The 144,179-nt window shown below is 47.7% G+C and overlaps 1 protein-coding gene across 1 annotated transcript; it reads left to right on the forward strand.

Moving 5' to 3' along the window:
• Window positions 1-13,522: 13,522 nt before the first annotated feature.
• LOC122923428 lies at window positions 13,523-77,636 on the forward strand. The gene is made up of 10 exons (XM_044274239.1): window positions 13,523-13,555; window positions 17,600-19,553; window positions 23,313-23,412; window positions 58,203-58,286; window positions 58,370-58,438; window positions 60,288-60,423; window positions 60,911-61,022; window positions 61,112-61,230; window positions 75,793-75,867; window positions 76,606-77,636. Exons 2-10 carry the CDS (start codon window positions 17,623-17,625, stop codon window positions 76,689-76,691), a joined length of 2,712 nt encoding a protein of 903 aa, XP_044130174.1. The 5' UTR covers window positions 13,523-13,555; window positions 17,600-17,622; the 3' UTR covers window positions 76,692-77,636.
• Window positions 77,637-144,179: the final 66,543 nt, after the last annotated feature.

A 144,179-nucleotide genomic window follows, 5' to 3' on the forward strand; every position in this document is an offset into this window, starting at 1 on the left:
CTAAGCCCTATGCGTGAGGAACACGACCTGTATACCAGCAGCCCCGTTATGGAAGCCGAGTTGGAAGGCCAGAAGGTATGCTGACTAGTTGATACAGGGTCGGAATGCACCCTTATGCCTCTGGAGTTCTTCGAAAGACACTTTGGACATATGATGGAGCCGGAAGACGGGAGCGTCATCAGGCTGACGGCTGCCAATGACAGAGAGATAGACGTACGAGGTATAGTCTAGATGCAGGTCTGACTGTTTGGGAAAGACGTCGGCAAGAAGGGGGTCGTGCTGGTGGACCATTCATCCCGGAGAGGGAGGGACGTGACACTAGGTATGAACGTGCTGAGCGACCTAGACCATCAACTCTATGACAAAGAAGGGCTGAAGTATTGGCAACAGGCCACCACACACCCGCCGACCCGAAGGTTCTACAGCAGATGGCAAAAGAGCAACATGTCTGGTCGGCCCATTGGACACGTGAAGGTGCCGCGAAGGACCCTGGTAAAGATCCCACCTCGACACGAACAAATATTGATGCTGCTGGTGGGGGCTGGATGACAACTGAATGGACTGGAGGTCCTGATCGAGCCCACTTACCAAGAGGAAATGCAGACTCGCCCACTGGTACCCCGGGCCCTCACTATTGTGAAGGATGGATGTGTACCTGTACGCTGTCTCAGTGTTGAAGACTGTGAGTTAAGCGTTCCTGGGAATACCTTGCTGGCCAAAGTTTATGTGTCCGAAGGGGATATCCTTCGACGAAGGAGCTTCACGCTACAGCCAGACAGGAGATTAGCCTGCACCTATTCTTAAGAATCATGGCTTGGATGGGGTTGGACTGCAAGACCCTGACTCCAGGACAACAGAATTTGCTGTAAGACACCCTTTGGGAATTTCAGGAGGCATTCTCAAGACATGACTTCGGGTGTGCTTCCGCAATCGAACACGAAATTCCCACCGGCGATGCTGCACCGATCAGGGAATGTTACCGGCAATACCCACCTAAAATGTACCAGAAGGTGAAGGATATGGTGGCCAGCATGTTGGAAAACTGGGTGATCCAGGAGAGTCAAACTCCTTGGGCTGCTTCAGTAGTGAGGGTGCGGAAGAAAGATGGGAGTCTCCGGTTCTGTATGGATTGTCAGAAGCTGAATGCCCAGACTGTCCGGGATGCCTACCCACTTCCGCAGATTGAGGAGTCGTTGTCCGCCCTGAGTCATGCAAAGTTCTTCTCGACTCTGGTACTCTACGAGTTCAACCAGATGCTGTTTGGCCTGTCCAATGACCTGGGAACATTTCAGCGGTTGATGGAGCACTGTCTGGGGGATTTCAACTTTGAGTCGGTATTGATATACCTGGATGACATAGTAGTGTTTGGGACCTCCTTTGAGGATCACCTCCAGAAGCTGCAACAGGTCCTAGGATAGCTGCGAGACCATGGGCTCAAGATTAAGCCCAAGAAGTGCCAACTGTTTAGACAGCAGATAGAATATTTGGGACATTTTGTCACCCAGGAGGGGGTAAACCTGGCACCCAGCAAGGTGCAGGCCTTCCAGAAGTGGCCCAGCCAAGTACACTATGAGAGGTGTGGGCATTCGTGTGACTGGCTGGCTACTACAGGAGTTTTTTACCCAAATTTGCTCATTTGGTGGGCCCGTTAATTGAGTTTTCAAGAGGCACTACAGGGGGCCCAGAGAATCGTCCCATCGAGTGGGGACCCCGGCAACAAGAGGCCTTTTAAGCAGTGAAGGAGGCGTTGACCAGTGCCCCGATTCTGGATTATGCGTGGTTTGACACCCCATTCCTCTGTACACTGACAGCGCTTTTAGACAACAAAAAGAGAAGGCACTCATAGGGTAAGTATGTAAAGTGCTGTTTTCCCTTGCTTAGGGGAGGTAATATGCTCACCTGTCAGAGTTTCACCTAATTGGGTGCAACTACATTGAAGGATGAATAATAGTGGGGATTGGTTGGCGTCGCCGGTCTTGTCCAAACACCCTTCGGTCGGGGCCAAACCGCCGGTCGGGTGAGTGCGAGAGCTGTAGGTTTGCTGGACCAAGGAAGTCCAAGAGGAACGGACAAAGTAAAGGGCGCAGAACCACAACCAATGGTCAGAAAGATTTTGATTTAATCAGAGATAACGCGTTTCGGGGTGCATGACCCCTTTATCAAGTCTGGTGGCTCACAGAGGAAGCCCCATGTACCAGAAGCCCCACGTGCTGGGGAGCGAGCGGCTTCCTCTGTGATCCACCAGACTCAGAGTGCCGATGAGGAGCTGGAGGACACTGAAACTCCTGACCTTGGTTGATCACCCATGTTCCAGGAAGTGGCACATTCAAGTGGGGTGTTGTCCGGGATGCCCATGGTGCTAAGAAAGACGTTTGTTCTCTCATTTTAACAGAAATAGAATCATGAGTTTGCTCTGTATTACAGGGGAATGATTTCTGTCAAATGACCATTGTTTTTGAAAAGTTTGTTGGAAATATATATTTCATATTTCTGTATTTTTCTTACTGATAAAAATTGCCTCCTATGTACAGGAATATACCTACTATAATACTGCCTCCTATGTACAAGAATATAACTACTATAATACTGCTCCTATGTACAAGAATATAACTACTATAATACTGCTCCTGTATACAAGAATATAACTACTATAATACTGCTCCTATGTGCAAGAATATAACTACTATAATACTGCTCCTATGTACAAGAATATACCTACTATAATACTGCCTCCTATGTACAAGAATATAACTACTATAATACTGCTCATATGTACAAGAATATAACTACTATAATACTGCCTCCTATGTACAAGAATATAACTACTATAATACTGCTCCTCTGTACAAGAATATAACTACTATAATACTGCCTCCTATGTACAAGAATATAACTACTATAATACTGCCTCCTATGTACAAGAATATAACTACTATAATACTGCTCCTATGTACAAGAATATAACTACTATAATACTGCTCCTCTGTACAAGAATATAACTACTATAATACTGCTCCTATGTACAAGAATATAACTACTATAATACAGCTCCTATGTACAAGAATATAACTACTATAATACTGCCTCCTATGTACAGGAATATAACTACTATAATACTGCTCCTATGTACAATAATATAACTACTATAATACTGCTTCTATGTAGAAGAATATAACTACTATAATACTGCTCATATGTACAAGAATATAACTACTATAATACTGCCTCCTATGTACAAGAATATCACTACTATAATACTGCTCCTATGTACAAGAATATAACTACTATAATACTTCTCATATGTACAAGAATATAACTACTATAATACTGCTCCTATGTACAAGAATATACCTACTATAATACTGCTCCTATGTACAAGAATATAACTACTATAATACTGCCTCCTATGTACAAGAATATAACTACTATAATACTGCCTCCTCTGTACAAGAATATAACTACTATAATACTGCTCCTATGTACAAGAATATAACTACTATAATACTGCTCCTCTGTACAAGAATATAACTACTATAATACTGCTCCTATGTACAAGAATATAACTACTATAATACTGATCCTATGTACAAGAATATAACTACTATAATACTGCTCCTATGTACAGGAATATAACTACTATAATACTGCTCCTATGTACAAGAATATAACTACTATAATACTGCTCCTATGTACAAGAATATAACTACTATAATACTGCTCCTATGTACAAGAATATAACTACTATAATACTGCTCCTATGTACAAGCATATAACTACTATAATACTACTCCTATGTACAAGAATATAACTACTATAATACTGATCCTATGTACAAGAATATAACTACTATAATACTGCTCCTATGTACAAGAATATAACTACTATAATACTGCTCCTATGTACAAGAATATAACTACTATAATACTGCTCCTATGTACAAGAATATAACTACTATAATACTGTTCCTATGTACAAGAATATAACTACTATAATACTGCTCCTATGTACAAGAATATAACTACTATAATACTGCTCCTATGTACAAGAATATAACTGCTATAATACTGCTCCTATGTACAAGAATATAACTACTATAATACTGATCCTATGTACAAGAATATAACTACTATAATACTGCTCCTATGTACAGGAATATAACTACTATAATACTGCTCCTATGTACAAGAATATAACTACTATAATACTGCTCCTATGTACAAGAATATAACTACTATAATACTGCTCCTATGTACAAGAATATAACTACTATAATACTGATCCTATGTACAAGAATATAACTACTATAATACTGCTCCTATGTACAAGAATATAACTACTATAATACTGTTCCTATGTACAAGAATATAACTACTATAATACTGCTCCTATGTACAAGAATATAACTACTATAATACTGCTCCTATGTACAAGAATATAACTGCTATAATACTGCTCCTATGTACAAGAATATAACTACTATAATATTGCCTCCTATGTACAAGAATATAACTACTATAATACTTCTCCTATGTACAAGCATATAACTACTATAATACTGCTCCTATGTACAAGAATATAACTACTATAATACTGATCCTATGTACAAGAATATAACTACTATAATACTGCCTCCTATGTACAAGAATATAACTACTATAATACTGCTCCTATGTACAAGAATATAACTACTATAATACTACCTCCTATGTACAAGAATATAACTACTATAATACTGCTCCTGTGTACAAGAATATAACTACTATAATACTGATCCTATGTACAAGAATATAACTACTATAATACCGCCTCCTATGTACAAGAATATAACTACTATAATACTGCTCCTCTGTACAAGAATATAACTACTATAATACTGCTCCTATGTACAAGAATATACCTACTATAATACTGCTCCTATGTACAAGAATATACCTACTATAATACTGCTCCTATGTACAAGAATATAACTACTATAATACTTTTCCTATGTACAAGAATATAACTACTATAACACTGCTCCTCTGTACAAGATTATAACTACTATAATACTGCTCCTATGTACAAGAATATAACTACTATAATACTGCCTCCTATGTACAAGAATATAACTACTATAATACTGTATGTTTCTTACTGATAAAAATTGCCTCCTATGTACAGGAATATAACTACTATAATACTTCTCCTATGTACAAGAATATAACTACTATAATACTGCTCCTATGTACAAGAATATAACTACTATAATACTGCCTCCTATGTACAGGAATATAACTACTATAATACTGCTCCTATGTACAAGAATATAACTACTATAATACTGCTCCTATGTACAAGAATATAACTACTATAATACTGCTCCTATGTACAAGAATATAACTACTATAATACTGCTCCTATGTACAAGAATATAACTACTATAATACTGCCTCCTATGTACAGGAATATAACTACTATAATACTGCTCCTATGTACAAGAATATAACTACTATAATACTCCTCCTATGTACAAGAATATAACTACTATAATACTGCTCCTATGTACAAGAATATAACTGCTATAATATTGCTCCTATGTACAGGAATATAACTACTATAATACTGCCTCTTATGTACAGGAATATAACTACTATAATACTGCCTATGTACAAGAATATAACTACTATAATACTGCTCCTATGTACAAGAATATAACTACTATAATACTGCTCCTATGTACAGGAATATAACTACTATAATACTGCCTCCTATGTACAAGAATATAACTACTATAATACTGCTCCTATGTACAAGTATATAACTACTATAATACTGCTCCTATGTACAAGAATATAACTGCTATAATATTGCTCCTATGTACAGGAATATAACTGCTATAATACTGCCCCTATGTACAGGAATATAACTACTATAATACTGCTCCTATGTACAAGTATATAACTACTATAATACTGCTCCTATGTACAAGAATATAACTACTATAATACTGCTCCTATGTACAAGAATATAACTACTATAATACTGCTCCTATGTACAAGAATATAACTGCTATAATATTGCTCCTATGTACAGGAATATAACTACTATAATACTGCCTCCTGTGTACAAGGATATAACTACTATAATACCGCTCCTGTGTACAAGAATATAACTGCTATAATACTGCCTCCTATGTACAGTAATATAACTACTATAATACTGCTCCTATGTACAGTAATATAACTACTATAATACTGCTCCTATGTACAGTAATATAACTACTATAATACTGCTCCTATGTACAAGAATATAACTACTATAATACTGCTCCTATATACAAGAATATATCTACTATAATACTGCCTCCTATGTACAAGAATATAACTACTATAATACTGCTCCTATGTACAAGAATATAACTACTATAATACTGCTCCTATGTACAAGAATATAACTACTATAATACTGCTCCTATGTACAAGAATATAACTACTATAATACTGCCTCCTATGTACAAGAATATAACTGCTATAATATACTGCTCCTATGTACAAGAATATAACTACTATAATACTGTTCCTATGTACAAGGATATAACTACTATAATACCGCTCCTGTGTACAAGAATATAACTGCTATAATACTGCCTCCTATGTACAGTAATATAACTACTATAATACTGCTCCTATGTACAGTAATATAACTACTATAATACTGCTCCTATGTACAGTAATATAACTACTATAATACTGCTCCTATGTACAAGAATATAACTACTATAATACTGCTCCTATGTACAAGAATATAACTTCTATAATACTGCTCCTATGTACAAGAATATAACTACTATAATACTGCCTCCTATGTACAAGAATATAACTGCTATAATACTGCTCCTATGTACAAGAATATAACTACTATAATACTGCTCCTATGTACAAGAATATAACTACTATAATACTGCTCCTATGTACAAGAATATAACTACTATAATACTGCTCCTATGTACAAGAATATAACTACTATAATACTGCTACTATGTACAAGAATATAACTACTATAATACTGCTCCTGTGTACAGGAATAGAACTGCTATAATATACTGTAGCTGCTCCACAATCTGTATTTGGACGCAGTAGAGGTTGAATAATTCTCCTTCGGTCCCCTGTATAGCAGCAGACATATGACTTGTGACGTGTGACCTGTGGCATCGCCTCCTGGTGACTTTTTGAGTGCTGCGCTGGTGGGGTGGCCTGTGGTGAAGTCTGGACTTCCAGTTAGTAGGCTCCACTGGCGGTATTACAGATGACTCCTGGGTGGCGATCTCTTCAGGCTCCCAATCTGCTAAGCTTTCCTAATCACCTGCCATGTGCGGCTCAGATACCTCATCATCCCATGTAAGCCGCTTAGGATGACAACTGGGGATTCACGAGCTGGACGACGCCCAACCGCTCCTATTAATGCTACCTAAGTCTCCCTACAATACCGCTGAGGATGACTATGCATCAGTCACATTCATAGCTGCGGTAACATTTCTGCTCTGCAGTCACCTCCTATGCATCAGTCACATCCAGAGCTGCGGTGTCAATTCTACTGTGCCGTCACCTCCTATGCATCAGTCACATCCAGAGCTGCGGTAGCACTTCTGCTCTGCCATCACCTCCTATGCATCAGTCACATCCAGAGCTGCGGTGTCAATTCTACTGTGCTGTCACCTCCTATGCATCAGTCACATCCAGAGCTGCGGTAACACTTCTGCTCTGCCGTCACCTCCTATGCATCAGTCACATCCAGAGCTGCGGTGTCAATTCTACTGTGCCGTCACCTCCTATGCATCAGTCACATCCAGAGCTGCGGTGTCAATTCTACTGTGCCTTCACCTCCTATGCATCAGTCACATCCAGAGCTGCGGTAACACTTCTGCTCTGCCGTAACCTCCTATGCATCAGTCACATCCAGAGCTGCGGTGTCAATTCTACTGTGCCGTCACCTCCATGCATCAGTCACATCCAGGGCTGCGGTGACATTTTTGCTTTGCCATTAGTAGAACTACAGGTAACAGCACACTGCTAGTCATATGTTGAGCCCATCTACCAGACGACAAGGTGGCTTCTAATCAGATGGGTCCTACTCTAACATGCCTCACCTGGGCTGTCAGCCTGCAGTATGGGAAAAGTAGCACCCAGCTGTATCCTACACATGCCTCTCCTGAGCTTACAGCCTGCAATCTGGGCAAAGTAGCACCCAGCTGTATCCTACACATGCCTCTCCTGAGCTTACAGCCTGCAGTATGGGAAAAGTAGCACCCAGCTGTATCCTACACATGCCTCTCCTGAGCTTACAGCCTGCAATCTGGGCAAAGTAGCACCCAGCTGTATCCTACACATGCCTCTCCCCGGCTGTCAGTCTGCAGTATGGGCCAAGTAGCACCCAGCTGTATCCTACACATGCCTCTCCCCGGCTGTCAGCCTGCAGTATGGGCTAAGTAGCACCCAGCTGTATCCTACACATGCCTCACCTCGGCTGTCAGCCTGCAGTATGGGCAAAGTAGCACCCAGCTGTATCCTACACATGCCTCTCCTGAGCTTACAGCCTGCAATCTGGGCAAAGTAGCACCCAGCTGTATCCTACACATGCCTCTCCCCGGCTGTCAGTCTGCAGTATGGGCCAAGTAGCACCCAGCTGTATCCTACACATGCCTCTCCCCGGCTGTCAGCCTGCAGTATGGGCTAAGTAGCACCCAGCTGTATCCTACACATGCCTCTCCCCGGCTGTCAGCCTGCAGTATGGGCAAAGTAGCACCCAGCTGTATCCTACACATGCCTCTCCTGAGCTTACAGCCTGCAATCTGGGCAAAGTAGCACCCAGCTGTATCCTACACATGCCTCTCCCCGGCTGTCAGCCTGCAATCTGGGCAAAGTAGCACCCAGCTATATCCTACCCATGCCTCTCCCCGGCTGTCAGCCTGCAATATGGGCAAAGTAGCACCCAGCTGTATACTACACATGCCTCTCCCCGGCTGTCAGCCTGCAGTATGGGCAAAGTAGCACCCAGCTATATCCTACACATGCCTCTCCTGAGCTTACAGCCTGCAATCTGGGCAAAGTAGCACCCAGCTGTATCCTACACATGCCTCTCCCCGGCTGTCAGCCTGCAATCTGGGCAAAGTAGCACCCAGCTATATCCTACCCATGCCTCTCCCCGGCTGTCAGCCTGCAATATGGGCAAAGTAGCACCCAGCTGTATACTACACATGCCTCTCCCCGGCTGTCAGCCTTCAATATGGGCAAAGTAGCACTCAGCTATATCCTACACATGCCTCTCCCCGGCTGTCAGCCTGCAATATGGGCAAAGTAGCACCCAGCTGTATCCTACACATGCCTCTCCCCGGCTGTTAGCCTGCAATATGGGCAAAGTAGCACCCAGCTGTATACTACACATGCCTCTCCCCGGCTGTCAGCCTGCAATATGGGCAAAGTAGCACCCAGCTGTATACTACACATGCCTCTCCCCGGCTGTCAGCCTGCAGTATGGGCAAAGTAGCACCTAGCTATACCCTACACATGCCTCTCCCCGGCTGTCAGCCTGCAATATGGGCAAAGTAGCACCCAGCTGTATCCTACACATGCCTCTCCCCGGCTGTCAGCCTGCAATATGGGCAAAGTAGCACCCAGCTGTATACTACACATGCCTCTCCCTGGCTGTCAGCCTACAATCTGGGCAAAGTAGCACCCAGCTGTATCCTACACATGCCTCTCCCCGGCTGTTAGCCTGCAATATGGGCAAAGTAGCACCCAGCTGTATACTACCCATGCCTCTCCCCGGCTGTCAGCCTGCAATCTGGGCAAAGTAGCACCCAGCTGTATGCTACACATGCCTCTCCTGGGCTTACAGCCTGCAATCTGGGCAAAGTAGCACCCAGCTGTATCCTACACATGCCTCTCCTGGGCTTACAGCCTACAATCTGGGCAAAGTAGCACCCAGCTGTATCCTACACATGCCTCTCCCCGGCTGTTAGCCTGCAATATGGGCAAAGTAGCACCCAGCTGTATACTACCCATGCCTCTCCCCGGCTGTCAGCCTGCAATCTGGGCAAAGTAGCACCCAGCTGTATGCTACACATGCCTCTCCTGGGCTTACAGCCTGCAATCTGGGCAAAGTAGCACCCAGCTGTATCCTACACATGCCTCTCCTGGGCTTACAGCCTGCAATCTGGGCAATGTAGCACACAGCTGTATCCTACACATGCCTTTCCCCGGCTGTCAGCCTGCAATCTGGGCAAAGTAGCACCCAGCTGTATCCTACACATGCCTTTCCCCGGCTGTCAGCCTGCAGTATGGGCAAAGTAGAATACAGCTGTACAATCTATCTAATTAAAGAGCTGCGGTGACATTTCTACTGTGCCGTCACCTCCTATGCATCAGTCACATCCAGAGCTGCGGTGACATTTCTGCTTTGCCGTCACCTCCTATGCATCAGTCACATCCAGAGCTGCGGTGACATTTCTGTTGTGTCGTCACCTCCTATGCTTCAGTCGCATCCAGAGCTGCGGTGACATTTCTGTTGTGTCGTCACCTCCTATGCATCAGTCACATCCAGAGCTGCGGTGACATTTCTGTTGTGTCGTCACCTCCTATGCATCAGTCACATCCAGAGCTGCTGTGACAATTCTACTGTGCCGTCACCTCCTATGCATCAGTCACATCTAGAGCTGCAGATAAATTTCTCCTGAGCGTCACCGTCTATTCCTTAGTCACATCCGGAGCTGCAGTGACACTTCTCCTGTGCCATTATGTTTTATAGGAGACCAGCCATACTAACTGTGACTGCAGCTCTGAATGTGACTAGAGCATAACAGGATGTATAACACTGGGGTCTCTCTCTGGGGTCCACATGAGCCCCCCGATAGCCTCCAGCATTGGTGCCCACCTGATGCCACAATACTCCGAGGAGGTTAATGAAAGCTGAGAACCACCCAGGTGATTGTGGGAGATGCCGGCTCCATTGTGGGGGGATTACGTCCTGAATGGCGGTGACATCTGCAGGTGACACTGAAGATTCCGCTCCATTAACCCTTCCCTGTTCAGGTCTTAGATAGCTAGCTCCTGGTCACGAGACTAATTGCCCCCTTAGGCAGAGAGGTCAGGGTGGATAAAGGGCAGGATCGTCCACTGACAGTGCTCCCTATGGCCCTGGGAACTCCTGGGGGGGGCACTTACTTACTGACCAGCAGCACATGAAGAGTTAATGCTGCTCCTGAGGATTCGGCTCAGCAAGTGGACGTGATCACTTTAAGGAAGTGCGAGGCAGATACCTCCTCTCCGCAGAACTTCTCACATCTTCATCTGGACATCAGGATGATGGGTGTGCTGCTCCTCCTGACCGCTGCTCTGCTCCTTCGAGGTGAGCGCCAGGACCCCGATGTGGGGGCAGGGGAAGGTGAGGGTCTGATAAATGTATAGGCTGGAGGGTGACCCCCGAGGTGAGCGCCAGGACCCCCGATGTGGGGGGCAAGGGACGGTGACGGCCTGATAAATGTATAGGCTGGAGGGTGACCCCTGAGGTGAGAGCCAGGACCCCGATGTGGGGGCAGGGGATGGTGACGGCCTGATAAATGTATAGGCTGGAGGGTGACCCCCGAGGTGAGCGCCAGGACCCCCGATGTGGGGGGCAAGGGACGGTGACGGCCTGATAAATGTATAGGCTGGAGGGTGACCCCTGAGGTGAGCGCCAGGACCCCGATGTGGGGGCAGGGGATGGTGACGGCCTGATAAATGTATAGGCTGGAGGGTGACCCCTGAGGTGAGCGCCAGGACCCCGATGTGGGGGCAGGGGATGGTGAGGGTCTGATAAATGTATAGGCTGGAGGGTGACCCCCGAGGTGAGCGCCAGGACCCCCGATGTGGGGGCAAGGGACGGTGAGGGCCTGATAAATGTATGAGCTGGAGTGTGACCCCCGAGGTGAGAGCCAGGACCCCCGATGTGGGAGCAGGGGACGGTGAGGGCCTGATAAATGTATGAGCTGGAGGGTGGCCCCCGAGGTGAGGGCCAGGACCCCGATGTGGGGGCAGGGGACGGTCAGGGCCTGATAAATGTATAGGCTGGAGGGTGACCCCCGATATGGGAGCAGGGGACGGTGAGGGCCTGATAAATGTATGAGCTGGAGGGTGACCCCCGAGGTGAGCGCCAGGACCCCGATGTGGGGGCAGGGGACGGTCAGGGCCTGATAAATGTATAGGCTGGAGGGTGACCCCCGATATGGGGGCAGGGGACGGTGAGGGCCTGATAAATGTATGAGCTAGAGGGTGACCTCTGAGGTGAGCACCAGGACCCCCGATGTGGGAGCAGGGGACGGTGAGGGCCTGATAAATGTATGAGCTAGAGGGTGACCTCTGAAGGTGAGCGCCAGGACCATTGATGTGGGGGCAAGGGACGGTGAGGGCCTGATAAATGTATGAGCTGGAGTGTGACCCTCCGAGGTGAGCGCCAGGACCCCGATGTGGGGGGCAGGGGACGATGAGGGCCTGATAAATGTATGAGCTGGAGGGTGACCCCCGAGGTGAGTGCCAGGACCACTGATGTGGGGGGCAGGGGATGGTGAGGGCCTGATAAATGTATGAGCTGGAGGGTGACCTCCGAGGTGAGCACCAGGACCCCCGATGTGGGAGCAAGGGACCGTGAGGGCCTGATAAATGTATAGGCTGGAGGGTGACCCCCGAGGTGAGAGCCAGGACCCCCGATGTGGGAGCAGGGGACGGTGAGGGCCTGATAAATGTATAGGCTGGAGGGTGACCCCCGAGGTGAGAGCCAGGACCCCCGATATGGGGGCAGGGGACGGTGAGGGCCTGATAAATGTATGAGCTAGAGGGCGACCTCCGAGGTGAGCGCCAGGACCCCGATGTGGGGGGCGGGCAGGGGATGGTGAGGGCCTGATAAATGTATGAGCTGGAGGGTGTCCTCCGAGGTGAGTGCCAGGACCCCCGATGTGGGAGCAGGGGACGGTGAGGGCCTGATAAATGTATAGGCTGGAGGGTGACCCCCGAGGTGAGAGCTAGGACCCCCGATATGGGGGCAGGGGACGGTGAGGGCCTGATAAATGTATGAGCTAGAGGGTGACCTCCGAGGTGAGCGCCAGGACCCCGATGTGGGGGCAGGGGATGGTGAGGGCCTGATAAATGTATGAGCTGGAGGGTGTCCTCCGAGGTGAGCGCCAGGACCACTGATGTGGGGGCAAGGGACGGTGAGGGCCTGATAAATGTATGAGCTGGAGGGTGACCCCCGAGGTGAGCGCCAGGCCCCCGATGTGGGAGCAGGGGACGGTGAGGGCCTGATAAATGTATAGGCTGGAGGGTGACCCCCGAGGTGAGCGCCAGGACCCCCGATGTGGGAGCAGGGGACGGTGAGGGCCTGATAAGTGTGAAGGCCGTTTTATTGGCCTGCATTTGTGGGGGGGGGTGTAGCTGCCTTTATATCCGGCATACGCCCCTCCCTCAATGAACGTCTCGTCTTGTTTCCACCTACCACACGTGCAGGCAGGTGACGGCAGCATTCCTGGCTCACGAGTCTGCGGTCAAAGGTGAGTATGCTGCCTCATCCAGCAGCCATGTCCATGTAGTCCGGCCGGCGGTGTTTCGGCTCCCCAAGGTGAGGGGGAGCACCACCGCACCGGAACGATCGGCAAGGGAGCTACGTGCGGCTCCCCACGTGGCCATTCATCGTAGGGTTACAGGGGACAGCGTGTTCCCAACTTCGGCGCAGCGGTAAAGTCTTGCACGGGCCGCCGTGCAGTTAGATAGGAAGGTAGAGAGCCTGAGCTGGAGCAGGCTCGGTGGTCTATTAGTCAGGTCTGCATGCTCCAGCTCAGTGCACAGGTCAGAGCCCTGCTTGCTGGTGAAGATTAACCTCTTAGTGACCAAGTGTTTTTTCATCAATGTACTTGTATGGGGTCTTATTTTTTGCAGGACAAGTTATAGTTTTTAATGCACCATTTTAGGTACATGTACTGATTGATTAAAGAAAGCTGTTTTAGCTAAATCTTCCTTTGTTTAAGTCAGTGAAAGGCGTATTAATGGTCACTAAGGGGTTAAAATATAATATTTAGTATATAAGGGGGGGTACATATGTGGTTTAGGCAGTTATGTTAAGCCCCCCTTTTGTAGTTTCTCAGCAGCTTCTCTGTAAGTTGCAGCCATTGTGGCTGAGGCTGTTTGTGTCGGTTAATCAGGATTACTCCCAGTTTGGTACTATATTATAGTACTGCTACACAGCAGGGTCCTACGCCGTATGATTCTCTGCACTAGGCTCAGTCGTACACGCAGCGCAGCGTTTGTCACTTTTGGTTTCTGCATTACTATTGTTTCGTTCCTGTTTACGCTCGTACACTGGCGTTTCATGATTTGACGTTCGTTTCTAGGTCCGTGCTTCCCTTTTCTCGAGTATCGCCAGAGTTTTTCTTTCAGATCAGGGTGCGCTATTTTCTTCCTATCGCAGCTGTCAGTCTTCAAGGCTAATCCAGTTCGGGTAAGCGTTTGGTGTCTGTGTGCGCTAATTTCAGGCAGCGCAGTAGACGCATTGATTAAAGCTGAGTTGGACAAAGGTTTCCTCATCGGTCCCCTTAAAACCCCCCCTTTTCAGCAGTGGCGAGTCAGCCCGGTTGGGGTCGTCACAGGCAAATTCAGCAAGAAAGGTAGACTCATCGTTGATTTGTCAGCCCTGCATGGGTCCCATGTAGCTAGTCTCAACTCCCTCGTCCTATCGGAGGAGGTTAGCATGAAGTATTCCATGATTGACCAAGCCATAGCTATCATCATGCACTTAGGTCCTGGAGCAGCGTTCTAAGGCGGATATATCCGACGCCTTTAAGCTTCTCCCGATCATGCCGGCCCTCTGGCAGTGGCATGGCATTAAGTGGAGAGACCAGTATTACTTCTCTTCGAAGCTCATGTTTGGCTCTAAGAGCAGCCCGTGGCTATTCGATCAGTTGGCACAGGCCCTCCACTGGGTGTTAGAGAACAAGGTACAGTGTGAGCATGTCATCCATTATTTAGACGACTTCTTGCTGGTAGAGAGGCCAGGAGTTGCCCCAGTAGGTCTCAAGAAGCTTCTGGATTGTTTCTCTCGGTTAGACGTCCCAGTGTCCCCTAAGAAGGTTGAGGGTCCGTCCACTGTCATCACTTTCCTGGGCATTGTTTTAGACTCGCAGAACATGCTAGCGAAGTTACCCACAGATAAACTGGTCAGGATCAGGGAAGTGATACACAGGTTCACGGTTACTACTGTGACCACTAAGGCCGAGTTCCAATCACTGTTGGGCATGCTGACCTTCGCCATGCGTATAATCCCACAAGGCCGGTCCTTCATTTCTCGTCTGTTGACTCTCCTCCCCTCAGCACCTTGTCAGGACAGCCCGGTGCACTTAGACAGTCTGGCTCTAGCGGATCTTCACATGTGGGATCACTTTCTCCACCAGTGGAATGGAATTTCCCTTTTCATTCCCGCAATATGTAGTAGTTCTCCTGTAATTTTTTCTGACGCAGCTGCAAGTTCAGGGTTTGCAGCCATTTTTGGCACCCATTGGTTGGCAGGCGAGTGGCCAGTTTGGCACCCATTGGTTGGCAGGCGAGTGGCCAGTTGAAGTCAGACGAATCCCGGGTTTCTTGCAGACCTCAGCACTATTTGAGTTGTATCCCATTGTCACGGCCGCCCGTGTTTGGGGTAGCAATTGGTCTAATTGCTCAGTTCTGTTTGTAACAGATAACGCAGCTGTTATTGATGTTTTAACCAGCGGTTTGTCTAAGTCCTTACATATTATGGGTCTCCTGAGGCGTCTAGTACAACTTTCATTAATGCATCGTTTCCGTTTCAGTTGTGCCCACTTGCCTGGTACAGCGGGTGCCTTGTCACGAGCTAATACCTCCCTTTTCTTTCAGATCATGCCAGAAGCGGACATCACAGGTGCCATGATTCCTCCGCACGAGTCACTAGTCCTGGTCTAACCGAACACCTAGCTACTGCGCACATGTTGCTTGCTAAATCTCTCTCACCTAATACGGCCAGAGCTTACCACACAGGGTGGAACACATATTGTAGGTTCCAGGAGCGGTTCCCTCAGGGGCAGTCCAGCTTTGTAGAATACGTTCTTGCTTTCATAGGGCTTTGTCACTCCGAGTTGAAGTTATCCCATAATACGGTTAGGTCCTACCTAGCAGGGGTTCAGCACTTTCTGGCTGTGAGCTACCCGGATCGGGGTTCCTTATTCTCTGTCCACGCTGCTAAGGCCGCTTTGAGGGGTCTGGGTAAATGTAGCGTGAAAGGACGGGTCCGTAGACAAGCTATTTCAGGTCATGTTTTCTGTGATCTCTCTGACGCCTTAGACAAGGGTCCTTATGGTTTCCTCCTTAGCCTAGTGCTCAAAGCTGCTATTTATTTAGCTTTTTATGGGTTTTTGAGACCTGGTGAGTTCACGAGCTCCTCCAACAGCAGTAAGTTTGTAGCGATTAGCCAACTGGTTCCGAGTGTTGAGGGTTTCTCTTTACTATTGCCAGTGTCGAAAACGTCACAGGTGGGTCCTCCGGCTCAGGTGTCATTCTTCCCCACAGAACACTGTTGGTGTCCCATCCGTGTACTCAATCAGTTACTGGCAGCATTAGATGGCCTTGGGCCGAGTAGTCCATTATTGCCTTTCAGCCAATCGCCTCTCACAACCCACCAGTTTGTGTCCCATATACGCCCTCTGTTGGCCAGCTTAGGTGTGGATCCAGCTTGGTGTCGGGTCATTCATTCCGCATCGGGGCTGCATCCGCAGCTTCAAAATCAGGTGCCGACGCACGTCATCCAAAAGTTAGGTCGCTGGCGGTCATCGTGTTTTAGCAGGTATATTCCTCATCCTAAGGTCGAAATGTCGCTTGCTTTTCAGAATCTGGTTCTGTAATTTTGTGTTGTAATAAAGGAAAACCTGCCTTTAAGTTTGCTGTTTTTGCCCTCTATTCAGGCGTCCCTACATCGCCGCGGTTACGGCATAATTCTAGCCGCTTTAGAGTTGAGGGGGCCGCAGATGGGGTCAGTTCCTTCTCGCCATCATTAACCCCGACCACAAATGTATGAGCTGGAGGGTGACCCCCGAGGTGAGCGCCAGGACCCCGATGTGGGGGGCAGAAGATGGTGAGGGCCTGATAAATGTATGAGCTGGAGGGTGACCCCCGAGGTGAGCGCCAGGACCCCCGATGTGGGGGCAAGGGACGGTGAGGGCCTGATAAATGTATGAGCTGGAGGGTGACCCCCGAGGTGAGCGTCGGGACCCCCGATGTGGGGGGCAGGGGATGGTGAGGGCCTGATAAATGTATGAGCTGGTGGGTGACCTCCGAGGTGAGCGTCGGGACCCCCGATGTGGGGGGCAGGGGACGGTGAGGGCCTGATAAATGTATGAGCTGGAGGGTGACCCCCGAGGTTAGCACCAGGACCACCGATGTGGGGGCAGGGGACAGGACCTAATGGCTGAATCATTACCATGTGGAGGTGACAGAAGGTCAGAGTCCAGTAAATGTATGAGCTGGAGGGTGAGACTTTCAGAGTGATGACATCCAGATTTCTAATCTTCTCCTCTGATCTTTTCTGAATTTAGAGTCCCGAGGAGATTTAATTGCCATGATCGAGATGGTGGGCACGACCGGCTCCATATCCATCAACGCCGGGATCCTCCGCACCAACCTGACCGGCACATGTGGCCCTGTCATTGTCTCCATACATGACTTCCCTGTGGTGTATGGAGCCTCGTGGGACCCATGTACTGAGGAGCTCATTGGTCAGACTCTTTACAATGTCACCATAAATGAAGTAGGACAAGCGGTGGTTGACAGTAAAATGAGATATGACGGGCGGTCGCTGGTTCTCCAGACCTGTGGCCATAGGACATGTGCAAATTTGCAAGACAGTTCTCAGCGGGTGTGGCAGGCCAAGTTCCAATCCTTCATCATCGGGCAGGCGTACTTTGTGCAGTCACTGCTTCAGAACCTGCTCCTCAGTGTTCTGGACCTGGCCATACTGGGAGAACTTCCGACATCCAGCGCCTCCCTGCTGCTCTCCAGCTCCTGTCGCCTCGATGATGCTCACCAGTTCGGCAGCATTGAACTTGGAAGCAGCCACAAGTTGGTCAAGAGTCGGGTTGAGTTGAGCAATGTCACTATAAGGGAATATCTTCTGGTAAAGTACAATGAGAGGTGGGTGTGTGCGGAGCTGAAGACCATAACTCCTAGAGAGGCAGCTGCAGCAATCAGCATGCGCAGAGTCAGTGGAAGGTTTACATTCAGACAAGAGTCTCCCTTTCACCCAACTCGAATGACTATTAACCTATGGCAGCTTCGAGGGCGTGCAGGCCACTATGGAATTCACTCTCTGCCCATTCTTCCACGACAGGAGTCCGGGCAGGACGTGTGCACTGCAGCAAACACAGGGAAGCAGTGGGATCCCATAGATGTCAGCAGTCATTCTACAACTATTTGGAGTGGTCACAGCTCTTGGCCGGCAGGTGACCTGAGTGGACGTCATGGCACACTTCATGGTTTGGAGAACTTTACAGCCATGCTGATTGACTGGAACTTACCAATGTTTGGCAATAATAGCATTGTTGGCCGCTCTGTAGTCATATATGAGAGCGGCGGATCGGCATGGGTCTGCAGCACTATATGCCTGGAAGGAGATGCCATCAGAGCTACTGCAGTCTTCCGGAAAGGGGTGGTTGGTAGAATCATGTTCTGGCAGGCACAAAACGATCCATACAGTGACCTGACCATATACGTGGAGCTGAGCCATGGTTCAGGTAGTGCTAGTAGGGGTCACAACTGGCACATTCATAGAGTTCCCCTCCAAGATTCAGAGAGCTGCACCAAAGCTGGAGGACACTACAACCCGTTTAATGTGCCTGTCAATGGCAATTATAGTGATGAGTGCAGGTCAACGCGTCCTCTGTGGTGTGAGGCTGGAGACTATGCCTCCAAACACCATCCTATCGCCTTCACACCTAGCCCTACCAGATATCTCATTACTGATACTTCCACATCACTCACTGGGCCATATTCTATCATCGGCCGCTCGTTGGTCATCCATGGAGAAGATGGCGCCTCCACACGGGTGGCCTGTACCAACATCCTCCTTCATCACAGCACAGAAGGAAGGACCACTTCTTGGTTTGGTTTTGGCAATGCTTATGGGATGTTGCTCGCCTCACAGGCAACTGACCTGGACCCAACATTGGTTCACTTCACTATCCATGGACTGGGGGGCCATGCAGGGGGGTTACACATCCATGTTCTTCCGGTGAGTGAAACATCAGACAATGCCTGCTCAAACATTCAGATTAAAGGTCACTTTAACCCTTTCAGCATTGAGGCCTCCACATCTCCAGCAGCAGGAAGCGGCACAGATGACAACTATGAGGTGGGGGACATCAGTGGTCGCCAGGGGTCTTTACTCAACCAAGACAATGTGACCAAGCAATACACGGACATGAACTTTCTATTGTCTGGGACACATGGAGTCCTCGGTCGATCACTGGTGATTCACTATGCCAACGGCTCAAGGTAAGTGATGACGTCATGGTGGAGGATAATGGTAGAAAATGTCTGCACAGACTCACCCTAAAGGAACCCCACTGCAAAGACAGCAGTTTACTGGGCTAAATGGCAGAGGGCAGTATGAGACAGTGGGGGAGGAGCGGAGCACAGGGCAAATAAACTCCTCGGTGTCCCCCTCACACATTGTAAGAATGTGTAGGCAGAGAAAAACCAAATGACTCTGGTATCAGACCGCCCCCTACCCAATACTACCCCATCCTAAACCGCCTATATCCTATACTGACCACATCCTGTACTGCCCCTGACTATGCTGACCACATCCTAAACCACCTAGATCCCATACTGACCACATCCTGTACTGCCCCTGACCATACTGACCACATCCTAAACCACCTAGATCCCATACTGACCACATCCTGTACTGCCCCTGACCATACTGACCACATCCTAAACCACCTAGATCCCATACTGACCACATCCTGTACTGCCCCTAACCATACTGACCACATTCTGTATTGTCCCTGACCATACTGACCACATCCTGTACTGCCCCTGACCATACTGACCACATCCTAAACCGCCTAGATCCCATACTGACCACATCCTGTACTGCCCCTGACCATACTGACCACATCCTAAACTTCCTAGATCCCATACTGACCACATCCTGTACTGCCCCTGACCATACTGACCACATCCTAAACTTCCTAGATCCCATACTGACCACATCCTGTACTGCCCCTGACCATACTGACCACGTCCTAAACCGCCTAGATCCCATACTGACCACATCCTGTACTGCTCCTGACCATACTGACCACATCCTGTATTGCCCCTGACCATACTGACCACATCCTGTATTGCCCCTGACCATACTGACCACATCCTAAACCACCTAGATCCCATACTGACCACATCCTGTACTGCCCCTGACCATACTGACCACATCCTAAACTGCCTAGATCCCATACTGACCACATCCTGTATTGCCCCTGACCATACTGACCACATCCTAAACTGCCTAGATCCCATACTGCCCACATCCTGTACTGCCCCTGACCATACTTCCTGCCTTCCCTTCGCTCTCAGCTCTCTGTACATGTGCAGCAAGGCCCCGCCCCTTCCTGCCTTCCCTTCTCTCTCAGCTCTCTGTACATGTGCAGCAAGGCCACGCCCCTTCCTGCCTTCCCTTCTCTCTCAGCTCTCTGTACATGTGCAGCAAGGCCCCGCCCCTTCCTGCCTTCCCTTCTCTCTCAGCTCTCTGTACATGTACAGTAAGGCCCACCCCTTCCTGCCTTCCCTTCTCTCTCAGCTTTCTGTACATGTGCAGCAAGGCCCCGCCCCTTCCTGCCTTCCCTTCTCTCTCAGCTTTCTGTACATGTGCAGCAAGGCCCCGCCCCTTCCTGCCTTCCCTTCTCTCTCAGCTCTCTGTACATGTGCAGCAAGGCCCTGCCCCTTCCTGCCTTCCCTTCTCTCTCAGCTCTCTGTACATGTGCAGCAAGGCCCCGCCCCTTCCTGCCTTCCCTTCTCTCTCAGCTCTCTGTACATGTGCAGCAAGGCCCCGCCCCTTCCTGCCTTCCCTTCTCTCTCAGCTCTCTGTACATGTGCAGCAAGGCCCCGCCCCTTCCTGCCATCCCTTCTCTCTCAGCTCTCTGTACATGTGCAGTAAGGCCCCGCCCCTTCATGCCTTCCCTTTTCTCTCAGCTCTCTGTACATGTGCAGCAAGGCCCCGCCCCTTCCTGCCTTCCTGTCTCTCTCAGCTCTCTGTACATGTGCAGCAAGGCCCCGACCCTTCCTGCCTTCCCTTCTCTCTCAGCTCTCTTTACATGTGCAGCAAGGCCCCGCCCCTTCCTGCCTTCCCTTCTCTCTCAGCTCTCTGTACATGTGCAGCAAGGCCCCGCCCCTTCCTGCCTTCCCTTCTCTATCAGCTCTCTGTACATGTGCAGCAAGGCCCCGCCCCTTCCTGCATTCCCTTCTCTCTCAGCTCTCTGTACATGTGCAGCAAGGCCCCACCCCTTCCTGCATTCCCTTCTCTCTCAGCTCTCTGTACATGTGCAGCAAGGCCCCGCCCCTTCCTGCATTCCCTTCTCTCTCAGCTCTCTGTACATGTGCAGCAAGGCCCCGCCCCTTCCTGCCTTCCCGTCTCTCTCAGCTCTCTGTACATGTGCAGCAAGGCCCCGCCCCTTCCTGCCTTCCCTTCTCTCTCAGCTCTCTTTACATGTGCAGCTAGGCCCCGCCCCTTCCTGCCTTCCCTTCTCTCTCAGCTCTCTGTACATGTGCAGCAAGGCCCCGCCCCTTCCTGCATTCCCTTCTCTCTCAGCTCTCTGTACATGTGCAGCAAGGCCCCACCCCTTCCTGACTTCCCTTCTCTCTCAGCTCTCTGTACATGTGCAGCAAGGCCCCGCCCCTTCCTGCATTCCCTTCTCTCTCAGCTCTCTGTACATGTGCAGCAAGGCCCCGCCCCTTACTGCATTCCCTTCTCTCTCAGCTCTCTGTACATGTGCAGTAGAACTTTATTAGCAACATAACACTGTGTCTGGAGACAGACATAATAATGTAGTTGTTGCAGTGCACAGGATAATGAGCATGATTCCAACACTACAATTCGCAGCATGCCTTAAAAGCCTCTACTTTGTGAGTTTGAATATAAATGTCATAATGTGGCTCCCAGTATTAAAAATGCCCCCATTAGTGCCTCCAGTAATATTATTGCCTCCACTAGCGCCCCCCAGTAATATTAATGCCTCCATTAGTGACTTAGTAATAATAATAGCCAAATTAGTGCCCCCAGAATTAATAATGCCCCCATTAGTGCCCCCAGTAATAGTAATGCCCCTATTTGTCCCCCAAGTAGTGCCCCCAGCAATAGTAATGCCCCAATTAGTGCCCCCCAGAATTACTATTGCCCCCTTTAGTGCCCCCAATATTAATAGTGCCTCCTTCTCTGTTTGTGCAAAAAAAAAGTCAAACTCCCCGCCTTCATTTGCTTGCATGGCTGTGACTGCTGCTGCTGAGGACAGGACCTGCGCTCAGGGTGATGATGCTTCTCGGGTCCTGTCCTCCAGTCAGTGCTGTGAACGCTGCTGCTGAGGACAGGACCTGCGCTCAGGGTGATGCCACTTCTCAGGTCCTGTCCTCCAGTCAGTGCTGTGAACGCTGCTGCTGAGAACAGGACCTGCGCTCAGGGTGATGACGCTTCTTGGGTCCTGTCCTCCAGTCAGTGCTGTGAACGCTGCTGCTGAGGACAGGACCTGCGCTCAGGGTGATGACGCTTCTCGGGTCCTGTCCTCCAGTCAGTGCTGTGAACGCCGCTGCTGAGGACAGGACCTGCGCTCAGGGTGATGACGCTTCTCAGGTCCTGTCCTCCAGTCAGTGCTGTGAACGCTGCTGCTGAGGACAGGACCTGCGCTCAGGGTGATGATGCTTCTCAGGTCCTGTCCTCCAGTCAGTGCTGTGAACGCTGCTGCTGAGGACAGGACCTGCGCTCAGGGTGATGACGCTTCTCGGGTCCTGTCCTCCAGTCAGTGCTGTGAACGCTGCTGCTGAGGACAGGACCTGCGCTCAGGGTGATGATGCTTCTCAGGTCCTGTCCTCCAGTCAGTGCTGTGAACCGTCATCACGCTGCAGATGGTGTAGGAATAGCAGACATCATTATTGCTGGTAGAAAACAATTTAAATTACCGGTGTGGCAACGCTATGCCAGAAGAGCTCACAATCTACATGTGAGTGCCGACTTCTCCTCTTGTTTCCCTCTTTCTTCCCCAGAATGCAGTGCGCCAGTTTCCTGCAGGATTTGCCCGCAGATGCAGAATGGGTTCGAGCTTCTGCAGAGTTCTCTGGAAACATCAGTGGGAGAATCTTGCTGGTAAGAGCTGTGATGTCTGGGTTCCCCCATAGGTGTGGGCGCGGGTTGTCAGAAGTGGCCGTATCTACCTGAGGATGACACTAGATGGCGCGCGCGCCCCAGTACAGTGACGTCACCATCCGCAGCTGCTGCACCCAGGTGACCCCATCAGGAATATCAGGTTTTTTTAACAATGAACCAATGTCTTCTCCATAAAATCCTAGAAAGACAGAACTCCTCCGCATCCAGGGCGACGTTCAGCTGTAACCAGGCGTTTCTTCCCCGAGGCAAAATCTCAGTCAGTACAGCCCCCCCCCCCCCCCCCAACTACAGGGTGACGACATCAATAGAACATCTAGAAGTGGAAACTGAGCAAAACATCTGCAGTAATGGCTCCCCGTCTACAGGAACTACTGCTACAGTGTGAACAGCACCCACATAGTGCCGCTATACCACACATACATACATACCTCCTACATAGTACCACTATACCACACATACATACCTCCTACATAGTGCCGCTATACCACACACACATACATACCTCCTACATAGTACCGCTATACCACACACACACATACCTCCTACATAGTGCCGCGACATCACACATACAGACCTCCTACATAGTACTACTATACCGCACATACATACCTCCTACATAGTGCCGCTATACCACACATACATACAGACCTCCTACATAGTGCCTCTATACCACACATACATACATACCTCCTACATAGTACCGCTATACCACACATACATACCTCCTACATAGTGCCGCTATACCACACACACATACATACCTCCTACATAGTACCGCTATACCACACACACATACCTCCTACATAGTGCCGCGATATCACACATACAGACCTCCTACATAGTACTACTATACCGCACATACATACATACCTCCTACATAGTGCCGCTATACCACACATACATACCTTCTACATATTACTACTATACCGGACATAAATACCTCCTACATAGTGCCGCTACATCATACATACATACCTCCGACATAGTACTACTATACCGCACATACATACCTCCTACATAGTGCTGCTATACTACACATACATACATACATACATACATACATACCTCCTACATAGTACTACTATACTACACATACATACATACATATCTCCTACATAGTACTACTATACCGGACATACATACATACCTCCAACATAGTGCCGCTATACCAGACATACATACCTCCTACATAGTGCTACTATACCACACATACATACCTCCTACATATTACTACTATACCACACATACATACCTCCTACATAGTGCCGCTATACCACACATACTGTACATACCTCCTACATAGTGCTACTATACCACACATACATACCTCCTACATATTACTACTATACCACACATACATACCTCCTACATAGTGCCGCTATACCACACATAGATACCTCCTACATATTACTACTATACCACACATACATACCTCCTACATAGTGCCGCTATACCACACATAGATACCTCCTACATATTACTACTATACCACACATACATACCTCCTACATAGTGCCGCTATACCACACATACATACTGTAACGGACCGTTTCAGCAGACAAGGGGTTAAAATCCGTTTAGGCGATATGCCCCTTTCTGAGAGACAGGCACAGCTACTGCAGAACACCAACCTCCCGAACTGGATACAAAATAGCACTCCAAACTGGAACCTCGCGAATAGCTGCCGGGAGACGAACAGGAAAAGCGTACAGTCAGCTTACACTCCTGGCAATCAGTCTCCAACAGCATGCAGGGAATCCCCCCTGTAACGGCACCGTTTCAGCAGACAAGGGGTTAAAATCCGTTTAGGCGATATGCCCCTTTCTGAGAGACAGGCACAGCTACTGCAGAACACCAACCTCCCGAACTGGATACAAAATAGCACTCCAAACTGGAACCTCGCAAATAGCTGCCAGCAGACGAACAGGAAAAGCGTACAGTCAGCTTGCACTCCTGGCAATCAGTCTCCAACAGCATACAGGGAATCCCCCCAATGACGAGACAAGGCTCCGTGTTGAGGGTCAAGCAGTGCTCTCACTGTACTTCAAGTACATCCTCTTTTATTCATAAGAAACAAACATAGTACTGCCCACAGGGTTTTGAAATCCAACCAATCAATACCTTACAACACACACAATGCAAGTACAGCAACCAATCGTTCCCGCCCCCAAGAGGACCAGAAGGGAGACTGCGACACAGAACAGATACAACACATCCCCACAATGCATCATGGTTTCCTCCTCTCTGTCCCAGAGACAACCGATGGCAATCCAATTATCTCTCAGGACAAAGGGAGATCGCCAATACACATGTGGAGACAACAGGACAGACATCACCATTTAAACACACAATGGCACACCCCCACAGCAAACACAGACATTTAACATATCCCCAGATAGCTCAAGTCTGAGTGCATATCATTAGGTGAATGGCACTCAGAATACACGAATACAATAATATTAGCTATCTGGGTGCCCTCACATAACATACAATTTAACCGAACGCATAATAACATAAAATACAATTCCACAGACAGATTTAAGCTGTGCGGCCGGTCTGTCTTCTCCTTTAAAGTTACTATGGGCCATAATCCTGAGGCAAGAGGCCTTCAAACATCCCCCTCCAAAACACCGTGGCAAGGTTGGTTTCGCCACACATCTCCCCCCCCAGGGAAGACTAACCAGATACCTGACCTCACGCCGGTCGGTACCTGAGTTAGTCTGGCAGCCCACCCACAACCCAATACTGGACCTGTTGAATTTAGTAGCCTGTCTCTGTCCAGTGAATCCACCAAGGTTATATTGGTAGCTGGTACTACCGTTCTCTGAGTTGCTCCCTGGCTTGGAGTGGAGGTTGCTTTGTGGGCAGGGATCAGCGGTACTCTGCCCTGGTACCAGCGCTACCATGGAAGAAGCCTGGTTGGACTCTGGTTGTTGGAGGGGGAAACCGACTGTCTCCCCTTTGGCTAAACAGCCCTGTTGCTGGGGGACAGGACCGACTGTCCCTACCCCCTGTGCTGTAAGTGCAGAGACCACGGTCCCATCTGCACTGTTGTGGGGCTTACTGTCTCCCCCTGGTGCGTTAAGCTGCCGCTGGGGAGAGGGGGTAACGAGCTCCTCTCCCATACATACTTCCAGCCGCTGGGGAGGGCGACCGACCGCCTCCGCTCCCAATACAGTGTCCTGCTGCTGGGGAAAGGAGACTGGGCTCTCTATTCCCTGTAGGACACTCTGCCGCTGGGGGACAGGACCGACTGTCTCTGCCCCCTGTAACTCCGCCTGCCGCTGGGGAATGGAGACTGGGCTCCCAATTCCCTGTACATCACACGGCCGCTGGGGAATGGAGACTAGGCTCCCAATTCCCAAAAAATCATGCTGCTGCTGGGGGGCAGGAACAACTACCTCTGCCCCCTGTAACTCAGCCTGCCGCTGGGGAATGAAGACTAGGCTCCCAATTCCCTGCAGGACCGGTGGAGTGACCTCGGTCCCATCTCCATCGGCCACCTGGGGTTCTTCCCAGTAAACATCCACAATATCCTCCCAGCTGAAGGGCTCTGGACCTGGGTCTGCCTTCTTGCTGTCCTGCTGAGCCTTCCCAATGGAGTGGAAGAGATCTCGGTAGTCCTGCTCCAGTTCCCACTCCAGGGTTGCTAGGTGAGCCAGGTCTTGCTCTACCTCATGGGGGTCATCCCACTCATGCATAGCCTCCCTCTCATAGAAAATGTCCTGAAGTCTGGACTGTGCAGGGCTCCCGAAGTCAGGCTCTGCAAAGGACTCCCATAACAAGCCAGGACCATCAAACTCCTCTCCCTCTGGCTTGTCATGCTCAGCTGTCCAGGGTATAAACTGTGCCACATACCACCAAAGTGCCTGGTAGACATCCTCCAGCCATAGCTCCTGCCATACCCGGTGCTCTAGTTCCTTCACCCATTCCTCCAGGGGCTGCTCTCCCAGGAAGGGCATCCGCAGGGCCACTTGCTTCTGCAACCGCTGCTCTTCACTGGGGAGACTCTCGCCTCGCTGGTATTGTACATTATCCAGGGCCTGGTACCAGATGCCTTTCCTTAATGCATCCCGGCCATCCAGGTCCTCCTCCTCGTATAACACTGCTGGTTCCATCCTGGTGCTTTTAGGGTCGCTGTACTGGGACATGCGTTTTCCTTAAATTGTAGAATCCACAGAAATGGTGTCTCCTGTAGCTGTCCTTCTGGCTGTAGGAACGATCCTGCTGCTGCCACCAATGTAACGGCACCGTTTCAGCAGACAAGGGGTTAAAATCAGTTTAGGCGATATGCCCCTTTCTGAGAGACAGGCACAGCTACTGCAGAACACCAACCTCCCGAACTGGATACAAAATAGCACTCCAAACTGGAACCTCACGGATAGCTGCCAGCAGACGAACAGGAAAAGCGTACAGTCAGCTTACATTCCTGGCAATCAGTCTCCAACAGCATACAGGGAATCCCCCCAATGACGAGACAAGGCTCCGTGTTGAGGGTCAAGCAGTGCTCTGATTGTACTTCAAGTACAGTCTCTTTTATTCATAAGAAACAAACATAGTACTGCCCACAGGGTTTTGAAATCCAACCAATTAATACCTTACAACACACACAATGCAAGTACAGCAACCAATCGTTTCCGCCCCCTAGAGGACCAGAAGGGAGACTGCGACACAGAACAGATACAACACATCCCCACAATGCATCATGGTTTCCTCCCGTCTGTCCCAGAGACAACCGAGGGCAATCCAATTATCTCTCAGGACAAAGGGAGATCGCCAATACACATGTGGAGACAACAGGACAGACATCACCACCCAAACACACAATGGCAGACCCCCACAGCAAACACAGACATTTAACATATCCCCAGATAGCTCAAGTCTGAGTGCATATCATTAGTTGAATGGCACTCAGAATACACGAATACAATACTATTAGCTATCTGGGTGCCCTCACATAACATACAATTTAACCGAACGCATAATAACATAAAATACAATTCTACAGACAGATTTAAGCTGTGCGGCCGGTCTGTCTTCTCCTTTAAAGTTACTATGGGCCATAATCCTGAGGCAAGAGGCTTTTAAACAGCCCCCTCCAAAACACCGTGGCGAGGTTGGTTTCGCCACACATACCTCCTACATAGTATTACTATACCTCACATACATACCTCCTACATAGTGCCACTATTCCATACATAGTACTGCTATATGATGCACAAATACTGTAAGTACTGTGGTAAGGTGAACAGAAAAGTGTATGGTAGAGTCCTGGAAGGGGTGTATATCCCACCCAGCTTCCTCCACTGGGTGAGGTGAATAAAATCCAGAAGGTAACAATGGTCTCCTCAATGTGTCGGTCGCTGAGACAGTTTTGTTTAGTTTATGGGCTGGACTTTATTGGACTGGGAGAAGGTAGGATTGGTAGAGGGACCTCCCCAGTCCACCCCGACAGGTTTTCCCCTAGCCTGAGGGATCCCCAGCTGAAGCCTGCTGGCTAGAGAAGCCGAGTTCTCTGTGTGACCTGTGCTCAATAGGTGAGCTAGGATCCTTACTGTATTAGCCAGAGCCCAGACGGGCAGGGGTTTATTTCAGTTTGGTTTATGCTTTGTGGTGCTGGACCTTCACCCTACCCAGTGACTTATAACTGCAGTGCCTGTATTGCTGGAGTGTGATAAATAAAGCAGCATTTGGACTTTAACCCTGCGGTTTGCAAGAGAATCTGTCACCGCCGCCCAGCCTGAGAGCGTAACCCCTTACAGTACTCATGACAAAGAGAGCATACACATTACACACATGTGAAAAGTACATGCACACTAAAGATGCGTGAATTTAATGAAACACAATGGTAGCAGTGGTAACTGATGTCCGAGAGACGTCCCCAGCTGTGGGGGAAACGCACGTATGACGGTGTTATAATACAGTGCGATCGTAAAGAGAGTCTGAGAGTAGGTTGCTGCGCATGAGGTTAGGGAGGTGCCAAAATGTAAGATAAGTGTCGGGGTTTGACAGTGTGAACAGCAAAGCCGCCCAAATGGGCTATCGGGGGCCACTTTTCACATAATATAAGTGTTTTACCTGGACATGGAATAACAGCACTGTGCACACAGGAATTTCCGAAACATGTGCGCAGTCTTCTAGCGGGCAGCGCTGTTAGTGATATCAGTGAAGATAATGTGGCTGACGCCCTTTTTAATCACATCACGTCGGCACATGTGTTCTGCTTTTTCAGGTTACAAAACATCCCGATATTATCCCTTATTAGCGGCAGATGATGATACAAACACACGTTTATTAAGGGACAAAACAGTGGCTTGTTAGGAGCAAGCTTCCAATAATTACACCTTAACAGGTCGGATCCCTGCTCCTGTTTACACACATTAATAGCAGAAGAAAGACTGGCTGGTTCTGAACAAGCCCGAAAAATTATCCCTTTTAACTGTGAGCAGCAGCAGTGCAGTGTGGACGTGGAAAGGGCAGGTGGGAGAAGTTGTAGTAGTAGTTATAGTAGTATTGGTGGTGGTAGTAGTCGTAGCAGTGGTATTGGTAGTAGTAATACTAGTAGTAGTGGTGGTAGTAGTAATAATAGTAGCAGCAGTGCAGTGTGGACGTGGAAAGGGCAGGTGGGAGAAGTTGTAGTAGTAGTTATAGTAGTATTGGTGGTGGTAGTAGTCGTAGCAGTGGTATTGGTAGTAGTAATACTAGTAGTAGTGGTGGTAGTAGTAATAATAGTAGCAGCAGTGCAGTGTGGACGTGGAAAGGGCAGGTGGGAGAAGTTGTAGTAGTAGTTATAGTAGTATTGGTGGTAGTAGTCGTAACAGTAGCAGTGGTAGTGGTAGTGGTAGTAGTAATACTAGTAGTAGTGGTGGTAGTAGTAATAATAGTAGCAGCAGTGCAATGTGGAAAGGGTGGGTGGGAGTAGTAGTATTAGAGATGCTAGTAGCAGCAGCAGTGCAGTGTGGATGTGGAAAGGGTGGATTGGAGTAGTAGTGATAATAGTAGTAGGACTGTTGGTATTCAGGACAGATTAGGGGAAGGGACATCCCTTCAGGCCCCTCATCATTAACTTATCCTAAACAAAGGACACGACTCCTTTAACTTTTATAACTCTCTTTTACTGGGTGATGATCGGCCACAGCTAAAATTATAAAGGCAACTTTAAACTCCTCCTCCAACCACTCCTTCGTTTTGTGTGCCAACCCCTGGACCCCAGAGGGCACATGCGCCACATCTGTTCCCATCATGCTCCTGTTCTCTACATTGTCGCCAGCTGTGACTTCCGAAACCGCACCAACTCAGGAACCTCGAAAAAGGAAAGACAAAATAACCATCCAAACATAATACAGACAATACCATAACAAAGGAGGGAGGGCGGGACCAGCTTCGCCTTCTCCGGACAGAGGAGCAGGGGGGGGGGGGGTATATATATCCTCTGCCATCGCCACCTCCCCATCCTGCTCCTCACCCCCCACCACCATCCGATTAACCCTTCATTCCCACGCTCCCATTCCTTTAACCCCACCTTGGCCAGACAAGCGGTGTAGCTGCTTCTGATCCTGTCTGTTCCATGTCTAGCCTGGCAGTGTAACTGGTTCTGATCCTGTCTGCTCCATGTATAGCCTGGCAGTGTAACTGCTTCTGATCCTGTCTGTCCCATGTATAGCCTGGCAGTGTAACTGCTTCTGATCCTGTCTGTCCCATGTATAGCCTGGCAGTGTAACTGCTTCTGATCCTGTCTGTCCCATGTCTAGCCTGGCAGTGTAACTGCTTCTGATCCTGTCTGTCCCATGTCTAGCCTGGCAGTGTAACTGCTTCTGATCCTGTCTGCTCCATGTATAGCCTGGCAGTGTAACTGCTTCTGATCCTGTCTGTCCCATGTATAGCCTGGCAGTGTAACTGCTTCTGATCCTGTCTGTCCCATGTATAGCCTGGCAGTGTAACTGCTTCTGATCCTGTCTGTCCCATGTATAGCCTGGCAGTGTAACTGCTTCTGATCCTGTCTGTCCCATGTATAGCCTGGCAGTGTAACTGCTTCTGATCCTGTCTGTCCCATGTATAGCCTGGCAGTGTAACTGCTTCTGATCCTGTCTGCTCCATGTATAGCCTGGCAGTGTAACTGCTTCTGATCCTGTCTGCTCCATGTCTAGCCTGGCAGTGTAACTGCTTCTGATCCTGTCTGTCCCATGTCTAGCCTGGCAGTGCTCCACTGCTTCTGATCCTGTCTGTTCCATGTATAGCCTGGCAGTGTAACTGCTTCTGATCCTGTCTGTTCCATGTCTAGCCTGGCAGTGTAACTGCTTCTGATCCTGTCTGCTCCATGTATAGCCTGGCAGTGTAACTGCTTCTGATCCTGTCTGTCCCATGTCTAGCCTGGCAGTGTAACTGCTTCTGATCCTGTCTGTTCCATGTATAGCCTGGCAGTGTAACTGCTTCTGATCCTGTCTGTCCCATGTACAGCCTGGCAGTGTAACTGCTTCTGATCCTGTCTGTCCCATGTATAGCCTGGCAGTGTAACTGCTTCTGATCCTGTCTGTTCCATGTACAGCCTGGCAGTGTAACTGCTTCTGATCCTGTCTGTCCCATGTATAGCCTGGCAGTGTAACTGCTTCTGATCCTGTCTGTCCCATGTCTAGCCTGGCAGTGTAGCTGCTTCTGATCCTGTCTGCTCAATGTCTAGCCTGGCAGTGTAACTGCTTCTGATCCTGTCTGTTCCATGTATAGCCTGGCAGTGCTCCACTGCTTCTGATCCTGTCTGTTCCATGTCTAGCCTGGCAGTGTAACTGCTTCTGATCCTGTCTGTTCCATGTATAGCCTGGCAGTGCTCCACTGCTTCTGATCCTGTCTGCTCCATGTATAGCCTGGCAGTGCTCCACTGGTTCTGATCCTGTCTGCTCCATGTATAGCCTGGCAGTGCTCCACTGTTTCTGATCCTGTCTGTTCCATGTATAGCCTGGCAGTGCTCCACTGCTTCTGATCCTGTCTGCTCCATGTATAGCCTGGCAGTGCTCCACTGCTTCTGATCCTGTCTGTTCCATGTCTAGCCTGGCAGTGTAACGGCTTCTGATCCTGTCTGCTCCATGTATAGCCTGGCAGTGTAATTGCTTCTGATCCTGTCTGTTCCATGTCTAGCCTGGCAGTGTAACTGCTTCTGATCCTGTCTGTTCCATGTCTAGCCTGGCAGTGCTCTACTGCTTCTGATCCGGTCTGTTCCATGTATAGCCTGGCAGTGTAACTGCTTCTGATCCTGTCTGTTCCATGTCTAGCCTGGCAGTGTAACTGCTTCTGATCCTGTCTGTTCCATGTATAGCCTGGCAGTGTAACTGCTTCTGATCCTGTCTGTCCCATGTATAGCCTGGCAGTGTAACTGCTTCTGATCCTGTCTGTTCCATGTCTAGCCTGGCAGTGTAACTGCTTCTGATCCTGTCTGTTCCATGTATAGCCTGGCAGTGTAACTGGTTCTGATCCTGTCTGCTCCATGTCTAGCCTGGCAGTGTAACTGCTTCTGTTCCTGTCTGCTCCATGTATAGCCTGGCAGTGTAACTGCTTCTGATCCTGTCTGTCCCATGTACAGCCTGGCAGTGTAACTGCTTCTGATCCTGTCTGCTCCATGTATAGCCTGGCAGTGTAACTGCTTCTGATCCTGTCTGTCCCATGTATAGACTGGCAGTGTAACTGCTTCTGATCCTGTCTGTTCCATGTCTAGCCTGGCAGTGTAACTGCTTCTGATCCTGTCTGTTCCATGTATAGCCTGGCAGTGTAACTGGTTCTGATCCTGTCTGCTCCATGTCTAGCCTGGCAGTGTAACTGCTTCTGTTCCTGTCTGCTCCATGTATAGCCTGGCAGTGTAACTGCTTCTGATCCTGTCTGTCCCATGTACAGCCTGGCAGTGTAACTGCTTCTGATCCTGTCTGCTCCATGTATAGCCTGGCAGTGTAACTGCTTCTGATCCTGTCTGTCCCATGTATAGCCTGGCAGTGTAACTGCTTCTGATACTGACTGTTCCATGTATAGCCTGGCAGAGCTCCACTGCTTCTGATCCTGTCTGCTCCATGTATAGCCTGGCAGTGTAACTGCTTCTGATCCTGTCTGCTCCATGTATAGCCTGGCAGTGTAACTGCTTCTGATCCTGTCTGCTCCATGTATAGCCTGGCAGTGTAACTGCTTCTGATCCTGTCTGTTCTATGTATAGCCTGGCAGTGTAACTGCTTCTGATCCTGTCTGTCCCATGTCTAGCCTGACAGTGCTCCACTGCCTCTGATCCTGTCTGCTCCATGTATAGCCTGGCAGTGCTCCACTGCTTCTGATCCTGTCTGCTCCATGTATAGCCTGGTAGTGTAACTGCTTCTGATCCTGTCTGTTCCATGTCTAGCCTGGCAGTGTAACTGCTTCTGATCCTGTCTGTCCCATGTATAGCCTGGCAGTGCTCCACTGCTTCTGCTCCTGTCTGTTCAATGTATAGCGTGGCAGTGCTCCACTGCTTCTGATCCTGTCTGTTCCATGTCTAGCCTGGCAGTGCTCCACTGCTTCTGATCCTGTCTGCTCCATGTATAGCCTGGCAGTGTAACTGCTTCTGATCCTGTCTGTCCCATGTCTAGCCTGGCAGTGCTCCACTGCTTCTGATCCTGTCTGTTCTATGTATAGCCTGGCAGTGCTCCACTGCTTCTGATCCTGTCTGCTCCATGTATAGCCTGGCAGTGCTCCACTGCTTCTGATCCTGTCTGCTCCATGTCTAGCCTGGCAGTGCTCCACTGCTACTGATCCTGTCTTTTCCATGTATAGCCTGGCAGTGTACCTGCTTCTGATCCTGTCTGTTCCATGTATAGCCTGGCAGTGCTCTACTGCTTCTGATCCTGTCTGCTCCATGTATAGCCTGGCAGTGTAACTGCTTCTGATCCTGTCTGCTCCATGTATAGTCTGGCAGTGTAACTGCTTCTGATCCTGTCTGTTCTATGTATAGCCTGGCAGTGTAACTGCTTCTGATCCTGTCTGCTCCATGTATAGCCTGGCAGTGTAACTGCTTCTGATCCTGTCTGTCCCATGTCTAGCCTGGCAGTGCTCCACTGCCTCTGATCCTGTCTGCTCCATGTATAGCCTGGCAGTGTAACTGCTTCTGATTCTGTCTGTCCCATGTATAGCCTGGCAGTGTAACTGCTTCTGATCCTGTCTGTCCCATGTATAGCCTGGCAGTGTAACTGCTTCTGATCCTGTCTGTTCCATGTATAGCCTGGCAGTGTAACTGCTTCTGATCCTGTCTGTCCCATGTATAGCCTGGCAGTGTAACTGCTTCTGATCCTGTCTGTTCCATGTCTAGCCTTGCAGTGTAACTGCTTCTGATCCTGTCTGTTCCATGTATAGCCTGGCAGTGTAACTGCTTCTGATCCTGTCTGTTCCATGTATAGCCTGGCAGTGTAACTGCTTCTGATCCTGTCTGTCCCATGTATAGCCTGGCAGTGTAACTGCTTCTGATCCTGTCTGTTCCATGTATAGCCTGGCAGTGTAACTGCTTCTGATCCTGTCTGCTCCATGTCTAGCCTGGCAGTGTAACTGCTTCTGATCCTGTCTGTCCCATGTATAGCCTGGCAGTGCTCCACTGCTTCTAATCCTGTCTGTCCCATGTATAGCCTGGCAGTGTAACTGCTTCTGATCCTGTCTGTCCCATGTCTAGCCTGGCAGTGTAACTGCTTCTGATCCTGTCTGTCCCATGTCTAGCCTGGCAGTGTAACTGCTTCTGATCCTGTCTGCTCCATGTATAGCCTGGCAGTGTAACTGCTTCTGATCCTGTCTGTCCCATGTATAGCCTGGCAGTGTAACTGCTTCTGATCCTGTCTGTCCCATGTCTAGCCTGGCAGTGTAACTGCTTCTGATCCTGTCTGTTCCATGTCTAGCCTGGCAGTGTAACTGCTTCTGATCCTGTCTGCTCCATGTCTAGCCTGGCAGTGTAACTGCTTCTGATCCTGTCTGTCCCATGTATAGCCTGGCAGTGTAACTGCTTCTGATCCTGTCTGTCCCATGTCTAGCCTGGCAGTGCTCCACTGCCTCTGATCCTGTCACGAGGGTGTCAAGAGCCACGCCTGACTCCGTTGTACCCGGGGTCAGGAGGTCGCAGCGGTTGGCTGCACGCTCTATGTCAGATAGGGAAGTTTCCTTATTGTAGCTTTCTGGGTTTGCTTTACTAACCCTTTTGGCTCACTCAGGGATCCGTAGCTCCTTCTCTCAGCTGTTCCTTGTCCAGCACTCCCAATCCTCCTTATATTCCCCTCTCACACTTCTCTGGTTGCTAGATATAGAGCTTCCTGCCTGGACATCTATTCTGACCCACTGGAGCTGTGTTGCTGCGTTCTCTGAGTGTTGCCTTAGAACGCTACCCTCCGGATCCCTGTTGGACCTTTGTGGACAATTGTTGCCGTCCACCTGGGTGTTTGTGTTTGTCTGTGTTTGTCTGTCCTCTCCCTGGTGTTTCCCTCTTAGTGCAGTGGTGAGGACTAGCGATCCCACCGGCCCGTTCATTATCTAGGGCTCATTTCAGGGAAAGCCAGGGTTTAGGCACGTGATCGCCGCACGGGTGAGGAACCCGTCTAGGGACGTCAGGGCAGGCAGGTGCCAGCTGCAAGGTGAGTTAGGGGTCACCACCTTTCCCTCTCCCTTGGGCAGGGCTTTCCCTGTTTTCCTCCCTGTGCGTGACGCCGGTCATTACATTATATCTGGCCCTTATTTTTGTGTAGGTAAAAAAAAAAAAAAAAAAAAATTTTACCTACTTAGAATCCAGTATGGATCCAATTGCTGCTCTGTCCGAACAATTTCATGGCCTGTCTTTGGAGGTGGCAGGATTGAAGGCGTCGGTCCTCCAGCAACAGCAGCAATTACAACAGACCGCAAGCCCAGCGGTTGCTACTGGTAACCAGGTTGTTGCGGAACCCAAGGTCCCTCTCCCTGACAGATTTTCTGGGGGAAGGGACAAGTTTTTGACGTTCCGTGAGGCCTGTAAACTATACTTTAAACTGCGTCCTTACTCCTCTGGTAATGAAGAACAGCGGGTGGGTGTTGTTATTTCCCTGCTGCAGGGGGACCCGCAGTCCTGGGCGTTCTCTTTACCTACTGATTCCCAGTCTCTTCGGTCAGTGGATGAGTTTTTCGGGGCCTTGGGTCTCATATATGACGACCCTGACCGAGTCGCACTGGCTGAATCAAAATTACGGAGACTCCTACAAGGAGAGCGGCCGGTAGAGGAGTATTGCTCTGACTTCCGTAGGTGGGCTACGGATACCCAATGGAACGACCCGGCTCTCAGGAGTCAGTTCTGCTCTGGGTTATCCGAAAGGGTTAAGGATGCGCTTGCATTGTATGAGACCCCCTTTTCCCTTGATGCAGTTATGTCCCTTTCTATCCGTATAGATAGACGCCTTAGGGACAGGTTGAAAAAACCGGAGCCATTGATAACCCCTCCCAAGCAGCAGTTAGTCTGTACGGACATAGACGAGCCTATGCAGCTAGGAGGAGCTACTCGTCAGGTCCGTCCTCCTGAGGCTCGCCGTAGGCGTGGGGGTTGTTTTTTCTGTGGGGAGAGGGGTCATTTCATTAATGTCTGTCCTTCTTTCCTCAGAAACAAAAAAACCGTCGGAAAACTACTAACCCCAGGCTGTGTGGAGGATGTCAGCCGGGGGGTATACGTTTCCTCCATACGTACATCGCAATTTTTGTTGCCAGCGGTTATTGTTTTTGGTGATAAGACAGAGACTGTTTCTTTCTTTCTAGACAGTGGAGCAGGGGTAAATTTGATAGATGCCCATTTTGCCCGCACTATGGGTTTGTCTCTCTGTACGTTACAGAGACCTATTCCCATATTTGCTATAGATTCTGCTCCTCTGTCTCAGAGAAACCTCACCCACATCGTTCATAATTTACACCTTCGGGTAGGGGACCACCATAACGAGATGCTTTCATGTTATGTTCTGGAGGGGCTTCCCACTCCGGTGGTGCTGGGCCTACCCTGGTTGGTAGCGCACAATCCAGTGGTGGATTGGCAGGCCAGGGAGATATTGGAGTGGAGTGAGCCGTGCAGAGAAAATTGCTTAAATAGCAATTGCTTAGTCGCCTCCATAACTACCCTACCTACATTTGTTTCGGACTTTGAGGACGTTTTTTCTGAAAAGGGTTGTCAGAAGTTACCACCTCATCGTCCTTATGATTGCCCGGTTAACCTCATTCCCGGCGCAAAATTACCCAAGACCAGGTTATATAATCTTTCAGGTCCAGAGAGACAAGCCATGAAGGATTATATCTCCGAGAGTTTGGCTAAGGGACACATCAGACCCTCTTCTTCACCCGTGGCTGCAGGGTTTTTCTTTGTTAAAAAGAAAGATGGGGGCCTGCGTCCTTGCCTAGATTTTCGTGAATTAAATCGGATAACCATCCGAGACCCATACCCTCTTCCTCTCATTCCTGACCTGTTTAACCAGATTGCGGGTGCTAGGTGGTTCTCCAAACTCGATCTTAGGGGGGCCTACAATCTGATTCGTATCAAGGAGGGGGATGAGTGGAAGACAGCTTTTAACACCCCTGAGGGGCATTATGAAAATCTAGTTATGCCTTTCGGCCTGACCAATGCTCCTGCCGTCTTTCAACATTTCGTTAATGACATTTTTAGTCATCTAATCGGCAGGTTTGTGGTAATATACCTAGATGATATCTTAATTTATTCGTCGGATCTGAAAACACATGAGGAGCATGTCAGACAAGTACTACAGGTCCTACGGACGAATGAATTATATGCTAAAATTGAAAAATGTGTTTTTGCCGTTCAGGAGATACAATTCCTAGGTTATTATTTATCTGCGTCAGGTTTCCGTATGGATCCTAGGAAGGTCCAGGCAATTTTGGATTGGGATCTTCCTGAGAACCTCAAAGCACTACAACGGTTCTTGGGCTTTGCGAATTTCTATAGGAAATTCATTAAAAATTATTCGGTGATCGTAAAACCCCTTACTGACATGACTAGGAAGGGGACTGATTTTTCTAAATGGTCTGACGCCGCTAAAGTTGCTTTTTCCTCTCTAAAAGAGAGGTTTACCTCAGCACCTGTACTAGTCCAACCTGATGTCTCTCAGCCTTTTATTGTTGAAGTCGATGCGTCAGAGGTGGGAGTGGGGGCTGTGCTGTCTCAGGGTCCGTCTCCTGGCAAATGGCATCCTTGTGCTTTCTTTTCTAAAAAACTATCTGCAGCAGAAAAGAACTACGATATTGGCAATAGGGAACTGTTAGCTATTAAACTTGCGTTTGAGAAGTGGCGTCACTTTTTAGAGGGGGCAGTCTACCCCGTCACTGTGTTTACGGACCACAAAAATCTGCTGTACCTCGAATCAGCTAAGCGTCTCACCCCTAGACAGGCTAGGTGGTCGCTATTTTTTACCAGGTTTAACTTTGTGATTACCTATCGTCCTGGGGTAAAGAATACCAAGGCTGATGCACTATCTCGTTGTTTCCCTGGAGGGGGTAATGTGAGTGATCCGGTACCCATTCTACAAAGAGGAGTAGTTGTCTCTGCGGTACACTCTGCCTTGGAGGGGAAGGTGTTAGAGGCCCAGGGGGACGCCCCGGTCTCTTGCCCTTCAGAGAAGTTGTTTGTACCGTTGAACCTACGTCTCGAATTATTAAAGGAACATCATAATTCGGCACTTGCTGGGCACCCGGGTAGTAAAGCAACCTTAGAGCTATTGTCTCGTCGTTTTTGGTGGCCAAGGTTGCGTCAGGATGTATTGGATTTTGTGTCTTCTTGTTCTACCTGTGCGCGCGCAAAAGTTTCACATACACGTCCTGCAGGGTCTCTATTACCACTCGTCATTCCCAATAGACCATGGACACATCTGTCTATGGATTTTATCACTGACTTACCTTTGTCTGCGGGTAAAACAGTGATTTTGGTAGTAGTGGACAGGTTTAGCAAAATGGCACACTTCATTGCGTTACCCGCACTACCTAATGCTAAGACTCTTGCTCAGGTATTCATCAGTGAAATCGTGAAGCTTCACGGGGTCCCCTCCGATGTTGTTTCGGATAGGGGAACCCAGTTTATTTCTAAATTTTGGAAAGCTTTTTGTTCCCGTTTAGGGGTTCACTTGTCCTTTTCCTCAGCTTTCCATCCTCAGTCGAATGGACAGACTGAGCGTACCAACCAAAACCTGGAGACATATCTAAGATGTTTTGTGTCTGAAAACCAAGAGTTGTGGTCGTCATATTTACCGTTAGCTGAGTTTGCCATAAATAATCGCCGTCAGGAATCCACTGGCAAGTCACCTTTTCTTGGTGCATATGGTTTTCATCCCCAATTCTGTACTTTCAAAGAGGGGGGGTCTTCTGGGGTTCCCGAAGAGGAACGGTTTTCGTCATCTCTTTCATCAGTATGGCAGAAGGTGCAAGCTAACTTGAAAAATATGGGAGGTAAATACAAATGCATGGCTGATAAGAAACGGTCGCCAGGTCCGGACCTAGGAGTGAATAACTATGTGTGGCTGTCTACAAGGAATATCAAGTTGAAGGTTCCCTCTTGGAAACTGGGTCCTAGGTTTATTGGTCCTTACAAGATTGTAGCCATCATCAACCCCGTGGCTTTTCGCCTGGAGTTACCTCAGACTTTTAAAATCCATAATGTCTTTCATAAGTCGTTACTCAAAAAATATGTTCCACCTCTAGAACCGTCACCGCTGCCACCCCCTCCTGTTGTCGTGGATGGTAGTTTGGAATTTCAGATATCCAAAATTGTTAATTCTCGTCGGGTCCGCCGCTCTCTCCAATATCTGGTGCACTGGAGAGGTTACGGTCCCGAGGAAAGAATGTGGGTTCCTGCGTCTGAGGTAAACGCCGACAGGCTAGTCCGGATTTTTCATGCCTCTCATCCTGAGAGACCTGGTCCTGAGTGTCCGGAGGCCCCTCGTAGAGAGGGGGGTACTGTCACGAGGGTGTCAAGAGCCACGCCTGACTCCGTTGTACCCGGGGTCAGGAGGTCGCAGCGGTTGGCTGCACGCTCTATGTCAGATAGGGAAGTTTCCTTATTGTAGCTTTCTGGGTTTGCTTTACAAACCCTTTTGGCTCACTCAGGGATCCGTAGCTCCTTCTCTCAGCTGTTCCTTGTCCAGCACTCCCAATCCTCCTTATATTCCCCTCTCACACTTCTCTGGTTGCCAGATATAGAGCTTCCTGCCTGGACATCTATTCTGACCCACTGGAGCTGTGTTGCTGCGTTCTCTGAGTGTTGCCTTAGAACGCTACCCTCCGGATCCCTGTTGGACCTTTGTGGACAATTGTTGCCGTCCACCTGGGTGTTTGTGTTTGTCTGTGTTTGTCTGTCCTCTCCCTGGTGTTTCCCTCTTAGTGCAGTGGTGAGGACTAGCGATCCCACCGGCCCGTTCATTATCTAGGGCTCATTTCAGGGAAAGCCAGGGTTTAGGCACGTGATCGCCGCACGGGTGAGGAACCCGTCTAGGGACGACAGGGCAGGCAGGTACCAGCTGCAAGGTGAGTTAGGGGTCACCACCTTTCCCTCTCCCTTGTGCAGGGCTTTCCCTGTTTTCCTCCCTGTGTGTGTTGCCGGTCATTACAGATCCTGTCTGCTCCATGTATAGCCTGGCAGTGTAACTGCTTCTGATTCTGTCTGTCCCATGTATAGCCTGGCAGTGTAACTGCTTCTGATCCTGTCTGTCCCATGTATAGCCTGGCAGTGTAACTGCTTCTGATCCTGTCTGTTCCATGTATAGCCTGGCAGTGTAACTGCTTCTGATCCTGTCTGCTCCATGTATAGCCTGGCAGTGTAACTGCTTCTGATCCTGTCTGTCCCATGTCTAGCCTGGCAGTGTAACTGCTTCTGATCCTGTCTGTTCCATGTATAGCCTGGCAGTGTAACTGCTTCTGATCCTGTCTGCTCCATGTCTAGCCTGGCAGTGTAACTGCTTCTGATCCTGTCTGTCCCATGTCTAGCCTGGCAGTGTAACTGCTTCTGATCCTGTCTGTTCCATGTATAGCCTGGCAGTGTAACTGCTTCTGATCCTGTCTGTTCCATGTATAGCCTGGCAGTGCTCCATTGCTTCTGATCCTGTCTGCTCCATGTATAGCCTGGCAGTGCTCCACTGCTTCTGATCCTGTCTGCTCCATGTATAGCCTGGCAGTGCTCCACTGCTTCTGATCCTGTCTGTTCCATGTCTAGCCTGGCAGTGTAACTGGTTCTGATCCTGTCTGCTCCATGTATAGCCTGGCAGTGTAATTGCTTCTGATCCTGTCTGTTCCATGTCTAGCCTGGCAGTGTAACTGCTTCTGATCCTGTCTGTTCCATGTCTAGCCTGGCAGTGCTCCACTGCTTCTGATCCTGTCTGTCCCATGTATAGCCTGGCAGTGTAACTGCTTCTGATCCTGTCTGTTCCATGTCTAGCCTGGCAGTGTAACTGCTTCTGATCCTGTCTGTTCTATGTATAGCCTGGCAGTGTAACTGCTTCTGATCCTGTCTGTCCCATGTCTAGCCTGGCAGTGCTCCACTGCCTCTGATCCTGTCTGCTCCATGTATAGCCTGGCAGTGTAACTGCTTCTGATCCTGTCTGTCCCATGTATAGCCTGGCAGTGCTCCACTGCTTCTGATCCTGTCTGCTCCATGTATAGCCTGGCAGTGTAACTGCTTCTGATCCTGTCTGCTCCATGTATAGCCTGGCAGTGCTCCACTGCTTCTGATCCTGTCTGCTCCATGTCTAGCCTGGCAGTGCTCTACTGCTTCTGATCCTGTCTGCTCCATGTATAGCCTGGCAGTGTAACTGCTTCTGATCCTGTCTGCTCCATGTATAGTCTGGCAGTGTAACTGCTTCTGATCCTGTCTGTTCTATGTATAGCCTGGCAGTGTAACTGCTTCTGATCCTGTCTGTCCCATGTCTAGCCTGGCAGTGCTCCACTGCCTCTGATCCTGTCTGCTCCATGTATAGCCTGGCAGTGTAACTGCTTCTGATCCTGTCTGCTCCATGTCTAGCCTGGCAGTGTAACTGCTTCTGATCCTGTCTGCTCCATGTATAGCCTGGCAGTGCTCCACTGCTTCTGATCCTGTCTGCTCCATGTCTAGCCTGGCAGTGCTCTACTGCTTCTGATCCTGTCTGCTCCATGTATAGCCTGGCAGTGTAACTGCTTCTGATCCTGTCTGCTCCATGTATAGTCTGGCAGTGTAACTGCTTCTGATCCTGTCTGTTCTATGTATAGCCTGGCAGTGTAACTGCTTCTGATCCTGTCTGTCCCATGTCTAGCCTGGCAGTGCTCCACTGCCTCTGATCCTGTCTGCTCCATGTATAGCCTGGCAGTGTAACTGCTTCTGATCCTGTCTGCTCCATGTCTAGCCTGGCAGTGTAACTGCTTCTGATCCTGTCTGTCCCATGTATAGCCTGGCAGTGTAACTGCTTCTGATCCTGTCTGTCCCATGTATAGCCTGGCAGTGTAACTGCTTCTGATCCTGTCTGCTCCATGTATAGCCTGGCAGTGTAACTGCTTCTGATCCTGTCTGCTCCATGTCTAGCCTGGCAGTGTAACTGCTTCTGATCCTGTCTGTCCCATGTATAGCCTGGCAGTGTAACTGCTTCTGATCCTGTCTGTTCTATGTATAGCCTGGCAGTGTAACTGCTTCTGATCCTGTCTGTCCCATGTCTAGCCTGGCAGTGTAACTGCTTCTGATCCTGTCTGTCCCATGTATAGCCTGGCAGTGTAACTGCTTCTGATCCTGTCTGTTCCATGTCTAGCCTTGCAGTGTAACTGCTTCTGATCCTGTCTGTTCCATGTATAGCCTGGCAGTGTAACTGCTTCTGATCCTGTCTGTCCCATGTATAGCCTGGCAGTGTAACTGCTTCTGATCCTGTCTGCTCTATGTATAGCCTGGCAGTGTAACTGCTTCTGATCCTGTCTGTTCCATGTATAGCCTGGCAGTGTAACTGCTTCTGATCCTGTCTGCTCCATGTCTAGCCTGGCAGTGTAACTGCTTCTGATCCTGTCTGTTCCATGTATAGCCTGGCAGTGTAACTGCTTCTGATCCTGTCTGTCCCATGTATAGCCTGGCAGTGTAACTGCTTCTGATCCTGTCTGCTCCATGTATAGCCTGGCAGTGTAACTGCTTCTGATCCTGTCTGTTCCATGTATAGCCTGGCAGTGTAACTGCTTCTGATCCTGTCTGTTCCATGTATAGCCTGGCAGTGTAACTGCTTCTGATCCTGTCTGTTCCATGTATAGCCTGGCAGTGTAACTGCTTCTGATCCTGTCTGCTCCATGTCTAGCCTGGCAGTGCTCCACTGCTTCTGATCCTGTCTGTTCCATGTATAGCCTGGCAGTGTAACTGCTTCTGATCCTGTCTGTTCCATGTATAGCCTGGCAGTGTAACTGCTTCTGATCCTGTCTGTTCCTGTATAGCCTGGCAGTGTAACTGCTTCTGATCCTGTCTGTCCCATGTATAGCCTGGCAGTGTAACTGCTTCTGATCCTGTCTGCTCCATGTATAGCCTGGCAGTGTAACTGCTTCTGATCCTGTCTGTTCCATGTATAGCCTGGCAGTGTAACTGCTTTTGATCCTGTCTGCTCCATGTCTAGCCTGGCAGTGTAACTGCTTCTGATCCTGTCTGTCCCATGTATAGCCTGGCAGTGTAACTGCTTCTGATCCTGTCTGTTCCATGTATTGCCTGGCAGTGTAACTGCTTCTGATCCTGTCTGTTCCATGTATAGCCTGGCAGTGTAACTGCTTCTGATCCTGTCTGTTCCATGTATAGCCTGGCAGTGTAACTGCTTCTGATCCTGTCTGTCCCATGTCTAGCCTGGCAGTGTAACTGCTTCTGATCCTGTCTGTCCCATGTATAGCCTGGCAGTGTAACTGCTTCTGATCCTGTCTGTCCCATGTATAGCCTGGCAGTGTAACTGCTTCTGATCCTGTCTGTTCCATGTATAGCCTGGCAGTGTAACTGCTTCTGATCCTGTCTGCTCCATGTCTAGCCTGGCAGTGTAACTGCTTCTGATCCTGTCTGTTCCATGTATAGCCTGGCAGTGTAACTGCTTCTGATCCTGTCTGCTTCCATGTATAGCCTGGCAGTGTAACTGCTTCTGATCCTGTCTGCTCCATGTATAGCCTGGCAGTGTAACTGCTTCTGATCCTGTCTGCTCCATGTATAGCCTGGCAGTGTAACTGCTTCTGATCCTGTCTGTTCCATGTATAGCCTGGCAGTGTAACTGCTTCTGATCCTGTCTGCTCCATGTATAGCCTGGCAGTGTAACTGCTTCTGATCCTGTCTGTTCCATGTATAGCCTGGCAGTGTAACTGCTTCTGATCCTGTCTGCTCCATGTATAGCCTGGCAGTGTAACTGCTTCTGATCCTGTCTGTCCATGTATAGCCTGGCAGTGTAACTGCTTCTGATCCTGTCTGCTCCATGTATAGCCTGGCAGTGTAACTGCTTCTGATCCTGTCTGCTCCATGTATAGCCTGGCAGTGTAACTGCTTCTGATCCTGTCTGTTCCATGTATAGCCTGGCAGTGTAACTGCTTCTGATCCTGTCTGCTCCATGTATAGCCTGGCAGTGTAACTGCTTCTGATCCTGTCTGTCCATGTATAGCCTGGCAGTGTAACTGCTTCTGATCCTGTCTGCTCCATGTATAGCCTGGCAGTGTAACTGCTTCTGATCCTGTCTGCTCCATGTATAGCCTGGCAGTGTAACTGCTTCTGATCCTGTCTGTTCCATGTATAGCCTGGCAGTGTAACTGCTTCTGATCCTGTCTGCTCCATGTATAGCCTGGCAGTGTAACTGCTTCTGATCCTGTCTGCTCCATGTATAGCCTGGCAGTGTAACTGCTTCTGATCCTGTCTGTCTCCATGTATAGCCTGGCAGTGTAACTGCTTCTGATCCTGTCTGCTCCATGTATAGCCTGGCAGTGTAACTGCTTCTGATCCTGTCTGTCCATGTATAGCCTGGCAGTGTAACTGCTTCTGATCCTGTCTGCTCCCATGTATAGCCTGGCAGTGTAACTGCTTCTGATCCTGTCTGCTCCATGTATAGCCTGGCAGTGTAACTGCTTCTGATCCTGTCTGTCCCATGTATAGCCTGGCAGTGTAACTGCTTCTGATCCTGTCTGCTCCATGTATAGCCTGGCATTGTAACTGCTTCTGATCCTGTCTGTCTCCATGTCTAGCCTGGCAGTGTAACTGCTTCTGATCCTGTCTGCTCCATGTATAGCCTGGCAGTGTAACTGCTTCTGATCCTGTCTGCTCCATGTATAGCCTGGCAGTGTCACTGCTTCTGATCCTGTCTGTCCCATGTATAGCCTGGCAGTGTAACTGCTTCTGATCCTGTCTGCTCCATGTATAGCCTGGCAGTGTAACTGCTTCTGATCCTGTCTGCTCCATGTATAGCCTGGCAGTGTAACTGCTTCTGATCCTGTCTGCTCCATGTCTAGCCTGGCAGTGTACTGCTTCTGATCCTGTCTGCTCCATGTATAGCCTGGCAGTGTAACTGCTTCTGATCCTGTCTGCTCCATGTATAGCCTGGCAGTGTAACTGCTTCTGATCCTGTCTGCTCCATGTATAGCCTGGCAGTGTAACTGCTTCTGATCCTGTCTGCTCCCATGTATAGCCTGGCAGTGTAACTGCCTCTGATCCTGTCTGCTCCATAGCCTGGCAGTGTAACTGCTTCTGATCCTGTCTGCTTCCATGTATAGCCTGGCAGTGTAACTGCTTCTGATCCTGTCTGCTCCATGTATAGCCTGGCAGTGTAACTGCTTCTGATCCTGTCTGTCCCATGTATAGCCTGGCAGTGTAACTGCTTCTGATCCTGTCTGCTCCATGTATAGCCTGGCAGTGTAACTGCTTCTGATCCTGTCTGCTTCCATGTATAGCCTGGCAGTGTAACTGCTTCTGATCCTGTCTGTTCCATGTATAGCCTGGCAGTGTAACTGCTTCTGATCCTGTCTGCTCCATGTATAGCCTGGCAGTGTAACTGCTTCTGATCCTGTCTGCTCCATGTATAGCCTGGCAGTGTAACTGCTTCTGATCCTGTCTGTTCCATGTATAGCCTGGCAGTGTAACTGCTTCTGATCCTGTCTGTCTCCATGTATAGCCTGGCAGTGTAACTGCTTCTGATCCTGTCTGCTCCATGTATAGCCTGGCAGTGTAACTGCTTCTGATCCTGTCTGCTCCATGTCTAGCCTGGCAGTGTAACTGCTTCTGATCCTGTCTGCTCCATGTATAGCCTGGCAGTGTAACTGCTTCTGATCCTGTCTGTCCCATGTATAGCCTGGCAGTGTAACTGCTTCTGATCCTGTCTGCTCCATGTATAGCCTGGCAGTGTAACTGCTTCTGATCCTGTCTGCTCCATGTATAGCCTGGCAGTGTAACTGCTTCTGATCCTGTCTGTCCATGTATAGCCTGGCAGTGTAACTGCTTCTGATCCTGTCTGCTCCATGTATAGCCTGGCAGTGTAACTGCTTCTGATCCTGTCTGTCCATGTATAGCCTGGCAGTGTAACTGCTTCTGATCCTGTCTGTCCCATGTACTAGCCTGGCAGTGTAACTGCTTCTGATCCTGTCTGCTCCATGTATAGCCTGGCAGTGTAACTGCTTCTGATCCTGTCTGTTCCATGTATAGCCTGGCAGTGTAACTGCTTCTGATCCTGTCTGCTCCATGTATAGCCTGGCAGTGTAACTGCTTCTGATCCTGTCTGCTCCATGTATAGCCTGGCAGTGTAACTGCTTCTGATCCTGTCTGTCCCATGTATAGCCTGGCAGTGTAACTGCTTCTGATCCTGTCTGTTCCATGTATAGCCTGGCAGTGTAACTGCTTCTGATCCTGTCTGTCCATGTCTAGCCTGGCAGTGTAACTGCTTCTGATCCTGTCTGCTCCATGTATAGCCTGGCAGTGTAAACTGCTTCTGATCCTGTCTGTTCCATGTATAGCCTGGCAGTGTAACTGCTTCTGATCCTGTCTGTCCCATGTATAGCCTGGCAGTGTAACTGCTTCTGATCCTGTCTGCTCCATGTATAGCCTGGCAGTGTAACTGCTTCTGATCCTGTCTGCTCCATGTATAGCCTGGCAGTGTAACTGCTTCTGATCCTGTCTGTCCCATGTATAGCCTGGCAGTGTAACTGCTTCTGATCCTGTCTGCTCCATGTATAGCCTGGCAGTGTAACTGCTTCTGATCCTGTCTGTCCCATGTATAGCCTGGCAGTGTAACTGCTTCTGATCCTGTCTGCTCCATGTATAGCCTGGCAGTGTAACTGCTTCTGATCCTGTCTGTTCCATGTATAGCCTGGCAGTGTAACTGCTTCTGATCCTGTCTGTCCATGTATAGCCTGGCAGTGTAACTGCTTCTGATCCTGTCTGCTCCATGTATAGCCTGGCAGTGTAACTGCTTCTGATCCTGTCTGTCCATGTATAGCCTGGCAGTGTACTGCTTCTGATCCTGTCTGTCCCATGTAAGCACTGGCAGTGTAACTGGCTTCTGATCCTGTCTGCCTCCATGTATAGCCTGGCAGTGTAACTGCTTCTGATCCTGTCTGTTCCATGTATAGCCTGGCAGTGTAACTGCTTCTGATCCTGTCTGCTCCATGTATAGCCTGGCAGTGTAACTGCTTCTGATCCTGTCCTGCTCCATGTATAGCCTGGCAGTGTAACTGCTTGTCTGATCCTGTCTGTCCCATGTATAGCCTGGCAGTGTAACTGCTTCTGATCCTGTCTGCTTTCCATGTATAGCCTGGCAGTGTAACTGCTTCTGATCCTGTCTGTCTCCATGTATAGCCTGGCAGTGTAACTGCTTCTGATCCTGTCTGCTCCATGTATAGCCTGGCAGTGTAACTGCTTCTGATCCTGTCTGTTCCATGTATAGCCTGGCAGTGTAACTGCTTCTGATCCTGTCTGTCCATGTATAGCCGTGGCAGTGTAACTGCTTCTGATCTGTCTGTCCCATGTAATAGCCTGGCAGTGTAACTGCTTCTGATCCTGTCGCTCCATGTATAGCCTGGCAGTGTAACTGCTTCTGATCCTGTCTGTCCCATGTATAGCCTGGCAGTGTAACTGCTTCTGATCCTGTCTGTTCCATGTATAGCCTGGCAGTGTAACTGCTTCTGATCCTGTCTGTCCATGTATAGCCTGGCAGTGTAACTGCTTCTGATCCTGTCTGCTCCATGTATAGCCTGGCAGTGTAACTGCTTCTGATCCTGTCTGTCCATGTATAGCCTGGCAGTGTAACTGCTTCTGATCCTGTCTGTCCATGTATAGCCTGGCAGTGTAACTGCTTCTGATCCTGTCTGTCCATGTATAGCCTGGCAGTGTAACTGCTTCTGATCCTGTCTGCTCCATGTATAGCCTGGCAGTGTAACTGCTTCTGATCCTGTCTGTTCCATGTATAGCCTGGCAGTGTAACTGCTTCTGATCCTGTCTGTCCCATGTATAGCCTGGCAGTGTAACTGCTTCTGATCCTGTCTGTTCCATGTATAGCCTGGCAGTGTAACTGCTTCTGATCCTGTCTGTCCCATGTATAGCCTGGCAGTGTAACTGCTTCTGATCCTGTCTGTCCATGTATAGCCTGGCAGTGTAACTGCTTCTGATCCTGTCTGTCCCATGTAGAGCCTGGCAGTGTAACTGCTTCTGATCCTGTCTGCTCCATGTATAGCCTGGCAGTGTAACTGCTTCTGATCTGTCTGCTCCATGTATAGCCTGGCAGTGTAACTGCTTCTGATCCTGTCCTGTCTGCCATGTATAGCCTGGCAGTGTAACTGCTTCTGATCCTGTCTGCTCCATGTATGCCTGGCAGTGTAACTGCTTCTGATCTGTCTGTTCCATGTATAGCCTGGCAGTGTAACTGCTTCTGATCCTGTCTGTCCCATGTATAGCCTGGCAGTGTAACTGCTTCTGATCCTTCTGTCGCCATGTATAGCCTGGCAGTGTAACTGCTTCTGATCCTGTCTGTCCCATGTATAGCCTGGCAGTGTAACTGCTTCTGATCCTGTCTGTCCATGTATAGCCTGGCAGTGTAACTGCTTCTGATCCTGTCTGCTCCATGTATAGCCTGGCAGTGTAACTGCTTCTGATCCTGTCTGCTCCATGTATAGCCTGGCAGTGCTAACTGCTTCTGATCCTGTCTGTTCCATGTATAGCCTGCAGTGTAACTGCTTCTGATCCTGTCTGCTCCATGTATAGCCTGGCAGTGTAACTGCTTCTGATCCTGTCTGCTCCCATGTATAGCCTGGCAGTGTAACTGCTTCTGATCCTGTCTGCTCCATGTATAGCCTGGCAGTGTAACTGCTTCTGATCCTGTCTGCTCCATGTATAGCCTGGCAGTGTAACTGCTTCTGATCCTGTCTGTCCATGTATAGCCTGGCAGTGTAACCTGCTTCTGATCCTGTCTGCTCCATGTATAGCCTGGCAGTGTAACTGCTTCTGATCCTGTCTGCTCCATGTATAGCCTGGCAGTGTAACTGCTTCTGATCCTGTCTGCTCCCATGTATAGCCTGGCAGTGTAACTGCTTCTGATCCTGTCTGCTCCATGTATAGCCTGGCAGTGTAACTGCTTCTGATCCTGTCTGCTCCATGTATAGCCTGGCAGTGTAACTGCTTCTGATCCTGTCTGCTCCATGTATAGCCTGGCAGTGTAACTGCTTCTGATCCTGTCTGTCTCCATGTATAGCCTGGCAGTGTAACTGCTTCTGATCCTGTCTGTCCCATGTATAGCCTGGCAGTGTAACTGCCTTCTGATCCTGTCTGCTCCATGTATAGCCTGGCAGTGTAACTGCTTCTGATCCTGTCTGTCCATGTATAGCCTGGCAGTGTAACTGCCTCTGATCCTGTCTGCTCCATGTATAGCCTGGCAGTGCTCACTGCTTCTGATCCTGTCTGCTCCATGTATAGCCTGGCAGTGTAACTGCTTCTGATCCTGTCTGCTCCATGTATAGCCTGGCAGTGTAACTGCTTCTGATCCTGTCTGCTCCATGTATAGCCTGGCAGTGTAACTGCTTCTGATCCTGTCTGCTCCATGTCTAGCCTGGCAGTGTAACTGCTTCTGATCCTGTCTGCTCCATGTCTAGCCTGGCAGTGCTCACTGCTTCTGATCCTGTCTGTTCCATGTATAGCCTGGCAGTGTAACTGCTTCTGATCCTGTCTGCTCCATGTCTAGCCTGGCAGTGTAACTGCTTCTGATCCTGTCTGCTCCATGTATAGCCTGGCAGTGTAACTGCTTCTGATCCTGTCTGCTCCATGTATAGCCTGGCAGTGTAACTGCTTCTGATCCTGTCTGCTCCATGTATAGCCTGGCAGTGTAACTGCTTCTGATCCTGTCTGCTCCATGTATAGCCTGGCAGTGTAACTGCTTCTGATCCTGTCTGCTCCCATGTATAGCCTGGCAGTGTAACTGCTTCTGATCCTGTCTGCTCCATGTATAGCCTGGCAGTGTAACTGCTTCTGATCCTGTCTGCTCCATGTATAGCCTGGCAGTGTAACTGCTTCTGATCCTGTCTGTCCATGTATAGCCTGGCAGTGTAACTGCTTCTGATCCTGTCTGCTCCATGTATAGCCTGGCAGTGTAACTGCTTCTGATCCTGTCTGCTCCATGTATAGCCTGGCAGTGTAACTGCTTCTGATCCTGTCTGCTCCATGTATAGCCTGGCAGTGTAACTGCTTCTGATCCTGTCTGTCCATGTATAGCCTGGCAGTGTAACTGCTTCTGATCCTGTCTGCTCCATGTATAGCCTGGCAGTGTAACTGCTTCTGATCCTGTCTGCTCCATGTATAGCCTGGCAGTGTAACTGCTTCTGATCCTGTCTGTCCCATGTATAGCCTGGCAGTGTAACTGCTTCTGATCCTGTCTGCTCCATGTCTAGCCTGGCTGTGCTCCACTGCTTCTGATCCTGTCTGTCCCATGTATAGCCTGGCAGTGTAACTGCTTCTGATCCTGTCTGTCCATGTATAGCCTGGCAGTGTAACTGCTTCTGATCCCTGTCTGTTCCATGTATAGCCTGGCAGTGTAACTGCTTCTGATCCTGTCTGCTCCATGTATAGCCTGGCAGTGTAACTGCTTCTGATCCTGTCTGCTCCATGTCTAGCCTGGCTGTGCTCCACTGCTTCTGATCCTGTCTGTCCCATGTATAGCCTGGCAGTGTAACTGCTTCTGATCCTGTCTGTTCCATGTATAGCCTGGCAGTGTAACTGCTTCTGATCCCGTCTGTTCCATGTATAGCCTGGCAGTGTAACTGCTTCTGATCCTGTCTGCTCCATGTATAGCCTGGCAGTGTAACTGCTTCTGATCCTGTCTGCTCCATGTATAGCCTGGCAGTGTAACTGCTTCTGATCCTGTCCTGTCCCATGTATAGCCTGGCAGTGTAACTGCTTCTGATCCTGTCTGCTCCATGTATAGCCTGGCAGTGTAACTGCTTCTGATCCTGTCTGCTCCATGTATAGCCTGGCAGTGTAACTGCTTCTGATCCTGTCTGCTCCATGTATAGCCTGGCAGTGTAACTGCTTCTGATCCTGTCTGCTCCATGTATAGCCTGGCAGTGTAACTGCTTCTGATCCTGTCTGTTCCATGTATAGCCTGGCAGTGTAACTGCTTCTGATCCTGTCTGTCCCATGTATAGCCTGGCAGTGTAACTGCTTCTGATCCTGTCTGCTCCATGTATAGCCTGGCAGTGTAACTGCTTCTGATCCTGTCTGTCCCATGTATAGCCTGGCAGTGTAACTGCTTCTGATCCTGTCTGCTCCATGTATAGCCTGGCAGTGTAACTGCTTCTGATCCTGTCTGCTCCATGTCTAGCCTGGCAGTGCTCCACTGCTTCTGATCCTGTCTGTCCCATGTATAGCCTGGCAGTGTAACTGCTTCTGATCCTGTCTGTTCCATGTATAGCCTGGCAGTGTAACTGCTTCTGATCCTGTCTGTCCCATGTATAGCCTGGCAGTGTAACTGCTTCTGATCCTGTCTGTTCCATGTATAGCCTGGCAGTGTAACTGCTTCTGATCCTGTCTGTCCCATGTATAGCCTGGCAGTGTAACTGCTTCTGATCCTGTCTGCTCCATGTATAGCCTGGCAGTGTAACTGCTTCTGATCCCGTCTGTTCCATGTATAGCCTGGCAGTGTAACTGCTTCTTATCCTGTCTGTTCCATGTATAGCCTGGCAGTGTAACTGCTTCTGATCCTGTCTGTTCCATGTATAGCCTGGCAGTGTAACTGCTTCTGATCCTGTCTGCTCCATGTATAGCCTGGCAGTGTAACTGCTTCTGATCCTGTCTGCTCCATGTATAGCCTGGCAGTGTAACTGCTTCTGATCCTGTCTGTCCCATGTATAGCCTGGCAGTGTAACTGCTTCTGATCCTGTCTGCTCCATGTATAGCCTGGCAGTGTAACTGCTTCTGATCCTGTCTGTCCCATGTATAGCCTGGCAGTGTAACTGCCTCTGATCCTGTCTGCTCCATGTATAGCCTGGCAGTGCTCCACTGCTTCTGATCCTGTCTGCTCCATGTATAGCCTGGCAGTGTAACTGCTTCTGATCCTGTCTGTCCCATGTATAGCCTGGCAGTGTAACTGCTTCTGATTCTGTCTGCTCCATGTATAGCCTGGCAGTGCTCCACTGCTTCTGATCCTGTCTGTTCCATGTATAGCCTGGCAGTGTAACTGCTTCTGATCCTGTCTGCTCCATGTATAGCCTGGCAGTGTAACTGCTTCTGATCCTGTCTGCTCCATGTCTAGCCTGGCAGTGTAACTGCTTCTGATCCTGTCTGCTCCATGTCTAGCCTGGCAGTGTAACTGCTTCTGATCCTGTCTGCTCCATGTATAGCCTGGCAGTGTAACTGCTTCTGATCCTGTCTGCTCCATGTATAGCCTGGCAGTGTAACTGCTTCTGATCCTGTCTGCTCCATGTATAGCCTGGCAGTGTAACTGCTTCTGATCCTGTCTGCTCCATGTCTAGCCTGGCAGTGTAACTGCTTCTGATCCTGTCTGCTCCATGTCTAGCCTGGCAGTGTAACTGCTTCTGATCCTGTCTGTCCCATGTATAGACTGGCAGTGTAACTGCTTCTGATCCTGTCTGTCCCATGTATAGCCTGGCAGTGTAACTGCTTCTGATCCTGTCTGCTCCATGTCTAGCCTGGCAGTGCTCTACTGCTTCTGATCCTGTCTGCTCCATGTCTAGCCTGGCAGTGCTCCACTGCTTCTGATCCTGTCCTGTGTCTATGTCCTGCCTTCGTGAGAGCGCTCCTGGGTTCTCCGGATGGAGGACATCTAGTCTGTGTGCAGCTCTGCCAGAGACCGCCATGTGTCTTTCTGCATGGGGTCCAGGCATCTGCTTGTGTGCTGATCCATGTCGTGAGTTTGGTTGGGTTCCAGTCCTATTGTCTGTGGTTGTCGTCCGGTAGCGGCCAAGTGTACCGGAAACTCTATGGAGGTTCGACCAGTGAGCCCTCGGCCCAGTTCATCCCCACCACCAGGGGCTCTGTGAAGAATGGGGCTCACTGGTTCTCCGCCCTCTGGGTTTTGCCTCTGGTCTGCCGTGAACTTACTTCTGTGGTAGAGCTACGAATATTACCTAACCTGCTCTTCAGTGAGGTCGTGTTCTTTTATTACATGTGTAATAAAGTATACAAAAGCAATAAATAAACACTCGCGCTGCCGTCTGGATACAATGGAGTAGGAGGTGAGCCCACACAAATGAACCGTGTGTGCGCCACGTCGCTGCAGGGTTCTACTGTGGGGTAAATTGCCAAAAATACCCACAGAATAGGAGAAGACCTAATGTTAAAAAAGCACAGGGGGAGAACCCGCGCTGACTAGATTCCTACCTATAAGGATACTGATACTGTCATATTATAAGTAGCATGTCATCACATTTAGTTACTAGTGGCTGTTCTAATACCTCTGTTTTCGTTGGTTCTTATGGCACTTATTAGGTAAATTCACGTATTCTATGGAGAGTACATGCAGCAATTGTAACCAGTGAGTAGTATTGGTGCGGTCTGTTGTGGGCGTGCTGGACACTTACTGTTATGTGCCCAGCTCGGCCCGTTTCTGGAAGTCCGCTGTTGGTGATGATCCTGCTGCTTTATCTATCTGGTCCTGTCTTCAGCTTGCCTTGTATTGCGTGCGCAGCGCCGGCCGGTAGCTTGCGCGCGCGCAGAGCAGCCGTGTTAGGTTCGTCGTCCTGGAAACCTGTAGTGTGAGGTCACACCCGAAGCTATGGAAGCCTCTAGGGTCCACAAATCCACCGACGCGTTTCGGAATAGACGTATTCCTTCCTCAGCCACTAGTAACTAAATGTGATGACATGCTACATATAATATGACAGTATCAGTATCCTTATAGGTAGGAATCTAGTCAGCGCGGGTTCTCCCTCTGTGCTTTTTTAACATGTGTAATAAAGTATTCTGTTGGTCCCTGGTCTGTATCTGCCTGTGTCCTGTGTGCCTGAAGTCCGGGAGGCATGCTCGGGTCTCCAGAACATGACAGGTAGTAGTAGTAATAGTAGTATTGGTGGTGGTGGTAGTAGTAGTAATAGTAGCAGTAATAGTGGTAGTAGTGTTAGTAGTAATAATAGTAGTAGTATTGGTGGTAGTAGTAATAGTGGTAGCAGAAGTGCAGTGTGAATGTGGAAAAGGTGGGTGGGAGTGGTAGTAGTGGTGGTAGTATTAATAGTAGTAGTGATAGTAGTAGTAGCAGCAGTACAGTGTGGATGGGGAAAGGGTATGGATGTAGTGGCATGTGGTCACAATAGAACTGGTAGTAGTAATATGGTAGTTGTAGTAGTGATGGTAGAAGTCGTGGTAGTATCACTAGTAGCAGTGAGAGTAGGAGTAGTAGTAGTAGAAGTAATAGTAGTGGTAGTAGTAGTAGCAGCTGCAGATGTGAAAGGGTAGGGTAATAAGAGGCACGTGGCCACGGTAGTAGCGGCAGCAGAAGCCGCACAGCATGGAAACTATTTCATGGTAGAATATTTGTATGTTCCCTAAACAAAGGATCTGACCATGTTGTCTGCAATGCTCCAAGTCTCCTGACTCATGGTGGTATTAGGGCCTCCTCCACCTCGTCCAACTCCAAACAGCAGAAGCCTCTCTTTATTAGCAAAGCCCGGGTGTCACCCGTACAACCTAAACATAGCCATGAGCCAACAAGGATGAGACATTTGGTTCAGCAAAGAGGGACATATCGTATATCTGGACGCAATGAGGATTCTCCTGGCGGAAAACCAGCAGAGGAAGTCCTTGTCCAGATACATGATGTCCCCTCTGTAGCCATCTAGCTTCTCTACCAAATATTGCACCCTAGATATATCCACATATAAGGCAGTAGGTGGCTATCTATGGGTAGTAGTAGTAGTAGTGGTAGTAGTATTAGTAGTTGTAATAGTAGTGTGAGTAGTAGTAGGGGTAGTAGTGGTGGTGGGAGTAGTAGTGGTAGTATTAGTGTGGGTAGTAGTGGTGGTGGTGGTAGTAGTGGTATTAGTAGTAGTACTAGCAGTGGTGGTAGTAGTAGTGATAGAAGTAGTAATGGTAGTAGTAGTGGTAGTAGTAGTACTACTAGTTGTAGTAGTAGTACTATTAATGGCAGTTGTGGTAGTAGCAGCAGTACTAACAGTGGTAGCAATAGTAGTGGTGGTAGTAGTAGTGATAGGAGTAGTAGTGGTGGTGGTAATATTAGTGGTAGTAGTTGTTTCAATAGTAGTGTGAGTAGTGGCAGTGGTAGTAGTAGTAGGGGTAGTAGTAGTGCTAGTGATAACAGTAGTAGTAGTTCTAGTAGTGATAACAGTACTAGCAGTAGTAGAGGTAGTAGTAGTTCTAGTAGTGGTGGTGGTAATATTAGTGGTAGTAGTTGTTGCAATAGTAGTGTGAGTAGTGGCAGTGGTAGTAGTAGTAGGGGTAGTAGTAGTGCTAGTGATAACAGTAGTAATAGTTCTAGTAGTGATAACAGTAGTAGCAGTAGTAGAGGTAGTAGTAGTTCTAGTAGTGGTGGTGGTAGTGATAGTTGTAGTAGTGGTGGTAGTATTAGTAGTAGTAGCAGCAGTAGTAGTGGTAGTAGTAATGGTAGTAGTAGAATTAGTAGGGGTAGTCCCTCCCTATCACATATTCTCTCCCTATCATCTGTTTTCTCCCTACAATCTTCCGATACTGCCCCTACCACAGTATATCCGTGGCTTATGTCTTCAGACAGAGCCACTGAACAACATCCTTCCAGGTTGCAAATTCATAGCAGACTTCCTGTCAGAGTCATGTGACCATCCGTCGTCTTCCCTCATGGTTTTGCCCGCCATCCTGGACAGTAAAATGGTGCTTTGTAATATTTTACACAATCTGTCTAAAACAGATTTGTCCAAAGAAAACCTTTGGATTTGTTTGTTGGATGACTTTTTGAGAAATTTGTACATCCTTAATAAATACACTGTGACAGACTGAACCGTCACTGGGGCTGCTGGAGAGACCTGAAGGGTAGGAGGCCTGAGGGGTAGCCTCCTACATGGAGACCCCTCCCCCCTCTGCTCATTATTCTACAAAGGGAGAAATGGGTAGTTTCTGCCTGTGAGTGATTACGTTATCCTATTGTGTTGGTTAATTGTATCACAGGTGGGTGCTGTCTGCCTGTGAGTAATTACGTTATCCCATTGTGTTGGTTAATTGTATCACAGGTGGGTGCTGTCTGCCTGTGAGTAATTACGTTATCCCATTGTGTTGGTTAATTGTATCACAGGTGGGTGCTGTCTGCCTGTGAGTAATTACGTTATCCCATTGTGTTGGTTAATTGTATCACAGGTGGGTGCTGTCTGCCTGTGAGTAATTACGTTATCCCATTGTGTTGGTTAATTGTATCACAGGTGGGTGCTGTCTGCCTGTGAGTGATTACGTTATCCCATTGTGTTGGTTAATTGTATCACAGGCGGGTGCTGTCTGCCTGTGAGTGATTACGTTATCCCATTGTGTTGGTTAATTGTATCACAGGTGGGTGCTGTCTGCCTGTGAGTGATTACGTTATCCCATTGTGTTGGTTAATTGTATCACAGGTGGGTGCTGTCTGCCTGTGAGTGATTACGTTATCCCATTGTATTGGTTAATTGTATCACAGGTGGGTGCTGTCTGCCTGTGAGTGATTACGTCATCCCATTGTGTTGGTTAATTGTATCACAGTTGGGTGTTGTCTGCCTGTAACTGCATGTGATTGGTTTATGTAAAAACTGTCTGTCTTCCACAAGGTCCCCATGGGGAGTGTCCCTTGCTGGAAGACCTGCATAAAAGGCTGGCATGTAGCCTCATTAAAGTGTCCTGTTCTACACTTCATGAAGTCTGGGCTCATGTTTGGGGGATTGGAGAACTACACTCTGGGGATTGCTATAATCATTATTCTCTCCAGAGTATAATCCCTAGCCCTTGTAAGAGCTGTACTAGGGTGGGTAGAAGACGACGAAATCCCAACCAAGCTACAGCAGTTCGTGGGGTCAGCAGTGCTTATGGTGTCGGGCGGAGTGCTTGGAGCCCTTAGGAAGCACTAGGAGCATCCATCAACGGAGACACCCAGTCGGGGTGCTAGGGGATCCATTACATACACTATATATATATGTGTCTCTCCTGCAGGTAGGTGTCTCATTCCTGCAGTGGTGAGCAGAGTCTACTGTACAATGAGACCTCCCCTGTCATCAAAACACTGATCTCTGCACCAGTCCAGCTAGATGGGTTCTGGGGGTATTGAAGTTCTCACCCAGTAGTTGCCCGCATTTCTAGGGCTCACTTGCTGCGATCCACTTTGTCTAATGTCTTTGTTCTGCTATTGTAGAGTCAGATCGTGTACCCAGATGGTGGGTGTGGTGACACAACCATGTTGGTGGATCTTCACTCATCCTCCTCAGCCCCGGGAAAGGTAACATGGACCTCCCTCCAAATCAAGTTTGTTGTATGACTCGGGACATGGTGTCCCAATATAACTGTCCATATTGTTTGTAGACTATTGAATGGCACATCCGGACAGAGGAGCGTGGAGAAACCTACAATCCATATGACATTTCTGGGCAGGTGAGACTTCTGCAGAGGTGAGGTCTACTCCAGCCTCAGACTATACTAAGTGCCTTGCAAAAGTATTCACCCCCTTGACTTTTTTCGTGTTTTGGTGCCTCACTACCTGGAATTAACATGGATTGTTTGAGGATTTGCATCTTGTAATGTACAGAACCTGCCGACAACTTTAAAAATGTTTTTTCTTTTTATTATTTATTGTGAAGCAAACAACAAATAGGACAAAATAACAGAAAAAGTCAATGTGCAGAACTGTTCACCCCCCTAAAGTCAGTACTTTGTAGAGCCGCCTTTTGCGGCAATCACAGCTCCAAGTCACTTTGGATAAGTCTCTATGAGCAGTCGCCACATCTGACCACTGGGATTTGTGCCCGTTCCTCCTTGCAGAACTGCTCCGGCTCCTTCAGGTTGGATGTTTGCGCTTGTGAACAGTGATCTTTATGTCTGACCACAGATCTTCTATTGGACTGAGATCTGGGCTGTGACTCGGCCGTTCCATCACATTTACATGTCTCCCCTTAAACCCCTCAAGTGTTGCTTTAGCCGTGTATTTGGGGTCATTGTCCTGCTGGAAGGTGAACCTCCGTCCTAGCCTCAGATCACGCACAGAGTGGGCAGGTTCTGCTCGACTATCCCTGTATTTAGCCCCGTCCATCTATCCCTCAGCTCGGACCAGTTTCCCAGTCCCGTCTCCCCAGTATGATGCTGCCACCACCATGTCTTACTGTGGGGATGGTGTTCTTTGGGTGATGTGATGTGTTGGGTTTGCTCCAGACATAGCGTTTTCTTTTATGGCCAAAAAGTTCAGTTTTAGTCTCCTCAGACCAGAGCCCCTTCCTCCATACATTTTGGAGTCTACCACAGGCCTTTCCACAACCTCACAACGCGCCTTTCTGTCTTTAGCTGACAGTAATGGCTTCTTCTGGCCACTCTGCCATAAAGCCCAACTCTATGGAGCGTACGGCTTATTGTCGTCCTATGTACAGATCCTCCAGTCTCTGCTGTGGAACTCTGCAGCTCCTCCAGGGTTACCTTAGGTCTCTGTGCTGCCTCTCTGATTAATGCCCTCCTTGCCTGGTCCATCAGTTTTGGTGGGCAGCCGTCTCTTGGCAGGTTTGCTGTTGTGCCATGTTCTTTCCATTTGGTTATGATAGATTTGATGGCGCTCCTGGGGATCATCAAAGATTTGGATATCTTTTATAACCTAACCCTGACTTGTACTTCTCCACAACATTGTCCCTTACTTGTTTGGAGAGCTCCTCGGTCTTCATGGCAGTGTTTGGTTAGTGATGCCTCTTGCTTAGGTGCTGCAGCCTCTGGTGTGTATATGTAATGACAGATCATGTGACACTTAGATTGCACACAGGTGACATCATGTCACTAATCATGTGACTTCTGAAGGTAATTGTTTGCACCAGAGCTTTTTATGAGCTTCCTTACAAAGGGGGGTGAATACATACGCACAGGACAATTTTCTGATTTCTATTTTTAAACAATAGTTTTATTAATATATTTTTCTCATTTCACTTCACCGACTTAGACGATTGTGTTCTGATCCATCACATAGAATTCAGATTGACAAAACATTGAACTTAAGGCTGTAATGTAACAAAATACGAAAAAAGTCAAGGGGGTGAATACTTTTGCAAGGCACTGTACATGATAACCAATAGAAATGCCTGCTGCCTCAAGGCTTGCACTGGCTTTGTCCCTGTAGTTGAGGACATGTCATGGGCTAGAGGAATGTGACGCATAGTTGTGGGCTCCTGGGGTTGTTGAGGGTCACATTTAGACCACCAGTGGCCACCATTGCCTGCAGCCTGTTCTCTATTCTGCTTCATCTTTCTAGACAGGAGGCTGGTGCACAATGCAGAGTCCGCAGCTCTGTAGAGTCGGGGACCTGAAGGGGAAGCATGGACTGCTGGTTCCAGGAAACAAGGTGTTGGTGACAGACCCCAACCTGCCCCTGGCCGGAGATGTCACAGGTACCTCTATAGTGAAGGTAGCAGTGGTGCCAAAGCAACCGGTCACCTCTTCCATTGTACACGGGCAGATCGCAGACATGGAGGCCCATCATGACTTCAGGGCATCGCGTCGCTTCACAGCAGAAGGATCCAGAGTGATTTCATATAGAAAACCTAAGCGGCATAAGACTGAACTTCCCCTTTAAATCAGCACTCCGTCCTCAGAATAAACGAGTGAGGGGCCACGTAGGCCATTATCATGGACTGGTCCCGAATGACTTCATGTATCCTACTCCAGTCACCTCCAGAGCTGCTGTCAGCATTCTGCTGTTGCATCATAAGACAGCAGAATGAGTGCCGCTCTGGATGTGACTAGAGTATAAGACACGGATCACTACGAGTAAGTAAAGAGTAACTGGTCGGGATATTAGAGGTGGACATCTTCCAGTAGAAGTGGACTGATGATGATGGTCATAATGATGATGGTTCTGTCTTGTGTTGTCACTAGTAATAGGAAGGAGCCTGACGGTCACATTGGACTCCCTGGAGCTGTCGTCTCCCATCCTTCCTGACGTCCCCATCACATCTCTGTATTTGCAGCGGATGACATCATTTAATAGGTGCTGTGATGTCACAAGGGGGGAGGGGTCAGTTACTAATTCTGACCTAAGCACCCTGTACAGCTCTGACATACCACATCTCCTTCCAGATCAGCCTTCCGTGAAGCCTTGTCTCTGATCCTGAACGTCACCCCCTGGAAAGTTACATTTTTACCTGACAGTAAGGACAGCGTTACAGTGTGTCAGCGCGTGGGCTTCTTCATCATAGGTAATGTGATTGGAGGTAACTCCTGACACCAAAACACATTGGGGGACAGTTATAAAGAGCCTGCACTGGCGGTGGATCCGCTGCAGTTATGTACAGGCGCCGGCCTCCATATAACTTTGGTGGCTCCACCGCTGCTTCCAAGCTGTCCTACATTTAGACCATTTTCTGCACCTAAAACAGGCGCCCCACACCACGCCCACACCACGCCCCCGTCCATGCCCACACCGCGCCCCCTTCCACATCCACACCACGTCACGCCACGCCCCTTACATGTCCCTTACATGCCCTAACCACGCCCACGCCACGCCCCCTTCCACGCCCCTTACATGTCCCTTCCATGCCCACACCACACCCACACCACGCCCACTTTTTCAGACCTGGTGTGAGCAGGGAAAAGTTGCAGATTCCTTTTCTCCGCAACCTGCCCCAGAAATACTGCTAATATAGGCGTATTTCTGTTTAATAAATGACCCCCTTATCCAGAAATAATCACAGTCTGTGACCTCCACAAGATCAGCACACTCCTCTCCTGAAATCCTCTGTGCTGCTGGGGACCCTGCTCCTTCCACTATGTAACTATTAGTCTCTCTTCTTTCAAATTTCACTCCGTCCGCATCTTCTCTCCCACCATCCTCCAAGTAGCCGTCCTCTACCCTCCACCAGGTCCTGCCACTGCCTTTCTTGGCCACTTCAACCCCTGGCCCCTACATCTCTGCTGACATCCCCACCATCATCATGGGCATCTTCAACATCCCTATTGACACGTTTGGCTGCCTCCAACCTCCTATGTCTCACTTCTTTCTTTGGCCTCGCAAGGTGGTCCTCCACAGCCACCCACAGAGATGGACACACTAGACCTTGTCCTCACCGGCCTCTGCTCCCCGTCTAATCTCCCCTCATCCCCTCTCTGACCACAATCTTCTTACTTTCTCATCTACTCTCTCCATCTGCCCCTCCAGTCCATAAACTGGCCCACCCTGGTAGAAATCTCAAACATCTCTCCATTCGCACTCTCTGGCTCTCACCACATATCTTCCATGCATGACACTGACCCAGCCGCTGCTTTCTACAACACCACCATTGCTTCAGCTCTGGACTCCCCCTCACACACACCAGAACCCGGCAAATCAATCGACAACCCTGGCCGACTCACCTGACAATCTGAGACAAGCTGCAGAACGACACTAGAAGAAAACCCACTCCGAGGAAGACTTCACCTCATACAAACAAGCTGTCCTCAACTTCCAGTCTGCACTCGCCTCTTCTACACAAGACGACTTCACTACTCTCATGTCATCTCTTTCCCCCCAAACAAATGTTAAATACTTTTACCTCTTACTCCATCCCACGGTGACTCCTCTCACACCCCTCATCTCAGCCAAAGATTTTGTCTTCAAACATAAAATTGACAAAATCTGAGAAGGCTTCATCCAACAACCCCCCCCCCCCTACACAACTACTCAGTGCTCTTCCCACACAACCCAGTTTACCACCATCAATGAGGAAAAGCATCCACCTGCTCCAGATCACACCTCGCCACCTGTGCCCTTGACCGATCGCACCTCGTCCCTAACCTCACCGCTATAGTTATCCCTGCCCTATCCCATCTCTATAACCTGTCACTAACCACTGGTGTCTTCCCTTTCTCTATTAAACATGCCACCATCACACCCATAATGTCTCTTGCACATGGCCGTATGCCCCCCGAGACATACGATCCGTGAGCTGTCCATATGTCCCGGAGCGGCATTGATTGTAGTGTATATACAGTATACTGTCCTCTGTAGTGTATATACACAGTATACCGTCCTCTGTAGTGTATATATACAGTATACTGTCTTCTGTAGTGTATATACAGTATACTGTCCTCTGTAGTATATATACAGTATACAGTCCTCTGTAGTATATATATATATATATAGTATACTGCCCTCTGTAGTGTATATATACAGTATACTGTCCTCTGTAGTGTATATACGGTATACTGTCCTCTGAAGTATGTATACAGTATACTGTCCTCTGTAGTATATATACGGTATACTGTCCTCTGTAGTATATATATAGTATACTGTCCTCTGTAGTATATGTTGGTAAGGCTGATTAGTCAGCCTGCATTTGTGGGAGGGGCGGAGGCTCTTCATATACAAGCCACAGCCTCACTCACAGGTGTGTGTTTTCAGGTGCCCCACTAACCTCCGACTCCCTACAACCACGCTGAATCGGATTTTGGACAAGGTCCAGCATTTTCTCACGGTAGAAGATTCAGATAGTAGGTCGGTCTTCACGTCTCAAGTGTAAAAACAATTCTCAGGGGCGCACAGTAGAACAAAGCGCGGATAGCTGTTGTCTGGGTAACTATTCAAGGATTCTCTTCCTATCTACATGGTTCTTTTTGGCCCTCATTCCTGCATAGTCTAGGCAGTTAGGCTTTGGTCCCACGATCTCCTGACGCTAGGGCATTGCCAGTACTCGCACTAGAACCAAACTTACAAGTTTCAGTTGGTTTTTATGATCCATTTCACAACGTATTCTCGGTCCTCCATTCCGCTTTTGTGCAGTATCCGCAATATTGAGCATCATGTCTCTGGCCTTGTCATCCACAAGATGGGTTGTAGGTTTCCTACTGGTCTTGCCTCACATACCCCGAATTTTCGCTCTAGATCCCGGATGCCTTGCAGTTGGCTTGGGGATTAGTTTGTACATGCCATTCAAATTCCTCTTCTACCCTACTTGGCTTGGTTTTTGCCCACTTATAGGCCTACCCACGATCATGGCTTAGGGCACACAACAAGCCATTTAGTGAGGTCAGCTAAGACACGCCTAGCTGGGTTAGGTTGTTCCCCGTTGTTTTCTCCCTAGGGTTCTTCGGATACCTCTTGGCCGTAGCCATGACCACAAGTTGGTAAGGCTGATTAGTCAGCCTGCATTTGTGGGAGGGGCGGAGGCTCTTCATATACGAGCCACACCCTCACTCACAGGTGTGTGTTTTCAGGTGCCCCACCCTCCCTCCCTCCCTTATCTTCTCATTTCCACAGGGTATGCCCACTTATAGGCCTACCCACGATCATGGCTTAGGGCACACAACAAGCCATTTAGTGAGGTCAGCTAAGACACGCCTAGCTGGGTTAGGTTGTTCCCGTTGTTTTCTCCCTAGGGTTTTCCGGATACCTCTTGGCCATAGCCATGACCACAAATACAGTATACTGTCCTCTGTAATGTATATATACAGTATACTGTCCTCTGTAGTATATATACAGTATACTGTCCACTGTAGTGTATATACAGTATACTGTCCTCTGTAGTGTATATATACGGTATACTGTCCTCTGTAGTACATATATAGTATACTGTCCTCTGTAGTATATATACAGTATACTGTCCTCTGTAGTGTATATATACAGTATACTGTCCTCTGTAGTATATATATACAGTATACTGTCCTCTGTAGTGTATATATACAGTATAGTGTCCTCTGTAGTATATATACAGTATACTGTCCTCTGTAGTATATATACAGTATAATGTCCTCTGTAGTGTATATACAGTATACTGTCCTCTGTAGTATATATACAGTATAATGTCCTCTGTAGTGTATATACAGTATACTGTCCTCTGTAGTATATATATACAGTATACTGTCCTCTGTAGTGTATATACACAGTATACTGTCCTCTGTAGTATATATACAGTATAATGTCCTCTGTAGTGTATATATATATATATATATATATACAGTATACTGTCCTCTGTAGTGTATATACAGTGTACTGTCCTCTGTAGTATATATATATACAGTATACTGTCCTCTGTAGTGTATATACAGTATACTGCCCTCTGTAGTGTATATACACAGTATACTGTCCTCTGTAGTGTATATACAGTATACTGTCCTCTGTAGTATATATACACAGTATACTGTTCTCTGTAGTGTATATACAGTATACTATCCTCTGTAGTGTATATACAGTATACTATCCTCTGTAGTGTATATACAGTATACTGTCCTCTGTAGTATATATATATATATACAGTATACTGTCCTCTGTAGTGTATATACAGTATACTGCCCTCTGTAGTGTATATACACAGTATACTGTCCTCTGTAGTGTATATACAGTATACTGTCCTCTGTAGTATATATATACACAGTATACTGTCCTCTGTAGTGTATATACAGTATACTATCCTCTGTAGTGTATATACAGTATACAGTCCTCTGTAGTATATATATACAGTATACAGTCCTCTGTAGTATATATATACAGTATACTGTCCTCTGTAGTGTATATACAGTATACTGCCCTCTGTAGTATATATACAGTGTACTGTCCTCTGTAGTATATATATATATATATATATATATACAGTATACTGTCCTCTGTAGTGTATATACACAGTATACTGTCCTCTGTAGTGTATATACAGTATACTGTCCTCTGTAGTATATATATACAGTATACTGTCCTCTGTAGTGTATATACAGTATACTGTCCTCTGTAGTATATATATACACAGTATACTGTCCTCTGTAGTGTATATACAGTATACTGTCCTCTGTAGTATATATACAGTATACTGTCCTCTGTAGTATATATACAGTATACTGCCCTCTGTAGTATATATACAGTGTACTGTCCTCTGTACTATATATACAGTATACTGTCCTCTTCAGTGTTAATTGCTTTACACAGTTTAGTGTCATCTGCGAAAATGTATACTTTACTGTGCAAGCCTTCTACAAGATCATTAATAAATATATTAGAGAATAGGGCCCAATACTGACCCCTGAGGTACCCTACTAGTGACAGTGACCCCTCCAATACTGACCCCTGAGGTGCCCCACTAGTGACGGTGACCCCTCCAGTACTGACCCCTGAGGTACCCCACTAGTGACAGTGACCCCTCCAGTACTGACCCCTGAGGTACCCCACTAGTGACAGTGACCCCTCCAGTACTGACCCCTGAGGTACCCCACTAGTGACAGTGACCCCTCCAGTACTGACCTCTGAGGTACCCCACTAGTGACAGTGACCCCTCCAGTACTGACCCCTGAGGTACCCCACTAGTGACAGTAACCCCTCCAGTACTGACCCCTGTGGTACCCCACTAGTGACAGTGACCCCTCTAGTACTGACCCCTGAGGTACCCCACTAGTGACAGTGACCCCTCCAGTACTGACCCCTGAGGTACCCCACTAGTGACAGTGACCCCTCTAGTACTGACCCCTGAGGTACCCCACTAGTGACAGTGACCCCTCCAGTACTGACCCCTGAGGTACCCCACCAGTGACATTGACTCCTCCAGTACTGACCCCTGGGGTAACCTACTAGTGACAGTGACTCCTCCAGTACTGACCCCTGTGGCACCTCACTAGTGACAGTGACCCCTCCAGTACTGTCCTATTACTGTTTCAAAAGTTGGGGGATATGATGATGCCTCCTGCTGTGCTGAAAACCTTCTCTGAGATGACGCTGGAGGCTGGGCAAGAGAGAACAGAGAGACCACATACTGGGCCAGTTCCAGCCACTGGTCCAATCTGGCTGCCCAGAAGTCCACGGATTCTTAGCATTTGACATGCGTCTCTGATGAGCTGCCACTGCCTGACCTCGAAACAACACTGCTCCGTGCCGAGGCAGTCTAGTACATGACAAAATCGTTCACGGCTTTCCACTGCTCCTACATGCGCTCAATCATGTGCAAAGTGGCATTCTAGAGAGTTGGATTGTCGCGGTGTAGCGGCAAACCATTCTATCGCTGCAAGTCCAGGACTGCAAGAATGGCTGAAGAGGAGGACGGTCTCCTGGACCTTGCCCGCACAGTCTACTTTTAGACTGTCTTTCGCATGACTAAACTGTGTGTCTTATTTCTCTCAAATGCAGCACGACCACAATGTTCCCGCCATTGTTGCTGACCACCTTGTCCAGTTGGAGTTGGCGGGGTGACAACCAGCGGGATGTTTGCTGCTTGATGTACTTTATCAAGTGATCGGCTGTGTGGCTACTCTCTCCCAGGCCGATCCCCTCCAACACTTGGCTTGACACATGTCATAGGAAGGAAGGGGAGTGGGAGCGACAGTCTGCCCTGCTGTTGTTGGGCATTGGGAGCATCACATGGAGGAGGAGGCGGATAAGCGACTGGTGTGGGAAGCAGAGCGATGCAAACAATCAGGTGTCAATAGGACTTGGCCTTGTTGTTGTGGTTATCCTTGTCACAAAAAACATTGACCCAGTGGGCCCTAAAAGACATTTACTGTCCCTGCCCGTAAAAGTTGCTCTAGACATCCACCGTGGCGTGCACGTGGCGTGCAGCACAGCTAGAGTGGCCCATGTTCTCCGTCAGATAAGAGCACAAGGCAGGGGTGGCTTTTTGGCAGAAATAATGGTGGCTAGGTATCTTCCAGCGAGGCTGAGCACACACCATGGGCTCCCTAGAGGCAGCAGATGCTACTAAATGGTAAAGCAGTGACTGCACCGCCAGCAACTTAGGCAGGCGAGAATTAATCTTGCGCCCCAGTGGATTGCTAGGCATGTAGAGTTGTTTCCTGGCCACGCATTCTGTTATTGATGGCTGACGATGGAGCGGGGGAGGAGCAAAAAGGGATGATGACGATGTGAAAGACACTGTACTGCCCATCAAATACGGCGAGGGAGACCAGGAGAAGGAGGGAACTCGTGTTGCGCTAGCTGGCGGACACCTTTGTTTTCCAACTGGATTGGGTGATGCCGCTTTGTGTGGCTCAATAGAGCTGTGGTGCCTACATCTGTGTATGACTGCCCACGCTGTATTTTGCACATGGCAATGCTTCTGTCTTCTGGAACTGTGGAAAAAGCTGCCAGGCAGGAGATAGCTAGCGGCAGCGGAGCCTAGGTCTGTCACATTTTAAGCCTGCGTACACAGTACCCCAAGCGGACCACATTGTGAGCTCCTTGGCCCCATCCCGATTTCCTGCTCTGTATTTACTATGAGCAGTCCACTGCTCCTACTACCACCACTATGGCTACAAGTTCTACTAATACCACCACCACCATCACGGCTATGCATGGGGTCCCCTACCTCTTCCTGAAACTCCTCCTTCTCCAATAATAATGTTGCACCTTTCAGAAGATAGGGAGGACCTTGTCCCACTACTACTACTGGCCAGGGGCATGACTACCATAGCGGCAGACAATGCGACTGCTATGGGGCCGAGAGCAAGAGGGGGCCCAGTCTTTTTTTTCTTTATTTGGATGATCTCCGTTTCTAGTGATGACCACTGAGCAACAGCTGAGAAAAGGGTAGTGGTTATTAACCCTATCAATACTGAATCAAGAGAAATCAAGGAGGCTGTTAGATTCCTCCACACTCAGCCATTCTCCCTGATCTCCTGACATCAGTCACCTGAGGGACCGTGACACATATATAGTCTAGGCTTTAACTCTCCAGAATATATCAGGATCTGCCCTTTTTCCTGGTCCCCAGACCCAGGCATTAAAAGTCTGCTGTTCTGTAATGGGGATGATGGGAGCGATTGTTAGTGCAGTGCATGTCCTACTGCATATCTACACAACCAGTGCGTGCTCAGGGTCCTCCACTAGTCATCACTTACAGGATCCCTTTGCATCAAAGGAGAGGGAGAACCAATCAGAGGAGCAGAGGGAAGTTACTAAAAAACTCAGCACCCACCACAACCCCAAGATGAGCCTCTCTCCATCTCTGCTTCTGTGTAATGTTACCCCCCCCCCCATACACACACACTGCCTCCATGTAATATTACCCCCTTGTCACGGTCCCTTCTGTGACAGAGGTCAGAAGATCTGAGAGACTGGCTGCACGTGAGGTTATCTGACAGCCTATCTGTTTTCACTTGTTGCAGTGTTGTTGTTAGTAATGACCACACCTCTTATCCCAGCTGCAGCTTGTGGTCATTACTGCTCCATTATTTAGTCTGGACTCGCAATTCATACCATGCGGTTGATATTTTCTGCCTGGAGTTGGAAGAGCTGGTGTGTGGTCCTTGTAACGGATCTCCTGGCACCCCGACCGGGTATCTCCGTCGATAGATGCTCCTAGTGCTTCCCGGGGACTCCAAGCACTCCACTCGACACCGTGAGCGCTGCAGACCCCACGAACCGCCGCAGCTTGGTTGAGGTCTCATCGTCTCCTACCCACCCTGGACCTACGACAAGGCTCCAGGCTCCAGTGGGTGAACCTCTCCTAAATCCAGAGAGCAGGAACAGCTCTTACAAGAGCTAGTAGTTATATTGAAAGACAAATACATGCAATACGACAATTGACTGCAATATAGAGTACAAAATTGCATAATAATAACAAGTGCTACACTATAAGTGCGAGATACTTGGCAAATCCTTTTGTACAAAATTATTTGAGCCCATCTGCAGAGCGTCAAGGCGATCTCTGTTAGACGGGTTCCAACGCTAAATTCTACCTGTTAGGTGCCATGACGGCTACCATACACTTCAGGGAGTGTAGGTTGCACAACAGGCCCACTCCACAACACCACCGGCACCAAACGGCTACCAAGGACTGCAGTGAGAGTCCACAAACTATCTCACTCCTGGTGCCATGGCTTCTGTGAGTGAGGGGAGCAGGCCTGACTATGTACTAACACTAATTACAAATCAGCCCATAGGGCAGACAGGGTGGTCAGGAGTGCATGACTGAGGAGGCAGCCACACCTCCAGTACAAACTGCAAAGAAAAACCAAAAAAGGGGGTCAGTCAGCACATACCAAACCGCAGGAGCACATTGCTGTGGCAGGGAACAGCATTGAAAGACAAAGACATGCAATGCGACAATTAACTGCAATATAGAGTACAAAACTGCATAATAATAACAAGAGCTAGTAGTTATAGCCAGGGGAGTATAGCAAATCTTCAGCATATAGCAATCCCCAGTGTCGATCAGTTACCCAAACACCAGCCTCAACTTGATGAAGGGTAAAACAGGAACTCTTAATTGAACACACAGCATTGACTTATATACACATGACATACTGAGGACATGACATAGCAGCCAATCCTGTGCAGTTTAAACACAAAACTAACCCTATTCAACAAACACAATGGCATTGTCTGTGACACAATTAACAAACACACTGGCATTGTCTTTGACGCAATCAACAAACACACTGGCATTGTCTGAGACGCAATTAACAAACACACTGGCATTGTCTGAGACGCAATCAACAATGGACATGCAAACAGACATCTTCACCCCCTCCATAATGAATGAATGGGAAGAGGAGACAAGTGTGATGGGATTATCTCCTGACTGTATCACAGGAGGCGGCTGCTATTATAATCAACCATCTTAATCCCATCACTAACACAATCAGTGGGAGTCTCAGTGCAGAGTTAACCCTTTGTGTGTTGCTGAATCCACACCAGGCCTTTTTAATGGGCAATAGGAAATATGTGGCATAAAAATGACACACATAAATCAGGGTTCATAGTTCCTTGTAACCCCAAAAGGTCTGAGGGGGGTCTCTATAGTTCTCGGTCCATAGTCTGTAGGAAGGAGGCTGGCCCTCAGGCTTCTCCAGCAGCCCCAGTGACGGTTCAGTCCGTCACAGTCCTCATCTGAGTTCCTGCTCATCCATTTTCTTGTTTACTAGGCCTCAGGGAGTTGCTGGTTCGTTCATCTGGAAGGAACCAGTGGTCTCAGACCCTGTCACTAATCCTAGGGCTTTCCATGTTTTTTAGGGCCTAGGTTCCGATGTATGAATATTCCCACCTTCAGAATCTATTCATACTGGCAGGAGTAAGGGCTAGGTTTAGGGTTTCCTAGGTGGGACCTCTTTCCTTTTCTTATCCGTGAGGCCTAGTTTCTGGTTATTTCTTTTCTGTTATCATTCTGATTTTCCTCTCTCCCCCCCCCCCCCCCACACACACTGTCTCTTTGCCTCTGTGATACCACCACCCTCCCCCATACACATACACACACTGCCTCTGTGTAATATCACCCCCATCACACTGTCTCTGTGTAATATCACACTGCCTCTCTGCCTCTGTGTAATACCACCCCCCCTCACACTGCCTCTCTGCTTCTGTGTAATGCCACCTCTGCCCCTTACACTGCCTCTCTGCTTCTGTGTAATGTCACCCCTCCCCTTACACTGCCTCTCTGCCTCTGTGTAATGTCACCTCTGCCCCTTACACTGCCTCTCTGCTTCTGTGTAATGCCACCTCTGCCCCTTACACTGCCTCTCTGCTTCTGTGTAATGTCACCCCTCCCCTTACACTGCCTCTCTGCCTCTGTGTAATGTCACCTCTGCCCCTTACACTGCCTCTCTGCCTCTGTGTAATGTCACCTCTGCCCCTTACACTGCCTTTCTGCCTCTGTGTGATGTCACCTCTGCCCCTTACACTGCCTCTCTGCCTCTGTGTAATGTCACCTCTGCCCCTTACACTGCCTCTCTGCCTCTGTGTGATGTCACCTCTGCCCCTTACACTGCCTCTCTGCCTCTGTGTAATGTCACCTCTGCCCCTTACACTGCCTCCCTGCCTCTGTGTAATGTCACCCCTGCCCCTTACACTGCCTCTGTGTAATGTCACCCCTCCCCTTACACTGCCTCTCTGCCTCTGTGTAATATAATCCCTGCCCCGTTACACTGCCTCTCTGCCTCTGTGTAATATCACCTCTGCCCCGTTACACTGCCTCTGTGTAATGTCACCTTTGCCCCTTACACTGCCTCTCTGCCTCTGTGTAATGTCACCCCTCCCCTTACACTGCCTCTCTGCCTCTGTGTAATGTCACCTCTGCCCCTTACACTGCCTCTCTGCCTCTGTGTAATGTCACCTCTGCCCCTTACACTGCCTCTCTGCCTCTGTGTAATGTCACCTCTGCCCCTTACACTGCCTCCCTGCCTCTGTGTAATGTCACCCCTGCCCCTTACACTGCCTCTGTGTAATGTCACCCCTCCCCTTACACTGCCTCTCTGCCTCTGTGTAATATAATCCCTGCCCCGTTACACTGCCTCTCTGCCTCTGTGTAATATCACCTCTGCCCCGTTACACTGCCTCTGTGTGATGTCACCTCTGCCCCTTACACTGCCACTGTGTAATGTCACCCCTGCCCCTTACACTGCCTCTCTTCCTCTGTGTAATGTCACCCCTGCCCCTTACACTGCCTCTCTGCCTCTGTGTAATATCACCTCTGCCCCGTTACACTGTCTCTGTGTAATGTCACCTTTGCCCCTTACACTGCCTCTCTGCCTCTGTGTGATGTCACCTCTGCCCCTTACACTGCCTCTCTGCCTCTGTGTAATATCACCACTGCCCCTTACACTGCCTCTCTGCCTCTGTGTAATGTCACCTCTGCCTCTCTGCCTCTGTGTGATGTCACCCCTGCCCCTTACACTGACTCTCTGCTTCTGTGTAATGTCACCCCTGCCCCTCACACTGCCTCTCTGCCTCTGTGTAATGTCACCCCTCCCCTTACACTGCCTCTCTTCCTCTGTGTAATGTCACCCCTGCCCCTTACACTGCCTCTCTGCCTCTGTGTAATGTCACCTCTGCCCCTTACACTGCCTCTCTGCCTCTGTGTAATGTCACCTCTGCCCCTTACACTGCCTCTCTGCCTCTGTGTAATGTCACCTCTGCCCCTTACACTGCCTCTCTTCCTCTGTGTAATGTCACCCCTGCCCCTTACACTGCCTCTCTGCCTCTGTGTAATATCACCTCTGCCCCGTTACACTGCCTCTGTGTAATGTCACCTTTGCCCCTTACACTGCCTCTCTGCCTCTGTGTGATGTCACCTCTGCCCCTTACACTGCCTCTCTGCCTCTGTGTAATATCACCACTGCCCCTTACACTGCCTCTGTGTAATGTCACCCCTCCCCTTACACTGCCTCTGTGTAATATAATCCCTGTCCCGTTACACTGCCTCTCTGCCTCTGTGTAATATAATCCCTGCCCCGTTACACTGCCTCTCTGCCTCTGTGTAATATCACCTCTGCCCCGTTACACTGCCTCTGTGTAATGTCACCTTTGCCCCTTACACTGCCTCTCTGCCTCTGTGTGATGTCACCTCTGCCCCTAACACTGCCTCTCCGCCTCTGTGTGATGTCACCTCTGCCCCTTACACTGCCTCTCTTCCTCTGTGTAATGTCACCCCTGCCCCTTACACTGCCTCTCTTCCTCTGTGTAATGTCACCCCTGCCCCTCACACTGCCTCTCTGCCACTGTGTAATGTCACCCCTGCCCCTTACACTGCCTCTCTTCCTCTGTGTAATGTCACCCCTGCCCCTTACACTGCCTCTCTGCCTCTGTGTAATATCACCTCTGCCCCGTTACACTGCCTCTGTGTAATGTCACCTTTGCCCCTTACACTGCCTCTCTGCCTCTGTGTGATGTCACCACTGCCCCTTACACTGCCTCTCTGCCTCTGTGTAATATCACCTCTGCCTCTCTGCCTCTGTGTTATGTCACCCCTGCCCCTTACACTGACTCTCTGCCTCTGTGTAATGTCACCCCTGCCCCTTACACTGACTCTCTGCTTCTGTGTAATGTCACCCCTGCCCCTTACACTGCCTCTCTGCCTCTGTGTAATGTCACCTCTGCCCCTTACACTGCCTCTCCGCCTCTGTGTGATGTCACCCCTGCCCCTTTCACTGCCTCTCTGCCTCTGTGTGATGTCACCTCTGCCCCTTACACTGCCTCTCTGCCTCTGTGTAATATCACCTCTGCCCCTTACACTGCCTTTCTGCCTCTGTGTGATGTCACCTCTGCCCCTTACACTGCCTCTCTGCCTCTGTGTAATGTCACCCCTGCCCCTTTCACTGCCTCTCTGCCTCTGTGTAATGTCACCTCTGCCCCTTACACTGCCTCTGTGTAATGTCACCCCTCCCCTTACACTGCCTCTCTGCCTCTGTGTAATATCACCTCTGCCCCTTACACTGCCTTTCTGCCTCTGTGTGATGTCACCTCTGCCCCTTAAACTGCCTCTCTGCCTCTGTGTGATGTCACCTCTGCCCCTTACACTGCCTCTCTGCCTCTGTGTGATGTCACCTCTGCCCCTTACACTGCCTCTCTGCCTCTGTGTGATGTCACCTCTACCCCTTACACTGCCTCCCTGCCTCTGTGTAATGTCACCCCTGCCCCTTACACTGCCTCTGTGTAATGTCACCCCTCCCCTTACACTGCCTCTGTGTAATATAATCCCTGCCCCGTTACACTGCCTCTCTGCCTCTGTGTAATGTCACCTCTGCCCCTTACACTGCCTCTCTGCCTCTGTGTGATGTCACCTCTGCCCCTTACACTGCCTCTGTGTAATGTCACCCCTGCCCCTTACACTGCCTCTCTTCCTCTGTGTAATGTCACCCCTGCCCCTTACACTGCCTCTCTGCCTCTGTGTAATATCACCTCTGCCCCGTTACACTGCCTCTGTGTAATGTCACCTCTGCCCCGTTACACTGCCTCTCTGCCTCTGTGTAATATCACCACTGCCCCGTTACACTGCCTCTCTGCCTCTGTGTAATGTCACCACTGCCCCGTTACACTGCCTCTCTGCCTCTGTGTAATGTCACCACTGCCCCGTTACACTGCCTCTCTGCCTCTGTGTGATGTCACCTCTGCCCCTTATACTGCCTCTGTGTGATGTCACCTCTGCCCCTTACACTGCCTCTCTGCTTCTGTGTAATGTCACCCCTCCCCTTACACTGCCTCTCTTCCTCTGTGTGATGTCACCTCTGCCCCTTACACTGCCTCTCTGCCTCTGTGTAATGTCACCCCTCCCCTTACACTGCCTCTCTGCCTCTGTGTAATGTCACCTCTGCCCCTTACACTGCCTCTCTGCCTCTGTGTAATGTCACCCCTCCCCTTACACTGCCTCTCTGCCTCTGTGTAATGTCACCTCTGCCCCTTACACTGCCTCTCTGCCTCTGTGTAATGTCACCTCTGCCCCTTACACTGCCTCTCTGCCTCTGTGTAATGTCACCTCTGCCCCTTACACTGCCTCTCTGCCTCTGTGTAATGTCACCCCTCCCCTTACACTGCCTCTATGCCTCTATGTAATGTCACCTCTGCCCCTTACACTGCCTCTCTGCCTCTGTGTAATGTCACCTCTGCCCCTTACACTGCCTCTCTGCCTCTGTGTAATATCACCTCTGCCCCTTACACTGACTCTCTGCTTCTGTGTAATGTCACCCCTGCCCCTTACACTGCCTCTCTGCCTCTGTGTAATGTCACCCCTCCCCTTACACTGCCTCTCTGCCTCTGTTTAATGTCACCTCTGCCCCTTACACTGCCTCTCCGCCTCTGTGTGATGTCACCTCTGCCCCTTACACTGCCTCTCCGCCTCTGTGTGATGTCACCTCTGCCCCTTACACTGCCTCTGTGTAATGTCACCTCTGCCCCTTACACTGCCTCTCCGCCTCTGTGTGATGTCACCTCTGCCCCTTACACCGCCTCTGTGTAATGTCACCTCTGCCCCTTACACTGCCTCTCTTTTCTGTGTAGTGTAACCCCCAAGCCTCTATGTGATGTCATTATCCTGAGACACTCTGGCCAGGTCCCTGCTCTGTATATCTTATATAATATGTCTCATGTTTCTCTGTCTCCGCAGGGTTCAATGACACAGGAGCCCTGTCCTCAATACACACCCAAGAATCACTGGGGCCGCCATGCCCATCTCCGTCAGGTGACTGTTGTTGCTGCTACTGTGCATGATATTGTATAATAATGCAGACGGGAGGATGATGATGGGGCAGATGAAGAGGATTTGGCGGGTTATCAAGAGGATAATGAGAGGGAGGAGGAAAAGAGGGAGGAGAATGATGAGGAGGAGGATGATAAGAATGATGAAGGGGCAGATGAAGAGGCTAATGACAGGGAGGAGGAATAGAGGGAGGAGGATGTTGATGATGTAGGGGCAGATAAAGAGGATATGGCAGATGTGCAAGAGCATAATCAGGTGGAGGAGGATGATGATGAGGTGGAGGAAAAGGAGGAGGCCTTCTCCAGCCTACAGCCCGACACAGTCCGACAGCAGAGGCAAGGCCATGTTCAGATTTTCCAGCTATCCCTGCAGTACAATACATGTGAATAGGGTCCTCAAAACAGTGTCCACAGAGGGGATGGAATCCATGCAGAAATCTGCAGAGACATACTGTAAGACGCGGTTCTAGACGCTCAGTTCTGCAGCTCACTCATTTTATTGTAAGATTGTCGCAGTTTTTCTCCTTAGATTTTAACATCTGCAGTAGTGAAATCGGTTACTAAATCTGGGTTTCATACATGTAGATCCTGCCATGGATTCATTGCTGCCACAAATGTTCCAGATTCATAGGGGAAGCTCTGCCACTGATTCATTGCTGGCACGGCAGGGACTTTTCCCGTGGTTTTCTGGGACTGACACCATCTTTATTTCTCATTTTAGGGTCATTGGCATCCAGCGCTGGTAGGGACCTGAGAACAATGGGGGCCATCCTGATTATGGAGTCTCTGCTCCTCCTCCTGTGGTGACCCCTGCCCATCTCCTGTTATCTGCTCCTTGTGGTTTATGATGCTGGTCTAGATCCTCGCCCCTCAATGATTCACCCAACTCACTAATCATCACTGATCTCAGAATTTGAGGTCACCTGCCACTATTCTTCTTCATCATGGATGGCCCTGTGTCTCTCATACCTGGATGCAATGTGGAGATGCTCTCGCCTCTTCAGTATGTAGACTTGATCTTCAGGATGTAGACTTGATCTGTGCTCTGTAGCATATAAATAGGTCATGTACTCCACTATGCTCTGCAGGATATACAGTAGATCTGCTCTGTTCTTTGTGTAACGCCCCAGAGGTGCATTACCACTTCTGCACCTTGCTACTGTCTCCTATGGTTAACCTAATGTCATCCTATGTATTCATTTCTAGGTCCTGCAAAATGTGTATTCCTATATCTTGTTATGTAACTGTTCAAGTGTAATATGCCTGGTTCACCAGCAGATGGCGGCAACAACGGCAGAGCAATTTTACCTAGAATGGAACCCTTCTTTCCACTCTAGCTCTCTCTAAGAGATGGAGGAGTTTAGTCTGGAGTCAGAATAGAGTACCCCCTGCTAGTGGAAGGCAGCAGGAGCCCGTCCCTGTTGGACGAGCCCTGCCTAGGCCAGCTTGAGCACCCTCAGCTCAGCTGGATCTGGAGGCCGCAGCCAAGAGCCCCAGCGACCAGGAGTAAAGTTCCCTGGACAAAGCTAGAGACAGACCACATCACAGAAAGTGAAGTACAGCCTAAAGCAGAAGCTGAGTTCTATACCCAGCCTGTTAGCACAGTAGAGCCGGAGAGCAACAGATGTAGCAGAGAAGAGTTTTCCTGTCACCGTTTTAATGCCAAAATCTGCTTGGAACCAAGACAAAGCCTGTAATAGTTTTTTGGGAGAAAAGTTTATTCAAGTAAAGTTGCTGTTCAACTATATAAAAGGTCTGGACTCCATTTATTTCATCATCCCCTTCATCAACAACCCCCTTTTTCTGCTTCGGACGACAACATCTGGGGTTCCACCATATCCAAGTAGGAGCACTGTGACAAGTGCAACACAATTAAGGGACATTTGGGCCACCCTACACCACTCTGGCATTCCTACACTGGGTACCATCATAACACTAATAGGGGCCCTGTGCCCTTGTTGCTTCAATGTAACTGGCATAACGAAAAACACTTAATCTTTTATTCTTAAAGGGTTAATCCATCATCTTTAACTTTGATGTTGCAGCTCCTTCGTGCCCAGACAGAGCGGGAAAATCAGGGAACACCCCCAGCTAAAGCGGGAAAGTCAAGTCCTGCCCACCGGGAGCGATGTTACAGTGTGAAGTGGGGAAGTGGAGACTCCTCCCTGGAAGCCCCTCCTCCTCCACCAGTTCATGCTAGAGGAAGACAAGACAAGATGGCGCGTCCTCGTCAGCCGGACCTGGGCTGCCTTGTGTGGGCTGACGAAGAGCCCGAGGCAAAGTTAGCACCCCAGGAGATTTATGTTTAGCAAGTGCAGCAACCCTCTCAGAAGGTACAGCGGGCATTCCCGATGCCAGCTGGCGCGGTGGAGGCAGTCGAGTTCCCACTCCGCCGCCCAGAAAGCATGATTTTTTTGAAGGACTGAATCCTATGGTCCCTAGAGCAATCACGGCCCACGCATTAACTATGTGGGATTACCGCAGAGCAATAGAGGACTGGGCAGTTAGGGTGTGGGACCCGTCTCAACCCAGGGACCTGATTTTGAAAGGAGGACTGGGATGACTCAAATGCTACCGGCCTAGTGTGCTGTCTCTAAGAGTCAGATGATGGCATGCTCCGTTTCCGGGAGCGACTCCAGTCAGAGCTGGAGCTGCTCATCCCTGGACTAGTAGCGCCCCCAAAAATGTGTGTCCACCACTTCTGTGACCATCAGTCCGACAGTCGTAACGTACCAACTGCCGTGGAAGATGGAGGCAGCCATGAGAAGAGCAGCTCAAGACTCCCCACCAAGAGAGGAGGACTATTTGTCAGCCCCTATGCAGTCGGAGAGTCTGGACCATACAAGCAGAAAGTCACAGAGGCCATGAGGAGCACCACTACAAGGACACTACCCAGAAGTGATAGCAGGTGTCACCAAATCACCACAGTGGCTGCACATATGGACTTCAAAAGGCAGGACAGACCTTAATTTAGCTTTTCTAGCAGCAGTAGTGAGGAGGATCTGAGGCCCTTCCTCGAAGGAGCCTCATTCAGCATCATCTTCATCCTTAAGGACCTGTGACTTCTGGGAGACACTTCATGGACTGGACCTAATGGGGTGAGGGCCTGTTGGCATATTGTCTGTTTTTATGTTTTCAGGTTGCCCCTGTTTCTGCCCTAACCTGGATGGCCATGCTGGTTAGGGCTCCCCCCACTCTCAACCTTATCTTCAAGTTGTTCTCAACAGCGCCCATTCCTTTTTCCCACCTTTTTCAGTTTCTCATGACCTGTGCTGCTATCCTATTGTCCATGTGGATTACAAATGACTCTGTGCCTTGTGTGGATTAAAACTATGTCATTTGGATTATAATTAATTGTTTCTTGTGGATTACAAAGGACTTTGTTGCACTCAAACTTGAAAATGGATTATAATGTGATTTTATGACTTTATTGTGTAACAATGTGTCTTATTGTAATGTGCACTAATCCTTCTTGTTTCAGCAACGTTTAAGCATTTTAGCCCATTGTGTGTATTCTTTTGCAGGAGCCGCAATGTGACCGCATATGCACTATTTTATATGGATTTTGGTGTAATTATGCCATTAGCCAGATAGTCAGCACCTTACTTCTTTGCTCATTATGGACTGCCTCTGAGGACGTCTGGTACGTCACAAGCAGATCTAACATCACTATTGCTCATTATGGACTGCCTCTCAGGACGTCTGGTACGTCACAAGCAATTCTAACATCACTATTGCTCATTATGGACTGCCTCTGAGGACGTCTGGTACATCACAAGCAGATCTAACATCACTATTGCTCATTATGGACTGCCTCTGAGGACGTCTGGTACGTCACAAGCAATTCTAACATCACTATTGCTCATTATGGACTGCCTCTGAGGACGTCTGGCACATCACAAGCAGATCTAACATCACTATTGCTCATTATGGACTGCCTCTGAGGACATTAAATACTAATGGTTCTTACTTTGCCTTGTGTTAGCTAGATAGCCTAGGTATTGTATTGCTACACAGGGGGAACCAAGTGGTAAGTCACAAGCAGATCTAAGACATCATCAAGGGTAACCCGCTGCTATTATGTGTCCAGAGAGATTAGAGAGCTTAGCCTCATCCTCCTAATTGTTACATGTTTTAAAGGATAACTGTCACACTTAGACCTTAATTTCAATGTTCATATATGTAGTTACTAATACCATGATGATCCAGAATCAGTTACTATTAGACTGACTTACCCCATATTTAATAAGATTCAGCCCTCAGCAACCAGTCTGCATAAAACTGCAATTTCACTATTCAGTTAAGATGGCCGCCACTGCCCTCACCATGAGGCTAATCCCGCCTGGCCTCACTAGCCAGTAACAATAGCCCCCCAAAAGTGTCAGTAACCAGAGCCCTCCCCCTAAAGGGTTAATCTCCTGCAGCACAAAGGGGTCCTCTTACCAGATGTTGCTGTCATGTATACACTGAGCAGACAGCAGATCGCCCTTCCCTGGTCTGCGCTGCTCCAACTCTGCATCCTCCAGCTCTGCTGAGTGAGGGAGCGTCTGCCAAGCGCAGGGACAGGGAGAAGTGCACACAGCCCAGGCACTGTTATCAGCTGCTGGGGAGGACCTGGCTCTAATCATTTACTTACAGTCCCTGGCTGTCTGTAATCTGACCCTGCACGCTGCATGCTTCTGCATCCTCCATCCTTCAACACATAGACCGACCATGCCTAGCAACAGACAGACGGACCATGCCTAGCAACAGATAGACGGACCATGCCTAGCAACAGACAGACGGACCATGCCTAGCAACAGATAGACGGACCATGCCTAGCAACAGACAGACGGACCATGCCTAGCAACAGACAGACGGACCATGCCTAGCAACAGAGAGATTGACCATGCCTAGCAACAGATAGACGGATCATGCCTAGCAACAGAGAGACGGACCATGCCTAGCAACAGATAGACGGACCATGCCTAGCAACACATAGATGGACCATGCCTAGCAACAGACAGACGGACCATGCCTAGCAACAGACAGACGGACCATGCCTAGCAACAGATAGACAGACCATGCCTAGCAGCAGATAGACGGACCATGCCTAGCAACAGATAGACGGACCATTCCTAGCAATAGAGAGACGGACCATGCCTAGCAACAGATAGATGGACCATGCCTAGCAACAGATAGACGGTCCATGCCTAGCAACCCTATTAAGCAGGCAGTACAGGGAACAAAACTGTGGAATTAAGGGGTAATTGAATACACAGTGAAAAGTTGAAATAGGGCCACCAAGGAGATATTAATCACCACAATCAAATACTCCCAAAAAAAATACGACAGTTATACTTTAAGGCCTTGTGCTTAGCCAAGGTTATTCATCCCCAGGTCTTGTGCTTAGTCAAGCCTAGGAGGAATGTGTGTGTAGATACCTGGTCAGTAAACAAGGTGAGGAAGCGTAAAGCATTACTAGACCTTGATGCTAGTAAGGGAATACAGGATGAAGCCACCCTTCTATTTGCAGGCGTATCATGACATGTGGAGGGATTACGGTATATGACACCCCCACTCTCTATATATGACAATGGCCACGTCGTGGAGTACTGAGAGCTCAGTGCAGTAAATTAGTATATTCATTTGATTGGTTGGTTCGCTGTGAGTGGGAAAACCGTAAACAGACACCCTACTCAGCCAGGAACCCATACATACCGTCTTATATGTCAGTCTATGTATGTGTATTGTTATGCAGCACTTACAATTTTCCCAGGTACCCTTGGAGCATATATATTTTTATATATATATATATATATATATATATATATATGTATATACATACCCTAAGCACAAGCTTGACTTTTAAGTAAGGGGGAATATAATGCCCCAGAGGTGCATTACCACTTCTGCACCTTGCTTCTGTCTCCTATGGTTAGCCTAATGTCATCCTATGTATTAATTTCTAGGTCCTGCAAAATGTGTATTCCTATATCTTATTGTGTAACTGTTCAAGTGTAATATGCCTGGTTCACCAGCAGATGGCGGCAACAACGGCAGAGCTATTTTACCTAGAATGGAACCCTTTCTTTCCACTCTGGCTCTCTCTAAGAGAGGGAGGAGTTTAGCTAGTCAGGAGTCAGAATAGAGTACCCCCTGCTAGGAGAAGGCAGCAGGAGCCCGTCCCTGTTGGACGAACCTTGCCTAGGCCAGCTTGACCACCCTCAAGCCAATAAAGGCTTTTCTATTGATTATTGAGAAGGGTACGAATAATTTTGGACTGGACACTTTTTACTCAAATGTAAATAAAAGCTGAGAAATAATGCCTCTTGTACATCGTCTTATTATCTTTTGGGAGACACCTATGTCATTTCCCGTCAAAAAAAATTACTTGCTGGTTAAATAAAAGTAACTTTAAGTCAAAATTTGCCAGGGGTATGAATAATTATGGGCAGCACTGTACCTGTAGATCTGCCATGGATGCTGCCACCTGCTGGTGAACCAGGCATATTACCATTGAACAGTTACATAACAAGATTATGAATGCACATTGTACAGGGCCTGCGAATAAATACATAAATGACAAGACACTAGCCCATTAGAGGCAGTAGCAGGGCGCCGAAGTGGTAATGCACCTCTGGGGCGTTACAGATGTAAATCTGCTCTGTCCTATGTGTAGCTGGCCAGCTAAGACCTGTCCTAGGTTGCTAATATAGCTTATATGTTTATACAGCTGGACCTGCCAATAGCCTTAATACAATTCACATGTTTCTGTGTTAAAGACAAAAGCAGAGTTATTTACAGTGACTTCATGTTTGGATGTCATATAACTGTTATATATTGTGTTCACAGAAGCAGAAAATATTATATGCCTTCAAGATTCATTATATAATGTGAGGTAAGCTCAATGACACAGCAGAAACAACAGAAAGCATAGAGTTAAGCTTTTGTTGCTGGGCAGGAGTCTTGACCAATCACAGCCAGCGTCACACACAGCAAGAGGTTTAACCAATCACAGCCAGCCTCACACACAGCTTGTGTGGGAAATTCCCCTAGCAGGAGCTGCTGGAATCATTACATCAGAGGAGAGAAGTTGAACAGACATTCGCTCCACTAAGAGCTGTGTTTTATGAAAGCAGAGAGGACAAAATAGGTATTTAAAACAGTTATATGATGTTCCTACTGTTAATATAGTGATTAGTATTGTATACTGAACCAGTTGAATGTGTGTGTACTTACAGTTTCACCAATTGCAAATACCATACAATTGCAAACTACAAAGTTCACAATCCAAATTCAAATTCCATATTGCAATCCAAATTGCATACAACCATACCAGATCATACTCAACCAATCTGCAAATAGTTACTGCTAACTGCATACTGCAAATTGCAACCAGAGAAATCATAAAGTGCTTAAATAACCTAGTGAGAGTACAGATACCGAAGAGAGAAATATATCCACCATTGTATGTTGAATGACAAGATTGAACAGTTGAACCACCAGCTTATACATACCGCCATCTTTTCCACACGTGTTATGTACATGGACTATCTGCTGCGGAGGCGGCAGTGTTATATGAAGAAAAGTTGAAGTTAATAAAGAAGTTATTTCAAGCATTTGTTGCGCTCTTTACACCTACTGTTTCCATAGAACGGCGCTAGAGGAATTACAGAGTAATAGACAGTCTGGTTAGACTAAAAGTCAGAGATATCAGAATTCTTCTAATGCTGCAGTGAATAAGATACTTCATATTGCTGCGCCTGCCCCAGTGGGACTATTACCCTCAGAGGGCGAAGTGATAGTGCTTTTTAACTTGCACAGTAAAGAGCGCATTAGAGCGGTGGAGCGCCAGCATATACCGCTCCGCAGCAACTGTTCCCTGAGTGAGCAAGCAAAGACACCTCAACGGAGCTACCATAGAGGCCATAGAACATGTGTCAAACTGTGGCCTAACTTTTATAGTGGCAGAACGGCAAAGGCAAAATAGTCAGAGAAAGAGTGCCAACCCTCCTGCGAACCCTGGAGAGAGAAAGAGACGCATGGTGGGAGACCAAAGTCCAGAGCTAGAGTGCCTGCACCGCTATCCATGGAGAGACCACGTACTGCAGCCAGATAGTTTCCCGCCACTAGGCCCAAAGCCTGCAGCAGCGTATCCAAGCCAGCGCATCGCAAGTCTGCACAGAGCTTTACAAGTCATCACAGAGCATCGCAAGTCTGCACAGAGCATCGCAAGTTATCATAGAGCATCGCAAGTCATCACAGAGCATCGCAAGTCATCATAAAGCATCGCAAGTCTGCACAAAGCATCACAAGTCATCATAGAGCATCGGAAGTCTGCACAGAGCATCGCAAGTCATCATAGAGCATCGCAAGTCTGCACAGAGCATCGCAAGTCATCATAGAGCATCGCGAGTCATCACAGAGCATCGCAAGTCATCATAAAGCATCGCAAGTCTGCACAAAGCATCACAAGTCATCATAGAGCATTGGAAGTCTGCACAGAGCATCGCAAGTCATCATAGAGCATCGCAAATCTGCACAGAGCATCGCAGCACGTCAAGAAAAGACGCATCTCCTTTAAGACTGACATTTGTTCCTGCTCTTTAGAATAAGGTCAGAGCTTTCCTTTTATTACTTATCATTGCATATAGGCTTTGGCATAAAGAGACATGTTTTGTGTTCATAAATAAGAGAATTTAAAGTAAAAACAAAGGATAGTTTGTAGTACACAGACTCTAAAGTATTTAAAGTGAAAGTCATTTATTTCTGCATTTGTCAATATTGCATTTAAAGTGAAAGGCATCTTTTTATTCGTATTGATTGTCAGTACTGAATTTAAAGTAAAATGTCTGAGCCTAGTATTACCATGCCACTGTCAGAGGATACAAAGATAGATAGAGTAGAAGTGGATAAGCATGGGAACTTTCTGAGGTAGAAGACTCTGATGCAGCATTAGTCTTGCCTCAAACCAATATAGCTCAAGCAGATGAACTAAGACATTCATCACGTGTCAGAAAACAGACCCCAAAGATGCTGTAAAATCTGGAGTAAGAAGCAGCATTAAAAGAGAAAAAGTTTGTCCGAATGTATAATAAGTGGAAATTATACATTAGAGGCATTCGTGGAAAGCTAAAACAGGAAAGTATAAAAAGGAACTTGAGTGATATGGTAGAGACGGTAGAAGAATCTGAATCAGAGCTTATGGCAGCATATGTCAACCTGCGGTCGTTTACGACACCTTCCCAGGATATTGTAAGGAACATGAACACATGTACTGCGGTCACTAAAGATTTTGTGAAGCTCATGAGAGAACTTTCATCTGCAGCTAATTATGATTAAGTTAAAGCAAGAAGTAGAATAAATTAGCTTTTTATGAGAGGCTATGATAGGTCCTTAGGGTGAACTGCAATCTTAAGTGTAACTTTCTTCGCTAGCAGAAGTGCCACCCACATATCAGAGTACTCAAATACTTTAGCCAAAAGAAAGGAATTAGCTGAACAACTTGTCAAGAGAGCAGAAATTAAGATGGAAGGTGCCATCGAGGCGCAGCGCCAACTGATGGCTGAAAAGGAGGCACAGCGCCATCAAATGGAAGCTGAAATGGAGGCACAGCCCCTTCAAATGGAAGCTTAAATGGAACACAGGGTCAAAAGATGAAAAGTCTGGAAAGGCAGAAAGAAGTTAAGATCATAGAAGCCAGACTCAGAGAACACGAGGAGGATATGAATCAGAGGAGTCATAGGTTCAAATCTGTACTAAGTGAAGAGGCAGACTCCTATTTTCCTCCATACGCCCAGGAGAATGGAAGGAAATCTCCAGCACTTAGTGAGGAAATAAGTCATTATCCTTCCATCCCTGCTCAGAAAGACAAAGAGAGGCCTAGTCCAGTGTTAGGAAAAAGGTGTGTGGATTTACCCTCTATCTCTACAGGCAAAGAGGAAGAAAAGGACTCACCTAATTCAGAACTAAGTGAGAATATAGAACAGGGTGATTCTATTTCTAGATGCCACGGCAATGCTCAGAAGAGTGTTACAACCATTGTCCCAGCAAGACCACAGAGAACAGCTCTAGCTAGACTTCCTGTTCTGGAACCTACTGTATTTACAGGAGACGTACTGAAGTCCATAGAGTGGAAGGCAAGTTTTGAGATGATCATTGCTTCAGTCCAGTTGACAAGTTATTATACCTTCAGAGATATGTTGGTGGAGAAGCCAAGAAAGTTCTTGAAGGTAACTTCTAAAGAAAAGACGAAGAAGCCTACAAACAAGCTTCGGAAAATTTGAATGCAAGATATGGTCATCCTTTCTCAGTACAAAGAGCCTTTAGAGAGAAACTGAATAACTGTCCTAAAATAGGTCCTAAAGAACATTTCAGACTCCAAAAGTGTGGTGACTTCCTGCAAGCATGCAGCAATGCCACCCCACATGTTCAAGGACTGGAAGTACTGAACAACTATCTAGAAAACCACAGGATGCTAACTAAGCTACCTGAAGAAGTGGCTTCTAGATGGAATCGCTATGTGACTGAACAGTTAGATCTAGGTAAGAACTTCCCAAGTTTTAAAGAGTTCTCTGGGACCATAATTGGTGCAACCTGGAGACGATGCTGCTCCAAACAAGCGTACTTTCATCTGTATTTTGCTGGCATTTCTTTACCCATGTAATATAGGGATCGTGGTTTCATATGTCCCCTTTGTATTTATATTAGATTTGTACCCTGAATCAGTTGGTTCCTAAAAGATAGACGTGAATTATATTGTAGAACACAAACAATGGACCCCGTGTGTGGTACCTGGTTTTGTTTTGTATTTGTGATCTCGGTTGCTATTGGTAACGCTGGGTGCGGATGTTTAACGCATTAACCACCATCAGTGGTGTAACTGGAGTGTTATGGGCCCCAGTGCAAACTTTGGATCGGACCCCACCCCCTCATTTTTACCAAAAAGCGGCAGATTTTCTTACTAAGGGCTCTTTCCCGTGCGGCTAGTCCGCTGCGTGACTGACAGCCAAGCCCCGCTCCGGACAGGAGAGACACGGACCTTTTTACTACAAATAAATAAAGTTGTCATCGTGATTTTGTAGCAAAACGATCACAGAGAGGCGCGGAGCATTATCAATCATGTGACTGCTCCGTGTCTCTCCTGTCCGGAGCGCGGCTTGGCTCTCTCTCACACAGCGGATTAGCCGCACGGGATCCGCTCGTGTTAAAGAGCCCTAAGCCCAATGCATGGCTGCACTCAGTCCTAATAAAATCTGGTCCCACCTCATCCAGGGTGTCGCTGGTGTCGGCGTGATGTCCGCTGGATCCAGAACAAGGTCCTTGCAGTGATAGAGAAAAAAAGAATAATCACATAAGGAAGGGACGGTGACTGCCCCTGTGACATCACCAGCAGGGGGCGCTGTGCTGGCCTGGAAGACTGAGCCATGCCAATGTATAGCAGGGAAATCGAGGACATTTCCCCTAAGTGCTACCACACAGTACTAATGTCCACATCGTGGCCCCTCACAGTACTAATGTCCACATCGTGGCCCCTCACAGTACTAATGTCCACATTGTGGCCCCTCACAGTACTAATGTCCACATTGTGGCCCCTCACTGTACTAATGTCTACATTGTGGCCCCTCACAGTACTAATGTCCACATTGTGGCCCCTCACAGTACTAATGTCCACATTGTGGCCCCTCACAGTACTATTGTCCACATTGTGGCCCCTCACAGTACTAATGTCCACATTGTGGCCCTCACTGTACTAATGTCCACATTGTGGCCCCTCACAGTACTAATGTCCACATTGTGGCTCCTCACAGTACTAATGTCCACATTGTGGCCCCTCACAGTACTAATGTCCACATTGTGGCCCCTCACAGTACTAATGTCCACATTGTGGCCCCTCACAGTACTAATGTCCACATTGTGGCCCCTCACAGTACTACTGTCCACATTGTGGCCCCTCACAGTACTAATGCCCACCTTATGGTCCCTTCACAAAAGTTATGTCCTTCTTGTGGCCCCTCACAGCAGTTATGCCCACCTTTGTTCCTGTCACAGTAGTTATGCCCAGATATGTACCCGCTCACAGTAGTTATGGCCAGATATGTGCCCCCCTACAGTGGTTATGCCAGATTATGTGCCCCCCTAACAGTAGTTATGCCAGATATGTGCCCCCCTAACAGTGGTTATGCCAGATTATGTCCCCCTCTTCACAGTAGTTGATATATGTGCCCCCTCATAGTTATGCCTTTATATGTGCCCCCCTCACAGTAGTTATGGCAGATTAGGTGCCCCCTCAGTAGAGATGCCCACTTTTGTGCCCCCTCACTCTAGCTGTGCCCATCAATCCCCCCCTTCCCCTTTGCCCCCAGTCTGCAGTGTTAGGGGAAAAAACACATACTTACCCTCTTCCCTGACGTTGCGCTGCCACACTGACATCGCGCCGCTGGCTGTGCTGGAGGCCGATTCCCGGGCGTTCAGAGCTCCTCCCACAGCCAGCAGCGCCATGTGCGGCCAGCAGAGGGAGCGCTAGAGCTCCTGCTTCACTGATGATCTGGAGACAGTGACAAGAACTGCCGGGCCGAGTGTACATGAGTGAGTGCGCGTCCCCCCTCTTCCTCCTCCCCTCCTCTGGGCCCCGTCACATCGCTTCATTACATGTTAGTACAGCGGGCCCCCTCCCCCCGCCGGGCCTGGTCGCACCCCCTGCGACCGCGATCGTTACGCCCCTGACCACCATATACTTATATCACCAGTAGTGGCCTGTTTTGCCAGGTATTACGTCCTGGGGTTGCCTGTATACAGTGATGTATATTCTGTGGATTATTCCTGCGCATTTAGCCCATTTATGCCAATAAATAAAGTCAATATCCCTCTGGTGCCTTCAGTGACTTTAGAGAAGGAGATTGAGGACTTACCGCTCTTCACTGCTGTATCTCCGCTAGCTCCGCCTAGTGGGCGTGGTCTATTATATTTCAGAGCCGCGGCTTTGATCTATCCCGCTGCAGGCGCGCCAATATCGGCGTGCAGCGTCTTCCCTGTGATCCTCTATAGTGGAAATATGCCGAGCTAATGGGGCAGTCCACTTTCATATTAAACATCCTATGCTCCTGATGGCATGTCACCCTGTTGGTGGTGACATCGAAACACGTGGAGCGAACACGATATTAGGCAGGGAACCTATGGTTTATAGACGACAGGTATTTGCAGCGTGGGGACGTTCTGGGCTATTAGATGTTAAGGGCAGTACATAGTAAGCGCTTTGCCTGTTCAGAATACGTTCCACACACACCCGCTGCCATTTACAGAGTGCGGCCAGCATACACTGATACAAAGACACAGTGCGTCCCTTCATCTAAAAGAAGGGACAGCCGCTTGTATCTAGTGTCCCAGCCATACTGGAGTCTTATGTCAAGTTCCTCCAGCTGGATGCACTATTCTCCATTACTGTGGAGGAGATTGGCTGCACCATATACATAATAAAGTGTGAGACACTCTTCCATAAATTAGCCTGACAAGTGAAATTCTGGCGGATAGCCACATATTTAGATTTCATTAAATAAAAGTTATTTTAAGCGTCTCAATCAAGCAGTTAACCCTATCCTTGGTATTGCATGCAAATAGTTCTCCCTTTTTTGCAGAAAATTATTTTCACATTGACACAAAGCATAACCCAGCAGATCATGCTTCAAGAGGCCTGAGTGTAACAGAACTGAAAAATTCTAACTCGTTCACCAGTCCAGAGTTCCTATGGGAAAAGGAAATCTCGCCCAGCAAAGGTTACACAGAATTGTCTATGGGTGATCCAGAAGTAAAAGTCGTACAAACATTGAGCACTGCTGCCAAGTGTCAAGATGACATACTTGAAAGACTAGCCAGATGTTCAAAATAGAATACGGTCATAAACGTAGTAGCTCGAATTCAACGTTTGGCAAAGGGAATCAGAAAGAAGGAATTGTTGAATGTAGAAGAAAGAATGAAAGCTGAAGAAACAGAGATTCTACAGTGAAGAGTTGAAGAGAATTAGTCAAGAACCTAAAAGGCTTCCAAACAACCACCCATTGTACAAGCTTAATCTTGTTCTGCAGGATGGTTACTGAAGGTGGGAGGGAGACTGGAAAATGCATCGTTACCTAGCAGAGTGAGGCATCCAGCAATTCTACCCAAAAACTCTACACAAGATTGATTATGGATCACTACCACAACAAATCGTTGCATCAAGGAAGAAGCTTTACCCAAAGCTGTTTGAGAGAAGGTGGTTACTGGATTGTGAAAGAAAGCAACGTTATAGCAAAGTATATAAGTAAATGTGTAGTCTGCAGAAAGGCACGTAGACCTACAGAAGAGCAAAGAATGGCAGATTTACCGGCAGATCGTGTAGTAGACCCATCACCACCATTTCTTTATAGTGGAATGGATTGTTTTGGCCCATTCATCACCAAGCAGAACCGAAAGGAGTACAAGAGATATGGACTAATATTTACATGTCTGAGTTCCAGAGCGATTCACCTGGAAATGTTAGAAGATATGTCAACTGACGCATTCATCAACACCTTGAGATGTTTCATAGCCATTAGAGGTCCCGTCAGAGAGCTTGGATCTGACCAAGATTCTAATTTTGTTGAAGCAAAGAATGAATTGAAGAAATCTCTAAAAGAGATCGATAAAGGAAAAGTAACTGAGTATTTGTTAGAGAAACAGTGTGATTTTCACATGAATGCTCCATATGCAGCCATACAGGAGGAGCTTGGGAAAGACAAATCAGAACTGTGAGAAATGTGTTAAGTTCAGTGTTAAAAATAACGCCGGAAGAATAGATGAGGCTTCACTTAGGACCCTATTCTATGAAGTAATGTCTATTGTTAACAGTCGTCCACTTACAGTTGACAACATCAACGATCCAACAAATTTGGACCTTTTAACTCCCAACCATCTACTTCACCTTAAGTCTGATTACATACAGCCACCACCTGGCAAGTTCACCAAAGAGGATTTATATGCTAAAAGGAGATGGCGGAGAGTTCAATATCTATCAGGACAGTTTAGGAATAGATGGAGGAAAGAGTACTTAGCCAATCTGATGCTAAGAAGTAAATGGCAAACACCCAGAAGAAATGTCCAGGTTGGTGACATAGTGTTAGTGAAAGAAGATGATTTACCTAGAATTCAATGGAAATTGGCCAATGTTCTAGAAGTTCAAAAGGATGAAGACAGACTAGTAAGGAGAGTGTTGTTACAAATAGGAGACTCAAAACTTGACAAAAAATGAAAATGTCTCACTACTCCACTCAAGTTGGAACGCCCTATACAGAAGTTAGTTGTTCTACTTGAGAGTGATAAAAGACACTTGGAAGTTGAGAACCTGATGGAAAATTCCTCAAATTCATGTTCAAGTCCTACCACTAAGAACATAGAATTATAGGTAATTTTGGTAGGAGTGTAGCTGGCCAGCTAAGACTTGTCCTAGGTTGCTAGTATAGTTTATATGTGTATACAGCTGGACCTGCCAATAGCCTTAATACAGTTCCTATATTTGTGTGTTAAAGACAAAAGCAGAGTTATTTACAGTGACTTCATGTTTGGATGTCATATAACTGTTATATATTGTGTTCACAGAAGAAGAAAAGATATTATGCCTTTAAGATTCAGTTATATAATGTAAGGTAAGCTCAATGACACAGCAGAAACAACAGAAAGCATAGAGTTAAACTGTTGTTGGTGGGCAGGAGTTTTCCCAATCACAGCCAGCCTCACACGCAGCCTCTGTGGGAAATCCCCCTAGCAGGAGGTGCTAGAAATTATTATTCACCAGATAGAGAAGCTGAATAGACATTTACTCCACTAAGAGCTGTGTTTTGTGGAAGCAGAGAGGCCAAAATAGGTATTTAAAACAGTTATATAATGTTCCTACTGTTCATATAGTGATTAGAACTGTATACTGAACTAGTTATATGTGTGTACTTACATTCCCACCAATTGCAAATACCATACAATTGCAAACTATAAAGTTCACAATCCAAATTGCAAACAACCATACCAGATCATACTCAACAAATCTGAAAATAGTTACTGCTAATTGCATACTGCAAATTGCGACCAAATTCAGCAAGTGAACTATTAGTTAGACCTCAGATATACCTCTCAGAGAGATCATAAAGTGCTTAAATAACTTAAAGTGAGAGTACAGATACTGAAGAGAGAAATATATCCACCATTGTATGTTGAATGACAAGATTGAACAGTTGGACCACCACCTCATGCATACCGCCATTTTGTGATATCTTTTCAACACGTGTTTTGTACATGGACTATCTGCTGCGGAGGCGGCAGTGTTATATATGAAGAGAAGTTAACGTTAATAAAGAAGTTATTTCAAGCATTTGTTGTGCTCTTTAAACCTTCTGCTTCCATAGAACGGCGCTAGAGGAATTACAGAGTAACAGACAGTCTGGTTAGACTAAAAGTCAGAGATATCAAAATTATTCTAATGCCGCAGATCAAAAGACACTTCATAGTGCTGCACCTGCCACATTCTGCTCTGTGGGATGTAAATCTGCTCTGTCTTCTGCTCTGTAGGAAGTGGATCTGTTCCATTCTCTGCTCTGTAGCATGTAGATCTGCTCTTTCCTCTGCTCTGTATTATGTAGATCTGCTCTTTCTCTGCTCTGTAGGATATAGATCTGCTCTGTCCTCTGCTCTGTAGGATATATATCTGCTACTTCCTCTACTCTGTAGGATGCAGATCTGCTCTGTCCTCTGCTCTGTAGGATATATATCTGCTACTTCCTCTGCTCTGTAGGATGTAGATCTGCTCTTTCCTCTGCTCTGTAGGATGTAGATCTGCTCTTTCCTCTGCTCTGTAGGATGTAGATCTGCTTTTTCCTCTGCTCTGTAGGATATAGATCTGCTCTGTCCTCTGCTCTGTAGGATGTAGATCTGCTCTGTCCTCTGCTCTGTAGGATGTAGATCTGCTCTGTGCTCTGTAGGATCTAGATCAGCTCTGTTCTCTGCTCTGTAGGATGTAGATCTGCTCTTTCCTCTGCTCTGTAGGATATAGATCTGCTCTGTCCTCTGCTCTGTAGGATGTAGATCTGCTCTGTGCTCTGTAGGATCTAGATCAGCTCTGTTCTCTGCTCTGTAGGATGTAGATCTGCTCTTTCCTCTGCTCTGTAGGATGTAGATCTGCTCTTTCCTCTGCTCTGTAGGATGTAGATCTGCTCTTTCCTCTGCTCTGTAGGATGCAGATCTGCTCTGTCCTCTGCTCTGTAGGATGCAGATCTGCTCTGTCCTCTGCTCTGTAGGATGTAGATCTGCTCTGTCCTCTACGCTTTAGGATGTAGATCTGCTCTGTCCTCTGCTCTGTAGGATGCAGATCTGCTATGTCCTCAGCTCTGTAGGATCTAGATCTGCTCTGTAGGATCTAGATCTGCTCTGTTCTCTGCTCTGTAGGATCTAGATCTGCTCTGTTCTCTGCTCTGTAGGATGTAGATCTGCTCTGTTCTCTGCTCTGTAGGATCTAGATCTGCTCTGTTCTCTACTATGTAGGATCTAGATCTGCTCTGTTCTCTGCTATGTAGGATGCAGATCTGCTCTGTCCTCTGCTCTGTAGGATCTAGATCTGCTCAGTTCTCAGCTCTGTAGGATGCAGATCTGCTTTGTCCTCTGCTCTGTAGGATGCAGATCTGCTCTGTAGGATCTAGATCTGCTCTGTTCTCTGCTATGTAGGATCTAGAGCTGCTCTGTTCTCTGCTCTGTAGGATCTAGATCTGCTCTGTTCTCTGCTATGTAGGATGCAGATCTGCTCTGTCCTCTGCTCTGTAGGATCTAGATCTGCTCGGTTCTCTGCTCTGTAGGATGCAGATCTGCTCTGTCCTCTGCTCTGTAGCATCTAGATCTGCTCTGCTCTCTGCTCTGTAGGATGCAGATCTGCTCTGTCCTCTGCTCTGTAGCATCTAGATCTGCTCTGCTCTCTGCTCTGTAGGATGCAGATCTGCTCTGTCCTCTGCTCTGTAGGATGAAGATCTCCTCTGTAGGATCTAGATCTGCTCTGTTCTATGCTATGTAGAATCTAGATCTGCTCTGTCTTCTGCTCCGCAGGATGGATATCTGTTGTCTTTTGTCCTTAATGAGAAGATCCTGTAGCTGATGTGAATGAGAGAAGCACAGAGCGGTGTTGTTGATGTTGTGTCCTAACAAAAGACAGGTCCAAACAAGCCCCAGAATGTGAGGTGGGTGTGGGGTGCCTGACCCTCGCTAATCCCTACTCCACCCAGAGCTGGTCTAGGCACATAGCATTCCCCTCACTCACAGCAACAGGATAACAGAGGATAACAGGTGCAGCCGACACAAGAGAGGATACTGGGAGGACAATCCACTTACTGGACAAAAGAAGTGGTACTGTGCAATAAATCTATAGAGAATAAGAGCAGATACTGAGGATTACACCCGGTATACAGGACAGGAGAAGTGGTACTGTGCAGTGTATATATACAGAATAAGAGCAGGTACTGAGGATTACACCCGGTATACAGGACAGGAGAAGTGGTACTGTGCAGTGTATATATACAGAATAAGAGCAGATACTGAGGATTACACCCAGTATACAGGACAGGAGAAGTGGTACTGTGCAGTGTATATATATACAGAATAAGAGCAGAGACTGAGGATTACACCCAGTATACAGGACAGGAGAAGTGGTACTGTGCAGTGTATATATACAGAATAAGAGCAGGCACTGAGGATTACACCCAGTATACAGGACAGGAGAAGTGGTACTGTGCAGTGTATATATACAGAATAAGAGCAGATACTGAGGATTACACCCAGTATACAGGACAGGAGAAGTGGTACTGTGCAGTGTATATATATACAGAATAAGAGCAGATACTGAGGATTACACCCGGTATACAGGACAGGAGAAGTGGTACTGTGCAGTGTATATATACAGAATAAGAGCAGATACTGAGGATTACACCCAGTATACAGGACAGGAGAAGTGGTACTGTGCAGTGTATATATACAGAATAAGAGCAGATACTGAGGATTACACCCAGTATACAGGACAGGAGAAGTGGTACTGTGCAGTGTATATATATACAGAATAAGAGCAGATACTGAGGATTACACCCAGTATACAGGACAGGAGAAGTGGTACTGTGCAGTGTATATATATACAGAATAAGAGCAGAGACTGAGGATTACACCCAGTATACAGGACAGGAGAAGTGGTACTGTGCAGTGTATATATATACAGAATAAGAGCAGATACTGAGGATTACACCCAGTATACAGGACAGGAGAAGTGGTACTGTGCAGTGTATATATACAGAATAAGAGCAGATACTGAGGATTACACCCAGTATACAGGACAGGAGAAGTGGTACTGTGCAGTGTATATATATACAGAATAAGAGCAGATACTGAGGATTACACCCGGTATACAGGACAGGAGAAGTGGTACTGTGCAGTGTATATATACAGAATAAGAGCAGATACTGAGGATTACACCCAGTATACAGGACAGGAGAAGTGGTACTGTGCAGTGTATATATACAGAATAAGAGCAGATACTGAGGATTACACCCAGTATACAGGACAGGAGAAGTGGTACTGTGCAGTGTATATATATACAGAATAAGAGCAGATACTGAGGATTACACCCAGTATACAGGACAGGAGAAGTGGTACTGTGCAGTGTATATATATACAGAATAAGAGCAGAGACTGAGGATTACACCCAGTATACAGGACAGGAGAAGTGGTACTGTGCAGTGTATATATATACAGAATAAGAGCAGATACTGAGGATTACACCCAGTATACAGGACAGGAGAAGTGGTACTGTGCAGTGTATATATATACAGAATAAGAGCAGATACTGAGGATTACACCCGGTATACAGGACAGGAGAAGTGGTACTGTGCAGTGTATATATATACAGAATAAGAGCAGATACTGAGGATTACACCCAGTATACAGGACAGGAGAAGTGGTACTGTGCAGTGTATATATATACAGAATAAGAGCAGATACTGAGGATTACACCCAGTATACAGGACAGGAGAAGTGGTACTGTGCAGTGTATATATACAGAATAAGAGCAGATACTGAGGATTACACCCAGTATACAGGACAGGAGAAGTGGTACTGTGCAGTGTATATATACAGAATAAGAGCAGATACTGAGGATTACACCCAGTATACAGGACAGGAGAAGTGGTACTGTGCAGTGTATATATATACAGAATAAGAGCAGATACTGAGGATTACACCCAGTATACAGGACAGGAGAAGTGGTACTGTGCAGTGTGTATATATACAGAATAAGAGCAGATACTGAGGATTACACCCAGTATACAGGACAGGAGAAGTGGTACTGTGCAGTGTATATATATACAGAATAAGAGCAGATACTGAGGATTACACCCAGTATACAGGACAGGAGAAGTGGTACTGTGCAGTGTATATATATACAGAGTAAGAGCAGATACTGAGGATTACACCCAGTATACAGGACAGGAGAAGTGGTACTGTGCAGTGTATATATATACAGAGTAAGAGCAGATACTGAGGATTACACCCGGTATACAGGACAGGAGAAGTGGTACTGTGCAGTGTATATATATACAGAATAAGAGCAGATACTGAGGATTACACCCAGTATACAGGACAGGAGAAGTGGTACTGTGCAGTGTATATATACAGAATAAGAGCAGATACTGAGGATTACACCCAGTATACAGGACAGGAGAAGTGGTACTGTGCAGTGTATATATACAGAATAAGAGCAGATACTGAGGATTACACCCGGTATACAGGACAGGAGAAGTGGTACTGTGCAGTGTATATATACAGAATAAGAGCAGATACTGAGGATTACACCCGGTATACAGGACAGGAGAAGTGGTACTGTGCAGTGTATATATATATACAGAATAAGAGCAGATACTGAGGATTACACCCGGTATACAGGACAGGAGAAGTGGTACTGTGCAGTGTATATATATACAGAGTAAGAGCAGATACTGAGGATTACACCCGGTATACAGGACAGGAGAAGTGGTACTGTGCAGTGCATATATACAGGACAGGAGAAGTGGTACTGTGCAGTGTATATATACAGAATAAGAGCAGATACTGAGGATTACATCCAGTATACAGGACAGGAGAAGTGGTACTGTGCAGTGTATATATACAGAATAAGAGCAGATACTGAGGATTACACCCGGTATACAGGACAGGAGAAGTGGTACTGTGCAGTGTATATATACAGAATAAGAGCAGATACTGAGGAACTCTTTTTAATTTTATACAAAAATACAAAAAATTTGCCATAAAATTTCCAAACAATATATAAAACAAGTATATACACTTACCCTACTGGCCCAGCTCCATGCATACTATCTCATTCATACCTAGTGAAAAGAGAAAATAAAACCTAGCCTAACGTAAACATCCGATCCGGCTGAACCCCGACTATATACAAATATATACAAATTATTTCTAACAGAAATAAATGACAACTTGTCACAATAAATAATAACATTTTTTTTTTTTTTTTTTTAAATACATATTATTATTTTATTTTTTATTATTATTATTTTGTATTTTTTTTTTTTTTTTTTTTTTTTTTTATATGCACACACATATATAAGAAAACCAAACCTATACTAACCCTACCAATCTATCTATCCCATCACCTTCACCCAGGGCCAACCTCCGCCTCTTGTCCCTCCATGAGGCCAGCCCTTCCTCCACCACCCACACCCAGCCCCTCGCCTCATGTCCTCCTATGTCCGCATAGTCCAGGGCTGGATGCAGGCCTCCCCACACGAAAATAAATAAATAAATAAATATGAACCCCCCCCACCCCATCCCACCCAACCTAACTACACCCCACTTACCCTATCATACAATATATACATCTTATAACAACCATATCAATCTATACAAACCAATATTAAAATCCACCCGAAGGCCCAAGTTCAGTCATTTGCAAACCTTTCTTCAAAAACTCATCTTTAAATACAAAACAAAAACCTAATGTGAAAGCCTCAGCCCAACACCAGGAAAAGTGCTACTGAGGCTAAGGTACATCAAAGGTGAAGCCTCTCCAGAGGTAAGAGACCCCATCCGTACCCACCTTCTCGCACTCAAGAGAGCGAACCTTCGCCAGGTCACCTAGAATGTTCCTACACACCTCTTCCACAGGGAGGACTTTCTGCTGGGTTGAAACTAAACACTGTGCGTTCCATGTGAAGTACCTGACCACTATGCTAACTACAAAAGCTGTGCATGGGTCCCTTCTTCCCAAACCTTTGAATGCTCCATAAGCCCATTCCGCATAGGAGAGGTTGGCTAGCCTAGGCCAGCCAATGGATGCGCCCACCCGTTTGTATACCTCTGTATTAAAGGGACACTGAAGCAGGAAGTGCTCCATACTTTCCAGTATGTCACCACACTCCTCCCGGGGACAACCCCTTTCATCAGAGTTCCTATACCTCAAGTTGCCCCTTACATACAGCTTCCCGTGAAAGCAGCGCCAAGCCAAGTCCCAAAACTTCAAGGGGATCCTTGCCGAATTTAACAACTGTAAACCCCTGTCTAGATCCCGGCTTGGGCAATCCTTAAGGGCCAGGGGCTTTCGGAAGTGGGTCAACAAGACCCTCTCGTCAAGGGATCTCCTTGACTGGGTCTTGATTTCCCTCACTCCCAAACCCCACCGGCGGATCACCTTCAGAATCGGGGTGACATAAGCCGGAAGATATCCGTGAGGTGTACGCAAATCCTTCACTTGCCCTCCTGTCTCCCACTCCTGGAAGAAAGGCCGAAACCAACCCCTGCAAGAGACTACCCACGGAGGAGCCCTCTCTTTCCAGAGGTTTGCCAGGTTAATCTTAACAAAGGTGTTCACGAGGAACACCACTGGGTTGACCATACCCAACCCCCCTAATCTCCTCGTACGGTATGTCACCTCTCTCTTGACTAGGTTCAGCCTATTCCCCCATAACAGTTGAAAGAACAGACTGTAAACCCGAGTCCAGAGAGGTTCTGGCAAGACACATACACTGGCCAAATAGATAAGCAAAGGGAGAAGGTAAGTCTTGATCAGGTTCACCCTTTCCCTGAGGGTCAAAGACCAACCCTTCCACTGGTCAACCTTCTGAGCGGCGATCGTGAGCCTGCTGTCCCAATTTTGGGTGGGATAATCCCCATGGCCGAATTGAACGCCTAGGACTTTGGCTGACGACTGGGGCTCTGGGAGGGTGTCCGGGAGACCGAAAGATGGATCACCCCCTCCCAGCCAGAGACTCTCACACTTATCCCGGTTAATCACGGACCCGGAAACTTCCGAGTAGCGTTCTACCTCCGACATCACGTATTCCACCTCCCCTCCCGAGGACACGAAAACAGTGACGTCATCGGCATACGCCACCACCCTCAGAGTGGCTTCTGGCTCCTCCAGACTCATCCTGACTCCCGCCAACGGTCCTCGATCAATCCTCCTAATAAAAGGATCAATCGCAAACACGTATAAGAGCGGGCTCAATGGACAACCCTGGCGGACTCCAGACCCGACCTCAAAAGGGCTGCCAGACCAACCGTTCACCAGAGGGAAACTCTCTGCCCCTGCATACAAGATCTTTAACCAATCGACAAACCCCCCCGGCAGGCCATATTTCAGAAGGACTGCCCAGAGGTACTCGTGGTCAACCCGATCAAAAGCCTTTGCCTGATCTAAAGCCAGCATGTACCCCTTCCAGTTACCCGCCCTACTCTGCTCCACTGCCTCTCGGACACCGAGCACAGCACTAAACGTGCTTCGGCCTGGAACTGAGCAATGTTGGGTCTCCGAAAGGAGCCGGGGCGCAAACTGCACCAACCGTTTAAACAGTATCTTGGCCAGGATCTTTCTGTCCGTATTGAGAAGCGCTATGGGACGCCAATTCTCAATACGGCTCGGATCTTTACCCTTTGATATAAGGATCAGAGCTGACCTCCTCATTGACTTCGGCAGAGCACCCGAGGAAAGGCACTCATTGAATACCTTAGTCAAGAGGGGAACCAAGGAGTCCTTAAAGGTCTTATAAAACTCGGATGTTAAGCCATCCGGGCCTGGCGACTTTTTTAGGGCAAGCCCTTCGATCGCCAGGCTGACTTCCTCTTCTCTGATTTCTTCTATCAAAACGCCAAGAGAGAGGTCTACTCTTGACTCAGGGATGGTTTCAGCCAGGAAAGCCGAAATCCTGTCCCGATTCAGATCCTTCTTCCTCAAGAGGCACGAGTAGAAGGACTTGACGATTTCCAAGATCCCTGATCTGGACCTATCCAGAGATCCCGTACCATCGACCAGTCCCGTCACCAACTTACTTTTCACTGACATCTTACAGTTTCTGTAAGGGTTCCAAATAAACGCAGAGCGAACAAACGCCCGGTATAATCGCTGTCCTAGAGCAATTACATATATTAAACCAAAACTGGACTCAGAACAGCATAGTTTGAACAAGTACAAAAACTTTTATTGAACTTACAATTATAAAATATACATATCCATATATATAAATGAGCAGCACAAAGCCACACAGGATAACGTTTGTGGGTCTGTTGTAAAACAAATAACAATAAGTAATCCCAAACTGTGCAGAGTAAGTACATGCACAGCTAGCAGTCAATACAATATAAAGTGCATAGTGCCAATTGTAAACAATGACTAAGGGAAAATACATAACTCAATACAGACCAAGTCCTCCTGGATCCCAAAGTTTCTGTAAGGGTCGGGCGAGCTGTACTTCCCGAAATCCCTCTCAAAAACCAAAGATGTGTGCCTATCGTACTGGCACCTCTTAAGCAAAGATTTCACCCTGGAGATATCCTCTCGGCTACCTCCAGTCGAGACCAGTTGTTCGAGTTTCCTCCTCAGACCCTGATACAAGCGGTACCTGTCCAGGGACCTGAGGCTCGAGAGCTGGTTGAAGAATTTTGCCACCCGATCTTTGAATATCTCCCACCACTTAGACTTAGTGTCACAAAGATCCAGCAACTCTACCTGACTCTGAAGGAAGTCCTTAAAGGATTGTCTCACCTCTGCTTCCTCCAGGAGGGCCGAATTTAGCTTCCAATAGCCTCTTCCCATTTGGGGGGATTCTGCAACATTCAAAGAGAACATAATCATACAGTGATCAGAGAATTCCACCTCTACCACCTCTAAAGGTGAAAAAGTAGTCTCCTCCTTTAAATAAAACCTGTCTATTCTAGACCTAATCTGACTACCTCTATAATAAGTGAAACCACCGTGGCCTGGGGTGTGCCTAATGTGGACATCCACCAGGCGAGCCTCGCTAGCTATGCTATTCAGGGATACACTATCATAAGCCAGCCGGTTTCTGGTGCCTCCCCGGTCTTGGGACCTTGTGACTGTATTAAAGTCCCCGCCAAAGACCACCTGCCGACTCGTAAAAAGGAAAGGTTTGATCCTCATAAAGAGACTAGAGTTGAGCGAACACCTGGATGTTCGGGTTCGAGAAGTTCGGCCGAACTTCCCGAAAATGTTCGGGTTCGGGATCCGAACCCGATCCGAACTTCGTCCCGAACCCGAACCCCATTGAAGTCAATGGGGACCCGAACTTTTCGGCACTAAAAAGGCTGTAAAACAGCCCAGGAAAGAGCTAGAGGGCTGCAAAAGGCAGCAACATGTAGGTAAATCCCCTGCAAACAAATGTGGATAGGGAAATGAATTAAAATAAAAATTAAATAAATAAAAATTAACCAAAATCAATTGGAGAGAGGTCCCATAGCAGAGAATCTGGCTTCCCGTCACCCACCACTGGAACAGTCCATTCTCAGATATTCAGGCCCCGGGACCCAGGCAGAGGAGAGAGGTCCCGTAACAGAGAATCTGGCTTCATGTCAGCAGAGAATTAGTCTGCATGTCATAGCAGAGAATCAGGCTTCACGTCAGCAACCAATGCAACAGTCCATTGGCATATATTTAGGCCCAGGCACCCAGGCAGAGGAGAGAGGTCCCGTAACAGAGGATCTGGCTTCATGTCAGCAGAGAATCAGTCTTCATGTCATAGCAGAGAATCAGGCTTCACGTCACCCACCACTGCAACAGTCCATTGGCATATATTTAGGCCCAGGCACCCAGGCAGAGGAGAGAGGTCCCGTAACAGACAATCTGGCTTCATGTCAGCAGAGAATCAGTCTTCATATCATAGCAGAGAATCAGGCTTCACGTCACCCACCACTGCAACAGTCCATTTTCATAAGTTTAGGCCAAGCACCCAGGCAGAGGAGAGAGGTCCCGTAACAGACAATCTGGCTTCATGTCACCAGAGAATCAGTCTTCATGTCATAGCAGAGAATCAGGCTTCACGTCAGCCACCACTGCAACAGTCCATTGTCATAAGTTTAGGCCAAGCACCCAGGCAGAGGAGAGAGGTCCCGTAACAGACAATCTGGCTTCATGTCACCAGAGAATCAGTCTTCATGTCATAGCAGACAATGAGGCTTCACGTCAGCCACCACTGCAACAGTCCATTGTCATATATTTAGGCCCAGCACCCAGGCAGAGGAGAGAGGTCCCGTAACAGAGGATCTGGCTTCATGTCAGCAGAGAATCAGTCTGCATGTCATAGCAGAGAATCAGGCTTCACGTCACCCACCACTGTAACAGTCCATTGGCATATATTTAGGCCCAGGCACCCAGGCAGAGGAGAGAGGTCCCGTAACAGACAATCTGGCTTCATGTCAGCAGAGAATCAGTCTTCATGTCATAGCAGAGAATCAGGCTTCACGTCACCCACCACTGCAACAGTCCATTGGCATATATTTAGGCCCAGGCACCCAGGCAGAGGAGAGAGGTCCCGTAACAGACAATCTGGCTTCATGTCACCAGAGAATCAGTCTTCATGTCATAGCAGACAATGAGGCTTCACGTCAGCCACCACTGCAACAGTCCATTGTCATATATTTAGGCCCAGCACCCAGGCAGAGGAGAGAGGTCCCGTAACAGAGGATCTGGCTTCATGTCAGCAGAGAATCAGTCTTCATATCATAGCAGAGAATCAGGCTTCACGTCAGCCACCAATGCAACAGTCCATTGTCATATATTTAGGCCCAGCACCCAGGCAGAGGAGAGAGGTCCCGTAACAGACAATCTGGCTTCATGTCAGCAGAGAATCAGTCTTCATATCATAGCAGAGAATCAGGCTTCACGTCAGCCACCAATGCAACAGTCCATTGTCATATATTTAGGCCCAGCACCCAGGCAGAGGAGAGAGGTCCCGTAACAGACAATGTGGCTTCATGTCAGCAGAGAATCAGTCTTCATGTCATAGCAGAGAATCAGGCTTCACGTCAGCCACCAATGCAACAGTCCATTGTCAGATATTTAGGCCCAGCACCCAGGCAGAGGAGAGAGGTCCCGTAACAGACAATCTGTCTTCATGTCAGCATAGAATCAGTCTGCATGTCATAGCAGAGAATCAGGCTTCACGTCAGCCACCACTGCAACAGTCCATTGGCATATATTTAGGCCCAGCACCCAGGCAGAGGAGGGAGGTCTCGTAACAGAGAATCTGGCTTCATGTCAGCAGAGAATTAGTCTGCATGTCATAGCAGAGAATCAGGCTTCACGTCAGCCACCACTGCAACAGTCCATTTTCATATATTTAGGCCCAGCACCCAGGCAGAGGAGAGAGGTCCCGTAACAGACAATCTGGCTTCATGTCAGCAGAGAATCAGTCTTCATATCATAGCAGAGAATCAGGCTTCACGTCAGCCACCAATGCAACAGTCCATTGTCATATATTTAGGCCCAGGCACCCAGCCAGAGGATAGAGGTCCCGTAACAGAGGATCTGGCTTCATGTCAGCAGAGAATCAGTCTGCATGTCATAGCAGAGAATCAGGCTTCACGTCAGCCACCAATGCAACAGTCCATTGTCAGATATTTAGGCCCAGCACCCAGGCAGAGGAGAGAGGTCCCGTAACAGAGAATCTGTCTTCATGTCAGCAGAGAATCAGTCTGCATGTCATAGCAGAGAATCAGGCTTCACGTCAGCCACCACTGGAACAGTCCATTGGCATATATTTAGGCCCAGCACCCAGGCAGAGGAGAGAGGTCCTGTAACAGAGAATCTGGCTTCATGTCAGCAGAGAATCAGTCTGCATGTCATAGCAGAGAATCAGGCTTCACGTCAGCCACCACTGCAACAGTCCATTGTCAGATATTTAGGCCCAGCACCCAGGCAGAGGAGAGAGGTCCCGTAACAGACAATCTGGCTTCATGTCAGCAGAGAATTAGTCTGCATGTCATAGCAGAGAATGAGGCTTCACGTCACCCACCAATGCAACAGTCCACTGTCATATATTTAGGCCCCAGCACCCAGGCAGAGGAGAGGTTCATTCAACTTTGGGTAGCCTCGCAATATAATGGTAAAATGAAAATAAAAATAGGATTGAATGAGGAAGTGCCCTGGAGTCCAATAATATATGGTTAAGGGGAGGTAGTTAATGTCTAATCTGGACAAGGGATGGACAGGTCCTGTGGGATCCATGCCTGGCTCATTTTTATGAACGTCAGCTTGTCCACATTGGCTGTAGACAGGCGGCTGCGTTTGTCTGTAATGACGCCCCCTGCCGTGCTGAATACACGTTCAGACAAAACGCTGGCCGCCGGGCAGGCCAGCACCTCCAAGGCATAAAAGGCTAGCTCTGGCCACGTGGACAATTTAGAGACCCAGAAGTTGAATGGGGCCGAACCATCAGTCAGTACGTGGAGGGGTGTGCACACGTACTGTTCCACCATGTTAGTGAAATGTTGCCTCCTGCTAACACGTTGCGTATCAGGTGGTGGTGCAGTTAGCTGTGGCGTGTTGACAAAACTTTTCCACATCTCTGCCATGCTAACCCTGCCCTCAAAGGAGCTGGCATTGACACAGCTGCCTTGGCGACCTCTTGCTCCTCCTCTACCTTGGCCTTGGGCTTCCACTTGTCCCCCGGCGTCAGTCGGGAATGCTCTCAGTAGCGCGTCTACCAACGTGCGCTTGTACTCGCGCATCTTCCTATCACGCTCCAGTGCAGGAAGTAAGGTGGGCACATTGTCTTTGTAGCGTGGATCCAGCAGGGTGGCAACCCAGTAGTCCGCACAGGTTAAAATGTGGGCAACTCTGCTGTCGTTGCGCAGGCACTGCAGCATGTAGTCGCTCATGTGTGCCAGGCTGCCCAGGGGTAAGGACAAGCTGTCCTCTGTGGGAGGCGTATCGTCATCGTCCTGCCTTTCCCCCCAGCCACGCACCAGTGATGGACCCGAGCTGCGTTGGGTGCCACCCCGCTGTGACCATGCTTCATCCTCATCCTCCTCCACCTCCTCCTCATCCTCGTCCTCCTCGTCCTCCAGTAGTGGGCCCTGGCTGGCCACATTTGTACCTGGCCTCTGCTGTTGCAAAAAACCTCCCTCTGAGTCACTTCGAAGAGACTGGCCTGAAAGTGCTAAAAATGACCCCTCTTCCTCCTCCTCCTCCTCCTCCTGGGCCACCTCCTCTTCCATCATCGCCCTAAGTGTTTTCTCAAGGAGACATAGAAGTGGTATTGTAACGCTGATAACGGCGTCATCGCCACTGGCCATGTTGGTGGAGTACTCGAAACAGCGCAACAGGGCACACAGGTCTCGCATGGAGGCCCAGTCATTGGTGGTGAAGTGGTGCTGTTCTGTAGTGCGACTGACCCGTGCGCGCTGCAGCTGAAACTCCACTATGGCCTGCTGCTGCTCGCACAGTCTGTCCAGCATGTGCAAGGTGGAGTTCCACCTGGTGGGCACGTCGCATATGAGGCGGTGAGCAGGAAGGCCGAAGTTACGCTGTAGCGCAGACAGGCGAGCAGCAGCAGGATGTGAACGCCGGAAGCGCGAACAGACGGCCCGCACTTTATGCAGCAGCTCTGACATGTCGGGGTAGTTGTGAATGAACTTCTGCACCACCAAATTCAGCACATGCGCCAAGCAAGGGATGTGCGTCAAACCGGCTAGTCCCAGAGCTGCAACGAGATTTCGCCCATTATCGCACACCACCAGGCCGGGCTTGAGGCTCACCGGCAGCAACCACTCGTCGGTCTGTTGTTCTATACCCCGCCACAACTCCTGTGCGGTGTGGGGCCTGTCCCCCAAACATATGAGTTTCAGAATGGCCTGCTGACGTTTACCCCGGGCTGTGCTGAAGTTGGTGGTGAAGGTGTGTGGCTGACTGGATGAGCAGGTGGAAGAAGAGGTGGAGGAAGCCGAGAAGGAGGAGGTGGCAACAGGAGGCAAAGAATGTTGCCCTGCGATCCTTGGCGGCGGAAGGACGTGCGCCAAACAGCTCTCCGCCTGGGGCCCAGCTGCCACTACATTTACCCAGTGTGCAGTTAGGGAGATATAGCGTCCCTGGCCGTGCTTACTGGTCCACGTATCTGTGGTTAGGTGGACCTTGCCACAGATGGCGTTGCGCAGTGCACACTTGATTTTATCGGATACTTGGTTGTGCAGGGAAGGCACGGCTCTCTTGGAGAAGTAGTGCCGGCTGGGAACAACATACTGTGGGACAGCAAGCGACATGAGCTGTTTGAAGCTGTCTGTGTCCACCAGCCTAAATGACAGCATTTCATAGGCCAGTAGTTTAGAAATGCTGGCATTCAGGGCCAGGGATCGAGGGTGGCTAGGTGGGAATTTACGCTTTCTATCAAATGTTTGTGAGATGGAGAGCTGAACGCTGGCGTGTGACATGGTTGAGACGCTTGGTGACGGAGGTGGTGGTGGTGGTGTTGGTGGTACATCCCCTGTTTGCTGGGCGGCAGGTGCCAACGTTCCTCCAGAGGCGGAGGAAGAGGCCGAGGCGGCAGCAGCAGAAGAGGCCGAGGCGGCGGCAGCAGAAGAGGCCGAGGCGGCGGCAGCCGAAGAGGCCGAGGCGGCGGCAGCAGAAGAGGCCGAGGCGGCGGCAGCAGAAGAGGCCGAGGCGGCAGCAGCAGAAGAGGCCGAGGCGGCAGCAGCAGAAGAGGCCGAGGCGGCAGCAGCAGAAGAGGCCGAGGCGGCAGCAGCAGAAGAGGCCGAGGCGGCAGCAGCAGAAGAGGCCGAGGCGGCAGCAGCAGAAGAGGCCGAGGCGGCAGCAGCAGAAGAGGTAGCAGGGGGAGCCTGAGTGACTTCCTTGTCTTTAAGGTGGTTACTCCACTGCAGTTCATGCTTTGCATGCAGGTGCCTGGTCATGCAGGTTGTGCTCAGGTTCAGAACGTTAATGCCTCGCTTCAGGCTCTGATGGCACAGCGTGCAAACCACTCGGGTCTTGTCGTCAGCACATTGTTTGAAGAAGTGCCATGCCAGGGAACTCCTTGAAGCTGCCTTTGGGGTGCTCGGTCCCAGATGACGGCGGTCAGTAGCAGGCGGAGTCTCTTGGCGGCGGGTGTTCTGCTTTTGCCCACTGCTCCCTCTTTTGCTACGCTGTTGGCTCGGTCTCACCACTGCCTCTTCCTCCGAACTGTGAAAGTCAGTGGCACGACCTTCATTCCATGTGGGGTCTAGGACCTCATCGTCCCCTGCATCGTCTTCCACCCAGTCTTGATCCCTGACCTCCTGTTCAGTCTGCACACTGCAGAAAGACGCAGCAGTTGGCACCTGTGTTTCGTCATCATCAGAGACGTGCTGAGGTGGTATTCCCATGTCCTCATCATCAGGAAACATAAGTGGTTGTGCGTCAGTGCATTCTATGTCTTCCACCGCTGGGGAAGGGCTAGGTGGAGGCCCTTGGGAAACCCTGCCAGCGGAGTCTTCAAACAGCATAAGAGACTGCTGCATGACTTGAGGCTCAGACAGTTTCCCTGGTATGCATGGGGGTGATGTGACAGACTGATGGGCTTGGTTTTCAGGCGCCATCTGTGCGCTTTCTGCAGAAGACTGGGTGGGAGATAATGTGAACGTGCTGGATCCACTGTCGGCCACCCAATTGACTAATGCCTGTACCTGCTCAGGCCTTACCATCCTTAGAACGGCATTGGGCCCCACCAAATATCGCTGTAAATTCTGGCGGCTACTGGGACCTGAGGTAGTTGGTACACTAGGACGTGTGGCTGTGGCAGAACGGCCACGTCCTCTCCCAGCACCAGAGGGTCCACTAACACCACCACGACCATGTCCGCGTCCCTTACTAGATGTTTTCCTCATTGTTATCGTTCACCACAACAACAAAAATATTATTTGGCCCAATGTATTGTATTCAAATTCAGCGGGATATAAATTTGAGGCCTAGTATTTAGGCGCTGGGTGACCGGTATGGATTTACTGACAGAATTAGACTTGGATATGGCCAGAAAATAACCACACTATTGCTGGTTAAATGCACTTGGTGACGGGCGCAGCTTGCCCCTGATGTAGTATATGGCCAAAAAATGAACAGACTATTGCTGGTTAAATGCACTTGGTGTCACAGCTTGACCAACCACACTACTGAGGGTTAAATGCACTTGGTGACGGGCGCAGCTTGTAGTATATGGCCAAAAAATGAACAGACTATTGAGGGTTAAATGCACTTGGTGACAGCTTCACCCTGATGTAGGCTTTAGCCAAAAAACAACCACACCATTGAGGGTTGAATGCACTTGGTGGCAGCTTGTGCTGGCGCACCACAAGACACAAAATGGCCGCCGATCACCCCAGAAAAAAGTGACTGACAAACGGTCTGGGCAGCCTAAAAACAGTGAGCAATTGAGTATCAGCAGCTCAATGATCCACAGCTGCAGATCGATCAATAATCAAGTCCTTTGGAGGAGTTAATCTGCCTAATCTCGCCCTACTGTCGCAGCTGCAACCTCTCCCTACACTGATCAGAGCAGAGTGACGGGCGGCGCTATGTGACTCCAGCTTAAATAGAGGCTGGGTCACATGGTGCTCTGGCCAATCACAGCCATGCCAATAGTAGGCATGGCTGTGATGGCCTCTTGGGGCAAGTAGTATGACGCTTGTTGATTGGCTGCTTTGCAGCCTTTCAAAAAGCGCCAAGAAAGCGTCACAAAAGCGCCAAGAAAGCGACGAACACCGAACCCGGACTTTTACGAAAATGTCCGGGTTCAGGTCCGTGTCACGGACACCCCAAAATTCGGTATGAACCCGAACTATACAGTTCGAGTTCGCTCATCCCTAAAAGAGACGCTTCCGATCCCACCTGGTTTGGGGACCATAGATGTTTATCAGGCGAAGCTCTTGACCCTTCATGAGGACATCTAAAATCAAACACCTCCCCATTTCTAACTCAATCACTCGTCGGCTTTCTACTGGTGCGGTAAAAAGAACCGCCACTCCGCTATACGGCTCAGCCGCAAGAGACCAATATGATGGACCACGCCTCCACTCCTTTTTTGCTTTATACACAGCCGCCAAATCTGTCAGCCTGGTCTCTTGCAAAAATAAAATGTCAGCTTCAACCCGGCTGAGAAAATCAAAGGCTGCAAACCTAGCCGCATCCGATTTAATACTGGCGACATTAATGGTCGCCAGCGTCAACGGAGTGAGTGCCGCCATACAGAGTGATTAAGTTAGACGGCCTTCTTCCTTCCCTTTCCCTTCTTGTTCTTTTTCTTACCCCTCTTGGGGCTACCCCCTAAGGTGGCACGATCTCTTTTGAGAGAGACAGTGGTGTCCATCTCATTAGTCACCACCGCCTCCCCCTTCGCACCACCCTTGTCATTCCCATTACCAGCGTCTGGACCCGCCCCACCTCCCGAGGACCTTGCATCCTCACCAGAGGGAGGCGCGGGCCCTTCCAGAGGCTCCTTCTCTTGCCCCTCCGGCTCCTCACCTTCAACCTCCTCCCCGGAAGAAGAGATCTCATCCAAGGTGAGGTACCGGTTGGAAAGATCCAGGGGAAGAGAGTCAGGATTAGAGAGGTCCAGGGGGGAGCTGGCTTTGCCTTCCACAGGCACTCTAGTCGGGCTAGATCTTTTTTTGGTCAGACGTTTCCTTCTTGTTCTTTTAGACTCTGTCTCACTCTCCTCTGTTGCACTCTCGTAGCAAGAGGACAGAGTCACCTCGGAACGGTCTAGTCTCATGAGTTCCTCATTCACCTTGATATCCCCCAGGGTCTCAGCTCTAGGAGAGGCATTCTCTTGGGAGGGCACAGGCATCACCCCAGGAGGGGGTTCCACCTGCCCCCTCTCCATTTGACGCCTCTCCCTCCGTCTCTGCTGGGACGGGCTTTCTTTTCTCTTCATTGACCCCACTGCCCTGTCGCCTTCGCCAGCACTTGCCTCGGCAGTGGGGGCCTCCCGGCTCGCCTCTGCGCGTGCACGAGCCACGTTGGCGACAGAGCGAGGGCAACGACTGAACGGGTGCCCTAGCTCACCACACAGGTTGCATCTAATCTGCCCACAAGATGCAGCTAGATGGCCTTCACCCCCGCACAACGCGCACCTCTGCACTCGGCAGCTGGCGCTGAAGTGCGAAGGGCTGCCGCACTTGTAACACAGCTTAGGCTGCCCCCTGTAGAACACCATGATCCTATCCCGACCAAGGAAAGCAGATGACGGTATGTGGGAAACCGACCCCCCTGAATGTTTCAACTTAATCTGAAACGTCCAGGCACCCGACCAGATGCCAAACTCATCCAGGTTCTTGCTAGGAAGACCCTGGACGTCCCCGTACCTGCTCAACCAGGTCAAGATGTCAACACAAGAAAGTGACTCATTACGGGTCAGAACGGTCACTTTCTTGACCTCATTCTGGCGGGTTATCGCTTGCACAAAAAACCCCTGCCAGTCCGGCTGGTCTTTTGCCAGCTCATACCCAGACCAGAAAAGTTCAAGACCCTCTGGCCGGGCAAAACTGACATCAAACTCCCGGGTGCCATACGGATGTATCAGGGCAAAGATGTCACATGCCCTGATGCCCATCTGAAAGAGAAGCTCTGCCACCCTCTTTCTGGTAGGGCACGCTTCATTGCCTCTCCATTTCAGACAGACAACATTCCGTCTGGCTGAGCCAGGGCCGGTTGTGGGTGAGGACCAGGTGGTCTCGCCCCCGCCTTGCTCTCGGAAGGCACGCAGGCCATGCCTGTCTATCCAGAAGGATAGATCCACCTGCTGCCCCCCTACTGTAATGGAATTCTCCCCTCTCCTAAGAGCCTCTAGAAGTTGCCGCTGCAAGTTACCGTCACCAGACCTTGGTAATGGGGAGGACAATGGGGACCGCCCCTCCCCCCCTGCGCCGGTGACCACACCAGCATAACTTCTGCCAGGCGTAACCGACGCAGGAGGGGCAGCCGGACCGGGCCCGCCCCCACCCCCCCAGACCTATCTACAGCAGGTGTCACTCCAGACCCCTCTGAAGGGGCTACATGAGGCGCACCGGCCACTTGTACAGTGGCCGGCCGACCTCCAACATTCACCCCTCCATCAGGGCCCGGGGCAACACCACTAACATAAACCGTATTCACACAAGTGACCACTTCTTCAGTGGCCACTACCGCACTCTCCCCTCCCCCCACACACACTGCTGGGCCAGAGGGGACAGAGGTCACTTTATTTGTTTTGTCCATCATTTCCTTGCTGGACACATTTTTAAAAGTCTTTCCTGATTTTTCGGGCCGGCGGGCTGTAGAACCACTGGTCCCAGCCATGCCGGCCTTATCCACTTGATGGACAGTGCAGGAGGGAGGGGCGGTGCGCACCACACTCGCACCAGGACCGCCCCCTCCCTCTCTGCCTACACACACGCTGCTCTGAGCCCCTTTGTGGATATCCGAAGCCCCACCTCCTCCACCCCTGACCACTCCCACTGCGCCTCCACTCCCCGCCGCCACAACAATACCAGCGGAAGGGACCGAAGTGGAGCAGACCGGGGCAGAGGAGACTGGAACCCCGGCAAGGACCCGGGCACACAACTTGGGAGGGGCGGAGGCAGCCACTTCGCACCCTCCCCCTGCAACTCCGGATCGGGACACCGCTGTACCCGCGGCCGCACCCCCTCCACCCACAGCCACCCCCACCACCCCTGCCCCCCCGTCCCCCGCCGCCATGCCAAAACCGACAGGGGGGACTGCAGGGCGCACGGGAGCGGCGAAGCAGACCGGGGTCCTTGCCGGGGTCCGCCCCTCCCAAGTTGTGTGCCCGGGTCCTTGCCGGGGTTCCAGTCTCCTCTGCCCCGGTCTGCTCCACTGCGGTAGTGGTCACTGACGCAGACCCCAGGACAGGGATCCTGGCAACGACCTCTGCAAGGGGGGCAGTGGCAGCCACATCGCCCCGCCGCACCTCCACCCGGCACTTGTCCAGTGCCCCAGCAGAGGTGGGCGGAGCCACCCGACCACCAACCATGCCCCCCTCGCCACTCGCCCCGGGAGCCTTCCTGTCTGGCCCCTCCTGCTTCTCCTCACCGCCCCTGTTACCGCAAACAGGGACGGCGTCCTGCGCCATCTTTGCCACGTCTGTCTCCCCACTCCTACGCACCGGTCCCACAGCAGAGACCGGGCCAGGGAGGATGGTGGGGTTCGTGCCCTGAGCTGGCTTTTCAGCCGGCCCCGGGCACGCAGGGTGGGTCACATAGACATACCTCACCTCTGGCTTTAATGTCTTTGCCTTTCTCTTCTTTCCTATTGGCTCATCTTCCGGTAATTCATCACCAAAACAAATGTCGTCACAAATTTTGGGGGACTCCAGGTGGCGTATTTCGGCCATAAGCTGCCCCCCAACTCCGCTGTTCTCACTGTACCCGCCTTCTTCATCAGAACTAGTGGGGGGCAGGCACACCTGCTCTGCGGTGATGCCAGTTTCCGCAGGTTGCCCCCCCATGTCCGACTCTTCTTCCTCACTAGAGGAGTCATCTTCTTGCTGCTCACGGTTTCCAGCCATTTCATTAAACCTTTGATCGTTCATGAGCTTCTCCTTAAAGGGGCCACTGTTCTCCAGAATGGCCCCCATTCTTTCCTGCAGCTCTTTAACAATCTCTTTTAAGCTTTTTATTTTTCTTGATATTTCCGGCCAGTTTTTTCTGGCCGCTTTATCCACCTTCCCCCTCTCAAGCCTTAGTTGCTCTCTCACCTTCTTGAGGGTCCTATTCGCCTCCTCGAACTCCCAGAGGTAGGCCGTGATCCGGGAGCTGTAAACGGCGATTAGTTCCCGGGGCTTCATGTTGCCCCAGTCAGCCTCAACCGGAACCGGCCCATCCCCAGGAGCACTCCGCGTACCTCTTGGAGGGCTACTGTCCGCCCTCCTGGAACCGCCGGCGATGGACACGGCTTCACCTCCGGGGGCTGCAGGGGCCGCTGCACCACGACTCCTGCTGGATCTTCTGACCCCCAGGCGCGGAAGATGGAACTGAGGCCGGTAGCTCACCTCCCCTACCTCCCGCCGGCCTACCCCGGGAAGCAGGATCCTGGGTCTTGAGTCGCTTCATAGCCCAGGACCCTACCACCTCCCTGGGGAGAGAGAGGCAGGGCCTGGGCTGGGATAGCTGGAAAAATCCCTGGAAGTCTGTCAGCAATTAGCAGGAGCTCCTCCAGACACAACCACACCCGACCAGTGGCTCCTGCACACTGAGGATTACACCCAGTATACAGGACAGGAGAAGTGGTACTGTGCAGTGTATATACAGTACAGACCAAAAGTTTGGACGCACCTTCTCATTCAAAGAGTTTTCTTTATTTTCATGACTATGACAATTGTAGATTCACACTGAAGGCATCAAAACTGTGAATTATCACATGTGGAATTATATACATAACAAAAAAGTGTGAAACAACTGAAAATATGTCATATTCTAGGTTCTTCACAGTAGCCACCTTTTACTTTGATTACTGCTTTGCACACTCTTGGCATTCTCTTGATGAGCTTCAAGAGGTAGTCACCTGAAATGGTCTTCCAACAGTCTTGAAGGAGTTCCCAGAGATGCTTAGCACTTGTTTGCCCTTTTGCCTTCACTCTGCGGTCCAGCTCACCCCAAACCATCTTGATTGGGTTCAGGTCCGGTGACTGTGGGCTAGTTGCCTGGCAGGTCGGGCAAGACTTACAGAACTCGTCCACCTCTTTAAACACACTGGGCCAGTAAAACCGTTGTAGTATCTGGTCCTGTGTTGTCTGCATTCCCAGATGACCCTCGAGAACATGCTGGTGGGCTAACTCTAACATGAGTTTGCGCTAAGCCTGGGGTACCACCAACTGTTCAATAGATTCACCTCGCAGCTGATTTACCCGATACAACATATCCTGATGGACCACAAAACGGGGGAACACCGACTCTGCCTCTGGTTGTTGTGGTTCACCATCTATTATTAGTACATTTTACCAGGCTCGGGACAAGGTTGGATCCCGGTGTTGCGCGGTACCGAAATTATCCCCGGAGACATTGAGGTCTGCCAGCTCAGGCCCCGGCAGCAAGTCCTCCATGTCTCCCACCATTACACTCAGCGGGGTTGTCTCCTCCGAAGTGGCGGTCACCCCTACCGCTGGACCTTCGGACTTAGGTTACCAGGGTTCTGGTCTCCCCCCTGAGCCGGGCCACTCTGCTAGGGTTACATCTGTCTCATGCGTATCAGTCACTCTCGGAACAGGCCAGAGTGCCGTGAAACCCGGGAAGTCTCTCCCTAGTATAAGTTCATAGTGAAGGTGGGTTGCAACAGCCACCTCGTGGATCCACCTGCCGGAAACCGTAGACAGAGACACCATAGCAGTAGGGTAGTCTTTTAAGTCCCCATGGATACACATGACTCCGCAAAACCTGGCCTGGACGTGGGGAACAGCCACCCACCCTGCTCTTTGGCTGCTCCCAATAAGAACCGGCCCGGATCGGCTTTACAGCCACACTAAGAAAAACTGTGTCAGCGAGCACTAGCTGCTGCTGACACACAAAATAACCGGTTCCTATCTCACTGAGGCCAGGAACCTCGGTGACACGTACCTTACATCAATGACAGACCCTTGCGCCTTCCTACAGTGCGAATATTCGAATCACAAATATTAATCGCGAATATCGGCAATTCAAGAATTAGCGAATATTCAGAATATAGTGATATAATCGTAATTTTGAATATTCTAGATTTTTTTCATCAGTAACCTCCCTTTTTGCTTGTGGGCCAATGAGAAGGCTGCAATGTCTTTGTCTAAACTTAGCAACATCCCTAGCAACCAATAGGAAAGCAGCCCCTCCCCCTTACTATATAAGAGCCTCCCCAGCAGCCATTTTCTGCAGTTCTGAGAGAGAGCAGTGACATTGCTGAGCTCTGGGCTTCCATCTGGATCCTATTCCTTATCCAATTACATTAGATAGTTAGATAGCTGATATATATATAATACAGATAGTCAGTGCAGGTTATATCCTGATATAGTGGAGCTGATATATATATATAATACAGATAGTCAGTGCAGGTTATATCCTGATATAGTGGAGCTGATATATATATAATACAGATAGTCAGTGCAGGTTATATCCTGATATAGTGGAGCTGATATATATATAATACAGATAGTCAGTGCAGGTTATATCCTGATATAGTGGAGCTGATATATATATATATATATATATATATAATACAGATAGTCAGTGCAGGTTATATCCTGATATAGTGGAGCTGATATATATATATAATACAGATAGTCAGTGCAGGTTATATCCTGATATAGTGGAGCTGATATATATATATATATATAATACAGATAGTCAGTGCAGGTTATATCCTGATATAGTGGAGCTGATATATATATAATACAGATAGTCAGTGCAGGTTATATCCTGATATAGCGGAGCTGATATATATATAATACAGATAGTCAGTGTAGGTTATATCCTGATATAGCGGAGCTGATATATATATAATACAGATAGTCAGTGCAGGTTATATCCTGATATAGTGGAGCTGATATATATAATACAGATAGTCAGTGCAGGTAATATCCTGATATAGTGGAGCTGATATATATATAATACAGATAGTCAGTGCAGGTTATATCCTGATATAGAGGAGCTGATATATATATATAATACAGATAGTCAGTGCAGGTTATATCCTGATATAGTGGAGCTGATATATATATAATACAGATAGTCAGTGCAGGTTATATCCTGATATAGTGGAGCTGATATATATATATATATATATAATACAGATAGTCAGTGCAGGTTATATCCTGATATAGTGGAGCTGATATATATATAATACAGATAGTCAGTGCAGGTTATATCCTGATATAGTGGAGCTGATATATATATATATATAATACAGATAGTCAGTGCAGGTTATATCCTGATATAGAGGAGCTGATATATATATATACAGATAGTCAGTGCAGGTTATATCCTGATATAGTGGAGCTGATATATATATATAATACAGATAGTCAGTGCAGGTTATATCCTGATATAGTGGAGCTGATATATATATAATACAGATAGTCAGTGCAGGTTATATCCTGATATAGTGGAGCTGATATATATATATATAATACAGATAGTCAGTGCAGGTTATATCCTGATATAGTGGAGCTGATATATATATAATACAGATAGTCAGTGCAGGTTATATCCTGATATAGTGGAGCTGATATATATATATATATATATATATATATATATATAATACAGATAGTCAGTGCAGGTTATATCCTGATATAGTGGAGCTGATATATATATATAATACAGATAGTCAGTGCAGGTTATATCCTGATATAGTGGAGCTGATATATATATATAATACAGATAGTCAGTGCAGGTTATATCCTGATATAGAGGAGCTGATATATATATATAATACAGATAGTCAGTGCAGGTTATATCCTGATATAGAGGAGCTGATATATATATAATACAGATAGTCAGTGCAGGTTATATCCTGATATAGTGGAGCTGATATATATATATAATACAGATAGTCAGTGCAGGTTATATCCTGATATAGTGGAGCTGATATATATATAATACAGATAGTCAGTGCAGGTTATATCCTGATATAGTGGAGCTGATATATATATAATACAGATAGTCAGTGCAGGTTATATCCTGATATAGTGGAGCTGATATATATATAATACAGATAGTCAGTGCAGGTTATATCCTGATATAGTGGAGCTGATATATATATATATATATAATACAGATAGTCAGTGCAGGTTATATCCTGATATAGTGGAGCTGATATATATATAATACAGATAGTCAGTGCAGGTTATATCCTGATATAGTGGAGCTGATATATATATAATACAGATAGTCAGTGCAGGTTATATCCTGATATAGTGGAGCTGATATATATAATACAGATAGTCAGTGCAGGTTATATCCTGATATAGTGGAGCTGATATATATAATACAGATAGTCAGTGCAGGTTATATCCTGATATAGTGGAGCTGATATATATATATAATACAGATAGTCAGTGCAGGTTATATCCTGATATAGTGGAGCTGATATATATATAATACAGATAGTCAGTGCAGGTTATATCCTGATATAGTGGAGCTGATATATATAATACAGATAGTCAGTGCAGGTATATCCTGATATAGTGGAGCTGATATATATATAATACAGATAGTCAGTGCAGGTTATATCCTGATATAGTGGAGCTGATATATATATATACAGATAGTCAGTGCAGGTTATATCCTGATATAGTGGAGCTGATATATATATAATACAGATAGTCAGTGCAGGTTATATCCTGATATAGTGGAGCTGATATATATATAATACAGATAGTCAGTGCAGGTTATATCTGATATAGCGGAGCTGATATATATATAATACAGATAGTCAGTGCAGGTTATATCCTGATATAGTGGAGCTGATATATATATATACAGATAGTCAGTGCAGGTTATATCCTGATATAGTGGAGCTGATATATATATAATACAGATAGTCAGTGCAGGTTATATCCTGATATAGTGGAGCTGATATATATATAATACAGATAGTCAGTGCAGGTTATATCCTGATATAGTGGAGCTGATATATATATAATACAGATAGTCAGTGCAGGTTATATCCTGATATAGTGGAGCTGATATATATATAATACAGATAGTCAGTGCAGGTTATATCCTGATATAGTGGAGCTGATATATATATAATACAGATAGTCAGTGCAGGTTATATCCTGATATAGTGGAGCTGATATATATATAATACAGATAGTCAGTGCAGGTTATATCCTGATATAGTGGAGCTGATATATATATAATACAGATAGTCAGTGTAGGTTATATCCTGATATAGTGGAGCTGATATATATATAATACAGATAGTCAGTGTAGGTTATATCCTGATATAGTGGAGCTGATATATATAATACAGATAGTCAGTGCAGGTTATATCCTGATATAGTGGAGCTGATATATATATAATACAGATAGTCAGTGTAGGTTATATCCTGATATAGTGGAGCTGATATATATATAATACAGATAGTCAGTGCAGGTTATATCCTGATATAGTGGAGCTGATATATATATAATACAGATAGTCAGTGCAGGTTATATCCTGATATAGTGGAGCTGATATATATATAATACAGATAGTCAGTGTAGGTTATATCCTGATATAGTGGAGCTGATATATATATAATACAGATAGTCAGTGCAGGTTATATCCTGATATAGTGGAGCTGATATATATATAATACAGATAGTCAGTGCAGGTTATATCCTGATATAGTGGAGCTGATATATATATAATACAGATAGTCAGTGTAGGTTATATCCTGATATAGTGGAGCTGATATATATATAATACAGATAGTCAGTGCAGGTTATATCCTGATATAGTGGAGCTGATATATATAATACAGATAGTCAGTGCAGGTTATATCCTGATATAGTGGAGCTGATATATATAATACAGATAGTCAGTGCAGGTTATATCCTGATATAGTGGAGCTGATATATATATAATACAGATAGTCAGTGCAGGTTATATCCTGATATAGTGGAGCTGATATATATATAATACAGATAGTCAGTGCAGGTTATATCCTGATATAGTGGAGCTGATATATATATAATACAGATAGTCAGTGCAGGTTATATCCTGATATAGTGGAGCTGATATATATATAATACAGATAGTCAGTGCAGGTTATATCCTGATATAGTGGAGCTGATATATATATAATACAGATAGTCAGTGCAGGTTATATCCTGATATAGTGGAGCTGATATATATATAATACAGATAGTCAGTGCAGGTTATATCCTGATATAGTGGAGCTGATATATATATAATACAGATAGTCAGTGCAGGTTATATCCTGATATAGTGGAGCTGAATATATATAATACAGATAGTCAGTGCAGGTTATATCCTGATATAGTGGAGCTGATATATATATAATACAGATAGTCAGTGCAGGTTATATCCTGATATAGTGGAGCTGAAATATATATTTTACAGATAGTCAGTGCAGGTTATATCCTGATATAGTGGAGCTGATATATATATAATACAGATAGTCAGTGCAGGGTATATCCTGATATAGTGGAGCTGAAATATATATAATACAGATAGTCAGTGCAGGTTATATCCTGATATAGTGGAGCTGATATATATATAATACAGATAGTCAGTGCAGGTTATATCCTGATATAGTGGAGCTGAATATATATATAATACAGATAGTCAGTGCAGGTTATATCCTGATATAGTGGAGCTGATATATATAATACAGATAGTCAGTGCAGGTTATATCCTGATATAGTGGAGCTGATATATATATAATACAGATAGTCAGTGCAGGTTATATCCTGATATAGTGGAGCTGATATATATATAATACAGATAGTCAGTGCAGGTTATATCCTGATATAGTGGAGCTGATATATATATAATACAGATAGTCAGTGCAGGTTATATCCTGATATAGTGGAGCTGATATATATATAATACAGATAGTCAGTGCAGGTTATATCCTGATATAGTGGAGCTGATATATATATAATACAGATAGTCAGTGCAGGTTATATCCTGATATAGTGGAGCTGATATATATATAATACAGATAGTCAGTGCAGGTTATATCCTGATATAGTGGAGCTGATATATATATAATACAGATAGTCAGTGCAGGTTATATCCTGATATAGTGGAGCTGATATATATATATAATACAGATAGTCAGTGCAGGTTATATCCTGATATAGAGGAGCTGATATATATATAATACAGATAGTCAGTGCAGGTTATATCCTGATATAGCGGAGCTGATATATATATATATAATACAGATAGTCAGTGCAGGTTATATCCTGATATAGAGGAGCTGATATATATATAATACAGATAGTCAGTGCAGGTTATATCCTGATATAGTGGAGCTGATATATATATAATACAGATAGTCAGTGCGGGTTATATCCTGATATAGTGGAGCTGATATATATATATAATACAGATAGTCAGTGCAGGTTATATCCTGATATAGTGGAGCTGATATATATATAATACAGATAGTCAGTGCAGGTTATATCCTGATATAGTGGAGCTGATATAGTAGAAAATTGGTACCTGGAATTTTACTTTCCTTGAGTCCTCGGCAGCACAGAATGGGTTAACGTCGACCTCTTTAGTTTCCTAGGACCGCCCACCTAGATTTAAACAATCAAACAATTAGTCAATCACATAATCAGTCCACCTATAAGGTCTGGTGAATGCAACTGCCCCTTGTATTAAACAATAGATCCACACGGTTGCAGAACAGAATACAGTTTATCGGGGAGGGTACGCCTGTGCTGCCTTCGGACTCAAGGAAAGTAAAATTCCAGGTACCAATTTTCTACTTTCCCTTATCGTCCTCGGCAGCACAGAATGGGATTTTTATAGATTCCAAAGGGGGGGATTATACTGAAGCTGAACTAAATGATTTTCCTATTTCATGACGTAAAGTCATAGTTTTATTAAAGACACGGAGGCGAGTATTGCTATCTCCTTCTTTACTTTCTACCAATAGCAGCAAAGAAGAAATTTACAAAATCATAACAATAAAGGACCCTCCCCTCTCAGATCCTATAATAAGCAGTGTCCTCTTCAGTAACTTCCTCTTTCTTTGTAACCGAAACACCAACTGCATAACCGGAAGCTGGAACCGAAACCGGAAACTGGAACTGGACCCGAGAACGATAAACCACTGGTCCATCACACTGTAGAATTCAAGCCAACATGGCCAACATCTCCGGAAACCGGGGACAACGCAGAAGTCCATACGTCGTGGAACCTTCAACCTGAAACAAAGCAAATAATATAGCCAGTGTAAGAGGCAGGCAGAAATTGAACAAAACCGACCCAGGAAACGGTCGTACATTATAAGGTCGCTAAAAACAGAACCATAAACAGGCAGTATACAACTATGCAATTATACGTAATAAATAACCATAAACGACAATGTAAACAGTCCAATAAATTAAAACCACAAAAGGGCGGGCAGGATCAACCCAGGGCGGGCAATACTCGCCTCCGTGTCTTTAATAAAACTATGACTTTACGTCATGAAATAGGAAAATCATTTAGTTTTACATCAAGACACGGAGGCTCATATTGCAAGTTCAAAGCTGATCAATAACCGATGAAAACACATGAGGGGGCGGACGAAAATAAAATTCCCTGAACGTTGTGGCCCTAGACCAGTCAGCCAAACGCAAAATGTCCTCCAAACGAGCCCCCGAAACGGCCAGGGCAGTGGCAGCCGCGCCCCTGGCCGAATGAGCGGTAAAGACCGCCGTATCAATCCCAGACAGGGACATGACCCACTTCATCCAACACGCCAAAGTGGGACTAGACACCGGGCCAAAAGGATGGCGAATGGAGAGGAACAGTTGTGGAACGTCCGCAGAGCGGTGAGTCCGAGTACGCGACTCATACTCCCGCAAGCAGGCTACCGGACAGAGCGCCGGGGAAGACGGGAAACAGGGATAAGAGACAGACCGAATATTGGTCTTGGTGCGCCGCGTGATGTTAAACGTGACACCCTCGGGAGAAAAGGACCTAGCGTCATGATCCAAAGCCCTGACGTCAGAAACCCTCTTACAAGAAATGAGACAAAAGAGGGTCAACAACTTGGCCGATAGCGTGGCCGAGGAGGCTGAGCCAAGCGCGATCCGCGTAACAGGCGTGACACCGAAGGGTGTTGACCCGCCGGAACGCCATCAAAACCCTGACGAGTTGAAGAAATCGCCGAACGGAACAAATTAATGGTCCGATAAGCCTTTCCCGCCTCAAAAAGGGATGTAAGGAACTGCAGTACATGGGTCACAGGCGCCGAAACGGGATCAAGGCTTCGTTCCACGCACCAGCTAACCCAAGATCCCCAAGCTGCCCGGTAAGATTTTCGGGTGCCGGGAGCCCAAGCGTTGTCCAGGAGGCGTCTAGTTGCCTCCGAAATGCCCTCGACCTCTCTGGGAGTCCGGAGATCCGGCACGCCAGAAGCTGAAGGGAGCCGTCGAGCAGCAGGGGGTGAGGAGCCCCCAGAGGGCCCTGGAGGAGATCCGTCCGACCCGGAAGGAGGAGAGGCACGTCCGTCAGGAGTTCCAGGAGGATCGGGTACCATGCTTGAGTCCCCCAGAAGGGGATCACCACCACCAATTCCGCAACTTGACGACGAGCCTGCAGCAGCATCCTTGGAATCATGGCAAAAGGCGGAAACGCGTAGTGTAGAGCCGACGACCAGTCCTGGAGAAACGCATCCACCGCCTCCGCCTCCGGATCCGGGCGCCAGCTGAAGAACCTGGGAAGGTGAGTATTGAGCCGCGACGTGAAGAGGTCTATGGCGCAAGGACCCCAGGTGTCCGAGATCGCGGAGAACATCTCCGGCGCTAGCCTCCAGTCGCTGCCGTCCATGAAGCATCGGGAGCTCCGATCCGCCCGGAAGTTGTGTAGACCCGGAAGGTACTCCGCCTGCACCATGATGTCTCTGGAAAGACAGTAGGACCAGAACTCTTTCGCCAGTCGAGCCAAGGTAGCCGATTGGGTGCCGCCCAGGTGATTGACATAGCGGACCGCCGACACATTGTCCATGCGTAGTCGGATGCAAGCATGCGCAATGCCATTGGAGAAGCTGCGGATGGCAAACAAGCCCGCCAGGAGTTCCAGAGCGTTGATATGAAGATGGCTCTCGGCCTCCGACCATCGACCCCCTGTGGAAACACCCTCGCAGTGGGCGCCCCAGCCCTGGAGGCTCGCGTCCGACTCCACCGTAAATTCCGGTTGAAATCCGAAGATCGCTCTGCCGTTCCAGGCTTCCAAGTTGCATATCCACCAACGAAGTTCCTCCCGAGCCTCTTGATCCAGAACCACCGCGTCCGCGAACGAGGCCCCGGCACGAAGATGGGCAATCTTCAGGCGCTGTAGGGCCCGATAGTGGAGAGGGGCGGGAAACACCGCCTGGATAGAGGAGGCCAGCAGGCCAATGATGCGAGCCAGGTGGCGCAGGGATAGGGATGTAGCCGAGAGGGCATGTCTCAATTCCTTGCGGATCGTCCGCAACTTCTCCGAAGGGAGACTGAGAGATTCCGCAACAGAGTCCACCGTGAAGCCCAGGAACTCCGTCCGTCGAGATGGCGTGAGGCAGGACTTCTCGGGGTTCAGCAGAAAACCAAGAGCCGAAAGGAGGTTCGAGGTCCACTGGAGGTGCAGAAGCAGTGTCGTCTGACATTGACGCATTATGAGGATGTCGTCTAAATAGATGACTAGACGTACACCCCGACTCCGCAGCCAGGCCACGACCGGGCGCAGGAGCTTGGTAAAGCACCATGGCGCAGAAGAAAGGCCGAACGGGAGGCAAGTGAAGCGCCACACTTCGCCCCTCCACAGGAAACGCAGGAGATCCCTGGACGAGCAGGCGATCGGGACCGTCAGATAGGCATCCTTGAGGTCCAGTTTCACCATCCAGTCCCCTGGGATCAGTAAGTCCCGAAGGGGGTGAATACCCTCCATCTTGAAGTGGCGATAGCGCACCACGGAGTTCAGGGCCCGGAGATTTATAACCGGACGCATTTGTCCACCTTTCTTCTGAACCAGAAAGATGTTGCTGAGCACGCCCCCCGGAGTGGGAGGGGCCCTTTCTATCACCCTTTTTTGAAAAAGGGAATATAGCTCTAAGTCCACAAGCTCCCTGTCTGGCAGGGCTAGGGGCAGTGGTGGGGGAGACAGGATGCGATTTGGCGATTCCGTGAGCTCTATGTGGAATCCCTGCACAGTGGACAGCACCCATGGGTCTGATGTAATGCTGGACCAAACGTGGAAACAAAGACGGAGTCTGCCCCCTACACAAGGAACCAAAGAAGTCCCCACTGGGGAATGACTTACCGAAGGACTTTCGAAAATTGGGATTTCCTCGAACGGATCACGACCGCCATTGGCCACCTCTGGCCGGAAAGAACGGAGGAGGATTCCTTTGGTCCTGGAAGGGTGGTCTCTGGGTGAAGGAGCCTCTGCCCGAGCTGCGGGCCTGGAAATTGGAACGGCCGGACAGGCGACCCCTACTACTGCCGGCCCTAGTGGAGACCCGTCCCTGAAAGACCCTACGCATGGAGGACTGGGCCTTGTCCAGGCAGTAAATGCTCCCACATATCTGCTGAGGTCCTTAATGAAGGAATCCCCAAAAAGCAGACCCTGTGCATCCTTCCCTGCCTCAGTGAGTGCCAGGTTGGCCAATTTTGGATCAATTTTGAAAAGTATGGCTTTACGCCGTTCAATGGCCAGGGAGGAGTTGGTGCTGCCAGCAATGCAAATGGCTCTCTGAATCCAGCCCGTAAGCTCCTCCGGATCTATTGGAGAGTCGTCCGTTATGGCCGATTCGGCCATTTCAAAGATCTTGGCGAGAGGGCCAAAATCGTCAAGGAGTTTATCCTGACAACTCTTAAGCGCGGAATCCAACCCTTTACGGGGGTTCCAGCCGGTTTTAGCCAAAAACTGTGTCATCTTGGGATCCACAGATGGCGTTTCACAGACCTTGTTGGGGATCAATGGTCTGGGGCATTCAGATCGGAGCTTGCTGCGCGCCTCTTTGCTTAGAGGACGGCGCACCCAATGCTCAAGGTAATCGCTCACATGAGCCACCGGCAGCCACTCCGCCGACCTAGGGTGGTGGAGGGCGTCAGGGTCAAATAACGGGTTACCTGAGGGGTCCACCAAGGTAGAAGCCGTGGTAGGGGCAGCGGCGGACGCGCCCACGGACCCAGAGGTGGAAGGCCTAGGGCCAGAGGTACCCGGAAGACCAGATTCCATCTCCATCTCTATCTCTCCCTCAGAGTGGCCGCTCGCCTCCGCATAAGCCTCCATATCGGATTCAATTTCCGAATCCACATCGCTATTTTGTGCTCTAGCACATTTCCACGTTCGCGCCCTTTCTGCCTGGCGCGGCAAGGCTCTTTTGCGCGATCTAAGCGCGCTCTCATGGGTGGCTTGAATCACACCAATCATAGTCTCCTGGGGTGCAGGAGGTTCAATGGCAGGCTGCGGTCTATTAACTACAGGCGATTGAGTAGAGGGACCAGGGGCATGGGCAGCTAGGGCCCGAGAGATGGTTTGGGAGATCATAGAAGACATGGATCCCATTGCCTCAATAATTGCGCTAGAGACTGAGCGTTGTAGCTCCAGGGCCTGCGCATTAATGGCTGGTGAGCTGGGGTCCCCAGTGGATGGGGGGGGATTAGGCCCAGAGGGGGAGCGGTCAGAAGACATGATCCAAGAGCAATAATAATATATATATATATATATATATATATATGTATAAACTCTAGGGCAGAGAACACCTAATAGGGATGCCTATTAAATAAGGGTAATATAGCTGGGCAGAAAGCTAACCTAACAAGGGGTTAATCACCCCAAAGGCCGCAGGGTAGGAGCCGTTCCGGAGCTGAAACGAACTGAGGTGCACGGCAGTATCCTCCGAAATCACGCGAGAGGACGGGCGGGAGCTCCTCAAGATGGCCGCAGAGATCTCGCGAGATCTCGGAGCCGCGGGAAGCGAAGCGGGACCTGCCGCGGACACCTGAACCGCCGAGAGCCAGCGGAAAGGAACGGAGCAGTGGGCGAAGGTAACGCAAGGGGAGGAAGGAGGGGAGACGCAGAGCGCACCCCAAGGGAAAAAACGGCGACATGCAATGGGAACAAACACAGGGGATGAAGAACGGAGGGCAGGGGGAAACGGGGGGGGGGGGGGAAGACCCCCAAACGATAAACGCGGTAGGCGTAGGGGCAATTAAACCGCAATAAGAAAATACCCACAATGAGGGGAAAAAGGAAAAAAACACACTGCAGGAGGGCAGAAGGCTATGAATTATAGACAAGCCCTACTAAAACCCAGGGTAATAACATTACTGGGATTAATAAAACATGCGATAACACAGACCATAAGACACAGAAATAACTTATCTCTGGTGGAGCAGCAAAGAAAGAGGAAGTTACTGAAGAGGACACTGCTTATTATAGGATCTGAGAGGGGAGGGTCCTTTATTGTTATGATTTTGTAAATTTCTTCTTTGCTGCTATTGGTAGAAAGTAAAGAAGGAGATAGCAATATGAGCCTCCGTGTCTTGATGTAAAACTTAGAATGCCTGTGCCAAAGGCTGAGCTCCTGGACTCGATGTCGAGGCGATAATGCTTTGCGAAGGTGGAAGGAGTGGACCAGGAGGCTGCGCTGCAGATCTCTTGTATAGACACCTGCCCATATTCCGCCCAAGAGGCTGCTGTTGATCTTGTGGAATGAGCCTTGATGGAAAGTGGTGGAGTTTCCCCCTCTAACAAGTAGGTTTCTGTGATGGTGTTCTTTATCCACCGGGCGAGAGAATCTTTGGATGGCGTTCGCCCCCTTCTCGGTCCAGAATAAAGCAAAAAAAGACTTTCGTCTAACCGGAACTCTTCCGTTCTTCGCAAATATGTTTCCACTGCTCTCTTTACATCCAGCATATGTAATTGCTCCTGTTCTTCATCAGCCGGATTTGGAAAAAATGTAGGCAAGAAGGTTTCCCTATTAATATTCATAGTGGAAGGAACCTTTGGTTGAAAGGAAGGTATGGTTCTAATCAATATCCCATCGGGAAGGATTCGTATATATGGATGTCTGGAAGATAACGCTCGTAGTTCCCCCAATCTTTTCGCCGAAGTAATGGCTACAAGAAACAGAACTTTGCAGGAGAGATATCTGATGTCCACCTGTTCCATCGGTTCAAAAGGTGGTTTTGTGAGTCCCCTTAGTACTAGGGATAAGTCCCACACAGGAAAGGGCTCGTGAATCACCGGTCTTAGCTTCTTCAAGGCCTTGAAGAATCTGACTATCAAAGGATGGAATAGATATTTATTCTCTGTCAAGATATTAATGGCAGTCATCTGGGATTTTAAGGTATTCGGCTTCAAGCCCATATCAAATCCTTCTTGAAGGAACTGAAGAATACTGGAGATGGTTATTTCCGCATATCCTTTCCCAGACAACCAAGACCGGAATTTTCCCAATACTTTGGCATATTTCACGTTGGTAGAACGCTTGCGGGAATTCATTAGTGTGTCAATGACCGAAGCTGGTAGGCCCTCTTCTTCTAATCTGCTTCTCTCAACATCCAGGCCGTGAGATGTAACCGGTCTAGGTTCTGATGGAATAGACCCTGCTGGAGGAGAAGGTCGGGAGCACATGGAAGCTTCCAATAGTTCCCTTCGGACAGCTGGAGAAGAAGAGGAAACCATGACCTCCGGGGCCAAAATGGTGCTATCAATATTACTTTGGGTCTTTCTACTGCAATCTTCTGTAGAACCCTCGGTATGAGGGGTACTGGCGGAAATAGGTAGACGAATAGGTGACTCCAAGACATCGAGAAGGCGTCTACCACTGTCGGCCCGTCGTGCTTGCTCAGGGAACAGAACTTCTGGAGTTTCTGATTCTGTCTGGAGGCCATCAGATCCCAGGTTGGACAACCCCATCTGGCTATGATTTGCTTGAAGTAAATCGGATTCAAACCCCACTCGCTCGGACTGACTGTCATCCGACTCAGACGATCCGCTTGTATATTGTAACAGCCTCTTATATGAATCGCTCTTAATTGCAAAAGATGTGATTCTGCCCAGGTGAAAATCCGTTTGCATAACTTCATTAAGGACGGGCTCCTCGTTCCTCCCTGTTTGTTCAGGTAGAACACAGTGGAGAGGTTGTCTGAGCGAACCAGCACCGATTTTCCTTCCAGGAGAGTCTGAAAATGGACCAGCGATTCCAGAACAGCCTTCATCTCCTTGAAGTTTGAGGACTGTTGCAGATCCTGGGGAGACCACTTCCCTTGGATCCATCTGTTCTGTACATGAGCTCCCCAGCCTCTGGCTGACGCATCCGTGGTGATTACCATCGGTGACAGATACTGAAATGATTTCCCCACTGTGAGCTTCTCCGTCTGCAACCACCAGTCCAGACTCTGAATAACGGATGGTCTCAGGCTGACTCTTCTCTCCAAGTCGCACTGACTGGTGCGTCTTGCCTGTATCATATTCCATTGAAGGTCTCGCATATGGATCTTCGCCCAGGGGACTGCATCTATGGTAGAAGTCAGATGACCCAAGGTCTTCATCACTCTGCGTACAGATGGCTTGTGAATGGATCTTAAGGTTCTCACTTCCTCTCTGATCTTCTGACTCTTGTCTGAAGGAAGGAAAACTTTCATGCAGCGGGTGTCTATCACCATCCCCAAGAATCTTTTTGACGTCGTAGGGGAGAGCTGAGATTTCTTCCAACTCATTATGAAACCGAGGGACTGGAGAAGAGAGATGACTGTACGGAGATGAAGTTGTAGCTGTTCCTCCGTTGCTGCTGCCACTAGCCAGTCGTCCAAGTAAGGGTAGACTTGAATGGCCTGTAAGCGTAGATGTACTGCTGCCACCACTGATATCTTGGTAAAGATTCTGGGGGCGGATGTCAGCCCGAAGGGCAATGCTCTGAATTGAAAGTGCAGGATTTTCCCTGCTCTCCTGACGGCTACTCTTAGGAATTTCCTTGAGGAAGCTCTTATGGGTACGTGCAGGTAGGCGTCCTCCAGGTCCAGGGAGGCCATGAACTGATCTCGCTGAAGAGTGGACACCACCGATCTTAATGTTTCCATCTTGAAATGGATTTTTCTCAGAAAATGATTCAGGTATCTGAGGTCTATAACGAGACGCCAATCCCCGCTTGCTTTCGGGACTAAAAACAACCTGGAGTAGACTCCCTTTTTTTCTTGACCTCTTGGAACCCGTTCTAAAGCTCCTTTCTTTAGAAATTGGTCCACCAGGTGATCTATACGAGGGTCTTCTCTTTGATACAGAAATCTGCTTCTTGGCTGATGAAGAAACTCTAGCGAGTATCCGTCTCTTACTAGATCCAGAACCCATTTGTCTGTAGTGATTCTCTCCCAGTTGTTGTAGAAGTAGGATAAGCGCCCTCCTACAGACTGGCTTTCGACATCAGAAATCAGTCTTGGAGTTTTTACTGATGTCTTCCTTTCCTCTCGCTTTTTCAGCAGAACTGGGAAGGATTCTTCTGTCTGACCGGCCTCTGCTAGATCGCCCGCGATAGCCTGTTCTGCGGTAAGGCTGCCTGCCAAAGGGACGAAAATTCCTTGGACGATTCTTGGTCTTAAACTTAGGGAACTTCAGGGATTTCTCATCCGAATTGGACTCTAACAGCTTGTCTAGCTGAGAGCCGAACAATCTCCCAGGCTCAAAGGGTAAAGCGCAGAGGTTGGTCTTAGAGGCAACATCTCCTGCCCATAGCTTGAGCCACAAGGTTCTTCTTATTGAATTTGAGAGAGCCATATCCTTAGCCAGGAATCTCAGCGAATCCACTGGAAAGTCGCACAAAAATTCAGCGGCCATTTTAAGGGACGGCAGTTGAAGAAGCAGGTCTTCTCTGGAGACTCCGTCCTCAATGTCCCTTCCTAGGTGACTTAGCCAGATTCTGAGGGCCCGAGCCACTGGTACTGCGGCCATGGCTGCCTTACTTAACGTGGCCAAGTAAGAATGCAGTCTCTTTAACAAGTTATCCGCTTTTCTGTCCATCGGATCCCTCAGCAATGCGGAGTCATCTGCAGGAAAAAAGGACCTTTTAGCCAGCCTTGTTACCGCAGGATCAACTCTGGAGGGAGCCTCCCAGCTTGAGGACTCAGAGGAGTCGATTTTATAGACCGAGCGGAACCTTGAGCCAGGATCCATCTTTTTCAGGGGACCTTTACATTCCTTCTGGAATATGGAGTCCAGCACTGGATGGCTTGGGAGGACTGAGGCTTTTTTCTTTGGAAAATAGAAGAGACTCTCCTTGTCCTGTGCAGCGACAGGGTCTTCCTTAGTCTCCATTATTCCTTTTACTTCTTTAATTAAGCGATTCGCATTCTTCCTATCAAAAAGGAAATTTTCCTCCATTTTAGAGACTTCCCAATCGGAGTCTGAATATTCGCTCTCAGCCGTCAGAGACTCGTCAGAGGATGAGGAGACAGGATCTTTCTCTTTTTGGCCTTCTGTTTCTGCTTTGTCAGAAAGGACTTAAAGAGGCTCATTAGCCTTCTGGACTCTGCGTCAGACTCGACCTCCGGCTGAGTACAGGTACAGCGCAGATATTGGACCGCGAATCCTCAGGTAAGGGCTGAATGCAAGAAATGCAGCGGGACTGCTTCCTCCTAGACCTCTTGGATCCAGACGATCTATGAGAATGGACAGAATCAGCCGCAGCACAGTTGTCACAGTAGTCCTCTCGCTGCTCATCAGGTAGGGGCTGCTCACATGACAGGCAATATCTGTGTCTGTGCTTCTTAGCCTTCTTTCTCCCTGAACCAGGAAGCCCAGACATCTGGAACAGACAAACAGACATACAATGAGCAGAACAGCAAGGTGACCTCTGTCAGAAGGACCCCAGCGGACACAATACCTTAAATTCACAGGAGCTCGGCTGCCAGGCACTTATGGCAGCTTGCTCCAGCCTGCATCCACCTTAAATATTTGAATCCGGCGCCCTGGACGCCGCATGGTGACGTCAGCCGCTCCCGCGGCTCCCCATTGGCCCCAGAGGGCGCGCTGACTGATGACGTCAGACGCTGCCCGAACCCGGAAGTGCGGCATAGGGGGCCTCCTGATGGAAGGAGCGGCATGCTGGGGATGACAGCGTTGGGCGCCACGCGCGACTCCACGGCAGGGAAGCGGCTTAGCAGACCGCAATGGAGGACCTCCTGCCGGAGCGCGCATCGTGGATGCGGCATAGTGCCAGCGCCAAGGACACACCCGTGGCACTGCTGGACACTTGGCCTGGAGCCTGGGACACACCCCACGGCATAGGTGGCCGATCTTCACACACCAGACAGGTGGGCAGATTCCTCAGAAATGAGGACATAAAAAAATACAAGGGGCAGTTGCATTCACCAGACCTTTATAGGTGACTGATTATGTGATTGACTAATTGTTTAATTGTTTAAATCTAGGTGGGCGACGTTAACCCATTCTGTGCTGCCGAGGACGATAAGGGAAATATATAATACAGATAGTCAGTGCAGGTTATATCCTGATATAGTGGAGCTGATATATATAATACAGATAGTCAGTGCAGGTTATATCCTGATATAGTGGAGCTGATATATATATAATACAGATAGTCAGTGCAGGTTATATCCTGATATAGTGGAGCTGATATATATATAATACAGATAGTCAGTGCAGGTTATATCCTGATACAGTGGAGCTGATATATATATATAATACAGATAGTCAGTGCAGGTTATATCCTGATATAGTGGAGCTGATATATATATATATATAATACAGATAGTCAGTGCAGGTTATATCCTGATATAGTGGAGCTGATATATATAATACAGATAGTCAGTGCAGGTTATATCCTGATATAGTGGAGCTGATATATATATATAATACAGATAGTCAGTGCAGGTTATATCCTGATATAGTGGAGCTGATATATATATAATACAGATAGTCAGTGCAGGTTATATCCTGATATAGTGGAGCTGATATATATATATAATACAGATAGTCAGTGCAGGTTATATCCTGATATAGTGGAGCTGATATATATAATACAGATAGTCAGTGCAGGTTATATCCTGATATAGTGGAGCTGATATATATATAATACAGATAGTCAGTGCAGGTTATATCCTGATATAGTGGAGCTGATATATATATAATACAGATAGTCAGTGTAGGTTATATCCTGATATAGTGGAGCTGATATATATATAATACAGATAGTCAGTGCAGGTTATATCCTGATATAGTGGAGCTGATATATATAATACAGATAGTCAGTGCAGGTTATATCCTGATATAGTGGAGCTGATATATATATAATACAGATAGTCAGTGCAGGTTATATCCTGATATAGTGGAGCTGATATATATATATAATACAGATAGTCAGTGCAGGTTATATCCTGATATAGTGGAGCTGATATATATATAATACAGATAGTCAGTGCAGGTTATATCCTGATATAGTGGAGCTGATATATATATAATACAGATAGTCAGTGCAGGTTATATCCTGATATAGTGGAGCTGATATATATAATACAGATAGTCAGTGCAGGTTATATCCTGATATAGTGGAGCTGATATATATATAATACAGATAGTCAGTGCAGGTTATATCCTGATATAGTGGAGCTGATATATATATAATACAGATAGTCAGTGCAGGTTATATCCTGATATAGTGGAGCTGATATATATATAATACAGATAGTCAGTGCAGGTTATATCCTGATATAGTGGAGCTGATATATATATAATACAGATAGTCAGTGCAGGTTATATCCTGATATAGTGGAGCTGATATATATATAATACAGATAGTCAGTGCAGGTTATATCCTGATATAGTGGAGCTGATATATATATAATACAGATAGTCAGTGCAGGTTATATCCTGATATAGTGGAGCTGATATATATATAATACAGATAGTCAGTGCAGGTTATATCCTGATATAGTGGAGCTGATATATATATATAATACAGATAGTCAGTGCAGGTTATATCCTGATATAGTGGAGCTGATATATATATATAATACAGATAGTCAGTGCAGGTTATATCCTGATATAGTGGAGCTGATATATATATATAATACAGATAGTCAGTGCAGGTTATATCCTGATATAGTGGAGCTGATATATATATAATACAGATAGTCAGTGCAGGTTATATCCTGATATAGTGGAGCTGATATATATATAATACAGATAGTCAGTGCAGGTTATATCCTGATATAGTGGAGCTGATATATATATAATACAGATAGTCAGTGCAGGTTATATCCTGATATAGTGGAGCTGATATATATATAATACAGATAGTCAGTGCAGGTTATATCCTGATATAGTGGAGCTGATATATATATAATACAGATAGTCAGTGCAGGTTATATCCTGATATAGTGGAGCTGATATATATATAATACAGATAGTCAGTGCAGGTTATATCCTGATATAGTGGAGCTGATATATATATAATACAGATAGTCAGTGCAGGTTATATCCTGATATAGTGGAGCTGATATATATATAATACAGATAGTCAGTGCAGGTTATATCCTGATATAGTGGAGCTGATATATATATAATACAGATAGTCAGTGCAGGTTATATCCTGATATAGTGGAGCTGATATATATATAATACAGATAGTCAGTGCAGGTTATATCCTGATATAGTGGAGCTGATATATATATAATACAGATAGTCAGTGCAGGTTATATCCTGATATAGTGGAGCTGATATATATATAATACAGATAGTCAGTGCTAGGTTATATCCTGATATAGTGGAGCTGATATATATATAATACAGATAGTCAGTGCAGGTTATATCCTGATATAGCTGGAGCTGATATATATATAATACAGATAGTCAGTGCAGGTTATATCCTGATATAGTGGAGCTGATATATATATATAATACAGATAGTCAGTGCAGGTTATATCCTGATATAGTGGAGCTGATATATATATATAATACAGATAGTCAGTGCAGGTTATATCCTGATATAGTGGAGCTGATATATATATATAATACAGATAGTCAGTGCAGGTTATATCCTGATATATATATATATAATACAGATAGTCAGTGTAGGTTATATCCTGATATAGTGGAGCTGATATATATATATAATACAGATAGTCAGTGCAGGTTATATCCTGATATAGTGGAGCTGATATATATATATATAATACAGATAGTCAGTGCAGGTTATATCCTGATATAGTGGAGCTGATATATATATATAATACAGATAGTCAGTGCAGGTTATATCCTGATATAGTGGAGCTGATATATATATAATACAGATAGTCAGTGCAGGTTATATCCTGATATAGTGGAGCTGATATATATATAATACAGATAGTCAGTGCAGGTTATATCCTGATATAGTGGAGCTGATATATATATAATACAGATAGTCAGTGCAGGTTCTATCCTGATATAGTGGAGCTGATATATATATAATACAGATAGTCAGTGCAGGTTATATCCTGATATAGTGGAGCTGATATATATATAATACAGATAGTCAGTGTAGGTTATATCCTGATATAGTGGAGCTGATATATATATAATACAGATAGTCAGTGCAGGTTATATCCTGATATAGTGGAGCTGATATATATATAATACAGATAGTCAGTGCAAGTTATATCCTGATATAGCGGAGCTGATAGGGTCCAGTGCAGGGTGTTAGGCAGTGTGATAGGGATTACTGTTTCTCTGCTGTCCATACATACAGCTACAGACACAGCGCTGTGATGTCACAACAATACTTAGTGCACCAATCAGTACATCTACTCAGACCTGATAAAATGTCAAGTTGCACATATAGCGCCAAAATATTCGCATCATTAGTGCTGATTTGCGCAACCACGAATATATTGAAGCCCTCTATCTGCATATACAGCTATTGTAATGTTCTGCCGACCATTGTCTCCAGTCTCAGGAAACTTCTAGCAGCTTGAAAAATGTAGCAAAAGTGACCCACGCCTGTACTGCGCGCGCTTTACGCGAATATTACATTGCCGATTTTCGCAATCAAGAAAATAATAGTGCATTCACAAATATATGATGAATATTCTGCAAAATATTTGCGAAATATCACGAATTCGAATATTGCCCCTGCCACTCATCACTAACGAAGAGCACAGAACGGTGGCCAAAAGGAAAAAATAAATAATCTAAGGAAAACCCACAATAAAAATAGTTTGGAAAATGGGAAAGATTTGTCACGGTAGAGGTGCTGATGGTGACGTCCTCCATCACAATTCTGTCTCCTGTCTTTGGCCCCACCGCTGTGAGGTCCCAGACCTCTGTCAGGGAGTTTTCCTCTATAGATCGGGGTGAATCAGTCAGGGAGGAGATACAGTAGGACTTTATGAGGGGAGGAGGCTATAAGGGAGATGTATAGCATTGAGCTTCAGAGCAGGTTCTGTAAGCCCTCCATCAGGTGAGTGATCCTCTCATCAGCACTTCTGGAATAGAAACCTGTTGTAGATATTTCCAGATAATTAGTAATCTGCTACGTTCACATTACTTCATCCTGATGCCCCATTCTTCATTTCCTCCCCACTGCTCTCTCTGAGCTGCTGAGGGGTCATTCTGCCAGACACAAACAGGACCTACAGCCTTCAAGTCTACAGGACCATGAGGAATCTGCATATGTCGACGTTGCTGCTTCTTCTCTCCACAGGTGAGTAAAGAACATGGTGCGGATTGTGATCTTCTCTGCATGGGGTTCACGGTCATCAATCATCTCATCAATCTCATGGCATTACCAGGGCCATCCTATAAACCAGTCCAAAAAGACGTAGAGGCCACTAGGAGAGATAGCTACAGCCTCATCTCCACTTACTCTCGGGCCCCCATGTATCTCGCTGTCACTCCAGAATTCTCGTTTAGAAAAAATCACGAAATGAAGCTTTTGACTTGGCTAACACGACATTTTTATGCCTTTTGTTCATTATCACACCACTTCAGTTCTGACATATGGATGGTATGTTTAGGCATGTTTATGAGTTTCCAGATTGATCACTGAGACTTTTTCTTAAAAATCGCAATCTCTGCGCACGAGGTGGTGGAGCAGGAAACCTGAGCAGCTTTTCTAGAGAAAAGAGGTTTAAAGAGCAGCTAAACTTTTGAATACAATTTTAATAAGGTGTCCCTATTGCCCTAATAGTTTTTCTAATATACTTTACTAAGGCTACTTTCACACTAGCGTTTTTCTTTTCCGGCGCTGAGTTCCGTCCTAGGGGCTCAAATCCAGAAAAGAACTGATCAGTTTTATCCCCATGCATTCTGAATGGAGAGCGATCCGCTCAGGAGGCATCAGGACGTCTTCAGTTCAGTCTTTTTGACTGATCAGGCTTTTCAGAAAACCGTAGCATGTTGTATTTTTACCTCCGGCCAAAAATCCTGAACACTTTGACTGAACGCCTGATCAGGCTTTTTTCCCATTGACTTGCATTAACGCCGTGTGTTCAGTCAAACCGGATCCGGCTTTTGCATGTTAAACCCGAAAAATAGGGAAAAAAAGTTAAAGTCCATAAATGGCGGATCCGTTTTTTCCAATGCATTTTTCCATTGTGATCGAAAGCCTGATCAGGATTCAAATGTAATCCGTTTTCACACGTTTTTCCGGATCCGGCGGGCAGTTCTGATGTCGGAATTGAACGCCGGATTTAAACAACGCTGGTGTGAAAGTAGCCTTAGGCATTTAGTATTTTTATTACAGTTTCCACCCCCTAAGACAATATGCGCTCCTGCCCGCACTGACAGCGCTGCTGCGGCCCCTGACGAGCAGTAATGTCAGTTTTAAGTGCAGAGGGAATGGTGAGCTTTGGGGGGGGGGGGAGTCTAATAAAAATACTAAATGCCTTGAAAAAGTATATTAGAAAAAGTTTTTCTGTGGCATTAGGAACATCTTATTCAAAAGTTTAGTTACTCTTTAAGGATAAGATCAAACATGCGACATTCGATAACTAACATAGAACAGCAAATCTGCCCAGACACTGCCCTCCTGAGAACGTCCCTCCTGAGAACGTCCCTCCTGAGAACGTCCCTCCTCAGTCTTCTCCTTCTCATGCTTCGCCTACTTCTTTATTCTGATTCTGTTTGTTCTTCTTTTTCTTACTCTTTTCCTACTTACTCTTCTTTCCCTACCTCAACCCTTACTCTTCTTATTGTGTTTTTTTCTTCATCATCTTCTTCTTCTCCTACTTACCCCACTTCTTTGTCTTCTTCTTGCTCTCCTCGTTTTTTTCCTCTTCTTCTTCTTCGTCCTCTTCTCTTTCTCCCTCCTTTTTTCCTTCTTCTTCTGCTTGGTCTCCTACTTCTTCTCATTCCTCTTCTACTTTTTCTTCTACTTCCTCTACTCCTGCTTACTCTTCTTCATCTTCCTCTTCTCCCTTTTTACTCTTCTGCTTCTTTTCACTAATCTTCTCCCACATCTTCTTCCTCTTCTTCTTACTGTACTCATTTTTCCTTACTCTATGATTTACCCTTCTTCTCTCTCATTGTCTTTTTTTCCTTCTCTTCTCCAATTTACATTTCTTATTCAACTTTTTTCACATTTCCTTTGTTTTACTATTCCTTTTATTTCTCAAGCGCACTCTAAATCATTTTACTTTTCCACTTTTTCTCTACCTATTTTTCTCATTCTACTTTTTACTCCCTATCCACTTACTCTTCAGTGGTGGCTGTATATACATCTGCACATGGAGAGCTCCCCATAGTGTAAGTGTAAACATCTGTAGATAAGAAGCTCCATTTAGTAGTGACTGTATTATCTATAAGCAGTTAGCTCCTCCAAATAGTGGTGGCTGTATAATATGTATGTAGTGAGCTCCCTCTAGTGGTAGCTGTATAATCTGTATGTAGTGAGCTCCCCCTAGTGGTGGCTGTATAATCTGTATGTAGTGAGCTCCCCCTAGTGGTGGCTGTATAATCTGTATGTAGTGAGCTCCCCCTAGTGGTGGCTGTATAATCTGTATGTAGTGAGCTCCCCCTAGTGGTGGCTGTATAATCTGTATGTAGTGAGCTCCCTCTAGTGGTGACTGTATAATCTGTATGTAGTGAGCTCCCTCTAGTGGTGACTGTATAATCTGTATGTAGTGAGCTCCCTCTAGTGGTGGCTGTATAATCTGTATGTAGTGAGCTCCCTCTAGTGGTGACTGTATAATCTGTATGTAGTGAGTTCCCTCTAGTGGTGACTGTATAATCTGTATGCAGTGAGCTCCCTCTAGTGGTGGCTGTATAATCTGTATGTAGTGAGCTCCCCCTAGTGGTGGCTGTATAATCTGTATGTAGTGAGCTCCCCCTAGTGGTGGCTGTATAATCTGTATGTAGTGAGCTCCCTCTAGTGGTGACTGTATAATCTGTATGTAGTGAGCTCCCTCTAGTGGTGACTGTATAATCTGTATGTAGTGAGCTCCCTCTAGTGGTGGCTGTATAATCTGTATGTAGTGAGCTCCCTCTAGTGGTGACTGTATAATCTGTATGTAGTGAGCTCCCTCTAGTGGTGACTGTATAATCTGTATGCAGTGAGCTCCCTCTAGTGGTGGCTGTATAATCTGTATGTAGTGAGCTCCCTCTAGTGGTAGCTGTATAATCTGTATGTAGTGAGCTCCCTCTAGTGGTGGCTGTATAATCTGTATGTAGTGAGCTCCCTCTAGTGGTGGCTGTATAATCTGTATGTAGTGAGCTCCCTCTAGTGGTGGCTGTATAATCTGTATGTAGTGAGCTCCCTCTAGTGGTGGCTGTATAATCTGTATGCAGTGAGCTCCCTCTAGTGGTGGCTGCATAATCTGTATGCAGTGAGCTCCCTCTAGTGGTGGCTGTATAATCTGTATGTAGTGAGCACCCTCTAGTGGTGGCTGTATAATCTGTATGTAGCGAGCTCCCTCTAGTGGTGGCTGTATAATCTGTATGTAGCGAGCTCCCTCTAGTGGTGGCTGTATAATCTGTATGTAGTGAGCTCCCTCTAGTGGTGGCTGTATAATCTGTATGTAGTGAGCTCCCTCTAGTGGTGGCTGTATTATCTATTAGCCGTTAGCTCCTCGAAATAGTGGCTGCATAATCTGTATGTAGTGAGCTCCCTCTAGTGGTGGCTGTATAATCTGTATGTAGTGAGCTCCCTCTAGTGGTGACTGTATAATCTGTATGTAGTGAGCTCCCTCTAGTGGTGACTGTATAATCTGTATGTAGTGAGCTCCCTCTAGTGGTGACTGTATAATCTGTATGTAGTGACCTCCCTCTAGTGGTGGCTGTATAATCTGTATGTAGTGAGCTCCCTCTAGTGGTGACTGTATAATCTGTATGTAGTGAGCTCCCTCTAGTGGTGGCTGTATGATCTGTATGTAGTGAGCTCCCCCTAGTGGTGGCTGTATAATCTGTATGTAGTGAGCTCCCTCTAGTGGTGGCTGTATAATCTGTATGTAGTGAGCTCCCTCTAGTGGTGGGTGTATAATCTGTACATAGTTAGCTCCCTCTAGTGGTGGCTGTATAATCTGTATGTAGTGAGCTCCCCCTAGTGGTGACTGTATAATCTGTATGTAGTAAACTCCCTCTAGTGGTGACTGTATAATCTGTATGTAGTGAGCTCCCTCTAGTGGTGACTGTATAATCTGTATGTAGTGAGCTCCCTCTAGTGGTGACTGTATAATCTGTACGTAGTTAGCTCCCCCTAGTGGTGGCTGTATAATCTGTATGTAGTGAGCTCCCTCTAGTGGTGACTGTATAATCTTTATGTAGTGAGCTCCCTCTAGTGGTGGCTGTATAATCTGTACGTAGTGAGCTCCCCCTAGTGGTGGCTGTATAATCTGTATGTAGTGAGCTCCCTCTAGTGGTGACTGTATAATCTGTATGTAGTGAGCTCCCTCTAGTGGTGGCTGTATAATCTGTATGTAGTGAGCTCCCTCTAGTGGTGACTGTATAATCTGTATGTAGTGAGCTCCCTCTAGTGGTGGCTGTATAATCTGTATGTAGTGAGCTCCCTCTAGTGGTGACTGTATAATCTGTATGTAGTGAGCTCCCTCTAGTGGTGGCTGTATAATCTGTATGTAGTGAGCTCCCTCTAGTGGTGGCTGTATGATCTGTATGTAGTTAGCTCCCTCTAGTGGTGGCTGTATAATCTGTATGTAGTGAGTTCCCTCTAGTGGTGGCTGTATGATCTGTATGTAGTGAGCTCCCTCTAGTGGTGGCTGTATAATCTGTATATAGTGAGCTCCCTCTAGTGGTGGCTGGATAGTCACTATATACTGAGCTCCCTTTAGTAAAGTTCACGAGCTCCCTCTAGTGGTGGTTGTATATACATAGGGAGCTTATGCTAGTGGTGACTGTATATAAATCTGTATGTGAGGAGCTCCCCCTAGTGGTAGTTGTGTATGCATCTATACATATAAAGCCTATCCTAGTGTTTGCAGTATACAAATCTGGACATAAAGAGTTCCTCTTAGTGGTGTCTCACCCTAATGGAAGCTGTATACATCAATAGATCAGGAGCTCCCCGTAGTGGTGGTTGTATATACATCTATACATATGGAGCTCACCCTAATGGAAGCTGTATACATCAATAGATCAGGAGCTCCCCGTAGTGGTGGTTGTATATACATCTATACATATGGAGCTCACCCTAATGGAAGCTGTATACATCAATAGATCAGGAGCTCCCCCTAGTGGTGGTTGTATATACATCTATACATATGGAGCTCACCCTAATGGTAGCTGTAGACATCTGTAGATCAGGAGCTCCCCCTAGTGATGGTTGTATATACATCTATATATAAGGAACTCACCCTAATGGGAGCTGTATACATCAATAAATCAGGAGCTCCCCCTAGTGGTGGTTGTATATACATCTATATATAAGGAGCTCACCCTAATGGAAGCTGTAGACATCAATAGATCAGGAGCTCCCCCTAGTGGTGGTCGTATATACATCTATATATAAGGAGCTCACCCTAATGGGAGCTGTATACATCAATAGATCAGGAGCTCCCCCTAGTGGTGGTCATATATACATCTATATATAAGGAGCTCACCCTAATGGGAGCTGTAGACATCTGTAGATCAGGAGCTCCCCCTAGTGATGGTTGTATATACATCTATACATATGGAGCTCACCCTAATGGTAGCTGTATACATCTGTAGATCAGGAGCTCCCCCTAGTGGTGGTTGTATATACATCTATATATAAGGAACTCACCCTAATGGGAGCTGTATACACCTGTAGTTCAGGAGCTCCCCCTAGTGGTGGTTGTATATACATCTATATATAAGGAGCTCACCCTAATGGGAGCTGTATACACCTGTAGATCAGGAGCTCCCCTAGTAGTGGTGGTCGTATATACATCTATACATATGGAGCTTACCCATATGGGAGCTGTATACATCAATAGATCAGGAGCTCCCCCTAGTGGTGGTTGTATATACATCTATATATAAGGAGCTCACCCTAATGGGAGCTGTATACATCAATAGATCAGGAGCTCCCCCTAGTGGTGGTCATATATACATCTATATATAAGGAGCTCACCCTAATGGGAGCTGTATACACCTGTAGATCAGGAGCTCCCCATAGTGGTGGTTGTATATACATCTATATATAAGGAGCTCACCCTAATGGGAGCTGTATACACCTGTAGATCAGGAGCTCCCCTAGTAGTGGTGGTCGTATATACATCTATACATATGGAGCTTACCCTAATGGGAGCTGTATACATCAATAGATCAGGAGCTCCCCCTAGTGGTGGTTGTATATACATCTATATATAAGGAGCTCACCCTAATGGGAGCTGTATACATCAATAGATCAGGAGCTCCCCCTAGTGGTGGTCGTATATACATCTATACATATGGAGCTTACACTAATGGGAGCTGTATACATCAATAGATCAGGAGCTCCCCCTAGTGATGGTTGTATATACATCTATATATAAGGAGCTCACCCTAATGGGAGCTGTATACATCAATAGATCAGGAGCTCCCCCTAGTGGTGGTCGTATATACATCTATATATAAGGAGCTCACCCTAATGGGAGCTGTATACATCAATAGATCAGGAGCTCCCCCTAGTGGTGGTCGTATATACATCTATACATATGGAGCTTACCCTAATGGGAGCTGTATACATCAATAGATCAGGAGCTCCCCCTAGTGGTGGTCGTATATACATCTATATATAAGGAGCTCACCCTAATGGGAGGTGTATACATCAATAGATCAGGAGCTCCCCCTAGTGGTGGTCGTATATACATCTATATATAAGGAGCTCACCCTAATGGGAGCTGTATACATCAATAGATCAGGAGCTCCCCCTAGTGGTGGTCATATATACATCTATATATAAGGAGCTCACCCTAATGGGAGCTGTAGACATCTGTAGATCAGGAGCTCCCCCTAGTGGTGGTTGTATATACATCTATATATAAGGAGCTCACCCTATTGGGAGCTGTATACACCTGTAGATCAGGAGCTCCCCCTAGTGGTGGTTGTATATACATCTATATATAAGGAGCTCACCCTAATGGAAGCTGTATACACCTGTAGATCAGGAGCTCCCCCTAGTGGTGGTTGTATATACATCTATATATAAGGAGCTCACCCTAATGGGAGCTGTATACACCTGTAGATCAGGAGCTCCTGATGGGGGATGGGGGCGAGAGAATAAAGGAAGTGCTTATTAGTAACAATCCTTGTAGTAAAAAATTACCCGCAGCAGCATGGTCTCTAAATGTCCGGCTGGGTGGCCACCCTAGCCGTCGCCGATAATGGTGTGGGCATGACCGCCACATAGCTTTACCTGCTATCACGCTGCTATGACCAGACCTCCCCCCCCCATACCACGCCTACAATTTTAGACCTGGCGTGAGCTGGGAGAAGTCACAAATAACCGTTGTGCCGCCATCTGCACCTGAAATATGCCTAATTTAGGCGTATTTCAGAATAGTAAATGACCCCTAAGTTTCAATACATCTGTTGAGGCTTCTGTAGTAGGATTATTCGGCCTTATGAGCATTTTTTCTAGCCTTGGTCGAGTGAGTGATCCCTAATTCTACAGTACTCTTCTATTGCACTGCCTGTTTAATTTTTTTAGGAGAGCTGTGGTAAAAATACTCCAACTGCTTGTAGTAACATCTGCTCCAAAAATGCTCCCTCTGCTTGTAGTAACGATGCTCCATCTGTAGCTGGTGGTACCGATGCTCCATCTGTAGCTGGTAGTAACAATGCTCCATCTGTAGCTGGTAGTAACAATGCTCCATCTGTAGCTAGTAGTAACAATGCTACCTCTGTAGCTGGTGGCAACAATGCTCCATCTGTAGCTTGTGGTAACAAATGCTCCCTCTGCATGTAGTAACGATGCTCCATTTGTAGCTGGTAGTGACGATGCTCCATCTGTAGCTGGTAGTGACGATGCTCCATCTGTAGCTGGTAGTGACGATGCTCCCTCTGTAGCTGGTAGTAACAATGCTCCATCTGTATCTGGTAGTAACAATGCTCCATCTGTAGCTGGTAGTAACAATGCTCCATCTGTAGCTGGTAGTGACGATGCTCCGTCTGTAGCTGGTAGTAACGATGCTCCATCTGTAGCTGGTAGTGACGATGCTCCCTCTGTAGCTGGTAGTAACAATGCTCCATCTGTATCTGGTAGTAACAATGCTCCATCTGTAGCTGGTAGTAACAATGCTCCGTCTGTAGCTGGTGGTAACGATGCTCCATCTGTAGCTGGTGGTACCAATGCTCCATCTGTAGCTGGTGGTAACGATGCTCCATCTGTAGCTGGTAGTACCGATGCTCCATCTGTAGCTGGTAGTAACAATGCTCCATCTGTAGCTGGTAGTAACAATGCTACCTCTGTAGCTGGTAGTAACAATGCTACCTCTATAGCTGGTAGCAACAATGCTCCATCTGTAGCTTGTGGTAACAATGCTCCCTCTGCTTGTAGTAACGATGCTCCATCTGTAGCTGGTAGTGACGATGCTCCATCTGTAGCTGGTAGTAACGATGCTCCATCTGTAGCTGGTAGTGACGATGCTCCATCTGTAGCTGGTAGTGACAATGCTCCATCCTGTAGCTGGTAGTAACAATGCTCCATCTGTAGCTGGTAGTAACGATGCTCCATCTGTAGTTGGTAGTGACAATGCTCCATCTGTAGCTGGTAGTGACAATGCTCCATCTGTAGCTGGTAGTGACGATGCTCCATCTGTAGCTGGTAGTAACAATGCTCCATCTGTAGCTGGTAGTGACGATGCTCCATCCTGTAGCTGGTAGTAACAATGCTCCATCTGTAGCTGGTAGTAACGATGCTCCGTCTGTAGCTGGTAGTAACAATGCTC

The sequence above is a fragment of the Bufo gargarizans genome, unplaced genomic scaffold (genome assembly GCF_014858855.1).
Source record: "Bufo gargarizans isolate SCDJY-AF-19 unplaced genomic scaffold, ASM1485885v1 original_scaffold_1600_pilon, whole genome shotgun sequence".
NCBI classification, from domain to species: Eukaryota; Metazoa; Chordata; class Amphibia; order Anura; family Bufonidae; genus Bufo; species Bufo gargarizans.

Coding starts and splice junctions, on each gene's coding strand:
- LOC122923428 (XM_044274239.1), top strand. CDS start 17,623: ATGATCGAGATGGTGGGCACGACCGGCTCCATATCCATCAACGCCGGG. Junction 60,424..60,910: donor CCTGGCCGGAGATGTCACAG/GTACCTCTATAG, acceptor TGTTGTCACTAG/TAATAGGAAGGAGCCTGACG. Junction 75,868..76,605: donor GCCATGCCCATCTCCGTCAG/GTGACTGTTGTT, acceptor TTCTCATTTTAG/GGTCATTGGCATCCAGCGCT.